The sequence below is a fragment of the Arachis ipaensis genome, chromosome B3 (genome assembly GCF_059453495.1).
Source record: "Arachis ipaensis isolate K30076 ecotype BB chromosome B3, ASM5945349v1, whole genome shotgun sequence".
Lineage (NCBI taxonomy): Eukaryota > Viridiplantae > Streptophyta > Magnoliopsida > Fabales > Fabaceae > Arachis > Arachis ipaensis.
In genome coordinates, this window is record NC_142438.1 from 6,321,996 (window position 1) to 6,466,174 (window position 144,179).

General features: G+C 30.2%; 12 protein-coding genes across 16 annotated transcripts in view; 5 read left to right on the forward strand and 7 right to left on the reverse strand.

The window, feature by feature from the left end:
• Positions 1–3,294, reverse strand: part of LOC107628971 (putative hydroxyacylglutathione hydrolase 2, chloroplastic) — a 3,756-nt gene extending 462 nt beyond the window's left edge. The window contains exons 1-8 of the mRNA XM_016331623.2: positions 3,058–3,294; positions 1,889–2,071; positions 1,544–1,747; positions 1,130–1,253; positions 732–832; positions 352–426; positions 150–248; positions 1–36 (exon numbers count right to left, since the gene is read on the reverse strand). The exon at positions 1–36 is cut by the window's left edge and continues 462 nt beyond it. Coding sequence (XP_016187109.1) covers positions 1–36; positions 150–248; positions 352–426; positions 732–832; positions 1,130–1,253; positions 1,544–1,747; positions 1,889–2,071; positions 3,058–3,108 — 873 coding nt within the window. The 5' untranslated portion in view covers positions 3,109–3,294. The remainder of the gene's footprint in view (positions 37–149; positions 249–351; positions 427–731; positions 833–1,129; positions 1,254–1,543; positions 1,748–1,888; positions 2,072–3,057) is intronic.
• A 3,692-nt stretch (positions 3,295–6,986) lies between these two features.
• On the reverse strand, positions 6,987–13,282 carry LOC107628970 (calreticulin-3). Its single transcript, XM_016331622.3, has 14 exons — positions 12,920–13,282; positions 12,658–12,765; positions 11,915–12,107; positions 11,241–11,499; positions 10,909–10,965; positions 10,379–10,426; positions 10,184–10,270; positions 10,043–10,100; positions 9,642–9,709; positions 9,420–9,515; positions 9,275–9,331; positions 9,101–9,184; positions 8,349–8,378; positions 6,987–7,408 (listed from the first exon to the last, which is right to left on the reverse strand). The coding sequence occupies exons 1-14, from the start codon at positions 13,035–13,037 to the stop codon at positions 7,397–7,399; spliced, it is 1,275 nt and encodes a 424-aa protein (XP_016187108.1). The 5' UTR covers positions 13,038–13,282; the 3' UTR covers positions 6,987–7,396.
• A 5,310-nt stretch (positions 13,283–18,592) lies between these two features.
• LOC148569702 (uncharacterized) lies at positions 18,593–20,911 on the forward strand. The gene is made up of 6 exons (XM_088506597.1): positions 18,593–18,604; positions 18,686–18,953; positions 19,060–19,412; positions 19,821–19,838; positions 19,952–20,077; positions 20,780–20,911. The coding sequence occupies exons 1-6, from the start codon at positions 18,593–18,595 to the stop codon at positions 20,909–20,911; spliced, it is 909 nt and encodes a 302-aa protein (XP_088362723.1).
• A 7,897-nt stretch (positions 20,912–28,808) lies between these two features.
• On the forward strand, positions 28,809–29,741 carry LOC107632305 (putative disease resistance protein At4g10780). The gene is made up of 2 exons (XM_016336001.1): positions 28,809–28,881; positions 28,939–29,741. The coding sequence occupies exons 1-2, from the start codon at positions 28,809–28,811 to the stop codon at positions 29,739–29,741; spliced, it is 876 nt and encodes a 291-aa protein (XP_016191487.1).
• Positions 29,742–29,908: 167 nt separating this feature from the next.
• On the reverse strand, positions 29,909–34,387 carry LOC107628969 (protein CORTICAL MICROTUBULE DISORDERING 2-like). Its single transcript, XM_016331621.3, has 5 exons — positions 34,155–34,387; positions 32,542–33,655; positions 31,951–32,259; positions 31,505–31,596; positions 29,909–31,204 (listed from the first exon to the last, which is right to left on the reverse strand). Exons 2-5 carry the CDS (start codon positions 33,481–33,483, stop codon positions 30,334–30,336), a joined length of 2,214 nt encoding a protein of 737 aa, XP_016187107.1. The 5' UTR covers positions 33,484–33,655; positions 34,155–34,387; the 3' UTR covers positions 29,909–30,333.
• A 12,131-nt stretch (positions 34,388–46,518) lies between these two features.
• LOC107632304 (protein SHORT-ROOT-like) lies at positions 46,519–47,799 on the reverse strand. Its single transcript, XM_016336000.3, has one exon. The coding sequence runs from the start codon at positions 47,797–47,799 to the stop codon at positions 46,519–46,521; it is 1,281 nt and encodes a 426-aa protein (XP_016191486.2).
• A 1,793-nt stretch (positions 47,800–49,592) lies between these two features.
• Positions 49,593–53,422, reverse strand: LOC107632303 (uncharacterized). The gene is made up of 10 exons (XM_021117511.2): positions 53,317–53,422; positions 52,518–52,630; positions 52,233–52,408; positions 51,600–51,869; positions 51,275–51,333; positions 51,110–51,146; positions 50,918–50,989; positions 50,685–50,835; positions 50,401–50,544; positions 49,593–49,919 (listed from the first exon to the last, which is right to left on the reverse strand). The coding sequence occupies exons 1-10, from the start codon at positions 53,420–53,422 to the stop codon at positions 49,593–49,595; spliced, it is 1,455 nt and encodes a 484-aa protein (XP_020973170.2).
• Positions 53,423–57,136: 3,714 nt separating this feature from the next.
• LOC107634086 (uncharacterized) lies at positions 57,137–59,575 on the reverse strand. 2 transcript variants are annotated; one of them, XM_088509820.1, is made up of 8 exons: positions 59,243–59,575; positions 58,859–58,964; positions 58,536–58,610; positions 58,350–58,364; positions 58,093–58,174; positions 57,889–57,971; positions 57,607–57,668; positions 57,137–57,522 (listed from the first exon to the last, which is right to left on the reverse strand). In XM_088509820.1, the coding sequence occupies exons 1-8, from the start codon at positions 59,455–59,457 to the stop codon at positions 57,384–57,386; spliced, it is 777 nt and encodes a 258-aa protein (XP_088365946.1). In that variant the 5' UTR covers positions 59,458–59,575; the 3' UTR covers positions 57,137–57,383. The 2 variants fall into 2 exon arrangements, with proteins under 2 accessions (XP_088365946.1, XP_016193152.2); XM_016337666.3 differs by lacking the exon at positions 58,350–58,364.
• Positions 59,576–63,616: 4,041 nt separating this feature from the next.
• On the forward strand, positions 63,617–77,179 carry LOC148569703 (protein NLP8-like). Of its 2 annotated transcripts, none has more exons than XM_088509992.1 (7): positions 63,617–64,636; positions 73,130–74,180; positions 74,565–74,609; positions 74,754–75,482; positions 75,547–75,670; positions 75,835–76,134; positions 76,223–77,179. In XM_088509992.1, the coding sequence occupies exons 2-7, from the start codon at positions 73,239–73,241 to the stop codon at positions 76,780–76,782; spliced, it is 2,700 nt and encodes an 899-aa protein (XP_088366118.1). In that variant the 5' UTR covers positions 63,617–64,636; positions 73,130–73,238; the 3' UTR covers positions 76,783–77,179. The 2 variants fall into 2 exon arrangements, with proteins under 2 accessions (XP_088366118.1, XP_088366119.1); XM_088509993.1 differs by lacking the exon at positions 63,617–64,636 and having other exon boundaries at positions 73,274–73,407; positions 73,509–74,180; positions 76,223–77,177.
• Positions 77,180–90,761: 13,582 nt separating this feature from the next.
• LOC110269345 (protein NLP9) lies at positions 90,762–102,389 on the forward strand. 3 transcript variants are annotated; one of them, XM_088508708.1, is made up of 9 exons: positions 90,762–91,946; positions 92,089–92,236; positions 98,186–98,463; positions 98,557–99,236; positions 99,621–99,665; positions 99,810–100,538; positions 100,603–100,726; positions 100,891–101,190; positions 101,280–102,389. In XM_088508708.1, exons 3-9 carry the CDS (start codon positions 98,295–98,297, stop codon positions 101,837–101,839), a joined length of 2,607 nt encoding a protein of 868 aa, XP_088364834.1. In that variant the 5' UTR covers positions 90,762–91,946; positions 92,089–92,236; positions 98,186–98,294; the 3' UTR covers positions 101,840–102,389. The 3 variants fall into 3 exon arrangements, with proteins under 3 accessions (XP_088364834.1, XP_088364833.1, XP_088364835.1); XM_088508707.1 differs by having other exon boundaries at positions 98,186–99,236; positions 101,280–102,388; XM_088508709.1 differs by lacking the exons at positions 90,762–91,946; positions 92,089–92,236 and having other exon boundaries at positions 98,323–98,463; positions 98,565–99,236; positions 101,280–102,388.
• A 4,357-nt stretch (positions 102,390–106,746) lies between these two features.
• LOC107632301 (protein NLP9) lies at positions 106,747–109,338 on the forward strand. Its single transcript, XM_088508711.1, has 4 exons — positions 106,747–107,510; positions 107,575–107,698; positions 107,839–108,132; positions 108,232–109,338. The coding sequence occupies exons 1-4, from the start codon at positions 106,752–106,754 to the stop codon at positions 108,792–108,794; spliced, it is 1,740 nt and encodes a 579-aa protein (XP_088364837.1). The 5' UTR covers positions 106,747–106,751; the 3' UTR covers positions 108,795–109,338.
• A 15,876-nt stretch (positions 109,339–125,214) lies between these two features.
• LOC148569704 (uncharacterized) lies at positions 125,215–126,580 on the reverse strand. Its single transcript, XM_088506598.1, has 3 exons — positions 126,145–126,580; positions 125,648–125,807; positions 125,215–125,548 (listed from the first exon to the last, which is right to left on the reverse strand). Exons 1-3 carry the CDS (start codon positions 126,578–126,580, stop codon positions 125,215–125,217), a joined length of 930 nt encoding a protein of 309 aa, XP_088362724.1.
• Positions 126,581–144,179: the final 17,599 nt, after the last annotated feature.

A 144,179-nucleotide genomic window follows, 5' to 3' on the forward strand; every position in this document is an offset into this window, starting at 1 on the left:
ATTGCAAGCCTTTTCTACCTTCAACGTAGTTGGAATCTGCAGTAACATTATCAATTTTGTCAAAGCAAAATACAAAGATCCAAAGTATACTAATAATGAACAATAGCGACAGATTCGCGAAAAGAATGCACTTCGAAACTCTGAATTACCGTCGGCAAGCCTTTATTCCTAAGGTGTGCCACATGTGCAGCATACAATTGAAGTTCCTCGTTTTTGGGTTCTATAGACAATGCAAACTCAGAATTACTCTGCAAAATTTCAAAGAACCAATGTCAAGGACTCAAGGTTTCACCACACTTAAGCTTAGAAAAGTAGCAGGGAAGATTTAAGATGAAAGTAGGAGAAACTAACCAGTGTGTGCTCATGGCCACAGTATATATTTGTATTATCCGGCAAAGACATGATCTTTTTAAGAGAAGATAACATCTGTAAACATGGATAAAATTATGGAATTGTCGAGCGAAAATGAGTCAAAAAGGCACCATACTTTTAAACATGCAATTGTATGTTTGTATTCCCAAGTTGCAGATTATTGAATGAATACAAGCTTTGAAATGAACTATGGATCGATTGTTCTCGAGTTTCCAAATCGTATACTTCCGGAAAAGGGATAAAGCAAGATATACAACAAAACACGAAATATATATTGTGAAATGCAATGACTTGTAACAGAAGAAAGAAATCCAAATCCTAAACAAAAAGGATCGAAACTAAATATAACTCAAATCAACCTGTTCAGCGGTTCCTTCGAAGAGCTTGCCACATGATAGGCTGAACAAGGTGTCTCCTGTGAAAATCGCTCCGGATCCAGGGAAGTAGAAACTTATGTGACCTGCTTATAATATACAGGTCAAGCTAAACTATTAAAAACTAATGTGAATCGAGGTGCAAATTAAGAGTTCATTCAATACCAGAGCAAAGAAATAACAATTTAGATTTCATGGAGTCAAAATTTCAAATTAGATGACGTGGGGAAACTGGTCGATATAAAATCATATTAAATAGACAAGTAGACTGAAGAAGATTAGAATAGCCAAACAAGAAAACATTGAGCTGATTTTTTTTTCTATTATCAATCGATCTTAGAAAAATAAAGTAAATAACCATACAAATCAGTTATGAATATAACCTTGGGTGTGACCAGGTGTAGCCATTATAAGGACCTCATGGCCTGCAAACATCCATGTATCTCCATCACTCAAAGAGATATCGATTCCGGGAATTTTGTCATTGTCTACTTCCGAACCAATTACCTGCAATGCAACAGGAGAAGACTTAGAAATAGTCGTAGTAAACCTCACTTGAACTCTGCCCATTACATATAGGGGGTTCCTTGTTCAGAAGGCTATATTTTTTAGGTATATCAGTGGCAATGAAGTTTGAACAAATCGATACCTAAATCTATCACCAACAACATGCTCGGTGTCCCTTGCTCAGAAGGCTACATTATTTTAATAAGACGATTTTAACATTTTGCAAAACGTGCTTCTAGAAACGTTTATTGAAAATATAATAAACTTCAGCAGAAGAAAAAGTATCATACCTTTGCCCCATACCTTTCTTTCAACTCTGTATTTCCACCAGTGTGATCATGATGGTAGTGAGTGTTCAGTATATACGTCAAATTTCGATCTTTCTTGCTCAAAACATCTATGATAGGTGCCGCTTCAGAAGGATCAACGACACCAACTGTCCCGGTGTCTGTATCATGTAAAAGGTATGCATAATTGTCCCCAAGGCAAGGCACCTGAAAAATTAAAGGAAAAAATGAGATAAGACAGGTTAATTTTCAAGCATGTTGCCTCGAAACATCTTACTAGATTATGTGACTAAATAATACTAATCCAATTGCATCATGAACCTGAAAAAGTAATAAGAGATATCTCACCAATTCAATCTGCAATGAGGAGGAAATGTTCACTACACTGCAAAACTGGTCTACTCTCAGTGACCGACTCGCTCCGCGCAGTGTTTTCAATGGTAAAGAAAAGAGTCTCATAACTCCGTATAGAAGACTCTTTCGAATGCAAAGTTGTCTCACATCCGGCCACACGCAGAAGCCATTTCTATCCTAAACCACATAATAGTAACACAATAACAAAACTATTACAAATAATTATCAATAGTCATCTCTTCGGCCAAAATAAAAGTTAAAATGGAATTAGAACAGGGAAACCTGATAGAAATTAGCTTTTTCTTATAACATAGAGACATAAGTGTTAGATTACAAGAACTAATAATCCACCAACAATGACAATAAATGCAAAAGGATAAGCCATTATATATAAACAAACCGATCAAAAGTAATGATATAACATCCTAATCATTCTCCTAAACACTAAATTAAGTAAAATATTGTTACAATCAATGAAACTAGCAATGTCAGTATGAATAATACTGATGCCACAGTTAGATAAGAATTTAAGAAGCTGCATGACAAAAAGGCCTTCAAGATTAGAACCCAATCACCTTAAAAGCTAAACTAGAAAAGGAAATCCAAACACTTCCAAAGTTACAAAACTATAATTGGAGTAAAATCAGTTCATCTTCATTCTACCAAGTACCAACCAAAGTTATAACCCTTGTAACAGGCTATAATACAATCAAAATAAGGCCGCCTCAAAATAATGAAGTAGATCATCATCAAACTCTCAAACAGAGGGTGCAGTAAGTCCCTCATAAAGTAAGGGAAAAAATTCCCAATTTTTTTTAAAAAAAAAAAAAAAGACTTCTTCACGTATATTATCTTTTTCATGAATTTACCTTCATGGGATGTAAAACAATTCCAATCTAAGACCAAAAAAAAAAAAACTTCATAACCCATCAAATGTGGTACCACAAAAATAACAAGGAGAGACAAAAGTTTTTTCCCCCCTTCTAGTGACAAACAAAAAGGAAGAACTGTTTTAGGTGTTCATATTCTCTTGTTCGTCCATACAATTCAGCACAACCCAGAGTTCTTTTTCTTCCAAAAAATGAAACTTTAGTCTTAGAATTCTCCAAATTTTGTGAAATGAAGAGAGAGAAAGAAAAAAGAAGGGAGGAGAATTGACAAACCTCAGAGGAAGAAGGGAAGGTGGGCATTGCAGAGGAAGGCTTAGAGAGCATCTCACTGCATCTGAAATTGTGATTGAATTGAATTGGAAATTTGGAATTGAAATGAATAAATGAACGAAAAGAGAGAGAGAGAGAGAGAGAGAGAGAGAGAGAAGCAGTTATGTTATGTGTTAATGTTGTAATGTTGGCACACTCTTTTAGTTTACTGTTGAAAAGGAAATTGCTTTTTCTTCCTACCACCCTTTGTCCTCCACCATCTTCATTTAAACCCCTCTTTTTTTTTTTTTTTTCCTGATGAATAAATACCCAAAATTTAATTCTAAATTTTTTTATATTGTAAACTTTGATCTCCAATAAATTTATTTAATAGTTACTTTTTTTTATTATTTTACAACCGTTCTAATTTATTTTAGAATGTGTTTGTAAAAATTTAATTTTCTTATAACAAATTATTATAAATTTATTTATATAAAATATACATTTTTAAAAATTTCTATAGAATAAACGTTTGTCAAGAAATCAAAATATCTTCTCCGAAATTCTTTAACATTAATTTGAGTTTACTCTTTTTTAACTTTTTTTTATTCTTCTAAAGTTGAAAGAATGCTATTAATATAATACCTTTGAAAAAATTTTAAGTGTACCAAAAATATTAGTGTTCCAATTGTTTTAACGGTTGATTTCAATTAATTTATATTATATATATTTTTTATAATTCATATCAACGGTTAAAATAATCGGAATACTAATATTTCTAATATATTTAAAATTTTTTCAATTTTTTTTGTAATATATTTTTATCTGACAAATTAAAGACTAATTTATCATAAATTTTAGCTTTATTTAAGAGTCTCTCAATAATTAATGAATTATTATATATACAAAATAAAATTTATATTTCTAAGACTTTAAGTAAATAAGTGAAATGACACTAGATACTACTCCTACTTCTACTAATGAAGTTTAGTAATGATGATCAATGATCAAATTTAATTTATTGCGTCACACGTGACACGCGTATTCTTGTATTTCACGTGGACAACTAGTCCCCTTTTTTTTCTCTCTTAAGATTCCAATAATTATTTTGTTTTTGGAATGAATCCCACTCAATTTGATGTTAACCAACCGGTGTTCCTTTTTTTTCTTAGGTGAACCAACAAGTTTAATATGACTAAGAAATAAGTAATGCATTGATTGATACAATGGTTTCATACTTTCATTTTCAATATCCAAGATAAACTATAAAGAGAACAAAGAAATTATATTTTGAAAATTATCAACCTAATCATATATGAATTTAATTTTTATGTAAATACTTTTTATCCATATATCCAATCATGTATTACTATATTATCAAAAATAATTAATTTTAAACTCATTTATCCAAATGAAATTTGAATTTTTTGAAGAAAAAAATTGATAAAATGATAAAACAAAAGATTAATCACTTTTTAATTTATAGCTTTCATCATACATAATGAGTCCTGTTATTTTAATTTAATGGTGATTGAATATTTAATTTTTTACTTTATAAATTTTTTCATTTTAAAAAAATGATTTATCTAAATATATGAATTTAATTACATAATTATATAAATTTTTTTACGTGATAAATATGTTAAAATTAAGCACATCGTATATATGTAAAAAAAAAAAAAAGTGGCAGTGCTTGGTTTCATTTGTTAACTTTAGTTGGATGATTAGGTGGAAACTCAGGTACAGTTAATTTTACGTAAAATTGATAATTAAAAACCGTAAAAATTTAATTAAATTAGTCAAATTATTTAATAATTTTCATTTATTAATTTCATATGAAATTAAATGCACCTAAATTTTTACCAGACGATTAAGTGGCTTGAGAGTTGAGACACAAGATTTGGTTATGACTTATGAGACAGATTCACGTGAATGTGGGGAAGTTGAGGTGGAGAATAGAAGGAGGAGCATGTTTTCTGAAGTGATTAATGTGTTATGAACGTAGAGAAATTTTCACATGTTAAATGATATTTATAATGTTTCAAACCTATAATAAATTTTTTTTAGTGCTGTATCTATTTGAATATAGGTTTATCATATTTTTTAAACATGTAAAAATTGTATGTATGTATTAATATATTTTACTATGCCGATCTTATTATAAGATTGGTTAGAATAACTTTAACTTTCTAATAAAAAAATTGGGTCATATCATATAAAATTATAAATAGAAGGCAATAATACTATATATATATATATATATACTAAAAATGAATCATGTATCATTATAAAGATCTTTATAAGAAAAAAAAAATACAAAATAACCTTATATTTTATATATATAAACAAATTTCGCAATACAGATAAAAATGCAAAAATACATTGATCATTAACTTTTTAAACTTTTGAAAAGTGTTATATATTAAAGCTCCACCAGAAAAAATATATAATGATATATACAAATACACAAGAATTGATTTAGTGATTAATTTTAGCATTCATGCAATATAAATAGAAAGCGAACTCACAAATAATAATAATAATAATAATTAAATTTGCCCAAAAAAAATGTGTATTTGGTCAAATCTTTGAACAATCCCTCCCACCGACCGTGTCTTTCACAAATTGCCGGCCAAGGGCAACCATGTAATTTCCTCTGTTTGCACTATGTTTCCACTTTCCATCACCAATACACCCCATTTTGGTATCTTAGGCATAAATCAATATGAACAGGTAACATTGATTGCTTAGCAATGATTAGCTGTTTTTCTCTTAAATATTAATTTTTAAAAAATAATCTTAAACCCGAAGAAATTTGTATACTGTATTTTGAACTTAGTTTCTTTCCTTTCTCACTTGGCCATTTGACATATTTTTGTTCCCTTCATCTTTTACAAGAGGTGTGACGATTTTTAATAATATTCTCAATTTTTTTTTTATGAAAAAGAAAAACAGATGAACAGTTGAATAGAGTAGATAGCTCTTCTGTGTTTCTCGCTTTTTTATTCAATTTCATACCTAAAACTTACCCTAAGGCTATTATTGATTTTGAGAAGGAAAAGTATAGGGTACCAACATACTATCTGCCAACTTCTGCCAATTCTTATTTATAATTGTGTTTTATGAAAGTGTGTTCGTGGATGTGTCTAATAATTAATATATTTTAAATATATATATAAAGAGACACATCCAGAAAATATATCTATAAAGACACTTCTATTAAACACACTTATAAAAAAAACATTTTTATTAGACACATCCACGAACACACTTTTATGAAACACAATTATAAATAAGAGTTGGTAAAAGTTGGCAGATATGTTGTTGGTAATGTAGCGAAACCGTTTTGAGAATAAAATAAAATAAAATATTTAAAATAAGACATAAAAATTAATATTTTTTTTATTTAGTGATAAACTGAATATAAAATAAATAAATAATAAAAAATCTAATTTACTTTCAGTTTTTCTTTCACATAAAATTCAAAAAGAAAAATAACATAATAAAAAATATAATTATAAAAAATTATAAATAAAAATAAAAGAAAAAAAGTGTCATAAGACACAATATATTTATTCATATCTTATTTACCAAACACAATTCTATCTCTTTGTCCATGTCTCAGTCCTGTGTTTGTAAACATACGCAGCCATATTTACGTGTAATTAACTCTCTCTCTAATTATAGTGTAATTAAATTTCAGTGTCTAAAATATGATTATATGAATGAAATAAAAACTGAAAAAGGGTACCCTTTAGAAAGATGTGTCACCATTTAGTTTCTTTTTTAGGTAATTAGGTGTGAAGACATAATAACAAGAATAATACATAATTAATATATTGACATGGCTATTTTCTTTTATTGTTTTTTTCCTCCCAGTGGTACTGGTACAGATACTGAGAAAGTTATATAATCCACACTTTTTGAGCAGAGCCATAACTGCATGATCTAACAATTCAATAGAAAATCAAAGTTAACATAAATTGCTGAAGCCCATATCTACTCAATATGGTACAGTTCAGTACAGCTCATCATTTCAGTGCAATTGCAGCTTTGGTCCTACAATTTCACTCACAACCCTCAAAAGAAAAAAAAAAAAGGGAAAAATAATTGCATAATTCTGGAGGCATTTTCGTTAAATTTAATCCGCATTTTAAGAATATCTATCTATAATTATTCATTTTTCAGATTTTAAGAATTACTATATAAACAAAAAATGAATAATTATAGATAATAGATATTCTTATGATACACATTAAATATGTTTTAAGATCGTACAAAATAGTTTTGAAAAACCTTCCAGAGTGATAGCATAGATTTTTGCAGAGGACAACCACCACAAGCTGAAGCAGTGCACAAACTTTCAAAGTTCATCCTGTTGTTAAAGCCAAGTTAATGCAAATAATAAATAAGAGTAATGGAAAACAAACAAGAGTTGACAATTGACATTTATGTCAAAAGGGAAACAGAAAAAAGTTGCCAGGTTGCACAGAACTCATTAAGTTTTAGTGCAATGAATCTAAAGGTAGCCTTGAGAATTTCAAAAAGTTAGCACTACTCTACTATTTTAAAATTGTAGTACAATAACAACTGGGATGGCCAACAAGTTATCCTCATGATTGATACACCTTACTTAAACAGTGTTGTAACATATTATATACTGGTGAATATAGAGTATTAGGAGCTAAATTCACAGCAAACGTATCAAAAGACTTTGTTAAATGTGCTCCAAAACCATTTAAGGAAAAAAAATCCTCTGCATATGGCATCAGTCTGATCTATTTTTAAGTTCTTATTACATTATTGAAACTTAGAAGAACCCCTTTTTTTAGTTACTTCTTTTGCTAAAATTTCTGAGGCAGTGGTTGGAAGTTAGAGCAATCCGATTTTTCCATAGCAATAATTTTCTTAGCATAGTACTTCATTATCTATATTCCATCATTGCATACTTGCCATTTTATAAGGCACCAAAACAGATACAGACTTTACATAGTAGTCAATGACCTTGTGGTCACAGCCTTATCTCAAGAAGGGTATAAAGCTACATTTGAATAGTGCATTATCTGAGCATTACACTTCTGTTTTTTCCTGTGCACATGCAACCTTTTTCTATATTTAAATACCTTGGTTCCATTTTAGCTGGATGTGGAAGAGTTTGTTATTTGGATGGCAATGAGTTTAATTAGATATTATTCTTAGTTCTGTAGCAACTAAAAGAGCATACATAATTACCAAATTGCATATAAGATAATACAACAAAGTACTAAGAAGCATTCACATCAATAAGGAAAGAGAAAAGAGAGTTTTAGGCTTACATGATAATCCATGTACTCATGGGGATCCGGCTGCAAAATAAAGTCCAAAAATCAATTACCAAACTAAGAAAAAGAAAAAGGTCTATAAATCAGAATTTATTTAATAATCATCCATAAAATCAAATTTTAATTCTCAAGTATTATTTTTATACTTGTATCTTTGATCTCTCAGGGAAGAATTTTTATGTTGATATTTTTTTCAGGGACCAAGTTGTGAGCTTCCTACATAAATTATTCACTCTTAACACTATTGTCCAATAGTTCCCACTTCCATGATTGGTCCAGCTGGTACTTAGTACTTACAAGATCATTGTCCAATGTTTTCAGCCTTACCTTCTTGTTTTGAAGGAAACAGTTTCAAAAAGCACAATAATAACGAAAATGATTTTGCTTCAACCATCAATCATCATCCTGTACTATATTTCATGTTCACCCCTCGAACACAAAAGTTAAGAAAGGAGGGCAAGAAATCCACCATATGTCCCCCACCCTCTTCTCTCTACCATTCTACTTGCTCCGATTCAAAATAAATGTTTCTTTTGCCAAATTGTTAACAGAAAATCAATGTATGCGGATAAAATTATGTCCAAATACATTGTTTTTTTGCTATACCAATTTGGTTAAAACGGCATATTTTTGTTTAGAGTAATTCCTACCAAGCAAAAGTTGGAAAATTCAATCAACACTTTGCTAGTGAATGTCAGCAAATATTATTTTAACTTCGGAATAAAATTAGGGGGAAAATAAATTACCCTTCTACGGCGCCGCCTATCTCCATATTTATGATCCCTCTCCCTCCTCCTCTTCTCGCCCTCTTCTCTTGCTCTTTGCGCCTCCTATATAGTCATAACATAAAATATTACATAACAAGTATTGATATTGGACATATCAAAACATTGTTTAGGTATTTAGACTTCTCAAATTACCTCTTCTTCCCTAGCCTTTCTTTCCTTTTCTGCTTCTTCAAAAGCTTCTTTTTCAGCCTGAAATTTTTACACAAAATAAGAATGCAAATAATCATGGTTCCAATAAACCAAATAAAAGATACGAACACTGAAAGCAAGTGCTCACCTCTTTATTATTAGCCATATATTCATCCACAATTTGCTTTGCATACTGTGGGTCATCACAAAGTAAAATATTGTCGAAAATTGAACCAGCCTTCACCTGTGGATCCGAATCATAATATTATAAAGCTTCGAATAAATAATAGATAAATAAACAAGTCAAGAGACCAGTTAACTTTGTTGGCAATTGAATACTTCAATCAACATAGAGGATGACATAAAGCACCTGCCACACTTCGATGCCCACATATTTTATTGGTTTCAACACATAGAGATCAGGATCGTCCTCGAATTCTGCAGAAAACAGGAAATCCAAAGAAAAATTCACGAGAGCCAATGTTAATTAGTCACGAAAAATATTAATAAAGTTTCGGGTGCTTTGTAAGAAAGGATCAAGTATTGATAAATACGGCCCAAGATGGTGGATAAAACCAAATGCTATCAAAGTCTGTAGTATCCAAAGGAAGCCACATGTAAGAAATTTTTTTTTTCTCTTATATTTTTACATTCATGAAACTAAGAAGTAGTTCATTCATGTTACACTACAACCTAATTAAAGCCATGAACCATTGAACCTTATATCTAGATCCAAATGACAGATATCCCATGTTTAAAACATAAACTTACCTGGGTTGTCAATCCATGGGATCTTCCACTTTCCCTTGTAATTGGGGTTCTTGATTTTCTGAGTACAACAAATTACAGCAATTAGAAACGCCAAGATACATGAACATCTATTCAAATGTTAACAAATGTTGCTTGAACAACCTTGCGTTTCCATGGCCCTTTGTATGCTGGATTGGGCACTTTGGAGGGCTTCCATAGTCCATCTTCATCCTCATCCCAGTCAGCAGGCTACTCAAACAAAGTATCAAAAAGAAGAAGCAAACTAAGCTTTTAGCAAAGCCTTCTATCTAAATAAAGATCTTACTCTTAAATTATGAATATGGTAAGCAAATAAACCTTCTTGGCTTTAGGATCAGGAATTTCAGCTGGGATTGAATCATACCCCTGCAATATTAAGATAATGAGAAGCACACGTCAAAATATGGCAACTATACATAAAAAGATTAATCAAAATCTGTGTGCAGCACCTAAAACATTTTGAGAGGTCTTCCATTAGATTTCTTTTCACCAATAATATATTGTCAAAAGACATTATATCCTTGTTAGAAGCTACTATCTATTTCCCCAACAAATAAAATATCTGAAAGATAACAAGTGTCTGAAAAAGTTTTGAAAACGAATAATAACCTTTGACAGATGTTAAAAGAATAACTAATTAAAAGCACTTGTAATACAGAAACCAATAACATTTTGCTAAATTAGCTCCGGTACTAGTTGAAGTAGACATTCTCGTTTATCAAGTGAAGACTTTAACAAAAGGAAATGCATGTATATTGTTTTCAATCTTGCTGAAAACTTTAACAAAAGTTAAATTAAACTAAACATTATTAAAAATGAGATTTCAGCGAAGAAGGGGACAAAAGTACCTCTGGTTTGACTTCATTAGGATCTTCAATGTACTCTCTATCATCCCAGTCAGCTGGCTGTAATAAGGAAAATTTTACGACTTTACAGGAAAGGTAGATTGTAAAAGAAGATATACCAAAAGAATCCCATCTCAAATGAAGCATCCTATAGAATATTTGGTTAAGTTGTTTTGCATGTATGCCTTTTAGATCCAGTCAGTAATAACTAATAACAATTATTGAATGTTTGAACTTTACTCAATTACTGAGGGGGAAAAAAAAAGGCACCACAACGGTTCATACACAAAATTCAAATGAGAAAGAAGACACACACAGAGGGCAAAACATAATACCTTTTTGGCATTGACATCCTTGATCTTCCTTGGAGGAAGGATGTCCCAATCTGTATACATGCTTCCAGAGTCTCTTTCACGATTATCAACAAGGACACTATAAGAGGCATCAGGCCTTAGAATAAATGTATAGAAATGAGTCATTTTGTCTGTTTCACATTGTAGATCCTTTCTAATGGGGTAGTTCTGCCCCTGGTATGATAGTATAAGATGCAGCTTTTTGGTCTGTGTGCCGCATATATCTGGTCCAAACATCAGACTGCATTAAGAAAAACCAATCAGTTGACTAAAATCACATCAAGGAAGGAGTATTAATTCCTCAAAGGCAGCAATGATATACAGTACAGACTTCATGTCTATATCTTTTCAGCTAAGTTAGTATATAGTAAGTTCATGTTTGGAATTCCGAGTGACATTTTCTTAAATCACAAGAAGTTACTGCTTATATCTCTCACATATCAACACTACTAATTAAGGAGGTTGTGAAAATTTGATGACGAGGGTGAACAAATAAGCATAAAATTGATCAGTGTGCTCATCAGAAATGATGAGCTAAACTCTGCAGCACATTCTTCAAAAGAGCAACTTTTCCACAATCTAATGTAACATGTTGAAGAACTTCTGAATCATAAGCCACAAACCAAGTTAAACATACGAATAAGAAATTCACGAACCTGTACGGAGTATCCCCACCAAACTTCTTCTGATTGACATAACCAGAAAGAAGCTTGATGTAACCACCGCCGCATTCAATGTCCTGCTCAAACCTAATAGAATACTGGACCACCAGTGTCTTGTTCTTGTTGCTCAACTCTGGTATCTTCGCAGATATGGCATAATGCTTGGCATCATTATATGTTTGGAGACCTGCAAGGATTGTGGGATAAGCTTATCCTAGCTTTGAAGCAACTTGTAATCAAAAGCTTCCTATACCTATCATTTTCTAAACACGCCATAGAAATTTTAAATTATTTTGGTCAAACCCCTCATTGCACTAATCTGCATATAATGTAACTAGAACTAAAACAGTTGCTATTCTACTGACAAAATAAAAGAGTTTTATCCCATCATCCAATCAAATATTTGTAATGTAAGCCTTTTGTTTTCCCCCGGTATCCCCCAGAACTAATCTTAAGGGTTTGTCGCCGCTGACCAATGGGCTGTTGCATACCCAAAGTGGAATTCGAGCTCTGAACACTTAATTAAATAGACGAGTGAGCTGACCACTCGAACAATCTAAGTTGGTTTGTATTGTAACTTGTAAGCCTTTTAAGATGGTGCATAGTTAAGTCAACCACTTTCTTCCAATGCGTCAGCATATGATTAAACATGCGTAAAGAATGAATCATCATTAAAATAAAAAAAAAATCCTAAATATTATGAAACTGTGTAAGATGGTGCAAAATGATAAACGAACCTTTGTCATCAGGATCTCCAGGCCATTTTCCTGCAGTGTGCTTAAAGGTACCAGCTTTTCCTTCACTCCTTTTCCAATCTGATAAAACCCAACGACTCTTCCATCCATCTTGTTTTTTTCAACATTCAAAGTTTGAAGGCAATGCTAGCTAGTTAGTTAGTTAATTAGTTACAAATAATAACAACCCTATGCAGTTGTCAAACTGAATCAACCAAACTAACTAACTCCAACTGAATCAAAAAGAAGTATCATTAATAGTTACCTTCGAACCTCTCTTCGAAGAAGACCTCAGCGAAGGAAGAAGAAGGGAACTGAAGAGTTGCAAAGAGGAAAAGAAAGAGCTTAAGAAGCTGCTTGCTCAGATTACCCATCTCACTCATCTCATTTCAGTGTTGAGAGAAAGTTGCTTTAAATTAACGTGAAAATACGAATAGTACTTTCTAGAACAACAACCCACTTCCACTTCCATTTTCTCCCACTTCCTTTCTTACCATTAATTAATCAACTTAAATCATTCTTAATTAGTCTTAGATTATTACCATCCCAGAGGGAATCTGAATGCAAGTAATTAGTTGACTTCATTTACAAATGTGTTACCTCTTTACTACGTGAGGATGCAAACTATAATTATTAAATGTCTTTTTTTTTTTTAAGAAAATGGATTTTTCCCTTAAAAGCTAAAACTAAGAAATTTTTTTCCTCGTTCCTAATTCGGTTTTTGGTCAAAAAGGTGTGTGGGTCATCTATTATAATATATATAAAAAAAAACTAAAAGTAATGCTATTGTAAAAAAATAATACATAAATTTTTAAGTTTTTATATAAAATTATCATGTTATTTATTGTAACATTATAGAAAAAAATATTTTAGAATTATATTTATATTATCTTAGAAAATAGTATTATATAATTAATTTATATTAATATCATAATTTCACACGCTAAATTATTTAATTTTTATCAAAAAAAAATTATAGCATAAACAATATTAATTCATATTAATAGTCTAAATTCTAATATTATATATTTTATTTAAAAAATAAATTTTATTTTTAAAAAATTTATTTATTTATTTATCTATTTATTAATTTACTTATAATGTATAAAAAAATTAGGAATGTTAGAAGACTAATATAATTTATTATTCTTGTCCGCTGTTAATCATCAATATTTAAAAGTGTGAGTTAAAAGTATATTGTTGGATTATTAAACTAAAAAAATTAGATCAATAACTAAAAATGATAACAAAAAATAACAAATTTTAATGGTTCTTGAATATTTCTCATAAGAAAAATCAAATAATGACATAATGAACTTTTGACATATTAGATAATTTGTAATATTATCACATAAATATTTAAGTAAAATTATTATTTTATAATTTTTCTATCATCACATCACTTTTTATTCCTCTTACGTAGTATTTAGTTTTATCTTTTGATATCTTTTTACTCTTTATTTTTATATAAATTAAACTTAATGTTATTTTTTTTTAATAGATATAAATTGATTAATAAATTTTAATTTATTTTTTTGTTTTTATTCTCATTTTTATCTATATTTACTATATAAATTAATATTCATTTTAAATAATTTTTTTATCTCCTCTTATATAGTCTTATGTCTTTCACTTTTTTTTTTTCATATTCTTGCTAATATTTTAAACAATTATTTAAAAATTTTGGTCGATCACTACAATTTTTTATTTTATTTTACTAAACAATTTGCATTATATGTTGATGATAAATTTTTAAAACACTATAATACATGCGGTTCTTATACTGTTTTGAGGCTTTTTTTTTATCAAAAGTGTATTTGTTAGTTATATATTGTCTTTGTTACTTATTAAAAAATATTTATTTTTCATGAATCATGATATCAAATAACAACAACAACAGGCTTTTATATATATATATATATATATATAATAAATACATATGACAGATAACTTGCGTCTCAGGTGGTTTGGACATGTGAGAAGAAGACCGACAGAACACCCAGTCAGGAGGATGGATGAGATGGAAGATGAACAAAGGATGAAAGGCAGAGGAAAATCTAAAAAGACCATCCAAAAAATGGTCAAACGAGATCTACATGTAAACGGTCTCTATGTAAACATGATACATGACAGAGTTTAATGATGTCGTTTAATTCATGTAGTCGACTCACCTAGTGGGACAGACTTTGTTATTGTTGTTGTTTGTATCTAAAAAAATGATCACATTAAAAATTATCTACCAAAAAAAAAACAATTCTTTCAAAAAATAAATTATAGATTAAAAAAATGAGAAATGATAATTTCATTCCTATTTTTTTATAATATCACTCTATATATGATTTTCTTTTAGGTATCATGGGATATTAATTATAAAAAATTACATTAAAAAGGGGTCTTATATCTTTTTTTTTTTTTTTTACTATACGTAAGGGGTTACATATTCTTTTTAGGTTTCAAGGAGTCATATATATTTATTATATATGATTTCAACCAAGTTTTGGTCCAAAAAATATTAACTATTATAAATCCAGTTAGTAGTCTAAAATAAATAGATTCAGTCTACTACCAAAAATAAATTCTAGCTTTTCAAAAATTAATAAAAATATTAAGCTGTAATTTAGCTCAAAATAAAAAACGAAAAAATTGCGTGTGTGACAGTAACTGTGTGTGTAACCGTGGCAGTGTGAAATAGAAACAAGTATATAAAGTCATGTATCATCATTCTTCTTTTCTTGACACATATAGTCAGCATAGTATGCTTTTCTCAGTTGTAAGCACCATAGAATCTTCATGTAAAATATGTTACATGTAGCGTCGTAGACTGGTTAAGTAGCTGCTGTATTCTAAAAGACCTAAAATCTGATTTGAAACCATGGCCAGTGTAGTTTAATGTGGATTAACGAACTTTGATAGATCCATTACGTTAGGAAAAAGTATAGTAATAAGTAAAAACCATATGACAACACATTGTGTTACCATTGACTAATAATGAATGACAAAGCCGAATTAGACTCGCAAAGGAAGACAAATAAACGGGTGGACTTCAACATGAACATGCATCAATAAACCAATTTTCTGTTTTAATAAATGTAATGCGCAATCAATATCAATCAAATGAAGTAATTACTATATGAGTATGACAAGCATTATTCAAGGTAAATAACTAAATATCTTGCTTCTAAAAATATTGCAATAATCTTTGATGACTAAGATAATTAACCGTAGTTTACTTTGGCAATCATAGTTTACTTATTGTAACTTAACTAATCTTTCATTAAATAAATAAAACTATACTTACTTACTTTGTTGTTCTTACAAAGTTAATTAGATTTGGTTCGATAAGTAAAACACTGAATATACATACACTAGCGGTATGGGTAGGCCGAAGCAAAAACATTACTGGAATCTGTTAGGTACCAGACAAATGACACAGTAAAATATAGAGATGAAAAATTAAAAATTTGTATAAAATATAGAAACAATTGAATACCTTTTTTTGAGAATTATAATTTTTCTCTATTACAAAGAGACTACAATAACACTCTCTCTTAATAAAAAGAGAACACACTTCTCTCTATCATATATAGGAAAAAACTACTCAAAGAAATATTATGTTATTCTATCTGGATGGCTTGATTGAAATGAATTAAAGAAAAACTCAATTTATAAGTGAGTCTCTTCAATATGAACCATCCATCAATTCGAGGTATATAATTCTTCTCTTTTTCAACCATTAAAATCCTAAGATTATAAACTAGGATTGTTTATTACCTTTTATTTTATTTAGTTATTATTTATTTATTTATTTATTTATTTATTTATTTATTTATTTTCTAAAATTAACTTTACTAATTTTCACATAATCAAGTCACAAAAGAGACAGACGATACATGGAAGTGCAAGTGGCGTGAACGCAAGTTTAGTGGAGGTATATATATATAAGTATTGTTAGATAAGTAGTTTCATGACATGGTATTAAAGTTCTCTGTCTAAAAAGTCTAGGTGTTTGATCCTTGGTAAATACCAAAAGAGTATTGCTAGGGAACCAAAAGTATATCAGCTAAAACCTAGCCAAATGTATATGGGCTGGGACCAAATAGCCCAATGCACATCAACACCATCCAAAAATGAGTCAGGGTAAACCATATTCACCCTCCCCAAAACCCTACCTCCTTTCACCGTTTTACCACACAGAATTTGAAAATCAGCTACACCAGCGCCACGCCTCCGGAACCATCGCGCAACTCTCTTCCCTCTCTTCTCCAGACACTGCGACGGCGCTCCTAGTGGTTCTGGTCATCGCCACTCCACTGAGGCTACCTGAGCGCAACCCTCTTCCCTCAACTAGCCAGACGCTTCGACGCCGCGCTGCTGTTGCATGTGGGTTTTCCCGGCGCCGCCGAAGCTTCTTGGTGCAGCTGCGCCGTCCGCCGGTGGACATCCACTTCTCCATCCTGGAAACCCCCCGTTCGTCCCACTAATTGGTAAGTGTGGTAGATGTTCCCTTTGACTACCTATGCATGTTTTGAAAAGGAAATTTGACAGTGATTTGTTGTAGTGGTTCGTGTGAGTTCTAATTTGATGGATGTTCTTTTCCAGGTCGTACAGCTCAGGTAACACAATTTTGGGGCATCACTGGTCCTTGGCAAACATAGCAGCTGCATGTTTTTCATGTTTTTGGAGTTTTGCAAAATATTGATCACAAGTAAGTATGTTTATTGATTCCTAATCGGATGTTGTTGATGCTTTGCTCGGATGTTGCAAGTGGTACAGATTGGATATTGCTTTTATCTGGGTTGGATATTGTAATTGTACTTGTTAGAGGCTAGATGTTTATGTTCTGCTCTATGGTTTAGAGACTAGGAATGGTGTTCATACGAGATGTTCTTTGATATTGCTAAATTAGGGGACGTTTTTGTTGAATAATTTTAGACATTTGAGTGTATGATTTGTTAATGTTTATTTGAGTGTATAATTTTGGATATTTGCCTTAATGATTTGTTACTAAAAAAATACACTGCTTCTTTGGAAGAAAGAAAAAAAAAGTGGAAGAAATAACATTAATTTGGTCTTTTTGACTACTATATATGCAATGTAATTTCCTGGTTCTCATCCTTTTACGGGGTCACAAATTGACTTGAGTCTTCTTTGGGGGAAAAATTAAAAAGAAACTTCCAGTGGGTTCATTATGTATATGCCATCCATCTATACGCGTGAACAGAAATAACTCACTACAATGTGACTTTCTTGCCGCAATTGGAACATTGATTTAAAAGGTTTGCATGCTAAAAATATAGTGTGAAATTAAATGTGGGGTTGGTTGTTGAAATATAATAAAATGATGTTAAACATGGTTTTACATTAGAGATAATTAATCAGATGAGATCAATTTTATTATAAATAGAGTATTTTCTCTTTAATTCAGATTTTGACAAGTTCTTGAAAGTATGAAAATGTTATTATGTTTTCTTTTGATTTGTCATACGATGGTGATGTTATGTTGCATCATGTTTGGATTATCAAAGGGATGAAGAAAGGAGTACCTTTCTCAGCATCTCTGTATGTTTATGCTTTGATTGGGGGGTTGCATATGGGTTTGGTTTTGAAATTGTTACTAATGTTTTCTTCTTCTTCCTCTTTTTCTTTTTTTTTTCTTGTTTACTGAATTACTTGTTTATGTATCATTGGTTTCATTTTGCTTACTTTTTCAGCCTTCGAAGGCCTTGTTAATTACTAGAGAATATCCATAATTCTAAGCACATCAACTGCAATTAAGAATTGAGTAATCACTGTTCAAGTAGCTGTTTGTTCTTCATTTATTTTTTGAAATGACTGTAATTTGGATGGTGAAACTGTTGCTGTTTTCCTATATGCAGTTTTGAGGGGCTGTTTCTTGTGAGACCTTAGCAGGATTGATTTGAAGTGAAACCCATCCAACATGGGAAAAAAGGTAAAATGACGTCTTCCATTAACTTTTTACCATTCGGGCATTATCTTATGTGTGACTTACAACTAGTGTTATAATTACCAGAAATTGTTAGAGTCCCGGTGCTCGCCCAACTACATTCATGACATGATGAGCACGCTGTCAAAAAACAACTCCGTTGAGAAGCTTGCGGAGATTGATCTGATTGGTTTTGGATTCTTGATACTTGTTCCAAATTGGTCGGTAAAGCAAGCCATCATGGTTTACCTAGCTGAGTCATATCAAGTTAAGCCGAGAACTTTTATACTCAACATTGACAACATCCGCCTCAATGCCGAGTTAATCGGGAAGGTTTTCGGCATTCTGTCCCGAGGTAGTTTCTGCTATCTTGTTTACCTAGTCTTGCATAGGTGTGCTGGTGTAAATATCTCTGCTTATGCATACATATTAACATGGAATAACACATGAACATGTTGTAGAGGATCCATTTCCAGCACTGGATGAGAGTAATTCGTCCCACGTCGCCATAAAAAATCAATTCCATAGACGGAGAACAACCGAGCTCCGGGAATTAGTTTACAGTTGTCCAATGGCCACAGAATCAGATAGGATGGCGTTCAGGCGATATTTCATACTGGTGGTGATGAAGATGTTCCTCTGCCCCACCACTCAACAGGTACTTTCTCCATGGCACATCTACCCCGTGTTAGATGTTTCTGATCCACGGAGATTCAACTGGCCTTTGGAAATTCTGAAGTGGTTCGACCAGGCAGTCGAAAAGTATAAGCTGAAAGGGAACAAAACGTGTGAAGGCTGCATGTTCGTCATGCTGGTAGGACACAATGACCATTAATAAATTCTGTTTGCCTTTTTTTATGAAGATCATAATTATTGCGAGCCTTATACAATCTTGCACCGTATCTAATGATAAATGTTCAAATTAAGAGTATATTCAACATGGTTTTCCGTCATGTGTAACTTTAGTTGGGCCCATCCTCTGTGTAGATACTCTATTTTCAGTGATTGCAATACGGTGTGCTTGACAACTGTCTTGAGCATGAGCCATGGCTCGATGCGTGGACCTCAGAGAGCCTTGAAAAGAAGGCGCAATATATACTATCCGAGGTACTGATTTCTAACTCATAATCGGTTAATTTATGCCGTTATGTAAGTCGGAGCTGCCTATCAGACCAATCAAGATGTTTTTTATGTTTGCTTTTTTTGTTGTCAATTGTGCTAGGCAGGTGTCCCTGATCCCGTGTGTTCGAGATTTTATTTTTTATTTTTCTTATGTTGTTGTTTCTAGTTTGTGGTTTGGTGGTGCTTTGGTGTTTGATTAAGATCATTGATTCTCTCCGTTTCTTAATTTAGGGGAGCATTTTGACTAGACATGGGGGAGGTGACGACATAAAGGGCCGGTCACCACAAGCTGCGAGGAGGAAACCCGGGAAAAAAGAACCACAGAAGCGTGGGCGAAAGGATTCGGGGCCACTAAAGGTAAGCACGTTTTAAGGCTTTAGCATGTTAACAAGCTTACTTCGCCATTGTTAATTTGGTTCATGCTATTGCTTCAAACAAGGGAGGTCAGTCAGTGGAGAGAGTAAGTAGGTATCAAAGGAAAGACCACCAAGGGGATGCACAACATCCCCACATCCAACAACGAGAAGTTCACAGCGTGCCAAACCATCAAAAACTAGCCCGAGGGTGAGTATACGTTTACTGTTGTCTACGGTTTAAATCATCGACTAGCTTTATTTAAGTTTACTAGGTTCATTTGAATGTACTTGGATGTTTCTTTACACAAGTTATTCGTTGTACGTAAAGCAGCCTAGCAGGGGAGCTGCGCAAAAAAAGGGAGGGGGGGCTAAAAAGGACCGATCACGTAGGTCCACCCCAAAAAAATGTGAGGAAAAGGATCTCCCAATTAGCACAGATGATGATAAGGAGAATGAGCCTCTTGCCAAGCAGATGTGCCGACTCTATAACCAGGGAGTTGACAAAAAAAAAACCAAGTGCCGAACCAACAGAATGCAAACTCAATCAGGATAAGGGAACCCATGAAACACCTGTCTCTGTAGTTCCCGATGCAGGAACACTCTCCGTTGCGCTAGTGCAACATGAAGAATGGGAGTTCGACGGGCAAGTCTCCTAATCAAATTTTTTTCATTTTGTGGTCTATTTTGCTTGTTAGTGACTTAGGGATTGTATCCGTATACAACTGCCATTTCTCTAACATCGATTGAGTTGCTTGCAGTAATCCCAATTTCCTGTCGAACTGAGACCCCGAGAGTGAACGAATATGGCAATACTTTGAGCAACTGCAGAACATGAGGTCACTGCAGACCGTGATGCCAGCCAATCCGTCTTGCATGACTCCTAGGCCACTAAGCAAGAAAATCTCACTGGCAATACTGGGACGGAATAGAAATATACCCAATGTACCCCTATAAAGGTGCATCCACTTTTAAAAGGGCGAAAGATGGACGAGGATGATGAGGAGCGATTGAGACGATGGGCGGCCAATGGATCGTTGGAGCAAAGTCAGGTTTTGGCGTCGTATGAAGGAAGACAGCATCTATTATTGGTCTGAGAGGACATCTGCTCACTGCTGCCCCGGCACTGGGTCACCAGCAACGTAAGTATAACATACTAACACATTGATATAATGAATATGTTTCTTAATATATATCGTGGCTAAAACAGATGACCCTAACGCAATTTAAACTTTTTTATGCAGATCGTTCAGTGGATGTGTTCAACCTTTAATGACTCAAAATCGTTGCGATTTAAGGATGACTTTTACTGTATTCCTCCCAAAATTCTGGTATGCACGAATTTGCGAATTCTTATCGATAATGATTTGAGATCTGAACCTAAATAGTGCTTTTTTAATAGGAAACTGTGTTGCAGAAGAGGAACTTGGATTCATTCAGAGAGGTTCCCACCGTTAGTTATGTGGGGCTGGGTCCTCACTTCGGTGATGATTCTAGATTTTGACAAGATAGCAGCTTCCATGCGAAAATGGGTAAGTTAATTCGCTACATGAAAAAAACTGTATGGTTCTTGTATTAGCTAATGCTTGAAGGTTGATGTTTTGGTTTAAATGCTTACAACCTGGTGTTTATTACTTGGATGTTCCTTGTGATAGGCAATAGGATGTTCCCCTTAATTATCAATTGGATGGTTCTGAATATGGTTTTTAGTTATCATGTCTCAGGCACTTAAATTTGCGTGTGCTTAATTGAGATGTCGTTGGCTTTCGTTTCAATTGATGTACCGCAACACGTTAAATGTTTTAGAAATTTCGCAACTATATCTATTTGGTGACTAACTTGATCATGTAAATTTATATTTCTGTTTCCATCGTAGTGGTTTGCCCCAGTCTGTATCGATCGTCATTGGTGGCTGTATGCCTTTGAGATTGCTCAGAAAAGGCTGTGGGTGCTGGATAGTATGAATACAGGAGAGCCTAACAATGAAAGATTAAAAATACATGCTTATGCGGTAGGTATACGACAACCAATTAGTTCGCCGTTAGACTTAGTAATTGAAACTGTATAATTCCTAAAGTGTTGCTGATTTCCAGGGGAGACTCATTGAAGACATGGCGAAAGTCGCTATGCCCGCATATGAGCACACGGAGAACGGCCTACCTCATTTCTATGCTAGCGTCCCACAACAGGATAGCGGGTCAGTTAAAAATAAACCTAACAATATTCTTAATAGCACTTCAGTTGATAATGATATCATGATTGGAAATAATATTCTGTGTTTGTACATATAGCTGTGATTGTGGTGTATTCGTCATCAAATTCATGCAATTTTGGGGTTTAGATAAACCATTGCAGCATTAGGACCAGGTGAATTTAAATATGTTATAACAATTAAGTTGAACCCCTTTGTAGTCAACATTCTTTCTCGTTTTTAAAATTACCCTCCAAGACGTAATTGCCATGCAGGACATTGTACAGGAGTTTAGGAAGGAGATCATGCAGGACCCATCACTATGTCTAGTATGATCTCCTTCCTAAACTCCTGTACAACGTCCTGCATGGCAATTACGTCTTGGAGGGTAATTTTAAAAACGAGAAAGAATGTTGACTACAAAGGGGTTCAACTTAATTGTTATAACATATTTAAATTCACCTGGTCCCAATGCTGCAATGGTTTATCTAAACCCCAAAATTGCATGAATTTGATGACGAATACACCACAATCACAGCTATATGTACAAACAAAGAATATTATTTCCAACCATGATATCATTATCAAGTGAAGTGCTATTAAGAATATTGTTAGGTTTATTTTTAACTGACCCGTTATCCTGTTGTGGGACGCTAGCATAGAAATGAGGTAGGCCGTTCTCTGTGTGCTCATATGCAGGCATAGCGACTTTCGCCATGTCTTCGATGAGTCTCCCCTGGAAATCAGCAACACGTTAGGAATTATACAGTTTCAATTACTAAGTCTAACGGCGAACTAATTGGTTATCGTATACCTACCGCATAAGCATGTATTTTTAATCTTTCATTGTTAGGCTCTCTTGTACTCATACTATCCAGCACCCACAGCCTTTTCTGAGCAATCTCAAAGGCATACAGCCATCAATGACGATCGATACAGACTGGGGCAAACCACTACGATGGAAACAAAAATATAAATTTACATGATCAAGTTAGTCACCAAATAGATATAGTTGCGAAATTTCTAAAACATTTAACGTGTTGCGGTACATCAATTGAAACGAAAGCCAACGACATCTCAATTAAGCACACGCAAATTCAAGTGCCTGAGACATGATAACTAAAAACCATATTCAGAACCATCCAATTGATAATTAAGGGGAACATCCTATTGCCTATCACAAGGAACATCCAAGTAATAAACACTAGGTTGTAAGCATTTAAACCAAAACATCAACCTTCAAGCATTAGCTAATACAAGAACCATACAGTTTTTTTCATGTAGCGAATTAACTTACCCATTTTCGCATGGAAGCTGCTATCTTGTCAAAAAATCTAGAATCATCACCGAAGTGAGGACCCAGCCCCACATAACTAACGGTGGGAACCTCTCTGAATGAATCCAAGTTCCTCTTCTGCAACACAGTTTCCTATTAAAAAAGCATTATTTAGGTTCAGATCTCAAATCATTATCGATAAGAATCCGCAAATTCGTGCATACCAGAATTTCGGGAGGAATACAGTAAAAGTCATCCTTAAACCGCAACGATTTTGAGTCATTAAAGGTTGAACATATCCACTGAACGATCTGCATAAAAAAGTTTAAATTGCGTTAGGGTCATCTGTTTTAGCCACGATATATATTAAGAAACATATTCATTATATCAATGTGTTAGTATGTTATACTTACGTTGCTGGTGACCCAGTGCCGGGGCAGCAGTGAGCAGATGTCCTCTCAGACCAATAATAGATGCTGTCTTCCTTCATACGACGCCAAAACCTGACTTTGCTCCAACAATCCATTGGCCGCCCATCGTCTCAATCGCTCCTCATCATCCTCGTCCATCTTTCGCCCTTTTAGAAGTGGATGCACCTTTATAAGAGTACATTGGGTATACTTCTATTCCGTCCCAGTATTGCCCAGTGAGATTTTCTTGCTTAGTGGCCTAGGAGTCATGCAAGACGGATTGGCTGGCATCACGATCTGCAGTTGCTCAAAGTATCGCCATATTCGTTCACTCTCGGGGTCTCGGTTATGTTAGAGAAATGGCAGTTGTATACGGATACAATCCCTAAGTCACTAACAAGCAAAATAGGCCACAAAATGAAAAAGTTTTGACTAGGAGACTTGCCCGTCGAACTCCCATTCTTCATGTTGCACTAGCGCAACGGAGAGTGTTCCTGCATCGGGAACTACAGAGACAGGTGTTTCATGGGTTCCCTTATCCTGATTGAGTTTGCATTCTGTTGGTTCGGCACTTGGTTTTTTTTTTTTGTCAACTCCCTGGTTATAGAGTCGGTACATCCGCTTGGCAAGAGGCTCATTCTCCTCATCATCATCTGTGCTAATTGGGAGATCCTTTTCCTCACATTTTTTTGGGGTGGACCTACGTGATCGGTACTTTTTAGCCCCCCTTTTTTTTGCGCAGATCCCCTGCTAGGCTGCTTTACGTACAACGAATAACTTGTGTAAAGAAACATCCAAGTACATTCAAATGAACCTAGTAAAATTAAACAAAACTAGTCGATGATTTAAACCGTAGACAACAGTAATCGTATACTCACCCTCGGGCTAGTTTGTGATCATTCGGCGCGCCGTGAACTTCTCGTTGTTGGATGTGGGGATGTTGTACGTCCCCTTGGTGGTCTTTCCTTTAATAACTGCTTACTCTCTCCACCGACTGACCTCCCCTGTTTGAAGCAATAGCATGAACCAAATTAACAATGGCGAAGTAAGCTTGTTAACATGCTAAAGCCTTAAAACGTGCTTACGCTTGGTGGCCCCGAATCCTTTCGCCCACGCTTTTGTGGTTCTTTTTTCCTGGGTTTCCTCCTCGCAGCTTGTGGTGACCGGCCCTTTATGTCGTCACCTCCCCCATGTCTAGTCAAAAGGCGCCCCTGAATTAATAAAAGGAGAGAATCAATGATCTTAATCAAACACCAAAGCACCACCAAACCACAAAGCAGAAACAGCAACATAAGAAAAATAAAAAATAAAATCTCGAACACACGGGATCAGGGACATCTGCCTAGCATAATTGACAACAAAAAAAGCAAACATAAAAAACATCTTGATTGGTCTGATAGGCAGCTCCGACTTACATAACGGCATAAATTAACCGATTATGAGATAAAAATGAGTACCTCGGATAGTATATATTGCACCTTCTTTTCAAGTCTCTCTGAGGTCCACGCATCGAGCCATGGCTCATGCTCAAGACAGTTGTCAAGCACACCGTATTCTAACCGCTGAAAATAGAGTATCTACATAGAGGATGGGCCCAACTAAAGTTACACACGATGGAAAACCATGTTGAATATACTCTTAATTTGAACAGTTATCATCAGATATGGTGCAAGATTGTATAAGGCTCGCAATAATTATGATCTTCATAAAAAAAGGCAAACAGAATTTATTAATGGTCATTATGTCCTACCAGCATGACGAACATGCAGCCTTCACACGTTTTGTTCTCTTTCAACTTATACTTTTTGACTACCTGGTCGAACCACTTCAGAATTTCCAAAGGCCAGTTGAATATCCGGGGATCAGAAACATCTAACACGGGGTAGATGTGCCATGGAGAAAGTACCTGTTGAGTGGTGGGGCGGAACATCTTCATCACCACCAGTATGAAATATCGCCTGAACGCCATCCTATCTGATTCTGTGGCCATTGGATAACTGTAAACTAATTCCCGGAGCTCGGTTGTTCTCCGTCTATGGAACTGATTTTTGATGGTGATGTGGGACGGATTACTCTCATCCAGTGCTGGAAATGGATCCCCTACAACATGTTCATGTGTTATTCCATGTTAATATGTATGCATAAGCAGAGATATTTACACCAGCACGCCTATGCAAGACTAGGTAAACAAGATAGCAGAAGCTACCTCGGGACGGAATGCCGAAAACCTTCCCGATTAACTCGGCATTGAGGCGGATGTTGCCAATGTCGAGTATAAAAGTTCTCGGCTTAACTTGATATGACTCAGCTAGGTGAACCATGATGACTTGCTTTACCGAACAATTTGGAATAAGTATCAAGAATCCAAAACCAATCAGATCAATCTCCGCAAGCTTCTCAACGGAGTTGTTTTTTGACAGCGTGCTCATCATGTCATGAATGTAGCTGGGCGAGCACCGGGACTCTAATAATTTCTGGTAATTATAATACTTGTTGTAAGTTACACATAAGATAATGCCCGAATGGTAAAAAGTTAATGGAAGACATCATTTTACCTTTTTCCCCATGTTGGATGGGTTTCACTTCAAATCAATCCTGCTGAGGTCTCACAAGAAACAGCCCCTCAAAACTGCATATAGGAAAACAGCAACGGTTTTACCATCCAAATTACAGTCATTTCAAAAAATAAATGAAGAACAAACAGCTACTTGAACAGTGATTACTCAATTCTTAATTGCAGTTGATGTGCTTAGAATTATGAATATTCTCTAGTAATTAACAAGGCCTTCGAAGGCTGAAAAAGTAAGCAAAATGAAACCAATGATACATAAACAAGTAATTCAATAAATAAGAAAAAAAAAAAGAAAAAGAGGAAGAAGAAAACATTAGTAACAATTTCAAAACCAAACCCATCTGCAACCCCCAATCAAAGCATAAACATACAAGGAGGCTGAGAAAGGAACTCCTTTCTTCATCCCTTTGATAATCCAAACATGATGCAACATAACATCACCATCTTATGACAAATCAGAAGAAAACATAATAACATTCCATACTTTCAAGAACTTGTCAAAATCTGAATTAAAGAGAAAACACTATTTATAATAAAATTGATCTCATCTGATTAATTATCTCTAATGTAAAACCATGTTTAACATCATTTTATTCTATTTCAACAACCAACTCCGCATTTAATTTCACATTATATTTTCAGCATACAAACCTTTTAAATCAATGTTCCAATTGCGGCAAGGAAGTCACATTGTAGTGACTTATTTTTGTTCACGCATATAGATGGATGTCATATACATAATGAACCCACTGGAAACTTCTTTTTAATTTTTTCCCAAAGAAGACTCAAGTCAATTTGTGACCCCGTAAAAGGATGAGAACCAGGAAATTACATTGCATATATAGTATTTGAGAAGTCAAAAAGACCAAATTAATGTTATTTCTTCCAATTTTTTTTTCTTTCTTCCAAAGAAGCAGCGTATTCTTTTAGTAACAAATCATTAAGGCAAATATCTAAAATTATACAGTCAAATAAACATTAACAAATCATACACTCAAATGTCTAAAATTATTCAACAAAAACGTCCCCTAATTTAGCAATATCAAAGAACATCTCGTATGAACACCATTCCTAGTAGTCTCTAAACCATAGAGCAAAACATAAATATTTAGTCTCTAACAAGTATAATTACAATATCCAACCCAGATAAAAGCAATATCCAATCTGTACCACTTGCAACATCCGAGCAAAGCATCAACAACATTCGATTAGGAATCAATAAACATACTTACTTGTGATCAAGATTTTGCAAAACTCCAAAAACATGAAAAACATGCAGCTGCTATGTTTGCCAAGGACCAATAATGCCCCAAAATTGTGTTACCTGAGCTGTACGACCTGGAAAAGAACATCCATCGAATTAGAACTCACACGAACCACTACAACAAATCACTGTCAAATTTCCTTTTCAAAACATGCATAGGTAGTCAAAGGGAACATCTATTACACTTACCAATTAGTGGGACGAACAGGGGGTTTCCAGGATGGAGAAGTGGATGTCCACCGACGGACGGCGCAGCTGCACCACGAAGCTTCGGCGACGCCGGGAAAACCCACATGCAACAGCAGCGCGGCGTCGCTCTTGCTCCAATTTTGGAGGCGCGATGGTCGAGGAGGCTAGGCACGGCGTTGAAGCGTCTGGCTAGTTGAGGGAAGAGGGTTGCGCTCACGTAGCCTCAGTGGAGTGGCGATGACCAGAACTGCTAAGAGCGCCGTCGCGGTCTCTGGAGAAGAAAGGGAAGAGAGTTGCGCGATGGTTCCGGAGGCGTGACGCGGGTGTAGCTGATTTTCAAATTCTGTGTGGTAAAACGGTGAAAGGAGGTAGGGTTTTGGGGAGGGTGAATATGGTTTACGCTGAGTCATTTTTGGATGGTGTTAATATGCATTGGGCTATTGGTCCCAGCCCAGACATATTTGACTGGGTTTTGGCTGATATGCTTTTGGTTCCCTAGCAATACTCATACCAAAAATAAAAAAAATTAGCATAAGGGAGTGGTTTCTTAATATAAGTGATAGTTTCTTGAAATTAATTACTTGTACTAAAATTTTAAGTTGGTTGATTATATAAATTACACATAATTTAAGTTGATAAGTAACAGTATAAATAAATGATTATATATCTTATACGTCCTTTCATGCATTCCCGAGCTCATTTTAGATTTGTGTGAATTTAAACTATAGTGCTTTTAGACGAGTTAATATGGTTATATGTAACTGGATTCACTGCTTTAGTTTTCTTTTTACGCAACTTCTGTTGAAGTATAAAAGTCTTAACTTGATCTTGAAATGGCAGATGCCTTATTTGGAGATTCAATGGAGCATCCAATTAGTATTAGTGAACCCATTAACTTGCCGGGAGGTAAGCACCCCTTGCTCGGTTGCTCCTATGAATTCATCATTTGCGTTGGATAACCAGATGACGTTTGGAAATTCATTGATCTGGAAAAGGTGGGAATCCCTCCTTGGGGAATCAATGGCTCTAAACTGATTCTAACAAGTCGGTTGAAACATGTGCTTCAACAGATGGATTGTCCCACAAGTAATATAATAACAATGCATCCTCTCTGTCACAGTGAAGGTTTGGAGTTATTTCTTTTAAGACTTGGTGAAGACAAAACACCTGCAACCTTTCCTCCTAACATATTAAAGATTGCAGAATCTATTGCATGGGAATGCGATGGTTTACCACTTGCAATCAGTGTAATGGCTAGAACCATGAAAGGGATTCATAACATTCAACAGTGGAGACATGCATTGAATAAACTCGGAAGATTGGAGATGGGGACAGAGATGGAAGAAGAGGTATTCAAAATATTAAAACTGAGCTATGATAACTTAATGGATCGTTGCTTGCAAAATTGTCTCTTGCATTGTGCATCATACTCTGATATCACTAGAGATAATATGATAATGAAGCTTGTTACAAGTGGAGCCATAAATGGAAGGAGCTTGAGAGAAATTTATGATGATGGGCATTCCATACTGAATCAACTTCAAGATCATTCTTTATTGTCTGAAAATAAAAGGTATCTGAGGATGCAGAATTCCATGAGAAACATGGCATGTCATATACTGAAAGAATCTCAGAGATGCATAGTGAGATGTGATCAAAGACTGAGGGAAACACCTCACTTGCAGGAATGGACTGCTGATTTGGACTTAGTTTCTTTGAATAAAAACTTGAGAGTTCATCATCATAGTTCGTTATTTATTATTTAGACAGAGGAAGTGTAGTTCGAATTTTTTTTACATGAAAGAGAGAGAGAGTAAATAAAATACTCATGTGAGCTGTTATTGGATTTTCACTCAAACTATAGGAAATGAAGATAGGTGATAGCTTATTATTTCCTTAAATCTCAGTTCATGACATGTTCAAAGCAGAAGACAAACGAAAAAAGAGATCATTATTATTGCTTATATCTTCAAATGTCTCAATTTGTATGTCATCCGAACATTAATTTAGAAGGAGGAAAAAGAGGGAAGGAACTAAAAAAAAAAATCCGCATCACAACTTACATTTTCAACATTTTTCTTTTTCCCTCATAAATTATTAGCACTCCATCTATACCTCAAACCCATGTAGGATTTATGTACAATATAAAACACAATGAGAAGAATCCTTCTTCTTCTTACACACATCTTTGGTATGGAGTATGGACAAATTCTCTCTAAAGAAATACTTGTATTTTAATTACAGAAAGTATCTAAGTCCATATCGAAATGAACCGTGCCCTGTACCAGGTTTCTAGTAACTTCAGTCCCACGCCACCAAAAAGAATGAATACCTTAATCTCAGCTACACAATCATTTTTCACCTTTTGGATTTTGTTTCTTTTGTTTGGATCTCAAGTGACGGTTGTGATCCAGCAGTGAGCGCAGCAGCAGCAGATTCAACATGTGTAAGAAGATACTCATATATTTTCTTCCTCAACCTCTCAATTGTCTCTGCTGGTATCTGGCATGGCACTTCTCCCTCATTCTTCGCTGATCCTATCCCATCCAACCAATCATTCACACTCTTTAGTTGACCCAGCATGCCCGCAATTTCACCATTATTTGACAAACTAATGTCCCCATCAGTGTCCAAGAATCTCTCAACAAATCCAAGAAACCAGTCTCTTGACCTTAATTGCAGCATGTCAGCCAAATTAACCACCTCATCAAGGCCATTTCCTTTAGTCCATTGTGGTAGAGGTTGGACTAGTTGCTTGTTGTGCCCGTTTGCTAACCCATCGACTGATTTTCGTGGAGTTCCTTGCGAGGCAAGCTTGGTAATAGGGCGAGTTTTACCTTGAGATTTTGACGAAGTGTCTTCACATGAATTCTCAAGGATCAACATTGGCTTACTACTTCCCAGGATGTTCTTTTGATTTCGAGAATTGCTTGAAGCTTGAAGCTTGGATGGCTGAGGTTCTAGATTGTAGACAGAAAAGGATGATAGATTGGTGGCTAAGGCACCCTGGATCCATGAAGTTGCAAGTTTCTGTATATGTGATTTGACTTTTAGTGCTTCTTCCATTGTGCTACTTTCGTAATCCGGAGATGAAGCATCTGGAATTGGTTTAGATACCGAGTCAGCAATTGTTCGTGAACTATTCAGGCTTGAATGAAGAGTTAAGAACTGCTCTATCGTGGGCTGCGGGTTTTGTTCTTTAGCAGAATTGCTTAGTTCTGCATATAAACTGACATAAAAATCAACCAAAAAGTGTGTCAAAAAAACTTGGCATGATGCATTGCTGGATTGTTATCATCATGAAAGGAGAAGAGAAGATGTCAAAATATTTTATATAATACTTCATTGGAGTATAATACAAGTTACTGTGACTATATTTTTCATATCTTACAGATGTTCTTTGCTTCAATAGATTAAAATAATAAATTACTACAAGTACCAATATATCTTGATTTCAGTGTACATGAACAATCTAAAACCTATCAATATTAAGAAAAACTAGATCTAAAGATCTGAACTAAATTCATACCTTAGACATTGTAGCAAACTCTCTGCAGCAGAAGCCTCTTGCAAAGCCTCTGTTGCTGCCATCTGTGCTGCATCTCTGTTCCTCATCACTTCCTGTCACACATGAAGAAGTATAAATAATAAGACTTAAAAGCCACATAACTTCTTTCCCAAACAAAAGGATTCAATAATAATAAACCAAATTTACCATTTACTATTTCAGAATTGGAAATCAAATTATATTTCAATCACATGATGTATAAAACCTGTCTGTTTAACATTGCAAAAAGGACAAATGGGAGTGTAAATGAATCAAATTCAAAAGGATGTAATGAAAAATTGCAAGTGAATATTGCATTCAGTTATCCTCAGCACTCCACAGTACTTGCATAACATAAACACATTCAGAGCTACAAGAGCCAAAGAAACTAAACTTAGAAAATGAGGAGTTTTTTCAAGGGAGTATACCCTTCCAAGCTTTGCAATTGATGAGGGGAGTGAAGACCATTGCACACTTGCATCTGTCACTTTTCTACTATTTGGAAAAACCTTGACCAAGTTCCCAGGGAATCCAGTTTTAGAAACCTCAGATGATTTCTTTCCAATGGAAACTCTTGGCTTGCTTGACTTTTCTTGTTCCTCCACGGTTCCATTAGCACTAACTTTCTTTGTAGATGTTTGAGCCTTGTGCTCTTCCTTAGAGGACTTTGTGGGTGCTTGAATCTTACCCTCTTCCTTAGAGGCCAACTTTTCACTTGAAGTACTTCTCCTAGGAGTCTTTAGCACCAAAAAATCAAAGGGTAAACATACTTTATTGATTGACTATCTCAAAGTAGTGTTGTTTGATTAGCATCCAAGGACAAAAATATGGAGATGATGAGATAATCGAGGGAAAACCAATATTGTCTCCATATTTTCTGTCCTGTGATGCTAACCAAACATAGGCAAAGAGACTCTAACCATATAGCAGAACATTCAATATCCATTTGAATGAACCAAATGAAGGAAACTATGAAATTAAATCCATTAAAGGTGTTGTGATTTGTGAATCATACTTACAGAACTAAGAACTTCTTGTTTAGGATCACACTTGGCTGCCCTTAATTTAGGTGTCTCTTTAGTCTTGACCTCCATGATATTCCCTTCCCAACTCTTTCTCAGAACCTTAGCACCAAGCTCAATTCCCTGAACCAAATTCCTGATTGGATTCCCCATCACAATCCTCTTCCCGTTGGGAGAACTCCCCCCACGGGCACCCTTGATACTTGCCTGCTGCTTCACCCCATTTGCAAACTTCTCAAAAGAAGTAGGCAGTGAATAGCAACTACTTGGTGAAGAAGGAGTAACAGACCTTGAACTTGAATTCAAGGACTTCAATCTTGCCAATGGCTCCTTCTTCACCTGAACACCAGTATCTCCTCCTGTTTTTGTCATAGGAGATTTAGACCTGCCATTACCAAACATCACTGGTTTCTTCTCTTCCTGTTTTTCCCTCTTAACATAAGACTTTGGGTTTGCTTTTGATCTCTCAGCTGCATCACCATTACCAGAACAAAAACCAGTGTTATTCATATCAACCTTAGCACCTTTGCCAAGGAACAATCCAGGTGAGTTGTTTTTGGTTGCATTTGCAACAATATCTTGTGGTGTTCCAACACAAGGGTGTCTACCAGGGACAGGTCTAACACCATGAAGAATAGGAACAGGGGAAGCTGGTTCAAGCCTTTCAACAAACACATACTGGCCAAGTTGGATTTTGTCACTGAGAATGAGATCATCATCTTCATCAGGAAGAGAAACATAGGTTGCATGAGATGAATCAGAGACCTTTAGGTAGAATCCATGGTTTGAGAAGAGATCAAGATCATCACCAGTGCCTGCAAGTGCTGGAACAATGCTCACAACTTGAAGAAGTGATGACCTGTGTTCACCACCAACTTTGATATCTGTGTTCATGTGTTGCATCAGTTTCAAAAGCACCCCAGGAACAAGATTTGCCATTGATAATGGATTCAGTAATTTGCATCACTATACTAATTTACATTCAAGAACCAATTTTGGACAATTTAACAAGGAACCATTGAAGCTGTTTCCAAGAAAATGGTAACTCCTATAGAGTATAGAGTACCAAATCTGAAGAGAAAAAAAAAATGTGTGACCTTTGGCCTTTGGGGTTTTCACATTTGCATAGATAGGAATTTTTACATCAAATTTTGCACCAATATTATTATTATTATTATTATTATTATTATTATTATTATTATTATTATTATTATTATTATAAATTAACTTTTTTTTACTAATAATTAGTCAATATTTTATTTATTTTTTAAATCTTTGTTCATTTATTATTTTGTTGACCTATTGTTAATTTAAAAAAAAGTAGGTTCTCTAACAAAATAACATGCTGTTTAATTTTGGGTATTTACAAAAATATTTAGTGGCATTAGAAATACATAAATACTCGTTAGATTGTGGAGACAAAAATAAAAATACAAAATTCTTCAATTCTAAAGACAAAAAGATATTGATCTAATATCTGTTTCTATTTTTTTTTCTAAATTTATTTCTTAGAAATTAAGTCCGAAAATTATCTGTTAAAATAACCTTTATATATCTATAACAAGAAGCAGACTAATTTGCTTATTGTTATATTTATTATTCAGAAGTATGGTCTTAATCATAGTAAAATAAAAAAGGTTCATTGTGAAACACATCACATTTGGAAAAGTTATGGTTTTGGTAGCAGCTTTTAATATGAAAAAGAATTTGCCAACCATAGCATGAAGAGAGATTTGTATACTACATGGTTTTTCATGAGTGGGGGTGCCTACAGCTGTGACATGCGAAGGAGAACCCACTTAGTACATACACTATTTTTAATTATGCTTGTAAAATTGTATATAATAATAAAGAGCTGAAAATACTAGTTATATAAATATTGACTCTCTCCATAAAAAAACTGTAAGATATTATGTAATAGGTTAAAGTATTATTTTAGTTCTTAATGTTTGGGATGAATTTTAATTTGATTTCTATTATTTCAAACGTTCTATTTCAGTAGTAAAAACTTTTGAACGTCATATTTTAATCCCAAAAAGATTTTAAACGGTTTAATGTTGTCCCACCATTAAATTTAACACAAACAATTTACATGTTGAAGAGCCAATAATATTTTATTTCAGTATGTAAATAAAATTGATTTACCAACAATCATTAATATATATATATCTTTTAAGCATGGTTAGGATTTGGAGTTTTGTACAAAAAGAAAATTAAGGAGAAGAAGTGTTATAAGAAATTTTGGGTTATATTTTTCTAACATATAAAAAAAGATATGACTTAACTAATATGTTATTATTGTCTACGTCACTTATTTTATTAACTATTATTATCAAAGTAGGACCATATTAAACCGTTTAAAATTTTTAGAATAGAAATAGATCATTTGATACATTAGGGACTAAATTAAAATTTGACTCAAACGTTGAGAACTAAAATAATAATTTATCGTATCTAATAATAATTATAGTTTGAATTATATAAGTGCTGAATATATAAAATAGAGTAGAAAAGTAAAATATTCATGAATTATCCACATTTATCATAAAAAGTAATTAAAAAGGTGAATTACTTATTTATTTGAAAAAAAAAATTCTAAAATTTACATGGAAACAAATTTTCCTTCCATGCAAAAGTCCAAAAAAAGGTAAAATGATTGGAAATGACTTGGAGTTGGAGTACTGTATACTTCATTATGGTATCATTTCATTTATCAGCAAGCAAAATAATTAGAAAGTGACACAACTCAACTCCATTATAGAATCTACCTTCATTATTATATTGGAGCCTTATGTTTTCTTCATGTACTTTGGATATATTACCAAAACTTATAAAAAAACTAGATATAAACTATAAAGTACTATAAATTAAAGTTGTATTATTAATTTTTAGACTTATAGCTGTTAAATGATATAATAATTGATAGCATTATACTTACACCACTTATGGCTGCACATAATAATGAAAACATGCATTGTAATTAAATTATTTAGCTATAATATCTCATTTAATTTGATTTATTATACTTCAGTTCACATGGGTAAATATATAAGAAGAATAATAAACCTTTGTATATTTGTATTTATTATTGATTAAAAGATCTGTCAATGTCCCAAAAACACATAAAAACAATACACATGCACTTGAACTGATACAAAAATAATGACGAACCTGACCCACACTTTCACTTTGGCTGGATAAGAAATTAACATAAAAAAAAAGAGGGGGCATCACATAAAAATTAAATTATTGAAAACTATGAAATTCAGCTAATATAAACTATCAAGAAAAAAAAAAAAAACTGGCACCACTTCACCAATATATAGTAAAAGATTAAAACATATTTTAAGAACAAGTAATATATAGTAATAATGAGTTTAATTTTTTTTATGTAGTTGGAAACACTTAAAAAGGTGATACATATATCTTTATAAGAAAAATATTTTAATATTAATTCCAGAGTACGTACTAGAAAATTAAAAAATTTCCTAATATTTGTGGCTTGCATAATAAGTATGGTAGATAATATTTTTATAAAATGTTTGTATTATATATGCAGTTTGCATGTGCATGTGCATGTGCACAGTCACGCTGGCTGGTGTAAATTAAAGAACAAAATAATAATGTTCGGGTTATAGTGTTATTTATAAAATAAAATAAAATAAAAATGAAAAAAAATGTTGTGCTGGATCTCCAAGGTATACCATATGTTATAATTTAGTAGATCTTTTACAGTAAAAATTCCGTTGAAATCCGTACAAATATAATAATATATAGAAACTTTGAAATAATACCTTTACACATGTGGTTCTTAGAAAAACAATGCAAATTATTGTATCATGCATTTCCATGTAGCATTAGTCATCTATCGTAATAATGATAATGGCCAGGACAAATAATTAGATGTTTTATAACTTAAATGATATAATTTTTTTATATTTATTTAAAAATTATAAATTTGAGTTTTACTTTTAATTTTATTAAAAAAAATAGATGATCTTGTTATATTTTTTATTTAAAAAAATTTGGATACAATATAAATCATTCAGACTTTCTTAAATTGTTGTGTTTTATAAGATATATTTTAGATATAAAATTAATTCTATATATTTTAAGAACAAAAATATATTTTATTTTTAATTGAAAAACAGTATATATTGTAATTCATTAATATAAAAAATTATGTTAAATAATTTATATAATTAAAAGAATCTAATTTTAATATAATGACAGTTATATATATAATTGTTTAATTATATTTATTTTTTTAAATGATAGGTATGGCCACACAATTAATAATGTATAAAGTAATTATTTTTATTGACGTGATATTATATAATTAAAAATATATATAAAATTATTTTAATTTACATTGATAATGTATTAAAATTGAATTTTAATTAAAAATAATAAAAATATTATAAAAATTAGTTTGTGCGTTAATATAAAAAAGTATAAGCATATTATTACAGTTCATTCGAAAAATACAGTATATTTATATTATGTCTCCATATGATAAATATGAAAAGATTATGCCATTTAAGTTATAATTTATTAGATGTGTTTTGTATCTGTTATGTTGTATCGTGTGTTGTATTCGTATTAGTATTGATATTTCGTAGATATACATGCATCGAATAAAAATCAACAATTGCTATTTATGCTAAAAAAGAAAGACAATATCCAAATTTTTATTGGCTGCTGATAGATATTAATATTAAGCTAAAATTTTAATTTTAAAATGACACTTATTTATGGAGGGAGAGGATAACATTATTCATTATTGCACGACATATATATTCTAATGACCTTACACCTACCTGAATACAATCAATCAATTGTAAATTTAAGCCAAATAATAATTTTTATGTACGCAGATAAAGATCTTGGTGTCCTTTCTCCATTACTTGTGCTTTTTAATGAAATTGAAGTGCTACTCATTAGTCATTAGTCCTTAACTGCTACAAAAGAAGGAACTTATAGAATAGATGCTACAACCATTAATAATGCTTTTACCTTAGAAGTTTTTTTTTTTTTTTTTGTGGCAGTATTTTTAAATTTAGTAGGTTAAGAATTAATTTATTATGAATTAAAATTTTAAGAATTTATTGTTAATTAATAAACTATTATATATACAAGATAAAATTTAAATTTCGAACACTTATAATATATACAAAATAATTTCTATTTTGAAAATTCGTAATTAATATTTTCTTTTTTCTTAATGATAACTGTATTTTATGTTATTATTTTGAAGTATCTTGTTAAGAAAGATGATGGCAACATAAAATTTTAAAATTAGATAATATTAAACATAAAAACATATTCAAACTAATTAAATCATTCCCAACATATACAATAATCATTCCTAACATATACAATAATAATATTCAAACAAATATTTTCCTAAATTATATTCAAATCAAATTCAAAAGCTTTTAAATCAAATCACGCACACTTTTCTTTTTTTAAATTTTAAATTTTAAATTCTAAATTATAATTCTAAATCATAAATTATAAATCCCAAATCTTAAGCCTGAAACTGTGAAAATAAATTTCAAAAGTAAAAACCTAATAAACCATAAAAATATAATGTAACAAACTAGGAATCGTCCTATTACATCTTGCTACGTACCAGTTTGCACTCCTTTGCCCTCACACGTTCCCTTATTTTTGTGTTTTTTTTTTATAAAATAATTAAACTACATATATAATTAATTAATAGGAGTCAGTCAGATAAAAATATCTAAAATATTTTTTTTAAAATATTTTTTAATAATTAAAATTTAACACATATAATCGATAAAATCGTGTATGTTATTTTTGTCAAAATTAGATCAGACAAATTAATTTGATCGAAAAAATAGTGAATCAAATATTGAACCAGTCTAAATTAATATTATTTTTTATAAAAAATACTACAATACCTTTATTATAGAAAATGACTAAATTACTCCTATTATATATATATATTAATTTTGAAAACTCTAAATTCTAATCCGACGACTGCAAAGAAGTAAAGGACTATAATTTAAGATTTTGAAAATTTATATATATATATATATAAAATAGGAATATTTTAGTTATTTTCTATAATAAATATATTATTGTCGATCAGTTTCAAGATTTGATTCACAATTTTTTCGTTTAAATTAATTTGTCTGGCCTAATTTTAACAAAAATAACATGATTTAATCGATTATATATGTTAAATTTTAATTGCTAAAAAATATTTTTAAAAAAAGACGTTTTAAACGTCTTTATCTAAATAGCTCCCTTAATTAATAATATTGATATATTAATAATATATATTTATACGGATGTCAATATTTGATATACCAATAGTATTTTTCTTCTTAATATATCGATTTTTGCAAAGGAATCTTAATTGTAAGGAATAAAAAACCAACAAAAATTATAAAAAATATATATTTTATATTTTTTAATGTATTGAATGTATTAGAAATGTTAATTCTTTATATAAATTTTGATACTATTATAATAAATTTGATTATTTAGTTAAAAAATATATAAATTAATATGTATAAATTCATACAAACACGTAACTGATTTGGTTATTAATTTCTAATAAACATGTAAAAAGATACTTAAAAACTATTTCATTAAGAATAAACTCAAATTATTAGAAAGAATTAATCACTTTATTCCCCACCTTTATTTTCTCTAGAACATGGTGCCTTTCAGATTCAGATAGCACACAAGAAAATAACTAGCTGGCGAATTGGTTTGGTTTATTGCTAATGATTGATTACCTAATAATTAGGGATTCTGTGTCGATGAAATTGTTCCACTTTGGAGGAAACATAGAGAATCAGCTACATATAAAATAATGATGAAATTAAACTATTATATTAAGTGGTTGTAATTGCAATTTGGTTTTGGTTTAATTTGATGCAGTGGTTGCAATTATTAGTAGTCACTAGCTATGAAAGAAAGTTAATATAATGGAGGATAAAGTATAAAGTTTAAGCTTCTACGCCACACTCATTAAAAGAGAAAAAAGTGATTAATTTAAGTGGAAAAAGGTCAATGTTAGTTAGTTTTAAAAAACAATGAATAAATCCAAATAATTAGCACAAAATCTACAACTTCTTCTCCAAAAAAGATTATCATGTAATTAGTAGTGATCACATAATTTTTATTAGTTTTTATGATGCATGAATATTGACATAGATACGAGACATAATATGATATGATATGGGACATATAAATATAGTACATAAATTTTAAAATTTTATAAGACACGAAAATACAAGCCACAACATATAAATATAAAGTATATTATTTTAGATGAATTATGATATTTTTGATATTTTATTGATATTAAAATATAAAGGTTTAATTACTCTATTGGTCCCTATAATTTCGTAAAATTTTCAATTAAGTCCCTATACTTTTTTATTTTTAATTGGGTCCTTACACCAATTTTTTTTTCAATTAAGTCTCTTTTAGTAGTAATTGGCTTAATTTTATAGGGACCCAACTTAAAAAAAAAGAATTGGTACATGGACCTAAATAAAAGGAAAAAAAAGTGTAGGAACCCAATTAAAAAAAATTTTGGTGCAAGGACTCAATTAAAAGAAAAAAAAGTATAGAGACCTAATTGAAAATTTTGCGAAACTATAGGGACCAGCAGAGTAATTAAACCAAATATAAGATAATTTTTTAACTAATTTTAATGTCATTTTTAAGTTATATAAAGTATTTAAAATATTTTTTATTTTAATAAATAATAATATATATTATTTATAAACTTATTTTAAAAATACATGTTAAGAATAAAACTGAATATGCTAACACGTGATGTTATTTAAGCGTATCTAAACATATCTGGGAAAATTTTTTATTTTTTATTAAGACGCGATTGGATATAGTAGACATATATGTCAGACAAATATCAATGAATGTTGTGTTCGAAATGTATCCGACCTACGGATACGATAACTCAGCAAAAGTATCCGTACTTCGTAAAGACCAACTCTTAAAAAACTATATGTTTTTCTATAATTTTTCCCTTCTAATATTTTGTTTACCAATTAGTTTATTCAATATAAAAACAATAAAATAAATAATAATTAAAACTCAAGCACATGTTTAATTAATTAATGAGCCACCGACACAGAAAGCCAAGCCCCTTCGTTCTGATTTTGAAGCCACCAAATTCTAGACAGTGACCGCATCGGTTCAAAAACTGGATCAATAATCAATCCAAAATTTATGTTAAATAATAAAAAATTAAACGGTGATGATAAATTAAATTAGAATATTTTGGAAGCAATATAGTTAAATATACTACTTTAAGTAAGAGTTTAGGTTAGATATAAATACATACATTGCAAATATCCATATTGTAGTAATTAATCCGTTGTATATATATATATATATTTCAATAGAACCGAGATTTTATATTGTGCTTCTATCTCCCTCTTCTTATCATCTTTGACTTTAAAAAGATAAAATATAATTAGACAAAAAGATATTTAAAAATGAAACAAATCTTTGATATTATAGTATTTGTATACATGTAAATTGTTATTTATAATAAAAATGGTTTTTTAAAAGTTAATAAAACAAAAATTTGATGCTAAAAAGATTGCGGTAGTTTTGAACAACTATAAATATTTAAAAATGATAAACCTAATACTAGAGATATTGTTACGGTTTTAAACAATCAATAAATATAAAAAAAATGTCACAGAAATTAATAATTTAGTGACGATTTTAAATTGTTGCTACATATATTATGACGGTTTAAGACAATTACTAAAAATAAAAATAAAAAGACATATGAATTAGTAATTTAGTGACGATTTTAAACCATCACTAAATATAGCATTAAAATATTCTAACAAGTATTATAAATTATTGACGATTTTGTACTTTTAAAACTGTCACAAATAATTTAGTGACGCTCTTATAAATAATGGTCTAAAATTGTCACTATATCCCCTAACGACCTTCAAATTGGTAAAAAAATTTTAACGGTCACAAAAATTTAGCAACAGTAACAATCATTATTAAGCAATAAAAAAACCGTTGTAAAAATATTATTTTGTTGTAATGTAAAAAAGCTAATTAAAATTCAGCTAATATATGTCTTAATGATACATATTATTGGTAATAACAAATAGTGTATAATAGGACTCGTCGTACACTCTGAAAACTCTCTCAATGACTCTAAAAAATGTTCGAAGGAAGAAGAAGATCTGAAGAATAGGAATATGAAAATAATAAATATGTTAAGATAGATTTTTTTTGTGTGTTTTAATTTATGCAGAACTACATCACTGTAAGAATTATTGGAACACTATATGTATGCTATAAGAGCAACTTCAATGAGAGAGTCTTCCGACGTTTCATTTTTTTTTTTTTTTTTTGACATAATACAGGTTCAACAGTTGGAAAGGAGAGAAATTGGATTCTTGCTCATGTTTCGAGGAGGAGTCCCTTTTCAGAGAGACTTGTGAATGTTAATGATGTGACAAATTATCTTTAAAATAAATAATTATATTAAATTAATATTAAATATTATTTATATTGTTATGTTAAATTATAATTAATTAAATTTGTTTATATAAAAAATAAATTTAACTTTTACACATTATTAAATAATTTTTTAATGAGTTATTTATTTTTATTTATGAAATTTAAAATGCTAATTAACTACGTTACAAAACTAACCGTTGTAAATATTATTGTGTATATTGTTATATATAAAGTTATTAATTTTTTTCGAATATTAATATTTTTTAATAATAAATTATTTTTGAATTTATAAATTTTAATAATATTATTGTAAAAAAAAGTAACTACATTAATTTTATTTATTTTAATTAATTAATTAAGTAGAATTACAATAAAAATTAAAATTAGTTCCTCTTAATAAAGAAGAGAAAAATACTTTAAATTTTTATTTACTATTTATAATACAAAAGATGATGTGAAATTATTTTTATGACAAGTGAATTATAAAAAAAAATTAAGATAAAATTCTTATTGAAAATGGTCTAAAATTTCTCATTGTCCATCCATAAAATGTGCGCATTACCCATATCTACAGAAAGAGAAATGCGTGTGCAGATGTGCTTGCCAAGAAGACACAGTTGATTCTACTAGGATTATCGTGCTTCTCCTCTTCCCCTGCTTTTTTTGACAACAGCTCTAATGGCAGATGCTCTTGGTATTAAGCATCCTAAGATGATTCCTCACTAGTTTCTTTTTCTATTTTTGGGTCTTTGACCCCTTTGCAAATAAAAAAAAAAAAAACAATTATTGGTAGTAACTTTATTCAATATAAAATTAAATTCAAATGGTCCATCGATTGGACATTAGTACCATAGTTGTTGACTTGTTGCAATCAATTTCAGATTATTGCTTCTATGTTGCAATCAATTTTATAAAAAATATACACAAATATTAAGTTTTTAATATATTTATTAAAATAAAATTTTAAATTTTTTATTAATTAAACGATAGCAGTCAAGTCCAATTTAAATCTCAAAAAGAAAAAAAAAGTTGTTTTTTAACCATTATCTATTACTGTGTAATAATAATTGCTGCCCTACGAAGACCACTAATAATAAATAAAGACGAAGGTGAAAGCGATCACCCTATTATGCTTTTCAAATCGAAGAGTGTTAGAGTCTAACCGATTTTGTAATTTGTTGTAGTTAATTAGTCATTATTAATATTTTTAATAGTATAAGATTATATCTAATAATACAGAATTATTCACTTTTTCTATTGATACTAAATACCTAAACTTTCTCATTCAAATAACTGGACTTGAAAAGCCAAATAGATCTTATTAAAGTATATGGTGCTTGCATAGACTCTATATATAATTAGAGTGAGTTTCGCGCAATGCACAAAGAAGTAAATTATTTATATTATATAACATATTTTAATAAATATTATATTAAAAATATTTTACAGAACATATTATTTTAGAATTTTAAATTTATTTATTTTTAAAAAAGACATAAATTATTTATATTAGAGTTATATAAAATTGTATGTTTTTTTTTTTCATTTTTTGATTTGCATTAAGTTACACTTTGTCTTTTCATGCTTTTTTTTTTGGTAAATAATTAAAGAAAATGAATGAATGAAAATAAAAAATATATAAAAATTTTATATTAAATTTAAGAAAATTTTGACAATTGGTATAAGAAATTAAGAAATGAAAAGTAGTAAGAGTCATTTTTTTTTACCAAAGATAGGAGACTCAAACCCGCAACCTCTTAATTGAGTATGTGGAGACTTATGCCATTTGAGCTATTACTCATTGGCGAGTAGTAAGAGTCTTAATATATATAAGTTGTAGAATTTGAATATTTGCAACTAAATTTTTTTATAATTATTATTATTATGACACTTTTAATATATGTTTATTGTATTTAATTAGTACTTGATGTTTCAATTGAATAATAATAGATAAGAGTTTTTTGTTTTAATTTTTTTTAAAATATTTTACTAAATGGTGATTGGTCGATTTTTATCTTTTGCTAAGTCATTAGAATTACTGACGTGACATCATTAGTAAAGAAAAGATGATTTAAATTTATTGTGAAAAAAGTTGGGATCAGTTTTTATATATTATAAACAATTATTCTTCATATACAAACATTTTTCTCATACAAGTCTTTACAAATCATTTATATTCACGCGCATTTATATTCACGCGCTTCTCCAAAAACACACAATTAATGCACGTTCTTCTCCTCCTTCTTCTTCTTCTTGCACCCTCTTTTTCGTTATCGTCGTCATCAACACTACCTCTTCCTCCTCCTCTTCCTCCTTCTTTTTTCTTTGGAATTTCTTCTCCTCCTTTCTTTTTCTTTTTCTCCTCCATCATCAGTTATCTCGTTGTTGAAAATAATTAATAATTCAGATTCAGATTATTAATTGAACCAGAACGAAATTGATTATTGTTTTGAATCCAATCAAGTGGCTGAGGTGTGGTTCAATTCAGAAGAAAAAATATAGCATTAGAGGAAACATTTTTCTTTATTTGCAGCAAATTTGGGTGTAACACGAAGATATTTGGGTGTAACACGAAGATATTTAGGTGCATTTTAAAAATTTTTGGGTGTATTTTTATTCTGATAAGTTCTGCATAATTCAAAACTCTTCCTCTTCCTCCTTCTCATCTTCTACTGCTTCTTCTTTTATTTTCATCATCATCACCATATTCTTTTTTTCTTATTCATCTTTTTTTTTTGTTTTACCTTCTCAAGTTTCTTCTTATTTTATTCTCTTAACAAAAATAAAAAAAATCAAACAAAGAAGAAGAAAAAACACATAATACTGCAAAATTACTTGGAAGTAGATGAACTTATATTCATTTAACTAAAAGAAAGAAAGAAATAAGAGAAAAAAAAGAAAAAAATGCAGTATTAGAGGAAACATTTTTCTGTATTTGCAGCAAATTTGGGTGTAACATGAAGATATTTTGGTGTATTTTAAGGAAATTTTGGTGTATTTTTATTCCGATAAGTTCTGCCTAATTCAAAACTCTTTCTCTTCCTCCTCCTCATATTCTGCTGCTTCTTTTTTTTTATCATCGTCAACATTTTCTTCTTCTTTCTTTTCTTATTCATCTTTTTCTTTTTGTTTTACCTTCTCAAATTTTTTCTTGTTTTACTCTCTTAATAAGAATAAAAACAAAAAAAATTAAATAAAGAAGAAGAAAAAACACATAATGTTGCAAAATTACTTGGAAGAGGATGAACTTACATTCATTTAATTAAAAGAAAGAAAAAAATAAAAAAAGAAGAAGAAAATGCAGCATTAGAGAAAATATTTTTTCTGTATTTACAGTAAATTTGGGTGTATTTTAAGGAATTTTGGGTGTATTTTTATTCTGATAAGTTTTACATAATTCAAAACTCTTTCTCTTCCTCCTCCTTATCTTCTACTATTTTTTATTTCTTCCTCATCTTCTTATTTCGTTTTCTTATAATTCTTCTTAGGAGAAAAAATCAAACAAAGAAAAAAAAAATACATAATATTACAAAATCAATAGAAAGAGGAGGGAAAAAAATACAACAACAGTAATAAAAAAATGACGATGAAGATGAAACACGCAAAGAAAAAGGAGGAAAAACACAAAGAAGAAGGAGAAAAAGAAGAAAGAGGATGAGGAGAAGGAAGAACGCGAAGAAGAAGAAGAAGAAGCGTCTTTCCATAATGGTGAGTAAGAGCGCGCTTTGGAAACGGTTGAGTGATGCACGTGTTATCACACTCCAGTAGGTGAGTATAGTTTTTGTTAGACTTGACCCAACTTGTAAGACTCGTAAACCAAAAAAACTTGTATGTGTAGTATAATTCTATCATGAATAGATAGATGGCCTAATTTACTAAAAATAGTTTAAATTAACATTTAATTTAAAAAGTATAAAAATAAATAATTTTTAAATATTTAATACTTATTATAAAAGATAAGTTGGACAAATTGATCACTAAACTTAAAGACACTAGAAAATTATTTACTGTATACTATACTAATAATTAGGATCAACAGGAAAACTAATTTGTTCATAGAAATTAAAGAAATATTTATATAAGATACGATTATGTTGCCTTTTTAGTTTTTAATATTTATAATAATATTAATGTTGTTTATTATTGTCATGATTCCTTTTTTCTTTCTTTTGTTTTGGTGAACGTTTATCACTCATATAATTAACTGCTTCACTATATATTTTTGTTACAGGAAAAAAAAGCCTCGCTATATATTTTCATGTAAGTAACATATATATATATATATATTGATTTTAATTAGAATTAGAAATAAACACCAAATAAATTTAATAATTTATTCTTAAAATTAAAGAAACTTGAGCTACAAAACTCGTAGCTAACACAATAAAATAATATAATAATACAATAAATCAAATTAAATAATATCTAGCTCAACTTCATGATCAAGAGCTAAAACTATATAGCTAGCTAGGGTTTCCAAGCTGAAGCCCAAAGAACAGGTTGATCCCTCCATTTCAAGTAAATTCCTTCTACTTTTGATGATGGCAACATCAATGACCACCCTGACCTATTATATCTCTTTAGCAATGCCCTAACATCATCCACAACATCATCACTCAAACCTATTGGAGTAAAATACTCCCTAAACCTCATAGACCACTCTACTCCTCTCTCCCTTTTATTATGATCACTATCATTATTATTATTATTATTGCAACCCAAATCAACAAGTATGTTTCTTGAACACTCCCTCTCTAGCATTAACTTTTCATTGCTTATTGTTGGAAAACTCTCCTCTAACATCTCAAAGTAAATCTTGTAAAACCTTAAACACTCTTCAAAGCATTTTACAAAGTCATCATCATCATTTCTTGTGATGCAAGAATCATCACTACCACCACTTTCTTCCTCAACAATTGTCACAATTCTTGGACTAAGAGACTTCAAAATTCCAATTACATTACCCCTTTCTCCCTCCTCAACTCTCCTCAATCCCCCAACACAGTTCACAGCAATAAAAACCTCATCATCATCATCATTATCTTCTTCTTCAACTACTATTCCTAACTCTTCTTTTGTTACCTTCCATAAATGTTCCACACCATTTATCATGTTAATCTCAAAGGGCACTCTCATTAGCCTTGCAAACTTCTCCATTCTCTGACAAATTTCATTCATCACTGACCCTTTTAAGCTCTCTTTCACCAACACAATTGTCAGCTTCAATTGAGGAGTTTCAACATGATCACTACTCTTAGTAGCCAAGGATTCCAAGAAAGTAGGCCATTGAGTGCAAAATGTGCTAGTGTTGTTGCTTATGTCAATGATGTGAAGCTTTTTCTTTTTGTTTTTCTCTCCTCCTGCTTCTAAAAAGGCTTCCAAGATTGCACCATTTGAAGCTACATGTCCAAAAGTTGTCCATGGACTTACCTCTTGAAATTTGAGTATCATTTTTCTTGCTGAATCAAAAGATTGGTTCTTTTCAGATGCTGATTTTAGATTCATGTAGAATCTTTGGCCTGTTTGAGTGGCCTTGCAGAATAGAGCTTGAAGAAAATATGAGGCTAGTTTCTGCTGAGAATCTCCATAAGGGGAAGCTAACTCATTTAGCATCCATAGAAGGTGTTGGATTTTGCTTGAGTCTCTATCATTGATTGCTCTAGCACACTCCCTAAGAAGCTTGGTGGCCCATTTTCCATCACCATCAAAACAAGGATCATCTGAGTTTAAAGAGCTGCTAGTCATCATAGTTCATTAGATTGATTGAGACTATTCAATTGGGTAGTGAATTTCAGGAAATTCTTTTGGAGTTAGCAACTAACTTGAAAAGGCTGCTACAGTATCAGAATGTAAAGTGATTTGATAAGTGTAGTTTTCTTTGCTATATGATATAGAGTTTGGAAATTATAATATAGGGATCATTATTGTCAAGAGGTGTTATTGCTATTTCATTTGGATAATAACTTTGCTATATATATAGGAAAATTATGTTAAGTATTAGTAATAAATAAGTATATTTGTGCCATTTAGCTTATTATCAATCACAAGTATATATCTATGTTGTTGAAGATTATCTAGACAGAGTGATGTATGTGATGATGAAAAGAGGGAAGCACAAATTAAATCTAATATAAAAACCAGATACATACACAAGGTGTGATGACAAGAGTTAATGACAAAGTTCATTGCGGCTCAATGTTTCCAAGGACAATTGATGCTCTGAATTGCACGCCCTCCATTAATATTGTGGTGAATAATTCAAGCTATTCATTATAGCATCTCTTCTATAGTAAATAATAACAAGTGACAAAAGAGAGGAAAGTTTGTTTTTTATATCTAAAAAAAGATGTACATAAAAAGTGGTGCAAATATTATTTGTCATATGAATATAGCTTGCTAGCTCTGGTTGTTTAATAGATGAAATATGTGTGGTGTGGTAATGGAAATCTAGAATATGTAGCTAGAGTTGGATAACAAAAGGAAACCATCATTTCTTGGAATGATGTGTTTAAATTAATCTATCACACAGTTTTCCTTGGAAGCATCACAATCAACATAATTTCATAAGTCAATGGATATCATGCCAAATTGCCAATCAGATCATTCTAAAAGAAAACATGCATAACAAACAACAGCATATTTCTAAGTGAATGCAAACAAATAAGAGACATTGATAAAATAAGAACATAATGTTTGTGTTAAGCATGGCAGAACATACATACATAATATAATATTATTACCAAACTTTGAGTAGCATTTGTGGTTGTATATCGGATTTTTTTTTTTCTTTTTTTCTGCATTAATGATTGTATTATCTCTCAGAGTCTCAAATATATTTTCCCTTGAGGAATCAGTGATAAAATGTGAATCTAAATGTAACCTATATTCTCATAAATAATTACACATATGTTTGCATATATAGACACATACATGCATGCCAGCAGAGGTTGACAACTTGACCTTGGTTAATTATATCATCCCAAGAAGGATCACAAGCAGAATTATAATATATAATGAAAAATGTTATAATAAAGTGTGTGTGTGTGGATTTTGATACAATTACATGGACACATTTAATAAAGTAAATAATATAATGCAATTTGATAAAAATGCAACTTATCTATGAATCTTGATAGAAATTAATTTTCTTAACCTGATATTATTGTTTGATGATTCTCATATTACACATCTGAAATTTTTGGGGTAAGAATCTTGTAAAAAAAATCTATCACCCCTTAAGTCTACCATTTCCAAAAGAATAAAGAAAACTCAATTTCTCTATGTACAAGTCTCTGCACCTCATTCCTATACAGTTTTCTTGAGAAGCTGTGTGACACTACTGATCTATAAGGTCAAATTGGACATTTCATGGCTTTGCAAGACAATCCAACATGGTTGACTTTGACTTGTCTTGCAAAGTACTAAATATCCAATTTGTTCTTCAGTTAATGTTTGTTAATTCTAAACAATGTTTGATTAATGATCTTGATTAGTGAGGGTTAATTAGTAAAAATGTGTTACATGTAATGAACCATCTTAAGCTAAGGTTGATGACTATGCTCATGATAATTAGCTTTCATAGTCCATAACACAACCAAAAGCACCATGGTTGCTGCAAGAGACACCATTGCTGCCCAAGTCACCTTACTAAATCTCTTCAAATGTTTGCAGTGTTTTTGAAGCACTTGAGAGAATGCATCTTTCACTAATTGGCATCCTAACAAGCTTTCAATGCTAGGATACACATCCAATAGATTCTGAACTGAACTTGTGTATTCCTTAATCACCTCATATTCACTTCCTGGTATGAACTTTTCTTTGCCACAGATTGCATCTTCATCACCAAAACAAGTATAAGGCCTCAATACCTTTTGTCAATGAAGTTTATGTTGTTAGTATATAGAAAAGTCATGTAATTAACCAAGTAGATATTTCTTGAGTTAAACTCCAAAGTGGTACTTGAGATTGGTCGCCTGCACTAAAATAGTCATTGAGATTCCAGTTACACCAGTTACATTTTTGAGATTGGCAAAAATGCACCATGTTAGTCCATAACGGGTGGTGAGTCACTTGATGGAAAAAGACTAAGGGACTAACATGGTGCACTTTTATCAATTTCAGATACATAATTATGCATGGGTCTCAGGGACTATCTTAGTGCACACAGTGGAGGGCCACTTTAGGGTTTAATTTTCATCCACAAATATGTCTCTTTAAAACTTTGGTACATTCATGTAATTTGATATATATGAATGCTAATTCCAAATTGTATCCAAATATACTAATTTTTTAGAGTAACAGATATTATGTTATGGAAAGAATATAATTCTGTTATTATCTGTGGCATACCTCAGGGATATCTCCTATTTTAGTAGAATCAGGTGAGCAGTTCCATGGCTGATATAAAAAATCAGGTGGTGCTGAAAAAGGATTGCATATATTTGGTAGATTTGGTAAGAGTGCTCCCTGATATTTTGATAGGCCTCCATTCACCTGCAGATGTACCAAAAAAAGTAAATAATAATATTATGTTCTACCATTTTTTGGTTCATTGCATGAGATATGAAAATAATCTTTTTGCTCATAATACAAAGAAGAAATTGGTGTATAAGATTATGCAAAATATAATTTACCTCATTGACAAGGTTGAAGATTCCTGAACTAAACTCAGATACAATTGGTTTTGCTGAGAGCAATTCATCACAGGGTATCATGGAACTTAAGCTGTTGTTGTAGGGATTTTCTTGAAAATTGTATAGAGCATTGCATGTATCATCAGAAAATCTGAAAAATAGTTTAAATTAATAGCTATTGAGAAAGAAACTGAAAAGAAATTTGAATTATAAACTAAAGAATTTTGTTTTACTTTTCTAAGAAGAAATAAACTCCAAAGAGTATCCAGCATATCACTGTCAGCAACCAGCACAACACAACAAATCTGTGAAAATTATAGAGAAAGCAACAAAATCATGGAAGATGAGAAATTTTAGCTTTATATATGTATAGGCAAATTCACAAACATCTAAGGTGCAAGGAAAATACAATTTGGCTTACTAACAGGTAAAGTGCCTTCCAAACTCTTAGTACTCCAAAAACTGCTCTACAGAAAATTCCAACATTTTTATGAGACTCATGTCTAGTTAATGCAGAAGAATTCCTTCAATTATTAGTATGAAATCTAAGATAGATGATTAGATGTTGATTATTTACCAATAAAGCATACCTGACATGGATATTACAAAAACCAAGTTCAAGCTTACAGTCACAATGCTAAAAATAAACCTGAAATATGCAATTCACTATTCATTATTCATTTTTTCATGTTAAAGAAAGATAGACACAAATTTTTTATTTTGGTACAAAATATTATATTCTATTGGTCATTTTAGTCCTGTTATTATAAATCCGCTGATATGTCAAGACGAAATAATACGTATGACATTAGCAGAATTGTAATCACAAGACTAAAATACTATTTTTAAAATGTCAGAGACTAAAATGAATCATGCTCAGAGAGTTGACAAGTAAGTGCATAAAACACTACTTACAATGCTTTTAAAGCCATGTTGATGATGTGCCTATTCTTGGCAGCTTCTTGTGTGATATTTTGAGCAGCAGTGTCAAATCTCTGAGATGTGGTGTTAAGCTTTGAAGCAATATCAGCATCCACCAATTCAGTTGGGATGCCTTTCAATGCTCCTGTTATATTGAATATAATACCTGATGCCTTATCTGCTGTATTGATTACAACATTAACTGAACTACTTGCATGACAACGGAATTTTGCACTTCCAGCAAGAACTAACCCACTTGCAGCCCTACAACAACAAGAATCATACACATACATCACTTTGAATTTGTAAAATGTGATACTAATGGTTAGAAATATAACTATTTATGGAATTTTTTTGTCGGTTTAAACTTTTGTAAAAAATAGTTTTATGATATAGTATTAGAAATTTTATTACTCAAAGATTAGGTCTAGAGTTTGACTTTTGTTACACCCGTAAAAATTTTACACCAATTCAAAAAAAGAGACTCTTACTTAAAAGGGTGCGAAAGAAATATAATCATTAATGTCCCTCCTTCCATCGATTTAAAACTTTTAAAGAAACACTAAAAGGTAAAAACACTAAAACACTAAAAATATATAACTTTTTAATTAATAGATATATTCTTACATAGCTATTATGAGTAGCAAAATGGCCAGAGGAATTGGTAAAAGATCACAACCCTTGTTTCCACCAAAACTTTGGCAACAACAATTTATTATTAAGAAGAAAAGTCCACATAGAATTCCACACAAAAGCCATAGCACCCCAATTGCATATCCATATACTCCTGTGAAAACAACTGACTACAAACATTAAGAATCCAATTAATTAAGTTAATATGTAACAAAACTGATTTGTTAATAAGGAATGAAGATATATTAGACATCAATTAAAGAAAAAAGAGAGACTTACACTCCAATAATGCTTGTTGGTGATGTTAAAGCCTCCTCTATATTTTTTGAAGTTATCAGATGGGTCCACTCTTACAGTGTTGTCTTTAGGTCTAATTGGTTCTGACACATTACCTGCATAAATTTTTCATATCATAGATCAATCATAAACCAAGATGAATATTAACATACTGGATGAAATCACAATAGGCTTAAAGTCTATTAATTAGGGTGTTTGAAATATAATGAAATTGAAATTTATTTTATTTTAAAATCAAATTCCTTGTTCGAAATGAATAAAAATTAAAAATTGACTTATTACATTTGTAACATTAAACTAACCCTAATTTTTTCTTTTACAGAATTTGATTGGAATTAAAATGATTTAATATGTTAAAAATATAAAAAAAATTCTTTTTGTCCTTTAAGTATTTCTTAAGGGTATGTCCATTAGTTGTCTTTATTTCTTTTTATATTTTCTTTTGTAATAAGTTTTACCATAAGTGTTGAGTTCTTTCTCTTTGTAAAACAACATTATTTATTTGAAATGTAATATTTCATTTTCATTTCAATTCATTTTAAATAAAATTAAATTGATTCAAATGATGAATAATTTGTGAGTTGGCATGATATCTTGTCGGATTTGGATCCTCTAAATTTTGAATTTTATTTTAGAAGATAAAGTGTGATTTCTTATTACCATTTATTTTATAGGTGAGATCGAGAGAAAATATGAGAGAGAAACCATTCAAGCGTGGGAGATCACATTTTATCTTTTCAAGTGAAAATTCAAAATTTAGAGGATTCAAATTTTTTCTTACCTGGTGGAGAATCAGGAGGAGGGGAGACAACTTGTGTTGTGATTTCTGGAGAAATCAAAACTACAATCACAATAGTATATGCTAGGCCATTGTTAAAGATGGCCATGTCTTTAACCTGAAAAAAACAAAGGTAATTATTAATCAATACTCATATATATGTTATGGTTATTAAAAGTTGCATGCCACTTTTATATGCTAGGCTAATCAAATTCTCAATGCATGCAAGATCAACAATTTTATTTTGCATGCATGGCGTATTAATAATGCAATAAATGGTTAAAAAAATAAGCCTACTTTTGAAAAAATGAATTCATTATTACCTGCTAAAATGATAGATGATGGAGGGTATTGGAAACTCTTCCCATCAAAGAAATCCATATTTACATTCATATATATCTAAAACAATTAAAATCGGTGTATAATTTCCCATATATATCACCATTATTTTATTCTATTCCCTTATATGTTGATGATGATGATTATGATCACTTGTTCTCTCCTTCAAAGATTGGTAATAATTTTGAACTTGATCCATGGCTGATGAGTTTCATCGCTGAAAGCAACTACGTCAATAGCTACAAGTTTGGCCAAATTATTGCATGGTCATAGTAAAATGTTTTACCCAAAAAAAATGGTAGAGTTTAATATATTATCACCACTCGTTTCTTTTTTAAAAAAAAAAAAAAAAAAAAACTAACATAAAGATTCAAACACGTGGTGATAGATTTGATATGAATGCTATATAATGATGATGATCATCATGTGTTTCTAGAACGTTAAATTTTTTGTTGACTCTTCAATTGAATCATTAATGTGTAATCTCAAGTATGTGTAATATCATTATATCGTTTAATTATATTGCTTTTCCATTAACACGGAATACATGCATGAACATATCAATATGAAAATTTGGAATGCATCGTATTTAAGGTGTATTTAGAAATTGATTATTTTTCCTAGTTAATATAAAGTTGGATGTACGGTGTTTAATGTGTTTGGCATTTTTCATTAGGTGTTTTTCTTGGTGTTAAATTAGTTGCTAATTAACACATACATACACCAACAGATTTCACTTTTATTATATATTATTAATTTTACAATTAAAATATGTCATGTATCACTTTTTCATTCCAATTAAAATCATTTTTTTTCTAAAATTAAAAAATTTTTTCCGCAGCTTTACTGATTTTACAATTAAAATACGCCACATGTTTCTCTCTTTGTAATTGAAATTAAATCCTTCCCTTCAAAATTAAAGAATTCTTCAATTCTTTTTACTAATTTTACAACCAAAATGTGTCACATGTCACTCCCTAATTACAATTAAAATTAAATCTTTCTCTCCAAAATTAAGGAATTCTCCTCTCCTCCCTCTTCCTTTTTTTATCTCTCATTTTTTTCAACCACTCTATCTTTTTTATATATCATTATCAATGACTAATTACAAATTTGACAACTAAAATATGTAACATGACATTCTTTAATTACATTAAAATTAAAATTGAAATATTGAAATTGAAATATACGTACCTATATTATATATCATATATCATAATATTACTATCTAATTTAATAATCATATATATGTGTCACATGACATTCTCTTATTAAAATTAAGAGAAAATATTTTTCTCCAAAATTAATAAACTCTCTTCCTAAATTCTCTCATCTACCTCTCTCTATTTTTCTATTTCTCTCTACCACTTTCACTCTATATATAATTTATATTTTATATTAGTAATTTGACAAATCAAAATATGTCATCCGATATTTTTTATTACAATTAAAATAAAATTTTTCTTCCAAAATTAACAAACTATTACTCTCATTATTCATCTTTATCTTTCTCTCTCTCTCTTTTTATTCTCTATTTTTTTTACCTTCTGTTCTACAGAAAATAAAATTAACAAAATAATATAATTTAAATAAAAAATATTATTATTATTAATTATATATGTATTTTTTAGTTTTTTATTTAATTTTAAATTTTTACCGCTTATCTTTCTAATCTATATTTTTATTTCTCTTCTTTCAAATATTTATTACATATAATTTGGAGAGAATACTAATGTTATAATTAAAAGTTAGAATGAAGATTTAATTGTTTAAAAAAAATTAATTTTGAGTTAATTTTATAACTATTAATATAATTTTTTTATGCTAATATCAAATTATATTTTTATATACATAGAAAAAAAATATTATTTTTAAATAGCAAGTATAAAAATTAATTATTTCTATTCGTGTAACATACTTAACACCTAATTAAATGTGAAAGTATACACGTTAAATTATTTCAAATTTTAGATAATAAATATTAAAATTAATTATTAATAAAAAATTAGACTTTTTCATATAAAAATAATAACTAAAAATTTTATAATTTTAATTTTCTTAGTAAAAAACTTTTATCAACTTAAAACTTTTAATTTTTTTATAAAAGTAATTTGATTTTATAAATCTTGTGTCATATATAATCTATAATCTATATTGTACGTGTCAAAACAAAATAAATAATAATTTTTAAAAATTTATATTTTTGTAATATTATTACGGATAAAAATACTAGTTATTTACTAATTAGTTGCTTAAGAAGTTGAATCATAAGCAAAGATGGACACACATATATGAAGCGGTACAGCAAGCATTAAGCATGTAATGTAGAGTATTGCAATGGTTGAAGGTAAATAAAAAAATGAACCTACAACGTATAATTGGTGCATTGTTAGGTAGAAAATACCTACAAAAACATCTATTATATATGCGATCCAAGGCATCAACACTTGAAATGTATAATTGGTGGCATTATTGTTAGAGTAAGTCAGATAAACTTATCAATGTTAGGATGTCCTCAGCGCCGAGGAACCTGTAATAAAGGTGTATGTGTGACTCGTTCAGATCATAGACTAAAATAAAAAAAGAAAAAAGATTTTTCAGTATCGATGTATTGGTTAAGATAGTGAATGGAGATCTTTCTTTCACTATCTTAACTGAAAAAAATCTATAAAATTTAAAAATGGATAATAAAAAAAATGATATCTATATATATTCTTCGGTTGGTTAAATGCTATAAATGAGAGTAGTAATTCTCTATTCTTAACAATAGGATCCGGAGATTTCTTAGTTCATCATGCTATTGTTCTAGGTTTATATACAACTACATTGATCTTAGTAAAAGATGCTTTGGATGCACGTGGTTCCAAGTTAATACCAGATAAAAAAGATTTTGGTTATAGTTTTCCTTGCGATGGTCCGGGACGAGGTGGTACTTGTGATATTTCGGCTTCGGACGCATTTTATTTGATTAAAGTGCTTTTGATCGACCATTAGGGTTGGAAATGAGACGTGTCAAATTAAGTTTAAATTTGGCTCATACAAATTAAACGACTCATAATTCGATTTATTAATAATTGAATCTATTTAAGTTTTACTGACGAAAAATTTATGAGTTGACTCGAACTTACAAATCAATTTAAATAACATGAATATAATCTATAGTTCTATAGAATAAATTATAACATATATAAGAAAAATTATCAATTATATATGTTACCTATCTATTAATTATAATTTATATCATCCATCATAATTATATATAAAAATCATATGTGTATGTAAAATTATATATTTTTACTATAAATTAAAAATATACATTTATATATTATAATATTAATATAAATAATTATAATAACCAATATATAAATGAGTTACTCACGAGTTAATAAACTAAACTTACTCAAATTTAAACTCGACTCATTTAAAATATCAGCTCAAATTCCAACTCAAGTTCACAACCTGATGAGCTCAATTTATTAAGAGTTCGAACGGACTTACGAGTCAGTTTGACTCACTCTGAGTTCTATTAACAATGTCTAACCAAGAATTAGACCTAACCTCTGTCATCTCTAAATTAGCAGAACTAGTTTGATAAATGAGCAAAGTTCAATACTCCATGGAGACAGTTATATATATTTTAATCTTTTAATGATTTAACTCTGCTAAAGTGCATGGCAAATCCTCATAAGATAACTATCCCCGTACACCTTATTCTCGAAATTACATTAACACTATAACAAAATGAAATCCGTTTCTTGAAACGTCGAGGTATATGATGGTTGGAGGTTGGATAACTTTTCCATCTCATCTAACGCAAGCAACTTAGGAAGTGGTGGCATTAGGCTCATTGGATCTGGTGTTTCATTCAAACTGCAATGAAAAATAAAAGCAGAATAGAAAAGTTTATGAGTAACATTGCTCTTAAGCATAGTCAAAATGCTGTTTATAACTTACTCTTTCATAATTTTATTGAAGTTCTCTCTCACTTGGTGGAAAATTTCAATATTCTTCCCATGCTGCAAACAAATTTGAAAAGGATAGAAAAAGAAAAAGATTATATGTTAATTTTGCAGCCAACAAGAATGGAAATGACGATCTAATCAACTAGAAAACTAAGTCTCATAAATAAAACTACATTAGAGTATACATAAACATTGATATAAACATTAATCCTTTTTATCCATAGGATTCAGACACCTTAGATTGTTCAACAAGTTACAAACACTCTTGACTCACCATACGAGAAGCAAGATTTTTTGAGATTTGGTTGAAGGCCTGTGCATTTTGCTCCATGAGTGTACCTATTAGACCTCCAATTGCTGCAAAAAACACACTGCAAAGTTCAGAGGAGATTCTTTATGCTTGAACACTAAAGCAAGGAAATGCAGATACACAACATTTTTAGAAGTAAATAAAATGAAAAATGATATGTAAACTGACCTTTGTAAGGCATTCCTGGCACTGATGAGGCAACATCGGATGGAGCAGCAGTAAGGCGAGAAGAAGGGCCTGAAACTTTCTCCTACAAAAGAAACAAAAAAGAGAGAAACTTGAGTTTCCACTACTACAAAATAAAATTTATGAAAGTATATTCTGTTTACTTCCTTTTTGTCACACTATTTCTTGGTAATTCTATTACTCAACATGTGAAGTTTTCCCTTATTTAACATTCATAAAAATAAGTGAACAGAAATCACCATGATAGTTTTTTCCTGCAAAATAATAACAACAATAGCAATGCATGATGCTTGATCTATTTGAAAAAGTAAGATAATTATATAAATATAACAGTGTCTCCACTGAAACCAAAACTAAAGAGTGCTAGAGCTATATAACCAAACAAAAAAAGGTAAAATGAAATAGAAGATCAAGTGATACAATACCTTTCTATTTCTACTTTTCTTGGTCAACTTAAGATCATCCTTCCTCCTCTTGCTATTTTGAATGTTTTTTTCTTTCTGTAAAATACAAACCAAGCATGTCACCATAGAACTGGCTCTTAAAAAGAGCATTTATCTTCAATTAAATCAAAACCAGCAAAAAGTAATTCTAAAGCAATCTCATGAAATTCTCATGCCTTCTATAACAATCTTTGATTAAAAAAGAGGATAATCATCATCAAAATTGTCAACACTGAACATAATTTCTTGGGATTCACATCACAATCACATAAACCATTGACAGAAAAAAAGAGTACATATCTTACTTCCTTCATCCACCGAACTCGAAGCGCCACATCCCTAACTGTCTTATCTTGCAGCTGTTGTGCTATGGTCGCATAGACTGTTACGTTAGAACCAACACCAGCATACCTAAGATGATAATTAAGATGTTAACAGGCATTATATTAAGCAATTTAGTCAAACATATTGAACCACTCAACAGATATTAACTATCATCATCACATGAAACAACAATATTCATCTTAAGCAACCAAAATAAGTTTAAACACAACTTCATACCCAACGCTTGAATCCCAAATTGCATATAAATTAGGAAATCACTCTAAACATAGATACGTATATTAATTATCATACCAAAAACAAAACAACCATAGATTTGATCAATAAAGGGTAGCATAATCACTCACCTAGCAAGTCCATCTTCAAGAATAGCTTGTTCTTCAAGGTTCCATTCAACTGCTACACCAGGAATGTGCCTCAGAGTTTTCTCTATGGCCGAAGCAGAAGCGGCGGGAGCCATGGAATTCCCGCCATAGCTGCATGAGGAAGATGGTGATGGAACAACATGGTTCCAAGCACTCAAGTGCGAGAAGGAGGAAGAAGAAGGAGGATAGGTAGCCATTGAAACGAAACGCACCCTTTTCTTAGAAGATTCCAAGAATGAATCTTTAGAGGCCAACCTTGTGAATGGAATCAAAGGGTATAGGAATCCACAGTTGGTTCCCGCCAACTGTCGCCAAAAGCAGTGAAAAAAACAGAGAAACAGCAAAGAAAAGAAAGAAAGGAAAGTGAAGCGAATATGGAAGGCGGAGAAGTGGTTGAGAGAAGAGAGCGATTGGGATTGGGATTGGGATTGGAGACAAAGTGAATCAGAATCAGAATCTGAGAGCTTGGCAATGGTGGGAGAAGCAGAGAGCTAAAACTTGTTATAACACAGAATTTGAAATTTAGTCAAATATTCTACATGTTTTTCCTTTAAAAAGTTAATATATTCCTTTTGCAATTAATAATTTTATTCTATTATTCCATTGTTATGCTCTCTTTAATCTTTATCCTGTTATTAGTGTTTTATCTACGTGCAAGGTATAGAAGAAATCTAGATAGAATAAATTCAATTCGTAAATTATGAAAGATTATAATAAGATTTAAATAGTAAAATTATTCAATCTATTAAAAAGAGTTTAAAATTTGTTGACTCATTATATCAAAAGATTTTAAGGATTTAATTGAGATTCTGATTTATGATGGATGAAAGATTTGAATTTTATTTCGCACATTAATTATTTGTCCTTAAATGATTAAGGACTAATGATTACCTCTAACAATGTATATTTTTATGATATTACGCTTTACAAATAATATTATACAATCACTTAATATATTTACTAACATACATCTTAAATCCTTAAAAAAAAACTCTTATATTTTTATCTTTTTTTTTAGATAGATTTTATGAAGATCCTTATTGATATACATAATGATATTAAAGAGAAGGAATCAAAGAATGAATTAATGAGAATGAGAATAAAATTAAAAATGAAGAGACCAACTTTTGACAGTAAAAAACTAAAAATCAAAGAGGAGACTACAGTTACACTAAAATTTTGGCAAAAAATTTAAATTATCAAAATCTTATCTTATCATTAAAATTTATAAGTAGGTATCTTTTACGTAAAGTTTATAGTTAAAAATTATTAAATAATAATTTAATTAATAATTTTTAAATATCAACTTTACATAAAAATTATTTTATATAAAAATAGATAAATAGATACTTTTTATTTGCAACTAATTTGCCGATGGTTTGTATTTAATTTTAGTACACCATTCCACCTCAAAAAATGTTGATATAAATGGTAGTATAGAACTATAGAAGGAATAATACAACTTTTCATCAGATTGTATTACCTCTGCAATTTTGAAAAAATGATTCTGAAATTATTTTTTCATTTATTTACTATATATACAACAATATTATACTATGGCCTTTGATTTGAACAAAATACTTACAAATGAGTGGTCATGAACACAGTCATACTTCACAGGTAGCAAAACAACCATGTCAACTAGTCATTATATTGTGTCACGTATTACTAATTGTGCCACATCAACTTTTCGGTTGGTGACTGAAATTAAACCTGAGACATGTGTCCAGGGTTCAATTTAGAAGTTTAAATTATTATAATTAAAATTTCAAGAATCAAATTGATATATCGCACGAATTTTAAAAATTATTTTAAAGATTTAGTCCATAAATTTTTCAGCAGTTGCTATTGCATCTTTAGTAGCAACTGTTGTCACTGCAGCCAAAGCTTCACGCTCCTCTTCTTCCATGGCAGCCTGAACTCTCTCAAGAAACTTGTCATCCTCTCCAAGAAGAAATGGCCTGCATAATTTGTAAAGAACCAAGGTCGCATCAAGTATGAAAGAAACTGAATATTACAGTGTATATAGGATAAAACACATGCATAAACTAAACACAGAATAATATTACGTGAAAGTTCCAAATTAAATAACGTTATTACGTGTATGTCTTCGTTCATAATTTTATATAAATCGAATTTATTGAATTTGAATTAACCATTATATCCCTCTATGTAAATCGAATTAAGTAGCTTCAATTTATGTTATCATGCGTTTGTAATGGTAACTCAGATCAATTGGATTCTGTTTACTTGAATGACACCATTCATATAAATAGATGCTTATCAATTCGATTTACTGTTGGATTTTGTTTTTTTTTTTTTTAATACCTGAGTTTTTATTATTATAAATTTTTAGTATTTCGTGTACTCCTTATATTAGAAAATTTTGATATTCTTCTACTATTAGTACTCATCTTTTTAATAAAAATATTATATACATTAAAAATTAAATACTAAATTAATCGTTATGCAATTGTGCATAAATATTGTTTTACTTGTTTTAAAGTCTAGCTTATACTTCTAACTTAATTTTTTTTATTTTGAATACTTATATATAAATGACACTCTTTCTATTTATTATCACTATTTTTTATAAAGTAGAAAATCTATAAATCTAAAATTGATATAAAATAAAAATATTATATACATATTTCTATAACAATATTGGATAAAAAAGATTATATATAATATTTTTACCACAATTTTATTATGAGCCAACAAGTTTCAATACTAAATACTAAAAAAATATAATAATTTATAATACAGAGCACATTTGAGAGGAACACCTTAATCTTTATTTTTTTTTTTCTCCTTTTTGATAGTTTAAATTCACTAAACTAGTGAAGCATATATAGACAAAAAAAAAAAAAAAAAACACAGCACAAAATACATCAAACCCTCAAAAAATAGAAAAAAGAAAGCATGAAAAAACAGATTCATGCAAAGAAACAAATCAGATGACTGAGCAAAACATCACTCTTTCTCTGTGCAGTAATTTTTCTTAATAAAGATATCTGATAATAGATATACAATTTAAAGAATAAGTACTACTCATTATGTATAAACAACCTAAGTTTAGATTCAAATTAAATGCTATATGTAATCGAAATATCAACATACAATAGTATATATAATAGTGCAAAATAAACTAAACGAACTTAATTTGCGATGATAAAAAGAATTAAATGCGCCCTATAAGGATTAGTGATCACAAATCATTATTATTCTTGTGGTGAGCATACTTAGACCTTCCATCTTGCACTAAGGAAAAAAATTGGAATTTGTTTTACCAGCTGCATATGCATGTAAGAGATTAGATTAAGCATATGGGCTTAATTTGTCTATTTGTAAATCGGTTCCGCTACGTTACCAACAGCATATCTGCCAACTTCTGCCAACTCTTATTTATAATTGTGTTTCATGGAAATGTGTTCGTGGATGTGTCTAATAAAAATGTCTTTTTTATAGCTGTGTTTAATAGAAGTGTCTTTATAGATATATTTTCTGGATGTGTCTCTTTATATATGTATTTAAAATATATTAATTATTAGACACATCCACGAACACACTTTCATGAAACACAATTATAAATAAGAGTTGGCAGAAGTGGGCAGATAATATGTTGGTACCCTATACTTTTCCTTTGTAAATAGTTGTAAGTAGTTATACTCAGTAAAAAGGTAAATCACATGGATAATATTAAATAAAAAATAGAAAATTAAGTTTATGTTCAGTATAATGTATAAAAAAAAAAAAGAAAGGAAAAGTCTAGGGGGTCAACATTTTTTGTGTTTTCTGGCCAGCACTTAACCATCAAAACAAAAGTGAGTGATTTTTCACTATTAGATGTAATCTCACACTATTAAAAATACTATTGATGGCCAATTGATGGTTATAAAACACCAAAATTACTGGCCCCTAGCATTTCTCTAAATAATTCACCAATCAATACAATAAGTTCAATCAATAAATTTAAATACCAATAAAAAAATATAATAATTCATAATTTAAAGTAATTCATCGTATGAGTGGAAGTAATTGCTTTAAAATGAGCATTAATTTTAGAAACAAAAATAAATAAATTAGAGTTAATTCACATTAAAAAAATAATGCTATGAATTTAATTATATAATATTAGCATATATCAACTAAGCTCTAAATAACTAAATGATTTAATGTGCATAATATTTAATTTAATGTGCATAATATTTTTTTTTAAAGATACGTTATTTTATTCCATTACAATGGAATATAAGTGATCCAAAAGAAAATAATAACAAGGTTAAAATGGAATTTTTCATAAGATGATATTTTCTAACAACTATAAAACAGATAGCTTATCCGTCGTCAAAGGACTAATCGAACTTTTTCTTTGAATGCACACATGGCGAAACGAGCTATTTCTATGGGTGACAACCACTGCTTCTGGAAGACTAGCAAGTTTCGAGCTATCCATAGCTCCAAACCAGGTGTGCCGCTCTATTCTTGTCTCTGTTTTTGTGTTCTTCTTAGATATTATTCCACCATTTCCAACTTTTCTCAAGAGCGTCTCTCAGTGGAAGTTCAGCTATGTCTCACACTAGAAATTCAGCTGATTTTCATGCACCAACTATTGATTTAGGACATGAGACCAACAAGTGAGTAATTGATTCTTCAGATTGATTATATTTGGGATACATTGAATTCTTTGATTGAGTTTTTGCCAAAATCGCGATTTTATTATGCATGATTTTTCATATAAAATTTTTAAATAATTTAATGTTCTTAAATTGTTTAAATAAATAATTTAATGTTCTTAAATTGTTTTATTTTTGAGAGATAGGTTATTTTGTTCAGTTAATACAATTGAATATAAATTATCCAAACGAAGACAACAGTAAGATCAAAATGAAAATTTTTACAAGACGATATTTTTTAACAATTACAGAACACGAGTTTATCCATCATCAAAGTACGGATACTAATCAAATTTTTTCTTTAAATGCATTCATGGCGAAACGAGCTAACTTCCATAGTGACGGACAAACGAGCTACTTCCATAGGTACGACTTCTTTTCGAATTCTCCTAGCTCCAAATCAGGTGTCCTGTTCTATTCTTCTTTTTCGTCTGTATGGTTCTTCGAAGTTCTTAGCAGAGATTATCCCATGAGTAATTAATTATTCTGATTGATTATATTTGGGTACATCGGTTTAACACTGTAAATTTTCCATAGAAATTTTTTGTTCTTTAGCTGACATCTCAGTTACCAAATTAAAGAGTACAAAGGCATTTGTGTATACTGCTCTGGTAATTACTCTAATGAGAGATAGAAGAGCCGATAAGCCAATGAATATGCCGAAAAGATTGAGTACTGCGAGTTCTACTCTCTTGACCTGGTAAGTATGTCTTCTTTATCCGAGATAAACTATGGAATCTGAAGAATAGCTTGTGCCAAATTGTGATTAAAAGGTTGAATTGTTTGGTGTTTTCACTATCTGTCTGTTATAATTAAGACTGAACCCTAGATAAGTTGTTGATTTGGGCTTTGCGACAATAATTTTTTTATGGGGTTAAATTGTTTGAGCCAAAGAGTCTTGTATGTTTTGACTTGACTATTGTCTTCTTACCTTCTAGCAAACTCCTCCAATCTTGTGAGGAATTTATTCCAATGTCAGTATTTAGAAACGTAGAATACCTAAAATACTTACTTTGGTATACTTCAAAGTAAAAGAGTGCTACTTAGTTTACAATTTATAGTCCTATTTTTTTTAAGAGTGTCAAATTAAATACTTTTAAATCAAAGTTTAATCACCTTGAACTTTTGGTCTACTCGTTATCTCTCAACTAACTGCATTCTTCTTTCCATTCTCTTTTAACCCCACAAAAACTGTAGGACAACTTTGTGAATTTTATCGATTAAAGTCTTGTAAAACTTAAAGCAATTAAGAGTATAAATAAAGACAACCAAAGTTTAAATTATTTTGTAGTTGAAGGTTATTTGACTGGTAACAGAAGAGAGATAAAGCACTTTAGGGGTGATGTTAGAAGAGCAAACATAACTGGAGAGGTTATACTCCAAAGATTGGAAGATGCAATTCGATTATTGTTAGAAAAAAATGGTGCCATAGCCAAGTAAGTTACTATGATAGATAATTACAAAAATATTATTAAATGAATTAAAGGAAAAAATAATATTAGTGGGAATTATGATTCTTGAGAAACAAAACAAAGAATTTATCCATATTTTTCAACATATGAAAGTGGTATACAAAGAGGACAAATGGTTTCCGACCATGGGAGCAGATTGCTTTAAATAAAGCTAGTAAGTGGACAACTATGGAGTTCATGAATCAAATGATATATGCATTCACAATAAAGGATAAAAATGCTTAGTAATATAAGGTGTTTATGTAATCTATGCATGTATATAGTTGGTGAGTCATGAAATTGCGGTAGTTTGTAATATTAGGTGGATAGGTTTATTAAAAAAATGGGAAATATGTTGAATGTGCTAGGTTGGATTCAATGTCCATGTAATCTAAGTTTTTTTTATGGCATTATCAAAAGGGATTATTAGATTTATAAAAAATTCTTTTGTAATTCTCCATCTTGAATGGAGACTTTTAAGACTGATCTTAACAAAAAAAGACATTCAGGGCTACTTCTTTAACTAGAACTTCCTTTCCATTATTGAAGAGTAGTGATATTTTTCAATGTTAAAGTTTCTTAATCACTTTGTCCTTGATATATTCAAATGGAGTTAAACCCCAAAATGATCATTGAGGAGGGTATCGTGCACTAAAATCATCCTTGAGATTGACAAAAATGCATCAACATTAGTCTCTGACTCATTTTTCATTAATGACGTGATGACATGGTTTGATGACGTGGCCTGTTAGTGACACGTGTCACTCCATGATTTGACCACGTGTAATGGTATGATGATGTGTTAACCAGTGACACGTGACATGCTGATGTGGATGGTTGTGTCATGTGTCACAATGCCATTTGGCCACGTGTTTGTTTGTGTCACGTGTTGTAACCGTATCGTCCACGTGTCATTCATTATGTTGTAGATGAACCAAATTAGTCTCTCACTTTGCATTAAGTGATTCATTTTATTCCATGAAATTGAATGTTGTGCACCAGACTAGTCCATTCACTAATTTTTTCTCCATTTTTTTTCTATAAATTCAAAATTCTCAATATCTTTGAATCCATTAATTTCAATTCTATTTTTTCACATGTTATTTATATACAAGTGTTTTTATAAAATATTTTTTCTCTACCCCTAACCGCCGTTTTAGAGTTGACGTGAAGATATTTCATGCACCCCTTCTATCATCTCCGACCTCTTTCGTCTAGACTGAAGAAGTCGAAAATGGTAGTGAGGATGCTTGAAGTGCCTTCAGTCTAGCCTATTTACACATAATGAAAACGTATATTTCATAAGAGCCGAAAAAATGTGTATTTTAATTCTTAATTTCTTGTTAAAAATACATATTTTTTTATGGAAAAATTTATTACGAAATCATATAATTCTTTTTTTATAATAACATACTTATATATTTCAAAATTTACCAATGTTAAATTATTATAGAAAAAAATTATATAATTAAAATTAAAATCTTAAAAATTTTTATAAAAGCACTTGTATTTAAACGATATGTGAAAAAAAGATAATTGAAATTAGTGTATCCAAGATATTGAAAAATTTAAATTAAAAAAAAATGAGAAAAAACTGGTAAAGTGACTAACTTGGTGCACGACATTCAATTTCAGGGACTAAAAATGAGTTAGTTAATGCAAAGTGAGGGACTAATTTAGTACATCTACAACGATGATATAATGGATGACACGTGGACGAATACGGTTGTGACATGTGGCACAAACAAATATGTGGCCAAATAGCATTGTGATACGTGGCACAATCATCCACATCATGTCACGTGTCTGGTCAACACATTATTATACTATCACACGTGGCTAAATCATTGAGTGACACCCGTCACTAACATGCCACATCATTAAGTTATGTCATCACGTTGTTAATGAAAAATAGGTTAGGGTTTGTCAATCTCAGTGACATAATTGGTACAATTAGAATCTCAAGGACAATCTTAGTGCACGACACCAATTTCAAATACATTTTAGAGTTTAACTCTATCCAAATGTGACTCTTTTAGATCTTTGAACCACCGACATAAATCCAAAATGTTTGTCTTGACTTCTAACATTATCGACTTGTAAAATTTCAGCCAGCCTTTCTATAACTTTTATAGGAGTGTTATTGTTGAAAAATACATAAAATTTGTCTAGATTTACCACTTAACTACTAATTTCACGGTAATTTTGTAGTATGTTCAACATGTTGAAGTATTTTGTCTCCTTACTTTATAAAATAAAATTGAGTCCTTTGTAAAAAATAAATAACTTACTTTCGAACCTCTATGATTCAATCTCATTCGAATAATCTCTTGTATTTTTTTTTAGTGTAAAAAATTTATAAATGACTAATCATATATTATTATATTAATAAAAATAATTAATTTTCACAAATATTATTTAAAAAGACATATAAATGCATGAATTTAATTAATTAGATAATTATACAAAAAAAGTTTATATTAAAATTAACTCACATATATGTAAAAAGATAACAAAATAAAATATAAAATTATTAAGTTTTTGCAAAGATCAAAATTGACAAATGTAATATTTACTTAAATTAATAATAATAATAATAATAATTAATTACAGTTTTATATGAATAAATATTTTATTTGATCACCCACTAATTTAAAAACTTAGCTATACAAGGATATACATAAAATATATAATAATTAAAGAAAATATCTGGTAAAAATAGAATAAAATAAGAAAAAGAAGACAAGAATGTAAATCTTCTCCTTGTTGGTCTGTTTTCAAGATTACAACCTTACCACAAAGACAAGACTTATGTAGGCCAAGATTGATTTTTTGTTTTATGAAATCGATTATAAAATGAAAGAAAATAAATGAGAAATGAGAAATGAGTTTTTTATTATTCTTTTTTTAAGATACCTATCTTCTAGCAAAACTTAATTATTTATAAATCTCTCTGAGATTCATAAGTTTTTTTATTAAGGTATATAAGTTGTCTTAAGTTTTCAATAGTTAAAAACCTATGAATGATTCATTTTATAATTTGAATTTATATGTTTTCATAAAAAAAGGTTAAAAACCTATTATTTGTTTTTATATTTAATTATATAATATCATATTAATATACATAATTATATTAAAAAATGATTTAATTAAATAATAATATAAATATGATACTAAAATAACATATTAAAATTAAACTCATGATATTTGTATGTTTAATTAGACATGCTATGGCAATTACTACAAAAATAACAATGAAAATGATTTTTAAGGCTCTTTTTGGATTGTATTTTTAAATATAGATTAAAGAAATAGAGGCAAAAAGTACTTAGAACTATGATACATGGACATTGACACGAATACAGAATATGTGAATTTAACATTTTTATAAGACATGGGGACATAGCATATATATAAAACATAAAGTATTTTTTAGATAAATTAAAATGATATTTTAGTATTTTATTGATATTAAAATATAAATTAATTTTTTAATTATATAAAATATTTAAAATATATTGTTTTAATCATTAATAATATATACTATTTCTAAACTCATTTTAAGAATAGCTATTAAGAATAAGTCTAGATTTACTGCACATAATGGTATTTAGATGTGTTTAAGCGTGTTCGGAAATTTTTTTTTTTTATTAAGACACGTTGAATACAGAAGTCACGCATGTCGAACGAATGTCCATGTGTCGTATCCAACATAGAGACACGATAAATTAAGAAAATATCTGTGCTTCATTGGCTTAGAATGAGAAACAGAGGGATAAATACAGAAAAAAAAAGTCTCAAAAATAGAAAAAAAATTGTCACTCCAAAATAGGACAAAAAAACTCGATCAAAAAAAAGAAATTTTTGTTAACTTTTCTTTTTGTGTTGTTCTCATAAAAATGCTAAATTTTTAAATTTCAACTCTCTTCCTTTTTGTTTAAGAAAAGAAAAATTGATTTAATTTTTTATTCAAATTGATAATTTAGATGTTATATTTTTAAATTTGTGAATTTTGATTTTAACCGGATGATCTCTTTCTATCACTAAAATTTGAAAATTTGTCATTTTTATGAGAACAAAATAAAAATAAAAGTTAACAAAAATTTCTTTCTCTTGATTAAGTTTTGTGTCCTAACTTTTGGAATGACAAAAGAAAAATATATTTTTTTTTTGAGACTTTTTTTTATATGTATTTATCTTTACTTCTCATTCTAAATATTTTTTGTCTCTATTTTTTTTACACGCTTCAGAAAGAGTCTTAAGAATTATTTTGATTGTTATTTTTTTTCTGTTAATTCCTATAGCATGTCTAAGTAACCATACAAATATCATGAGTTTAATTTTATTATGTTATTTTAGTATCATATTTTTATTATTGTTTAATTTAATCACTCTTTAAATAAATTATGTATATTAATATTATATAATTAAATATAAAAACAAATAATAGTTTTTTAACTGTTTTTTATAAAAACATATAAATTCGAATTAAAATGAATCATTCATAAGTTTTTAATTATTGAAAACTTAAGACAACTTATATATCTTAATAGAAAAACTTATGAATCTCACATTTTTAATAATTAGAGATTTATAAATAATTAAGTTTTGTTAGAACATAGGTATCTTCCAAAAAAAAATCAAGAACTCATTTCTCCTTTATTTTCTTTCTCTCATTTTATAATAGATTTTAAAATGAACTTTATGTTAAACTAACTTTATGTTTATAACATGAACTTTGTGTTTATAATATGAATTCATGTTAATATTATGAACTTTATGTTTATAACATGAACTTTTATATAAAGGCCAGATAATTCAGGACAATTCTATTTAATTTGACTCTTGAATTATAATTGGTTATTTTAATTAAAATAAATTTATTCTTAAATTATAATATTATACACTTATATTATCTTAAAGTATGTATAAAAATAAATTTTTTATCTTTAATATTAATTAGTTATTTTTTTAATTAATAAATAATTAGTCCATTTTTTTAATCCAATTTTATCATATTAACCATGGTTTTAACCTTGACGCCACCTCCCAATGCCAGTCTCATTACCATCATCATGGGCTTAACAATTTGTCGCAGATTATAACTAAACCACTACAAATTATAGCTGTTTATGCTATATATGTGTTCATATGTACTCCGCAAGGGGTACAGACATGAAATTTTGTAATCCGCTATAAAATAATTGCACTCGTATGCAACAACGAAAAATTCAATGGTTGGAACTTGTATATTAGATCATCAAATAATTTAATAATGTAAATATCCTAAAAAAAAAGAAGAAGAAAAAGGGAACTACAACTTCGAAGAGTCCTAGCTGAAGCACAGACTGAAGTTTGAGGCTGTCAAGAGTTTAGATGACAAAGACTTTCTATTTTTAGTAACTCTTACGTCGTAGGCTTATCTTAGCTTAACTCGGCTTACACCAGCTTTTTGTCTTTCTTCTGGTTTCTCTTCCTTTATATAGAAGCAATCTTTCTTACACTGTTTTCTCAATCCTCAGTCTCATTTCCTTTGTCTCCTTACAACTTACTAAAATAGATAGACAGAGAGGTAGATTGTTGTTTATTCACAGTATTCTGGTGTGCTTTGGGAATTATTAAGTAGCTGTTTTTTTCGTACGTTCTAGGTTTTTCTTTTGGCCCTCTTTGTGGGGTTGGTGAATTCTGGACTTTGATTGTAAAGTTTGAAACTTTTCTAAGTCTAAATGTGGGACTTTGCCTGATACCTCACATCAAGTGCAATTCAGCAACTGCCTGCATTTGTTTTTTATGTGCTGTACTAGTTTTGGTACATTTGCTATGGTCATTTGGAGCTTGGGGCCAAATATTCAGGTTTTTCTTATTTTTACCATTTTTAAGAATTTTATTTACCCTGAGCGCTGTTTTTCAATTACGTTCTTGTGATTTTGAAGCATTTTCTATTCAAAATTTGATTTTGAAGCAATTTTTGTACAAAATTTATCTTTAACGCAGTTGAACTTGTGCCAATTTTGAGCATTGAAATCATTTTGGGAAATTGTCAATAGCTTTGGGTGGTGATTTTCGACCTTTCTTCAGTTGGTTTGTGGATTTTAAATAGGATATTCTGGGTGATAGTTTAAAAAAAAAGAAAAATAGTTAATGAATATTGATTCTGATCGCTTTGAAGAAATGATTTTGAGAGAAATGGTGGGTTTTGTAATAGTGAGATTGGTTGAAACTGAGTTAGCATGGTAAATTTTAGAGAGTAATTTGTATTTGGTCAACAAAGTGTTCTGTAGATTTTCAAATTATATATATTTCAATTTAAAATCCAATTTGCTTTTTTGGAAAACTTTTCTGTGCAATTTTTCTCGGCTTAAAATTTCTGTATGTCTGATTGTTTGCATCTGGAATGAGAATATTATATTTTTGTACGTAAAGTACTATTTTGGTTCCTAACTTTTAGGCCAAGTTCTAATTTGGTCCTTAACATACTAAAATAGATAGACAGAGAGGTAGATTGTTGTTTATTCACAGTTTTCTTGTGTGTTTTGGGAATTTTCTTAAGTAGTTGTTTATTTTCGTATGTTCTAGTTTTTTCTTTTGGCCTGTTTGTGGGGTTGGTGAATTCTGAATTTTGATCATAAAGTTTGAAGCTTTTCTGAGTTTAAATGTGGGACTTTGCATTGATATCTCACATCAAGTGCAATTCAGCAGTTGCGCCATTCTGAGTGCATTTGGTTCTTTATGTGCTGTACTAGTTTTGATACATTTGCCATGGTCATTTGGAATTTGGGGCCAAATATTCAGATTTTTCTTATTTTTACCATTTTTAAGAATTTGCATTTAGCTTGAGCGCTGTTTTTCAATTAAATTGTTGCTGTTATGATTTTGAAGCAGTTTCTATCCAAAATTTGATTTTGAAGCAGTTTCTATATAAAATTTATCTTTAATGCAGTTGAACTTGTGCCAATTTTGAGGATTGAAATTATTTTGGAAATTTGTCAATAGTTTTGGATGGTGATTTTTTAGCATTCTTCAACAGTTGGTCTGTGAATTTTAAATATAGAATATTTTGAGTGACTCATATATACTTCCAATAAGACTTTTGATAGTTTGAAAAAAAAAGTGGAAAATAGTTAATGAATATTGATTTTGATCGCTTTGAAAAAATGATTTTGAGAGAAATGATGGGTTTTGTAATAGTGAGATTGGTTGAAGTTGAGTTAGCATACTAAATTTTAGAGAGCAATTTGTATCAAGTCAACAAAGTGTTCTGTAAATTTTCAGATTATATATATTTCAATTTAAAATCTAATTTGCTTTTCTAAAAAACTTTTCTGTACAAATTTCTTTGGCTTAAAATTTATGTATGTCTGATTATCTGTATCTGGCGCTAAGTTCTAATTTGGTCCTTAAAGTTTCAAACGGTATGTTTTAGTCATATTCCAGTCCAAAAAAATTTTAAAAACGGATTCTAATACCAAAAAATAGATATGACTTAATAATAAAGTTGTTAAGGTCCATATCAATCATTCCATTAACTATGTGTCAAATTTAATTGAATCCGTTTAAAACCTTTTAAAACAAAATAGAAGTTTAAAAGGTTAAAAACCAAATTAAAATATAACTCAAAAGTTGGGGACCAAAATAGCAGTTTACCCAATTTTTTCTATTTGTTTAGAGAATATTTGTAGTTTAAGTTTTGATTTAATTTCCTACTCTTTACTGATGACTTGGTAGAAGTGTTAACTTTTCAGGCTTGTCGGACGCTGGTAATCTGGGAAGGAATTTCAAGTGGAAACTTGCCAACAAAAGAACTCTAACACAGGCTGAATTTTGATTTGAAGTTTGTTTTCTAACATAATCATGGAAGATCAGTTTTTCTCTGAGGGAGAGGGAATTGGGTATTGGACACCTCCTGGCGCTCAATTCGATGGACCAAGCATGATAGACAACGGAATAAAAAATCTTGTATCAGAGGAGATGCTTGACAACCTCCCTGATCTCATGAACTTCGATAACCTTGCTGGTTGGGGTAATATTCCATCTGTGACTGATCATAATTTAGATAATGGAATTTCATCACTTGCCTCTATGCCGTATTCTCCACCTGATGCATTCAGTTTAGTGGAACAGGCTAATGATCCATACTTTATGACAAAAGATTGTGGAAATTATAATGCTATTGAAACCTCCTTGGGTTTCGATGAGAAGGCTGTGTTACAGCAATTGGAGACCCAACTTGGGTTGTCAGAAGATGCAAATGATATGAATAACATAAATGGATCACTTCAAGAATTGAGTGCTGCTGACATGGGAAATTGCTTGGTGCCTAGACCATTTGCTTGGTCGCTTGATGAGAAAATGCTGAGGGCTATGAGCTTGTTTAAGGAATCAGTTGGTGATGGAATATTGACACAAGTTTGGGCACCAATGAAGCATGGTAATGAGTTCATCTTAAGCACAAGTGAGCAACCCTATTTGCTAGATCACATGCTAGCTGGATATCGAGACGTGTCGAGGGAATTTACCTTTTCTGCTGAAGACAAACCAGGGTCTTTTCCAGGGCTTCCCGGACGTGTGTTTATGTCCCAAATTCCTGAATGGACCTCCAATGTTGGGTACTACAATAAAAGTGAGTACCTGAGGGTGGAGCATGCAATTAATCACGAGGTTCGTGGATCAATTGCGGTTCCCATAATTGATACGCTCGCTGAACCACCTTGTTGTGCTGTACTAGAACTTGTCACTACAAAGGAAAAGCCTGATTTTGACAAAGAACTAGAAATTGTTAGCAGTGCACTCCAGGTTGGTTTCTCTTTTACTCCCATTTGCTTGTTTCACTTAATATTATATAATGTTTGGGAAACATGTTAAATGTGTTTTTTGTTTGATGTTTCATATTCTTTTCACATTGTCATTAGAGACTTGGATGTTTTATTCCAAGGTTGTCATGTAGAAATTTTTGCCCTGGCTAACAAAGTATCTTATGCATTCAATATGCTGTTGTAACCATAGGTGAGGTCTTGAGGAGCAGTTAGGCAAGTAGAAAAAATTCTCTGCATATGAAATTAGTTCTACTTTGCCATAAGTGAAACTATAGAAATCATATGCAGTAATCTTTTGAATGCTATATATACTCATACATGCACATCTATTTATAGTGGGAAATCTTTTGATTTGTTTTTGCAGCTTGTTAATTTAAGGACTACTACGCCTCCACGACTTATGTCCCAGGTACTGTTAAGAACATGCTTCCCCCAACCGCCCCAACAACAATAAATAGAAGACAAGGGGCAAAAACAAAGTTGAACTTTCACAATGCTGTATTTTCATATGGATTTAAAAACTTCTTACTCAGATTGGTTATTTTCTGTGCAGTGTCTATCAAATAACAAAAGAGCAGCTTTAACAGAGATAATTGATGTGTCACGAGCTGTGTGTCGTGCGCATAGTTTGCCACTGGCATTGACATGGATCCCCTGTTATTATAGTGAGGGGATAGGAGATGAAGCTTCAAGAATACGGATTAAAGATGGGTGTAAAATTCCCGGTGAAAAAACTGTACTATGCATTGAAGAATCAGCTTGCTATATAAATGATATTGTGGTAGGAGGATTTGTTCGTGCATGTGTTGAACATTATCTCGAGGAAGGGCAAGGTGTAGCTGGGAAAGCGCTTCAATCAAATCGTCCATTCTTCTATTCCGATGTGAAGGCCTATAATATTAGTGAATATCCCCTTGTTCACCATGCGCGAAAATATAAGTTGAATGCTGCCGTTGCAGTCAGGCTAAGGAGTATTCATACCAATGATGATGATTACATAATAGAATTCTTTCTACCTGTCATTATGAATGGAAGTCAAGAACAGCAACTTTTATTAGACAATCTATCAGATACTATGCAGAGAATGTGTCAGAGTTTGAGGATAGTTTCGGATGATGAATTATACGGGATAGAAGGTTCGCAAGTGCAGTTTTCAAAGGAAGAAGGCTCGAGTTTTTTCTCTATGTCTAGGGGAAATTCTCATATGGCGCCGGAAGGTGACCATGATTCGGTCCAGCCTATGTCCTTGACAAACAATGAAACTGAAGCTGCTCATAACCAGGTATATCTTAACAGTTGCTTCATTTGAGAAATCATTTATTATAATTTATGATTCAACTTTGTAGGCAATGGATGGATCAAGAAAGCAGACTGAGAAAAAGAAAAGTACAGTGGAGAAGAATGTTAGCTTGAGTGTTCTCCAGCAATACTTCTCCGGTAGTCTTAAAGATGCGGCTAAAAGCCTTGGTGGTAAGACTACTACAGCTTTGTCCTTGCAGATTTCTTTTAATTTATTCAATCAGCATATTATTTTGGGTTAGATGATAGATTCTGGTTCTAAAAATATATAGATGATAAATATTTGTGAAAAACACCAAGATGATTATTATTGACAAGTGATTCTTCTTGAACAGTTTGCCCAACAACCCTGAAAAGGATATGCAGGCAACACGGAATCGCAAGATGGCCATCGCGCAAGATCAATAAAGTTAATCGTTCGTTAAAAAAAATACAAACCGTGCTTGACTCAGTCCAGGGTGTGGAAGGAGGACTGAAGTTTGATCCTTACAAGGGGGGATTTATTCCAGGAGGATCAAGCAACCAAGAAATTAATGCACATAAAAGTTCTCTCTTCCGGAAGAAATGTTCTGGAAAATATCCTGATCCTGCATCAAAAGATGCAGTCACCGTATCTCCGGCATCTGGTAGCAAAGGTGAGAATTTAGCTTCTGCATTTAGACATGCTTATCTCTAATTCCAAGGGTGAGTTGAAGAAAAACAAAGCTTTTTCTGTTGATGTAGATTCAAAGCCAATAGGCATGGATGATGGTGGATTACGGCAGGAACCCTTTCCGGTTTCTATTTTGGAAAGTTCTAGGTGTGATATAGTATATCACAGTCCAAACACCCTGGTTGCCGATGAGATGGAAAATTATCTGAATGGGGCTGACAAGCTCGGCGAGCATCACAATCCCACTACTTCAAGCATGTCAGACTCGTCAAATGGCTCTGGCTCTCGGAAATTTGAGAATCGGAAACATTTGAAAGCCAAATCACCTTGTGTTGATAAGGGATCAAAAATTATTGTCAAAGCTGCCTACAAAGAAGATATGATCCGTTTCAAGTTTGATCCTGCAGCTGGTTGTCTCCAGCTCTATGAAGAAGTTGCAACAAGATTCAAATTACAAATCGGATCATTCCTGCTGAAGTATCTCGACGATGAAGAGGAATGGGTGAGGATGGTAAATGACTCAGATTTGGAAGAATGCATAGAAATATTGGATGATCTTGGCACCCGTGCTGTGAAATTTCTTGTTAGCGACATGCCTAGTGGTTTGAGCAGCAGTGGCAGTAACAGTTGATGAATTCAATGAAGCACAAGAAATCTTTGATCCAAATAACCCCAATGACACATCTAAGATATTCCATAGAAATGTCTTCATCCGACTTGTGTGGCTAAAAAGCAATACTAATGAAATATTGTTGACGGACGAATTCAATGTGGCAACTGAATTCTTCAATCAACATATTTCATTAGCATTGCCTTTTAGACACACAATCAGATGAAGATGTTTCTATGAAATTTTCTGAATGTGGCATTAAGATTATTTGGATCAAAGATTTCTTGTAGTTTAATCTTAGAACCTTGAAGCATGATCATGCTTCTTCAAAGTGTCTATTTTCAGAAGGTAGGATAATAGTTACAAGTAAGCACTAGAATGTTAAATACATAGTTCTATACATGACTATTATTCTACATTCTGAAAATAGACACTTTGAAAAAGTATGATCATGCTTCAAGGTTCTTTCCTCTATAAAAATTAAATAGCTTATAAAGTTTTATAGTTAAATAGTTAAGATAAATAGCTCTAGTTTGCTTTTATCCCAATTTTTATATAAAATCATCAATAATTTGGGAAAGATATTGTAAATAAATTTTCACATAATTTTGTTGTTTTTATCCTCACAAGATAATCTGATTAATAATAAAAATTAATACCGTTTCCAGTGTATTGTATGTAAAATTGTGCATAGACTGAAGTCAAAGAAAAAGAGCTTATTATTTATTTTATTAATAACATAATAATATTATAGTAATAAAATATTATTAAATTTTAAATGATCCCAATACATCTTGTCTGCATATACCATATACTATATATATATCCCTTATTACTTCTCCTAAGATACGTATTACTAAGACATAAGGATGATAGAATATGAAAATAAAAAATTTATTATTTTTGGATCACCAATTTAGTATTCCATTCAAAATATTTTTTCTTATAAAATAAATGGATTCTAAAATAGATATTTATGAGTTATAAATAAAAAATTTATTTAATAGAATTATTTTTATTTAAAGATTCTATTAAAATTAAATAAAAATATTCTAAAATTCTGTTTCTTTGATTTTATTAAAAAATATAACTATTTAAAACTATTTTAGTTAATATTATATACAAATTCTATTAGAGTTGGTATTCTAACGTTTGTATTTTTTTATACAAAAAAATCTTTTTAAATTTCTCATAGAAATCGATTGCATTGATGAATAAGCTCTCAATGCTGTCCAAAAACCTTTCCTATTTCAAAGAGTGTTTTGGATTTTTTTTAATCTCGAGGTGCGTTTATTTGGAACTGTCGTGCATCTAATATAGTGATAGTGATTGCGCTGATGAATAAGCTTTCAACGCTGTCCAAAAACCTTTCCTTTTACAAAGAGTTTCTTGGATTTTTTTTATCTCGAGGTGCGTTTTGTTGGAACTGTTATGCATCTAATATAGTGATAGTGATTGCGCCGTTCAAAAACCTTTCCTTTTACAAAGAGTCTTTTGGATTTTTTTTATCTCGAGGTGCGTTTTTTTTTTGAACTGTCATGCATCTAATATAGTTATTGTGATTGCATTGTCCAAAAATCTTTTCTTTTTACAGAGTTTTTTGAAACTGTCATGCATAATATAGTGATAGTGATTGCGCTGTTCAAGAATTTTTTTATCTCGGGGTGCCACGCATCTAATATAGTTTATTTTTTCTAGATCTCGAGGTACGATCCATGCATCTAATATAGTTTATTTTTTTTTTATCTCAAGGTGCGATTTTTTAGAACCGCCATGCAATAAATAGTTTTTTATTAGGTTTAAGTTTAACAAAGAGTCAGAATTTTCTTTTGAATAATGGAAAGGGCGAATGGTGGGAATCGAACTCGCGTCTTCTCCTTGACAAAGAGAAATTTTATTATTGAACTATATTTGCATATTTGAATTGTATTTGATACGGAATATATTAATTTTATTTGTGTTTTAATTTTATATAGATTACTCTATGCTTTTAATGTTAATAGGATTTTTTAAATATTACTTTTTATATTTTCTTATTTTTTAATGTTATATAAGTTACTATATTCTTTCAATGTTAATAAATTCTTTTTAATAGGTATAAATTGAGTTAAATTCTAATTTATTTTCACATTTTATATTTACTTTTTGTTATATCACTATATAAATCAACATTCACTTTATATAATTTTTTTATCCCTCCTCACATAATCTCATATCTCTTTTTTTTTTCCTACCACTTTTGCTAAATATATATAGTAAGTGACTATGTAATTGTATTTATTAGGAAGAAAGTGAAGAAAAAAATGATAGTGACTCAACTAACCATGATAAAGAAGATTTGACTTAAATTACTTTTTAATCCTTTTATTTCTAATTGAACTACTTTTAATTATTTTATTTCTACTTGTTATGTGCCTTATTATTATATCTTAGGATTTTTTTTTTCATTTTTCTTCTCACTCTCATGACATTTTTTTTTTAGATTACTCTATAATTTTATATTCTCCTATTCTCTATTTTTATATAGGTTACTCTATCTTTTTATAGTCTCTTACTATTTATTTTTATATAAGATACTGTATGGTTTTAATGTTAATATTATTTCTCTTTAATGGGTATAAATTGAGTAATAAAACATAATTCATCCTCTTCTTTTATACATAAGGTTTAGGGTTTTTCAAAAGTAACTTTTTTGAGTTTTTGACCTATAAAAAGTAGTGGTATTAATGTCTAGTACAATTTTCAAAACCAAATTGCAGCTTCTAAGAAGCTATTTAGAAACTTATAGAGAAGTTAAAAAAAAAAAACTTCTTTCATAATTCTACTATTTTTTATCACAATTCTAGAAAATAAGCACTTTTAAAGCTAAAAACTCAAACACAAAATAATTTATTTATAAACTACTTTTAATATAATCATTTATTGTTTAAGGGCCAGTTTGGCTAAACTTCTTAAATAAGTTCTTTTGAAAAAGGAGTTTAAAATATAAGGACTTTTATTAATATTAACTTTTAAATAAGTTATTTTGAGTTTGGAAAGTTATTATGGAAGTCATTGTTTTAAAATTGTGCATTAAATAAGAGTGATAAAATAGCTTTTGAAAATAGGAGAAGTCACATTTTTTAACTTCTTCAAAAGCTCTTAAATAACTTTTTAAAAAGTCAAAAGTTTATCTAAAAAATTATACCAAACACATTAATGTAACTTTCTATAAGTCAAAAGTTGAAAAAAGTAACTTTTTGGTGTTTCCCAAACGAACCCTAAGTTGTTTTTCAAAAGGAGTTTAATTAAGCTGTTTAATTAACATTTACTTAACACCTCTTCTTTATCTTCTCTTTTACATAATATCATGCCACTTATTTTTTTTCCTCCATTCTTATTAATATTTTGCACAAATATTTAAAGAATTCAGTTGATAGCACAATTCTTTTTTTTAGTTTGATAAATATATGTATGAAGTAATAAATTCTTAAAATACTAAATCTTTACAATTTTTTTTAATTTTTGGTTTAATTATATTCACCAGTTATTTCAATCATATATTATTTAAATTATCTGAATGGGGCTGACAAGCTTGGCGAGCATCACAATCCCGCTACTTCAAGCATGTCAGACTCGTCAAATGACTCTGGCTCTCGGAAATTTGAGAATCGGAAACATTTGAAAGCCAAATCACCTTGTGTTGATAGGGGATCAAAAATTATTGTCAAAGCTGCCTACAAAGAAGATATGATCCGTTTCAAGTTTGATCCTGCAGCTGGTTGTCTCCAGCTCTATGAACAAGTTGCAACAAGATTTAAATTACAAATCGGATCATTCCAGCTGAAGTATCTCGACGATGAAGAGGAATGGGTTTGGATGGTAAATGACTCAGATTTGGAAGAATGCATAGAAATATTGGATGATCTTGGCACCCGTTCTGTGAAATTTCTTGTTCGCGACATGCTTAGTGGAAATCTTTGATCCAAATAACCCAATGACACATCCAAGATACTCCATAGAAATGTCTTCATATGATTTGTGTGGCTAAAAAGTAATACTAATGAAATATTGTTGACAGACGAATTTTATGCGGCAACTGAATTCTTCAATCAACATATTTCATTAGCATTGCCTTTTAGGCACGCAATTAAATGAAAACATTTCTATAAAATTTTCTGGATGTAGCATTAAGATTATTTGGATCAAAGATTTTTTGTAGTTTAATCTTCATAGAGAAAAGTATTTAACATTCTAATACTTACTAGTGACTATTATCCTACCTTCTGAAAATAGACACTTTAAGGAAGCATGATCATGCTTTAAGATTCTTTTCTCTAGAAAGATTAAACAATAAATGAGAGAAGTTAAAATAACTTAATTAAGCTCCTTTTGATAAAATAACTTAAACAATAAATGACTCTGTTAAAAATAACTTATAAATAAGTTATTTTGTGTTTGAATTTTTAACTCTAAAAGTGCTTATTTAAAAAAAATGTAATGAGAAGTAGAAGTATTATGAGAGAAGTCATTTTTTTTAACTTCTCTATAAGCTCCAAAATAGCTTCTTAGAAAGTTGCAATTTGGTTTTGAAAATTGCACCCGACATTAATACTACTACTTTTCATAAGTCAAGAGTAAAAAAAAAAGCTACTTCTAGAGTTTCCCAAACGGGCCCTAAATAGTTTATAGAGTTTTATAGTTAAATAGTTACAGTCAACCGTGAGATAAATAGCTCTAGGTTGCTTTTATCCCAATTTTTGTATAAAATCATCAATAATTTGGGATAGATATTATAAATAAATTTTCATATAATTTTGTTGTTTTTATTCTCACAGAATAATCTAATTAATAATAGAAATTAATACCGTTTCCGTTTCCAGTGTATTGCCTGTAAAATTCTGCATGGACTAGAGTTAAAGAAAAAGCGTTTATTTTTTTTAATAACATAATAATATTATATTAATAAAATATTATTAAATTTAAAGTGACCCCAATACATCTTGTCTGCATATACCATATACTATATATATCTACGATTTGAATTGGTCTCAATTGATCCCTTATTATTTCTCCTAAGATACGTATTACTAAGAGATAAGAATGACAGAATTTGAAAATAAAAAATTTATTATTTTTGGAACACCAATTTAGTATTCTATTTATTTTTTTTAAATAAATAGATTCTAAAATAGATATTTATATGAGTTATAAATAAAAATTTTTATTTAATAGAATTATTTTTATTTAAAGATTCTATTAAAATTAAATAAAAATGATTCTAAAATTCTGTTTTTTTGATTTTATTAAAAAATATAACTATTTAAAACTATTTTAGTTAGTATTATATACAAATTCTATATTCTATTAGAGAATAGAATCCAACTAATTCAAAGTATTCTAACGTTTGTATTTTTTTATACAAAAAAAGCTTTTAAAATTTCTCGTAGAAATTGATTGCATGAAAAATCTTTCCTATTCCAAAAAATTGTTGGGATTTTTTTTAATCTCGATGTGCGTTTATTTAAAATTGTCATGCATCTAATACAGTGATAGTGATTGTGCCGATGAATAAGCTTTCAATGCTGTCCAAAAACCTTTTCTTTTACAAAGAGTTTTTTGAATTTTTTTTTATTTTGAGATGCGTTTTCTTTGGAACTACCATGCATCTTATATAGTGATAGTGATTGTGCTGTCCAAAAACCTTTCCTTTTACAAAGAACTTTTTGGAATTTTTGAATTTTTTTTATTTCGAAATGCGTTTCTTTGAAATTACCATGCATCTAATATAGTGATAGTGATTGCGCTGTCTAAAAACCTTTTTTTTTTCACAGAGTTTTTTGAATTTTTTTTTATTTTGAGATGCATTTTCTTTGTAACTACTATGCATCTAATATAGTGATAATGATTGTGCTATCCAAAAAACCTTTCCTTTTACAAAGAGCTTTTTGGATTTTTTGAATTTTTTTATTTCGAGATGCGTTTCTTTGGAACTGTCATGCATCTAATATAGTGATAGTGATTACCCTGTCCAAAAACTTTTCTCTTTACAAAGAGTTTTTTGGATTTTTTATATGCATTTCGTACTTTTTTTGGAACTGTCATGCATCTAATATAGTTTATTTTTTTTAGATCTCAAGATGCGTTTCTTTAGAATTACCACGCATCTAATACAGTCATAGTGATTGCGCTTATAAATAAGCTTTCAATGCTATCCAAAAATCTTTCCTTTTTTACAAAGAGTTTTTTTGATTTTTTTTTATTTCGAGATGCATTTCTTTAAAACTGCCATACATCTAATATAGTGATAGGATTGCGCTGTCCAAAAATCTTTCCTTTTACAAAGAGTTTTTTGGATTTTTTAAATTTTTTTATTTCGGTATACGTTTCTTTGGAATTGCCATGCATCTAATATAGTGATAGTGATTACTCTGTCCAAAAATCTTTCTTTTACAAATAGTTCTTTGGTTTTTTTTTTATATTTCTTTTGTGACCTTTTTTTATATGCGTTTCTTTGATTATAAGTAAAAATTTTTATTTAATAGAATTATTTTTATTTAAAAATTTTATTAAAATTAAATAAAAATAATTTTAAAAATTCTATTTCTTTGGAATTTTTTTTATCTCGAGATGCGTTTCTTTGGAACTACCATGCATCTAATATAGTGACAGAGATTGCGTTGATGATTAAGCTTTGAATGTTTATTCAAAAATCTTTCCTTTTTTTCATAATTTTTTAGATTTTTTTTTATCTCGAGGTGCGTTTCTTTAGAACTGTGATGCATTTAATATAGTTTATTTTTTATTTTTTGGATCTCCTTGACAAAGAAAAATTTTATCATTGGACTAATTCGCATTTTTAAATTGTATTTGATATGTAATATATCAATTTTTTTTGTGTTTTAATTTTATATAGATTACTCTATGATTTTAATGTTAATAGAAGGGATAAGTACAATTTTGGTCCCTCACGTTAAGGGTCAGAATCGAAATCGTCCTTCGTGTATATTTTGATTTAAAATCATCTTTAACGTATTTTTTTGTATTAAAATCGTCATTTTAAATTTTTTTGGACAAAAAAGCCCTCCACTACCATCATCACCTTTACCTCCATCACCATCAGCACCTTTACTCCCACCACCACCACCACCTTTACCTCCACCACCAAGAAAAATGACATCAATAAAATCAACATCATCATCATCAACACCCACTGCCACTCCACCACCACCAACACCGCCGCTGTCCCCCTCCCCGCTTTCCCCTTCCCCCTCCCCCTCACTGCCTCCCCCTTCCCCCCATCCCCCGTCCCCTTCCCCCCACCCCGCGTCCCCTCCCCCTCCACGCCTCCCCCTTCCCCTCACCCAGCATCCCCACCCGTCCCCTCCCCCTTCCCCACACCCCGCGTCCCCACCCGTCCCCTCCCCCTCCCCGTCTTTCCTTCCTTCACCCCCACCCCCACCTCCACCTCCACCTCCACCTCCACACAGAAACAAAAAATCAACAAATTCAAGCACAAATTTAACACAAGCAGAAGCAGAAAAGCAACAAAACAACAAATCAGCAACAATAATATTCCACAACAAAAGAAGAAGAAATCCAGAAATTCACAGAATTCACAGAATAAGAAGAAGCGGCGGGCGGCGGTGCGGCGGTGGGTCGGCGGTAAGAAGAAGAAGAAGAAGAAACGGGCGGCGGTGCGGCGGCGGAAAGAAGAAGAAGAAGAAGGCGGTGCGGTGGCGGCAAGAAGAAGAAGCGGTGGGCGGCGGCGCGGCGGCGGTGCGTCCCCCTTCTCTCCCCCCTCCACCCTCCCCCACCCCCTTTCTCGGCTCCCCCCTTTCTTTCTTTCTCTCCCCAGTCCCCACCCACCCCGCTTCTCTGATCCCTTTCTTTCCCCTCTTCTCTGCTTCCCGTCACAACCCCTCTCCTTTCTTCTTTCTTCCGGCGACGGCGACGGCAGTTCCAAGCTTCGCCGGCGCCGTCCCCTCCCCTCTTCCCCTTCCCCCTCTCCCTCCCCTCCCCCTTCGCATTTTCTTTCGGCCCCCACCCCCCAAAAACGCGTTTCCTCTCCCCCTCCCCCAAAACGTGTTCTTTTCTTTTTTTTTAATAAATATCTTAATTTTTTTATTATTAAAGTAGGGGTATTTTAGGAATAAAATTAAATTTTTTTCTAAAAAGGACGATTTTAATACAAAAAAACACGTTAAGAATGATTTTAAATCAAAATATACACAATGGACGATTTCGATTTTGACCCTCAACGTGAGGGACCAAAATCGTACTTATCCCTTAATAGAATTCTTTAAATATTATTTTTCATATTTTCTTATTCTTTAATTTTATATAAGTTTCTATATCCTTTCAATGTTAATAAATTCTTTTTAATAGGTATAAATTGAGTTAAATTCTAATTTATTCTCACATTTTATATTTACTTTTTGTTATATCACTATATAAATCAACATTCATTTTATATAATTTTTTTATCCCTTCTCACATAATCTTATATCTCTTTTTTTCCTACCACTTTCACTAAATATACGTAGTAAGTGACTATGTAATTGTATTTATTAGGAAGAAAATGATAGTGACTCAACCAACCATGAAAAAGAAGACTTGACTTAAATTACTTTTTAATCCTTTTGATTTTAATTGAATTACTTTTAACTATTTTATTTCTACTTCTCATGTACCTTATTATTATAGCTTAGGTTTTTTTTTTCATTTCTCTCATGACATTTATTTTTCTTTAGATTACTCTATAATTTCATATTCTCTTCTTCTCTACTTTTATATAGGATACTGTATGTCTTCAATGTTATATTATTTCTCTTTATTAGCAATAAACATAATTCATCCTCTTTTTATACTCACTCTTTTTTATGGTTATTACATAGTGTTACAATTTAGGATTCTTCTTCATTTTTCTTTTCACTCTGTTTTTTATAGTCTCTTACTATTTATTTTTATATAAGATACGATATGGTTTTAATGTTAATATTATTTCTCTTTAATAGGTATAAATTGAGTAATAAAACATAATTCATCCTCTTCTTTCATACTTAATTACTCCTTATATTTTTTATATAAATCAACATTTACTTGACATTTATTCTTTATCTTCTCTTTCACATAATATTATGCCACTTATTTTTTTCTCCGTTTTTACTAATATTTTGCACAAATATTTAAAAAATTCAGTTGATAGCCACAATTTTTTTTTTTAGTTTGATAAACATATGTATGAAGTAATAAATTCTTAAAATACTATATATATCCGATTTGAATTGATTTCAATTGATCCCTTATTATTTCTCCTACGTATTAGTAAGAGATAGGAATGACAGGATTTGAAATTTAAAAATTTATTATTTTTGGATCACCAATTTAGTATTCTATTCAAAATATTTTTTTTTATAAAATAAATAGATTTCAAAATAGATATTTATATGAGTTATAAGTAAAAATTTTTATTTAATAGAATTATTTTTATTTAAAGATTCTATTAAAATTAAATAAAAATAATTCTAAAATTCTGTTTCTTTGATTTTATTAAAAGATATAACTATTTGAAACTATTTTAGTTAACATTATATACAAATTCTATATTCTATTAGAGAATAGAATCCAACTAATTTAGAGTATTTTAACGTTTATATTTTTTTATACAATCTTTTTTAAATTTCTCGTAGAAATTGATTGCGTTGATGAATAAGCTTTCAATGCTGTCCAAAAACATTTCCTTTTACAAAGAGTTTTTTGGATTTTTTTTATCTCGATGTGCGTTTCTTTGGAACTGTCATGCATCTAATACAGTGATAGTGATTGCGCTGTTCAAAAACCTTTCCTTGGTGCGTTTCTTTGGAACTATCATGCATCTAATATAGTGATAGTGATTGCATTGTCCAAAATCTTTTCCTTTTACAAAGAGTTTTTTGGAACTGTCATACATCTAATATAGTGATAATGATTACACTGTTCAAGGATTTTTTTATTTCGGGTTGCCACGCATCTAATATAGTTTATTTTTTTTTTCTGGATCTCAAGGTACGGTCCATGCATCTAATATAGTTTATTTTTTTTGTTGGATCTCGAGGTGCAATTTTTTTAAACCGCCATGCAACAAATAGTTTTTTATTATGTTTAACAAAGAGTCAAAATTTTCTTTTGAATAATGGAAAGGGCGAATAGTGGGAATAAACCCGCGTCTTCTCTTTGGCAAAAAAAAATTTTATCATTGGACTATATTTGCATATTTGAATTGTATTTGATACGTAATATATCAATTTTATTTGTGTTTTTTAATTACTGACTTATGTGTGAAATTGGGCCAAAGACATCTATATAGTCCAAAATTTAATTTAGATGTCTAAATTATTACAATTAGAATTTTAAAAATCAAATTAATACACAACACAAATTTTAGAAATTATTTTAGAGATTTAGTCCCTAAATTCTTAAGCAGTTGCTATTGCATCTTTAGCAGCAACTGTTTTCACTGCAGCCAAAGTTCCACGCCCCTCTTCTTCCACGACAGCCTAAACTCTCTCAAGAAACTTATCATCCTCCCTCCTCAGGAAGAAATGGCCTGCATAATTTGTAAAGAACTAAGGAGACATGAGACATCAAGTACGAAAGAAACTGAATGTACATTATATATAGGATAAAACACATGCATAAACCAAATACAGAATAATATTACGTGAAAATTTTAAATCAAATAACGTTACTACATGTATGTCTTCATTTATAATTTTATATAAATCTAATTTATTGAATTTAAATTAGCCATAGTACTAAATCTAATTGATACATAGAGACTCTCTATGTAGATAGAATTAGGTAACTTCAATTTACATGCATTTGGAATGATAAGTCGAATCAATTGGATTCGATTTACTTGATTAGCACGTGCAATCCATATAAATAGATACTTATCAATTCCATTTACTTTGGATTTTGCTTTTTTTTTAATATTTTTAATACTTTTGAGTTTTCATTATTATAAATTTTTAGTATTATGTGTACTCCTTGTATTAGATATTTTTGTACTATTAGTACTCATTTTTTAGTAAAAATATTATATATATATATTAAAAATTAAATATTAAATTATTTAATTGTACAATTATGTATAAATATTGTTTAACTTATTTTAAAGTCTAAATTATACTTCTAACTTAATTTTTTTATTTTGAGTACTTATATAAATGATACTATTTCTACTTATTATCACTCCTTTTTATAAAGTAAAAAACTTATAAATCTAAAATTGATATAAAATAAAAATATTATATATAACTTTTTTACTACAATCTTATTATGAGCCAACAAGCTCCAATACTAAATACTTAAAAAAAATATAATAATTGATAATACAGAGCACATTTGAGAGGAACACCTTTTTTTTTTTTTTTTTTTTCTTTTTTTAATAGTTTAAATTCACTAAGGCAATCAACTAGTGAAGCAGATATAGAAAAAAAAAAAAAAAAAACAGCACAAAATACATCAAACCCTCCAAAACAGAACAAAGAAATAAAGCATGAAAAAACAGACTCATGCAAAGAAACAACACCTAATAACATCACACCTATAAGTACAAATCAATGACGAGTAAAACATCACTCCTTCTCTATGCAATAGTTTTTCTTAATAGATATACAAACTAAAGAATAAGTACTACTCATTATGTATAAGCAACTTAAGTTTAGATTCAAATTAAATGCTATATGTAATCGAAATATCAACATACAATAGTAAATATAATAATGTAAAATAAACTATACGAACTTATTAATTTGCGATGATAAAAAGAATTAAATGCCATATGAGGATTAGTGATGATGAATCATTATTATTGTTGTGGTGAGCATACTTACACAGTTACACCTTCCATCTTGCACTAAAAAAAATGGAATTTGCTTTAGTAGCTGCATATGCATATAAAAGATTAGACAGCATAGCAGCTTAGTTTCTTTGTAAGTAGTTTTTTTTTTTAATCAAAGAAGTAATGTATAAAAAAAACAAAATAATTCACCAATCAATACAATAAGTTGAATCAATAAATTTAAATACCAACACAAAAAAACATAATAATTCAAAATTTAAAGTAATTCACCGTATATATAATGTACAGGAGCGTATGAGTAAAAGTAATTGCTTTAAAATAAGCATTAATTTTAGAAAGAAAAATCAAGGTTTTGAAAACCGGTGATGCAAACGGTGCGATCCCCTTCTTAAAACCGCGCCAGAAAGAACTGCTGAAAAATCGGAAAACCGGCAAAAAATTGGCCGGTTAGACCGAACCGGTGATCGGCCGGTTCTGCTAAACGACGTCGTTTTATTGTAAAAATTAAAAAAATAAAAAACTCACCCGACCCGACCCGCTCATGGAGCACGGAGCACCCCATCCCCCCTTCCCCCTCGACCCCCATTCACGCATTCATTCATGATTCATCTCACAGTGAGTGAATCAGTGAACCCTAGCCGCCGTGAACCCTAGCCGCCCAGTCGCCCTCCTTCGTCGCCGCGCTCTCGGGTCGTCAGCCACCGCCGTCGCCTGGTCCTCAGCCCCAGTAACCCTCCATCGTCGCCTGGTTCCCTGCCCAGTAGCCCTCCATCTCCATCGTCTTCATCTTCTGAACACCAGCAGGCAGTAGCTCGCATCGTCTTCATCGTCGCGCGGTCCTCAACAGTCAACACCAGTAGCCCTCCATCGACGCCAGGTGAGTGACTCGTCCTCTGCTCATCTTCTTTGTTCTTCGCCTCTGCTCATCTTCTCTAGTATAAGAAACATGAAATTGATACTCTGAACTTCCTCTGTGAACTACTGAACTTAGATTTCTGTTTAATTTTCTGTGAACTTCCTATGTGAACTTCGAGTATCTGTGAACTTCCTCTGTGAACTTCCTCTGCTCATCTTCTTCCTTCTTCGTTCCTCTGCTCAATAGCATGAGAAATAAATAATCTGTTTTGTAAATAATCTGTAATTTGTTGCTCAATTTCTGTTCGTTCCTCTGCTCAAATTTGTTACTCTGTTTTGTAAATAAGCTGTAATTTGTTGCTCAATTTCTGTTCATTCCTTTGCTAAATAAGCTGAAATTTGTTAATGTTCATTGTGTAGGCAGAATTGTGTGGCTGTTCATAGTGTAGGCAGAATTGTGTAGGCAGAATTGTGTGGCTGTTCATTGTGTAGGCAGAATTGTGTAGGCAAAAATTTGTTGCTCAATTTCTGCTCAAATTTCTGTTAATGTTCATTGTGTAGGCAGAATTGTTAGGATTCATTGCTGTGGCTGTTTTTAATTTCATATATGTTTTATTCATTTGCAAGGTTATTTTTGGTTGATTTTTTATTTAATTTGATAATGGTGTTTATGATTGGGGTTATCTGGTTTTCATTCTTTTTGAATTTGAAAATTCCTCCTACTTCAAACTGCTTATGCTGCTTTTCACTATTTCTGGTGTGTAACTTGTATACTTCTGCATGATTCTCTTTTGATTCCACACAAAGTTGATGAAAAAAACTGATTTTGTTATCTGGGGTAATCTTATTCTGTTTCTATCTATGTTTTCTTGCTAATGGAACATTCTAGTCTAGTTGTTTAGTGATCAGAATGTTATTCCTTCTTAACTTCATGGAATGAAAGAGAAACTACATTGCATCCTCAGAGTCAGAGGAATCAAAAACCATTAATTAATTTATCTATTATTCATTTTAGTTTTATGATTCTATCAATTTGGTTGTGTACTTATTCTTCTTATTCAGCATAGGAATTTAGCTGTGTACTTATTCTTCTACATTGGCATGTTCATCTTCACTTTGCAATAACAAAAAGCTTCTCATTTGATGATCTATTAACTACCTCATTTTCTCGTACCATTCCTTTTGTTATGGCTTTAGCTGAAAAAATTGGAGGGGCTGGATGAGGAGACATTGATGCCTCAGAAGACATCTTGAGGTTTTGATGATTGATAACTCTTTAGGTTGACATTTAATATTTGATATTTCTTTATACAATTTAACTTGAGTTTGTATATTAATAAGATTATATGAATTTGATTGATGACATTAAATGTAGTTTTTTAAATTTGAAAACTATTTTAATATTTATATTATACTATAATATTATACTATAATTATATTTTAGGATGTTTATTTATAATTTATTTATTATTTTATTTTAAAACAGTTTTTCCGGTTGAACCACTGGTTAGACTGGTTGGACTAGTAAACCAGTGAACCAGTAGCTAGAGCAGTTTGATGACCGGTCCGGTTTTCCGAACCTTGAGAAAAATAAATGAATTAGAGTTAATTCACATAAAAAAATAATGCTATGAATTTAATTATATAATATTAGCATATATCAACGAAGTTCTAAATAACTAAATAATTTAATGTGCATAATATTTTTTTCTAAATATAAATTATTTTATTCCATTAAAGCAATTGAATATAAGTGATCCAAAAGAAAATAATAACAAGGTTAAAATGGAAAATTTTATAAGATGATATTTTCTAATATAACTATAAAATAGATAGCTTACCCGTCGTCAAAGGATTAATCGAACTTTTTCTTGGAATGCATACTTGGCGAAACGAGCTATTTCTATGGGTGACAACCACTTCTTCTCGAAGACCAGCATGTTTGGAGCTATCCATAGCTCCAAACTAGGTGTGCTGCTCTATTCCTGTCTCCGTTTCTGTGTTCTTCTTAGATATTATTCTACCATTTCTAAATTTCCTCAAAAGCGTCTCTCATTGGAAGTTCAGCTACATCTCCCACTAGAAATTCAGCTGATCTTCATGCACCAACAATTGATTCAGGACATGAGACCAACAAGTGAGTAACTAATTCTTCCGATTTTATTTTGCATGATTTTTCATAGAAAATTTTTATTCTTAAACTCTAAATAAATAAATAATTTAATGTTCTTAAATTGCTTTATTTTTTTAAGGATAGGTTATTTTATTCAATTAATGCAATTGAATATAAATGATCTAAACGAGAACAAGAAGAAGATCAAAATGAAAATTTTTACAAGACGATATTTTTTAACAATTACAAAACACATGAGTTTATCCATCATCAAAATACAGATACTAATCAGTCTTTTTCTTCAAATGCATTAATGGCGAAACGAGCTCATTTCCATGGGTGACAGTCAAACGAGCTACTTCCATAGGTGCAGCTTCTTCTCGAAGACTAGTAAGTTCTGAATTTACCGTTATATTCTTTTTTGTCTGTCTGGCTCTTCGAAGTTCTTCGCAGAGATTATTTATTTTGATTGATTATATTTGGGTACTTCGGGTTAACACTGTAAATTTTTCATAGAATTTTTTTTATTTAGCTGACGTCTCAGTTACCAAATTAAAGAGTACAAAGGCATTTGTCCATACTGTTCTGGTGGTAATTGCTCTAATGGGAGATAGAAGAACTGATAAGCCAATGAATATGCCGAAAAGATTGAGTACTGCGAGTTCTACTCTCTTGATCTGGTAAGTATGTCTTCTTCGTCCGAGAGTCTGGAATCTAAAGAATAGCTTGTGTCAAATTGTGATTAAAAAGTTGAATTGTTTTGTGTTTTCATTATCTGTCTGCTATAATTAAGACCGAAACCTAGATAAGTTGTTGATTTGGGCTTTGCGACAATAATTTTTGATGGGGTTAAATTGTTTGAGCCAAGAGTCTTGTATGTTTTGACTTGACTTGATTGTCTTCTTACCTTCTAGCAAACTCCTCTAATCTTGTGAGGAATTTATTCCAATGTCAGTCTTTAGAAACCTAGAATTTGGCATACTTCAAAGTAAGAGAGTGCAACTTAGTTTACAATCTCTAGTCCTGTTTTTTAAGAGTGTCAAATTAAACACTTTTAAATTAAAGTTCAATTCACCTTGAACTTTTGGTCTACTGATTATCTCTCAACTAACCTAGTGCATTCTTCTTTCCATTCTCTTTTAACCCCACAAAACTGTAGGACAACTCTATGAATTTCATCGATTAAAGTCTAGTAAAACTTAAAACAACTAAAAGTATAAATAGAGACAACCAGAGTTTAAATTGTTTCGTAGTTGAAGATTATTTGACTAGTAACTGGGGAGAGATAAAGCACTTTAAGGGTGATGTTACAAGAACAAACATGATTGACGAGGTTATACTTTGGAAGATGCAATTCAATTATTGTTAGAAAAAGATGGTGTCATAGCCAAATAAGTTACTATGATAGTTAATTACAAAAATATTGTTAAATGAATTGAAGGAAAAAATAACATTAGCTGGTAATTATGATTCTTGAGAAACAAAACAAAGAATTTATCCACATTTTTCAACATATGAAAGTGGTATACAAGGAGGACAAATGGTTTCCGACCATGGGAGTAGATTGCTTTAAATAAAGCTAGTAGGTGGACAACTAGGAGTTCATGAATCAAATGATATATGCATTCACAATAAAAGATAAAGATGCTTAGTAATACAAGGTGTTTATGTAATATATACATGTATGTGGTTGGTGAGTCATGAAATTGTGATAGTTTGTAATGTTAGGGGGATAGGTGTTACTAAAAAATCGGAAAATATATTGAATGTGCTGAGTTGGATTCAATATCCATGTAATCTAAATTTTTTTTTATGGCATTATCAAAGGGGATTATTAGATTCATAAGAAACTCTTTTATAATTCTCTATCTTGAGTCGAGACTTTTAAGACTGATCTAAAAAGAGACATTCAGGCAACTTCTTTAACTAGAACTTCCTTTCCATTATTGAAGAGTGGTGATATTTTTCAATGTTGCAGCTTCTTAATCACTTTTTTGTCCTTGATATATCCAAATGTAACCTTTTGGACCTCTGGACCACTGACAAAAATCCAAAATGTTTGTCTTGACTTCTAACATTATCGATCTGTACAATTTCAGCCAGCCTTTCTATAATTTTTATAGGAGTGTTATTGTTGAAAAATACATAAAATTTGTCTAAATTTACCACTTAACTACTAATTTCACGATAGCTTTGTAGTACGTTCAACATATTAAAGCATTTTGTCTCCTTACTTTATAAAATAAAATTGAGTGATTTGTAAAAAATAAGTGACTTACTTTCGAACGTCTATAATTCAATCTAATTCGAGTAATCTCTTGTATTCTTTTTAGTGTAAAAGATTTATAAATAACTAATCATATATTATTATATTAGTAAAAATAATTATTTTTCACAATCATTATTTAAAAAGACATATAAATGCATGAATTTAATTAATTTGTAATTATACAAAAAAGTTTATATTAAAATTAACTCACATATATGTAAAAAGATAAAAACAACAAAATCTTGTCCCACTAGGTAGGGTCGGCTACATAAATCAAACGACGCCATTGTGTTCGGTCATGTATCATGTCTACAGAGAGACCGTTTATATGTAGATCTCGTTTGACCACTTCATGGATGGTCTTTTTAGGTCTTCCTCTTCCTTTCACCCCTTGTCCATCTTCTATCTCATCCACCCCCTTAATTGGGTGTTCTGTCGGTCTTCTTCTCACATGTCCAAACCACCTGAGACGCAATTCAACCATCTTTTTCACAATGAGTGCTACTCCAACTCTCTCCCTTATATCTTCGTTCCTTAAAAATATAAATATTATTGAGTTTTTGCAAATATCAAAATTGACAAATATAATATTTACTTAAATTGATAATAATAATAATAAATTGCAGTTTTATTTGAATAAATATTTTATTTGATCACCTACTAATTTAAAAACTTAGCTATACAAGGATATACATAAAATATATAATAATTAAAAAAAATATCTGACAAAAATCGAATAAAATAAGAGAAAGAAGACAAGAATGTAAATCTTCTCCTTGCTGGTATCCGTTTTCCAAGATTACAACCTTACCACAAACACAAGACTTACGTAGCCCAGATTGATTTTTAGTTTTTTAAAATCAATTATAAAATGAGGGAAAGAAAATAAATGAGAAATGAGTTCTTGATTATTCTTCTTTTTTTTTTAAAGATATCTATGTTCTAGCAAAACTTAATTATCTATAAATCTTTATGAGATTCATAAGTTTTTCTATTAAGGTATATAAGTTGTCTTAAGTTTTTAATAGTTAAAAACCTATGAATATTCATGTTATAATTCGAATTTATATGTTTTCATAAAAAAAAAAGTTAAAAACCTATTATTTGTTTTTATATTTAATTATATAATATCATATTAATATTATACATAATTATATTTAAAAAATGATTTAATTAAATAATAATATAAATATGATACTAAAATAACATAATAAAATTGAACTCATGATATTTGTATGTTTAATTAGACATGCTATGGCAATTACTAATCTGTGCTTCATAGGCTTAGAATAAGAAACGTAGAGATAAATACATAAAAAAAAGTCTCGAAAATAGAAAAAAAATTGCCACTCCAAAATAGGACGAAAAACTCAATCAAAAGAAAGAAATTTTAGTTAACTTTTTTTTTTTTTGTGTTGTTTTCATAAAAGTGACAAATTTTAAATTTCAACTCTCTCTTCCTTTTTGTTTAAGAAAAGAAAAATTGATTTAATTTTTTATTCAAATTGATAATTTAGATGTTATATTTTTTAATTTGTGAATTTTGATTTTAACCGGATGATCTCTTTCTATCACTAAAATTTGAAAATTTGTCATTTTTATGAGAACAAAATAAAAAGAAAAGTTAACAAAAATTTCTTTCTCTTGATTAAGTTTTGTGTCCTAACTTTTGGAGTGACAAAAGAAAAAAATTTTTTTTTTAGACTTTTTTTTTATATGTATTTATCTTTACTTCTCATTCTAAATAATTTTTGTCTCTATTTTTTTTTGACACAGTTCAGAAAGAGTCTTAAGAATCATTTTGATTGTTATTTTTTTTTTCCTGTTAATTCCTATAGCATGTCTAAGTAACCATACAAATATCATGAGTTTAATTTTATTATGTTATTTTAGTATCATATTTTTATTATTATTTAATTTAATCACTCCTTAAATAAATTATGTATATTGATATTATATAATTAAATATGAAAACAAATAATAGGTTTTTTAGTTTTTACTAATTTTTTTGAAAACATATAAATTTGAATTAAAATGAATCATTCATAGGTTTTTAACTATTGAAAACTTAAGACAACTTATATATCTTAATAGAAAAACTTATGAATCTCACATTTTTAATAATTAGAGATTTATAAATAATTAAGTTTTGTTAGAACATAGGTATCTTCCAAAAAAAAATCAAGAACTCATTTCTCCTTTATTTTCTTTCTCTCATTTTATAATAGATTTTAAAATGAACTTTATGTTAAACTAACTTTATGTTTAGAACATGAACTTTGAGTTTATAATATGAATTCATGTTAATATTATGAACTTTATGTTTATAAATTATAACACGAACTTTTATGTTATAAACATAAACTTTTATATAAAGGCCAAATAATTCAGTGTAATTCTATTTAATTTGACTCTTGAATTATAATTGGTTTTTTTTAATCAAAATGAATTTATTCTTAAATTATAATAATATACACTTATATTATCTTAAAGTATTGGATAAAAATAAATTTTTTATCTTTAATATTAATTAATTATTTTTTAATTAATAAATAATTAGTCAATTTTTTTTATCCAATTTTATCATATTAACCATGATTTTAACTTTGACGCCACCTCCCAATGCCAGTCTGATTACCGTCGTCATTGGCTTAACACTTGATCATAAACCTCTACAATTTGTCGCAGATGATAATTAAACCGCTACAAATCATAGCTGTTTATGCTATATATGTGTTCGCATGTATTCCGCAACGGATAGAGATATGAAATTTTGTAAACCACTATTATAAAATAATTGCATTCGTATGCAGAGAAAAAAATTCAATCGTTGGAACTTGTATATTAGATCATCAAATAATTTAATAATGTAAATTATACTTAAAATAAGGAAGAAAAAGGGAACTACAACTTCGAAGAGTTTTAGCTGAACCCAGAAACTGAAGTTTGAGGCTGTCTAGAGTTTACGTAGTAGGCTTACCTTAGCTTAACTCGGCTTACACCAGCTTTTTGTCTCTCTTCTGGTTCCTCTTCCTTTATATAGAAGCAATCTTCTTACACCGTTTTCTCAATCCTCAGTCTCATTCCCTTTACTAAAATAGATAGACAGAGAGATAGATTGTTGTTTATTCACAGTTTTCTTGTGTGTTTTGGGAATTTTCTTAATTAGTTGTTTATTTTCGTATGTTCTAGGTTTTTCTTTTGGCCTGTTTGTGGGGTTGGTGAATTCTGGATTTTGATTGTAAAGTTTGAAGCTTTTCTGAGTTTAAATGTGGGACTTTGCATTGATATCTCACATCAAGTGCAATTCAGCAGTTGCGCCATTCTGAGTGCATTTGGTTCTTTATGTGCTGTACTAGTTTTGATACATTTGCCATGGTCATTTGGAATTTGGGGCCAAATATTCAGATTTTTCTTATTTTTACCATTTTTAAGAAGTTGCATTTAGCTTGAGCGCTGTTTTTCAATTAAATTGTTGCTGTTATGATTTTGAAGCAGTTTCTGTCCAAAATTTGATTTTGAAGCAGTTTCTGTATAAAATTTATCTTTAATGCAGTTGAACTTGTGCCAATTTTGAGGATTGAAATTATTTTGGAAAATTTTCAATAGTTTTGGATGGTGATTTTTTAGCTTTCTTCAACAGTTGGTCTGTGGATTTTAAATATAGGATATTTTGAGTGACTCATATATACTTCCAATAAGACTTTTGATAGTTTGAAAAAAAAAAAAGTGGAAAATAGTTAATGAATATTGATTTTGATAGCTTTGAAAAAATGATTTTGAGAGAAATGATGAGTTTTGTAATAGTGAGGTTGGTTGAAGTTGAGTTAGCATACTAAATTTTAGAGAGCAATTTGTATCAGGTCAACAAAGTGTTCTGTAAATTTTCAGATTATATATATTTCAATTTAAAATCTAATTTGCTTTTCTAAAAAACTTTTCTTGTACAAATTTCCTTGGCTCAAAATTTATGTATGTCTGATTATCTGTATCTGGCGCCAAGTTCTAATTTGGTCCTTAAAGTTTCAAACGTTATGTTTTAGTCATATTTCAGTCCAAAATAATTTCAAAAACGGATTCTAATACCAAAAAATAGATATGACTTAACAATAAAATTGTTAAGTCCATATCAATCATTCCATTAACTATGTGTCAAATTTAATTGAATCCGTTTAAAACCTTTTAAAATAAAATAGAAGTTTAAAAGGTTAGAAACTAAATTAAAATTTAACCCAAGAGTTGGGGACCAAAATAGCAGTTTACCAATTTTTTCTATTTGTTTAGGGAATATTTGTAGTTTAAGTTTTGATTTAATTTCCTACTCTTTACCGATGACTTGGCAGAAGTGGTAACTTTTCAGGCTTGTCGGACGCTGGTAATCTGGGAAGGAATTTCAAGTGGAAACTTGCCAACAAAAGAACTCTAACACAAGCTGAATTTTGATTTGAAGTTTGTTTTCTAACATAATCATGGAAGATCAGTTTTTCTCTGAGGGAGAGGGAATTGGGTATTGGACACCTCCTGGCGCTCAATTCGATGGACCAAGCATGATAGACAACGGAATAAAAAATCTGGTATCAGAGGAGATGCTTGACAACCTCCCTGATCTCATGAACTTCGATAACCTTGCTGGTTGGGGTAATATTCCATCTGTGACTGATCATAATTTAGATAATGGAATTTCATCACTTGCCTCTATGCCGTATTCTCCACCTGATGCATTCAGTTTAGTGGAACAGGCCAATGATCCATACTTTATGACAAAAGATTGTGGAAATTATAATGCTATTGAAACCTCCTTGGGTTTCGATGAGAAGGCTGTGTTACAGCAATTGGAGACCCAACTTGGGTTGTCAGAAGATGCAAATGATATGAATAACATAAATGGATCACTTCAAGAATTGAGTGCTGCTGACATGGGAAATTGCTTGGTGCCTAGACCATTTGCTTGGTCGCTTGATGAGAAAATGCTGAGGGCTATGAGCTTGTTTAAGGAATCAGTTGGTGATGGAATATTGACACAAGTTTGGGCACCAATGAAGCATGGTAATGAGTTCATCTTAAGCACAAGTGAGCAACCCTATTTGCTAGATCACATGCTAGCTGGATATCGAGACGTGTCGAGGGAATTTACCTTTTCTGCTGAAGACAAACCAGGGTCTTTTCCAGGGCTTCCCGGACGTGTGTTTATGTCCCAAATTCCTGAATGGACCTCCAATGTTGGGTACTACAATAAAAGTGAGTACCTGAGGGTGGAGCATGCAATTAATCACGAGGTTCGTGGATCAATTGCGGTTCCCATAATTGATACGCTCGCTGAACCACCTTGTTGTGCTGTACTAGAACTTGTCACTACAAAGGAAAAGCCTGATTTTGACAAAGAACTAGAAATTGTTAGCAGTGCACTCCAGGTTGGTTTCTCTTTTACTCCCATTTGCTTGTTTCACTTAATATTATATAATGTTTGGGAAACATGTTAAATGTGTTTTTTGTTTGATGTTTCATATTCTTTTCACATTGTCATTAGAGACTTGGATGTTTTACTCCAAGGTTGTCATGTAGAAATTTCTGCCCTGGCTAACAAAGTATCTTATGCATTCAATATGCTGTTGTAACCATAGTTGAGGTCTTGAGGAGCAGTTAGGCAAGTAGAAAAAATTCTCTGCATATGAAATTAGTTCTACTTTGCCATAAGTGAAACTATAGAAATCATATGCTGTAATCTTTTGAATGCTATATATACGCATACATGCACATCTATTTATAGTGGGAAATCTTTTGATTTGTTTTTGCAGCTTGTTAATTTAAGGACTACTACGCCTCCACGACTTATGTCCCAGGTACTGTTAAGAACATGCTTCCCCCAACCGCCCCAACAACAATAAATAGAAGACAAGGGGCAAAAACAAAGTTGAACTTTCACAATGCTGTATTTTCATATGGATTTAAAAACTTCTTACTCAGATTGGTTATTTTCTGTGCAGTGCCTATCAAATAACAAAAGAGCAGCTTTAACAGAGATAATTGATGTGTCACGAGCTGTGTGTCGTGCGCATAGTTTGCCACTGGCATTGACATGGATCCCCTGTTATTATAGTGAGGGGATAGGAGATGAAGCTTCAAGAATACGGATTAAAGATGGGTGTAAAATTCCCGGTGAAAAAACTGTACTATGCATTGAAGAATCAGCTTGCTATATAAATGATATTGTGGTAGGAGGATTTGTTCGTGCATGTGTTAAACATTATCTCGAGGAAGGGCAAGGTGTAGCTGGGAAAGCGCTTCAATCAAATCGTCCATTCTTCTATTCCGATGTGAAGGCCTATAATATTAGTGAATATCCCATTGTTCACCATGCGCGAAAATATAAGTTGAATGCTGCCGTTGCAGTCAGGCTAAGGAGTATTCATACCAATGATGATGATTACATAATAGAATTCTTTCTACCTGTCATTATGAATGGAAGTCAAGAACAGCAACTTTTATTAGACAATCTATCAGATACTATGCAGAGAATGTGTCAGAGTTTGAGGATAGTTTCAGATGATGAATTATACGGGATAGAAGGTTCGCAAGTGCAGTTTTCAAAGGAAGAAGGCTCGAGTTTTTTCTCTATGTATAGGGGAAATTCTCATATGGCGCCGGAAGGTGACCATGATTCGGTCCAGCCTATGTCCTTGACAAACAATGAAACTGAAGCTGCTCATAACCAGGTATATCTTAACAGTTGCTTCATTTGAGAAATCATTTATTATAATTTATGATTCAACTTTGTAGGCAATGGATGGATCAAGAAAGCAGACTGAGAAAAAGAAAAGTACAGTGGAGAAGAATGTTAGCTTGAGTGTTCTCCAGCAATATTTCTCCGGTAGTCTTAAAGATGCGGCTAAAAGCCTTGGTGGTAAGACTACTACAGCTTTGTCCCTGCAGATTTCTTTTAATTTATTCAATCAGCATATTATTTTGGGTTAGATGATAGATTCTGGTTCTAAAAATATATAGATGACAAATATTTGTGAAAAACACCAAGATGATTATTATTGACAAGTGATTCTTCTTTAACAGTTTGCCCAACAACCCTGAAAAGGATATGCAGGCAACACGGAATCGCAAGATGGCCATCGCGCAAGATCAATAAAGTTAATCGTTCGTTAAAAAAAATACAAACCGTGCTTGACTCAGTCCAGGGTGTGGAAGGAGGACTGAAGTTTGATCCTTTCAAGGGGGGATTTATTCCAGGAGGATCAAGCAACCAAGAAATTAATGCACATAAAAGTTCTCTCTTCCGGAAGAAATGTTCTGGAAAATATCCTGATCCCGCAGCAAAAGATGCAGTCACCGTATCTCCGGCATCTGGTAGCAAAGGTGAGAATTTAGCTTCTGCATTTAGACATGCTTATATCTAATTCCAAGGGTGAGTTGAAGAAAAACAAAGCTTTTTTCTGTTGGTGTAGATTCAAAACCAATAGGCATGGATGATGGTGGATTACGGCAGGAACCCTTTCCGGTTTCTATTTTGGAAAGTTCTAGGTGTGATATAGCATATCACAGTCCAAACACCTTGGTTGCCAATGAGATGGAAAATTATCTGAATGGGGCTGACAAGCTCGGCGAGCATCACAATCCCGCTACTTCAAGCATGTCAGACTCGTCAAATGACTCTGGCTCTCGGAAATTTGAGAATCGGAAACATTTGAAAGCCAAATCACCTTGTGTTGATAAGGGATCAAAAATTATTGTCAAAGCTGCCTACAAAGAAGATATGATCCGTTTCAAGTTTGATCCTGCAGCTGGTTGTCTCCAGCTCTATGAACAAGTTGCAACAAGATTCAAATTACAAATCGGATCATTCCTGCTGAAGTATCTCGACGATGAAGAGGAATGGGTGAGGATGGTAAATGACTCAGATTTGGAAGAATGCATAGAAATATTGGATGATCTTGGCACCCGTGCTGTGAAATTTCTTGTTAGCGACATGCCTAGTTGTTTGAGCAGCAGTGGCAGTAACAGTTGATGAATTCAATGAAGTACAAGAAATCTTTGATCCAAATAACCCCAATGACACATCTAAGATATTCCATAGAAATGTCTTCATCCGACTTGTGTGGCTAAAAAACAATACTAATGAAATATTGTTGACGGACGAATTCAATGTGGCAACTGAATTCTTCAATCAACATATTTCATTAGCATTGCCTTTTAGACACACAATCAGATGAAGATGTTTCTATGAAATTTTCTGAATGTGGCATTAAGATTATTTGGATCAAAGATTTCTTGTAGTTTAATCTTAGAACCTTGAAGCATGATCATGCTTCTTCAAAGTGTCTATTTTCAGAAGGTAGGATAATAGTTACAAGTAAGCACTAGAATGTTAAATACATAGTTCTATACATGACTATTATTCTACATTCTGAAAATAGACACTTTGAAAAAGCATAATCATGCTTCAAGGTTCTTTCCTCTATAAAAATTAAATAGCTTATAAAGTTTTATAGTTAAATAGTTAAGATAAATAGCTCTAGTTTGCTTTTATCCCAATTTTTATATAAAATCATCAATAATTTGGGAAAGATATTGTAAATAAATTTTCATATAATTTTGTTGTTTTTATCCTCACAAGATAATCTGATTAATAATAAAAATTAATACCGTTTCCAGTGTATTGTATGTAAAATTGTGCATAGACTGAAGTCAAAGAAAAAGAGCTTATTATTTATTTTTTTAATAACATAATAATATTATATTAATAAAATATTATTAAATTTTAAATGATCCCATGTATATACCATATACTAAATATATATATATTATTACTTCTCCTAAGATACGTATTACTAAGAGATAAGGATGATAGAATTTGAAAATAAAAAAATTATTATTTTTGGATCACTAATTTAGTATTCCATTCAAAATATTTTTTCTTATAAAATAAATGGATTCTAAAATAGATATTTATGAGTTATAAATAAAAAATTTATTTAATAGAATTATTTTTATTTAAAGATTCTATTAAAATTAAATAAAAATATTCTAAAATTCTGTTTCTTTGATTTTATTAAAAAATATAACTATTTAAAACTATTTTAGTTAATATTATATACAAATTCTATTAGAGTTGGTATTCCAACGTTTGTATTTTTTTATACAAAAAAATCTTTTTAAATTTCTCATAGAAATCGATTGCGTTGATGAATAAGCTCTCAATACTGTCCAAAAACCTTTCCTATTCCAAAGAGTGTTTTGGATTTTTTTTAATCTCGAGGTGCGTTTATTTGGAACTGTCGTACATCTAATATAGTGATAGTGATTGCGCTGATGAATAAACTTTCAATGCTGTCCAAAAACCTTTCTTTTTACAAAGAGTTTCTTGGATTTTTTTTATCTCGAGATGCGTCTCTTTGGAATTGTCATGCATTTAATATAGTGATAGTGATTGCGCCATTCAAAAACCTTTCCTTTTACAAAGAGTCTTTTGGATTTTTTTTATCTCGAGGTGCATTTTTTTGGAACTGTCATGCATCTAATATAGTGATAATGATTGCGTTGTCTAAAAATCTTTCCTTTTTACAGAATTTTTTAGAACTGTCATGCATCTAATATAGTGATAGTAATTGCACTGTTCAAGAATTTTTTTATCTCAGGGTGCCACGCATCTAATATAGTTTATTTTTTTCTGGATCTCGAGGTACGATCCATGCATCTAATATAGTTTTTTTTTTGGATCTCGAGGTGCGATTTTTCAGAACCGCCATACAACAAATAGTTTTTTATTAGGTTTAACAAAGAGTCAGAATTTTCTTTTGAATAATGGAAAGGGCGAATAATGGGAATGGAACTTCTTTTGAATAATGGAAAGGGCGAATAGTGGGAATCGAACTCGCGTCTTCTCCTTGGCAAAGAGAAATTTTATTATTGGACTATATTTGGATATTTGAATTGTATTTGATACATAATATATCAATTTTATTTATGTTTTAATTTTATATAGATTACTCTATGCTTTTAATGTTAATAGGATTTTTTAAATATTATTTTTTATATTTTCTTATTCTTTAATTTTATATAAGTTACTATATTCTTTCAATGTTAATAAATTCTTTTTAATAGGTATAAATTGAGTTAAATTCTAATTTATTTTCACATTTTATATTTACTTTTTGTTATATTACTATATAAATCAACATTCACTTTGTATAATTTTTTTATCCCTCCTCACATAATCTCATATCTTTTTTTTTCCTACCACTTTTGCTAAATATATATATATATAGTAAGTAACTATGTAATTGTATTTATTAAGAAGAAAGTGAAGAAAAAAATGACAGTGACTCAACTAACCATGATAAAGAAGATTTGACTTAAATTACTTTTTAATCCTTTTGTTTCTAATTGAACTACTTTTAATTATTTTATTTCTACTTCTTATGTGTCTTATTATTATAGCTTAGGATTTTTTTTTCATTTTTCTTCTCACTCTCATGACATTTATTTTTTTTAGATTACTCTATAATTTTATATTCTCCTATTCTCTATTTTTATATAGGTTACTCTATCTTTTTATAGTCTCTTACTATTTATTTTTATATAAGATACTGTATGGTTTTAATGTTAATATTATTTCTCTTTAATGGGTATAAATTGAGTAATAAAACATAATTTATCCTCTTCTTTTATACATAAGGTTTAGGGTTTTTCAAAAGTAACTTTTTTGAGTTTTTGACTTATAGAAAGTAGTGGTATTAATGTCTGGTGCAATTTTCAAAACCAAATTGTGGTTTTCTAAGAAACTATTTAGAAACTTATAGAGAAGTTAAAAAAATGACTTCTCTCATAATACTACTACTTTTTATCACAAATCTATAAAATAAGCACTTTTAAAGCTAAAAACCCAAATACAAAATAATTTATTTATAAATTACTTTTAATATAATTATTTATTATTTAAGTTATTTTTCAAAAGGAGTTTAATTAAGCTGTTTATCCAAACTGAACCTTACTCCTTCTTATGTTTTCTATATAAATTAACATTTACTTAACACCTCTTCTTTATCTTCTCTTTCACATAATATCATGCCACTTATTTTTTTTCCTCCATTTTTATTAATATTTTGCACAAATATTTAAAGAATTCAGTTGATAGCACAATTCTTTTTTTAGTTTGATAAACATATGTATAAAGTAATAAATTCTTAAAATACTAAATCTTTACAATTTTTTTTTATTTTTGGTTTAATTATATTCACTAGTTATTTCAATCATATATTTTTTTTTTCTTTCAATAATTTATAATTTTTAATATCATTTAGTTAATTTAAGTAAGGACTACTACGCCTTCACGTCTTATGTCCCAGGCACTGTAAAGAACATGCTTCCCCCAACCGCCCCAAAGTTGAACTTTCACAATAATGGGTTTTCATATGGATTTAAAAACTTCTTACTCAGATTGGTTATTTTCTGTGCAGTGTCTATCAAATAACAAAAGAGCAGCTTTAACAGAGATAATTTATGTGTTACGAGCTGTGTATCATGCGCATAGTTTGCCACTGGCATTGATATTTCAAAGTGCGTGCGATATTTTAGAACTGTCATGCAACAAATAGTTTTTTATTGAGTTTAAGAAAGATTCAGAATTTTCTTTTGATTAAGGGAAAGGGCGGATGGTGTGAATGGAACCCGCGGCTTCTCTTTGACCAAGAGAAGTTTTATTATTGGACTATATTTATATTTTTGAATTATATTTAATACGTAATATATTAATTTATTTATATTTTAATTTTATATAGATTATTTTATATTTTTAATGTGAATAAAATTTTTTAAATGTTATTTTTTATATTTTATATTTTTTAATTTTATATAAATTATTATATTCTTTCAATGTTAATAAATTTTTTTTAATAGATATAAATTAAGTTAAATTTTAATTTATTCTCATATTTTATATTTATTTTTAATTATATCATTATATAAATTAACATTCATTTTATATAATTTTATATCTCTTTTTTTTACTATTTTTGTTAAATATATGTTCCAAGTAACTATGTAATTGTATTTATTAGGAAAAAATGGAGAAAATGATAGTGACTCAACTAATCATAAAAAAAAAGATTTGACTTAAATTACTTTTTAATTCTTTTGTTTCTAATTGAACTACTTTTAACTATTTCATTTCTACTTCTCATGTGCCTTATTATTATAGCTTAGGATTTTTTTTTTTTTTCTTCTCATTTTCATAACATTTATTTTTTTTAGATTACTTTATAATTTTATATTCTCCTATTCTCTATTTTTATATAGAATACTATATGTCTTCTCTGTTAATATTATTTCTCTTTATTAGCTATAAACATAATTCATCCTCTTTTATAATCATTCTTTCTTATAATTATTATATAGTGTTACAACTTAAGATTCTTCTTTATTTTTCTTCTAACTATTATGTCATTTATTTTTTTAGGTTACTCTATACTTTTTATAGTCTCTTATTATTTATTTTTATATAAAAAATAAGATACTGTATGATTTTAATATTAATGTTATTTCTTTTTAATAGATACAAATTGAGTAATAAAATATAATTCATCGTCTTTTTCATACTTACTCTTTCTTATGTTTTCTATATAAATCAACATTTACTTAACACTTCTTCTTTATCTTCTCTTTTCACATAATATCATACCATTTAATAAATTTCTAAAATATTATACCTTTATATTTTTTTAATAATTTTTGGTATAATTGTATTCAGGAGTTATTTCATCCATATATTATTTCTTTTTCTTTCAATAATTTATATTTTTAATATCATTTAGTTAATTTAAGGACTATGTCCCAGGTACTGTAAAGAACATGCTTCCCCCAACCGCCCCCAACAACAATAAATAGAAGACAAGGGCCAAAAACAAAGTTGAACTTTCACAATGCTGTATTTTCCTATGGATTTAAACACTTCTTACTCAGATTGGTTATTTTCTGTGCAGTGTCTATCAAATAACAAAAGAGCAGCTTTAACAGAGATAATTGATGTGTTACGAGCTGTGTGTCGTGCGCATAGTTTGCCACTAGCATTGACATGGATCCCCTGTTATTATAGTGAGGGGATAGGAGATGAAGCTTCAAGAATACGGACTAAAGATGGGCGTAAAATTCCCGGTGAAAAAACTGTACTATGCATTGAAGAATCAGCTTGCTATACAAATGATATTGTGGTAGGAGGATTTGTTCGTGCATGTGTTGAACATTATCTCGAGGAAGGGCAAGGTGTAGCTGGGAAAGCTCTTCAATCAAATCGTCCATTCTTCTATCCCGATGTGAAGGCCTATAATATTAGTGAATATCCCCTTGTTCACCATGCGCGAAAATATAAGTTGAATGCCGCCGTTGCAATCAGGCTAAGGAGTATACATACCAATGATGATGATTATATAATAGAATTCTTTCTACCTGTCAATATGAATGGAAGTGAAGAACAGCAACTTTTATTAGACAATCTAGCAGGTACTATGCAGAGAAAGTGTCAGACTTTGAGGAAAGTTTCGGATGCTGAATTACATGGGATAGAAGGCTCGAGTTTTTGCTCTATGTCTAGGGGAAACTCTCATATGGCGCCGGATGGTGACCATGATTCGGTCCAGCCAATGTCCGTGACAAACAATGAAACGGAAGCTGCTCATAACCAGGTATATCTTAACAGTTGCTTCATTTGAGAAATTATTTATTATAATTTATGATTCAACTTTGTAGGCAATGGAGGGATCAAGAAAGCAGATTGAGAAAAAGAGAAGTCCAGTGAAGAAGAATTTTAGCTTGAGTGTTCTCCAGCAATACTTCTCCGGTAATCTTAAAGATGCGGCTAAAAGCCTTGGTGGTAAGACTACTACAGCTTTGTCCGTGCTGATTTCTTTAATTTATTCAATCAGCATATTATTTTGGATTATATGATAGATGATAAATATTTGTGAAAAACACCAAGATGATTATTATTGACAAGTAATTCTTCTTGAACAGTTTGCCCAACAACCCTGAAAAGGATATGCAGGCAACACGGAATTGCAAGATGGCCATCGCGCAAGATTAACAAAGTGAATCGCTCGTTAAAGAAAATACAAACCGTGCTCGACTCGGGTGTGGAAGGAGGACTGAAGTTTGATCCTTACAAGGGGGGATTTATGTCAGGAGGATCAAGCAACCAAGAAATTAATGCACATAAAAGTTCTCTCTTCCGGAAGAAATGTTCTGTAAAATATCCTGATCCTGCAGCAAAAGATGCAGTCACCATATCTCCGGCATCCGGTAGCAAAGGTGAGAATTTAGCCGTTAACCAGCTTCTGCATTCAGACATACTTATCTCTAATTCCAAGGGTGAGTTGAAGAAAAACAAAGCTTTTTCTGTTGATGTAGATTCAAAGCCAATAGCCATGGGTGATGGTGGATTACGCCAAGAACCCTTTCCGGTTTCTATTTTGGAAAGTTCTAGGTGTGATGTAGCATATCACAGTCCAAACTCCCTGGTTGCCGATGAGATGGAAACTTATCTGAATGGGGCTGACAAGCTCGGCGAGCATCACAATCCCACTACTTCAAGCATGACAGACTCGTCGAGTGGCTCTTGCTCAATTTTGCGCCCCAGCTCATCTGGCTCTCCGAAATTTGAGAATCGGAAACATTTGAAAGCCAAATCACCTTGTGTTCGTAGGGGATCAAAAATTATTGTCAAAGCTGCCTACGGAGAAAATATTATCCGTTTCAAGTTTGATCCTGCAGCTGGTTGTCTCCAGCTCTATGAAGAAGTTGCAACAAGATTCAAATTACAAATCGGATCTTTCCAACTCGAGTATCTCGACGATGAAGACGAATGGGTGAGGATGGTAACTGACACAGATTTGGAAGAATGCATAGAAATGTTTGATGATCTTGGCACCGCTGTGAAATTTCTTGTTCGCGAGCCGTGCAGTAACAGTTGATGAATTCAATGAACCACAAGAAATCTTTGATCCAAATAACTTCAATGACACATCCAAGACATTTCATAGAAATGTCTTCATCTGACTTGTGTGGTTGAGTTCTTCTGCCAACATATATATTTCATTAGCATTGTCTTTTAGCCACACAAGTGATATGAAAACATTTTTATGGAGTTTTTTGGATGTGGTATTGGGGTTATTTAAATTGAAGATTTCTTGTAATTCAATTTTCAAAGAGGAAAGGACCTTGAAGCACAATCATACTTCTTTAAAGTGTCTAATAGAGTCACAAGTAAGCACTAGAATAATAAATACGTAATTCTATACATGAAGGATGCAGCTTATACAGTTTTATAGTTAAATAGTTGCTGTCAAGAGTGAGATAAATAGTTCTAAGTTACTTTTATCCCAGTTTTTGTATAAAATTATCAATAATTTGGGATAGATACTGTAAATAAGTTTTTCTATAATTTTATTGTTTTTATTCTCACAGGATAATTTAATTAATAATAAAAATTAATACGAGTGCTTAATAACTATTATTTCTACTATTTTTGGTGTATTATTTATCCAAAAACTTGCATAGCAAAAAAGGTAACAAATAAAAGCAAGAAAATATAGTAGAGACATTTTTATCAGGTACAAAAAAAGATCTCTCAAATAATTACATTATCTTTTCATAATCTATTTATTTATTAATAATATATTATAATAGAATTAAAGGTTCCGTATTTATTCTTAACTTTTTAGGATTTTATTGTTCAAGATATCAAATTCAGCACTATTGCTTAATTATTTCATTGTCATTCTCAATATAACAAGAATGGAATCAGGTTCTATAATATTTTGGAGATCCACATTCTATCGAACTAAACTAAGGCTTAGTTTGGTAAAGCTTTTTACTTTTTAAAAGTAGCTTATAAAAGCTAACTTTTAAAAGATGGTTTTTTAAAAGTTGTAGCATTTATATTTGGTAAATCAAATTAAAAATTACTTTTAATAATCACAAGCAATAACAATTGCATTTGGTAAAATAGCTTTTAAAATTTAAAAATACTATAATAGACATAAATGCAAGCATTAAATTTGAAAATTAGTTAACATATGAGGTTATATTAGACTTTTAAATTTTGAAAAGCACAAGCCAACTTTAAAAAGCTCTATCTTAGGTGCTTTCAAAAGTACCCCGATCTTTTAAAAGCTACAAGCACAAGCACATGATCTTTTTTATTTACCAAACACAAAATGAGGAGCTTGAGCTTTTAAAAAGCACAAGCACCTCTTCGAAAAGCTTTACCAAAACCAAGCTTAAGAGCGCTTATTATTTATTTTTTAATAACATAATAATACTTATTATTTAATTTTAAGTGACCCCAATACATCTTGTCCATATACCATATATTATATAGAAATATTGATATATATGTATCTCCGATTTAAATTGATTTTAATTGATCCCTTATTGTTTCTCTTTCGATAAGTATTAGTTCGAGATAGGAATGATATGATTTGAAATTCAAAAATTTATTATTTTTGAATCACCAATTAAGTATTTCATTCAAAATATTTTTTCTCTATAAAATAAATAGATTCAAAAATAGATATTTATATGAATTATAAATAAAAATTTTTATTTAATAGAATTATTTTTATTTAAAGATTCTATTAAAATTAAAGAAAAATAATTCTAAAATTTTATTTCTTTAATTTTATTAAAAATATAACTATTTAAAATTATTTTAGTTAATATTATATACAAATTCTATATTCTAATAGAGAATAGAATCCACCTAATTCAGAGTATTCCAACGTTTATATTTTTTATACAAAAAATATTTTTGAATTTTTCGTAGAAATTGATTGCACTGATGAATAAGCTTTTAATATTGTCCAAAAACTTTTTCTTTTTCAAAGAGTTTTTTGAATTATTTTGGATCTCCAAATGCGTTTCTTTGGAATTGCCATGCAACTAATATAATTTTTTACTGTCCTACGAAAAGATCCGTCCAAAAAACCTTTCATTTTTTAAAGAATTTTTTGAATTTTTTTTGGATATTGAGGTGTGTCTCTTTGGAAGAGCCAAAAACCTTTCCTTTTTCAAAGAGTTTTTTTTTTTTGGATCTTGAGATGCGTTTCTTTGGAATTGTCAAAAACCTTTCCTTTTTTAAAGAGTTTTTTGAATTTTTTTAGATCTCGAGGTGCGTTTCTTTGGAACTGTCATACAACTAATATAATTTTTTATTCCTCTACAATTGTCTTCCATGTAAAGTAGCACGTGTGCGTCATACCTGAGGTTCACCATTTCGTGTGCGTTATACCTGAGGTCTAGGGGTGGCAAAACGGGTCGAGCCCGTCGGGCCGATCCGCTAAACCCGCTAAAAAAGGCGGGTCGGGCTAGGATTTGGAACCCGCCAAATTACAAAAACCCGCCAAACCTGCACCGCCAAATTGGCGGGTTATGGCGGGGCGGGGCGGGCCGGTCCGCCGGGTCGAAGATTTTTATTTTTCTTTTTTTTTTAATTAAATAAAAGAGTGATTACTGTTATAAAATTAATAATTATAGAATTTTTAATCACTTTTTTTCATTTTTTGTTTTTATTCTTCTTTAGTTATTAACTTTATTTATTTTATTTTACAATTTCGTATATATACTCAAATTATGTGACTTATTTTTTAAAATAAAGATGATTCTATTGACAAATATTATTTTGAACAATTTTATTGAAGTTAAAAATTAAAAAAAAAATAGTAAAAAAATTATATTATAATTTGACTATTTTTTATTTGTATTTGATTTTTTAATTATTATTTTTTGGTTAATTTTAATAAATTTTATTTTTCAAAAAGAAAGAAGCGGGCTAGCCCGCCAACCCGCCAATCCGCCATAAAGTGGGGCGGGCTAGCATTTTGAACCCATTTTAGTTGGCGGGGCGGGCCGGTCCGCCCCGTTTATAGGGCGGGCTTAGGCGGGGCGGGGCGGGTTGGGGCGGGCCGGCCCGCTTTGCCACCCCTACTGAGGTCCACCATTTCGTGGCTGATGCACTAGGAATGGGCTGTGTCAGACGGCAGACTCCATTTCGTGGCCACCATTCTTGAGATGGCTCTTATTTCTATTTCGTGGCTGACCCTTGCAAATTGGCTATACGTTTTTAAGGAGGAGTTTCAAACCGCGTATAATGGGAATTAAACATTTTCCCATGCACATTTAAGTAAAAAAGCCCATAGATTACTTTATGTTTTCAATGTTAATAGGATTCTTTTAATATTATTTTTCATATTTCTTTAGTCTTTAATTTTATATAGATTACTATATCCTTTCAATGTTAATAAATTCTTTTTAATAGATATAAATTGAGTTAAATTCTAATTCATTTTCACATTTTATATTTATTCTTTGTCATATGACTATATAAATCAACATTTAGTTTACACAATTTTTTTATTCTTCCTCACATAATCTCATGTCTCTTTTTTTTTTCCTACCACTTTTACTAAATATATGTAGTAAGTGATTATGTAATTGTATTTATTAGAAAAAAAGTGAAAAAAAAATGACAATGACTCAACCAACCATGAAAAAGAAAACTTGACTTAAATTATTTTTTAATCCTTTTGTTTTTAATTGAATTACTTTTAACTATTTTATTTTTACTTCTCATGTGCATTATTATTATAACTCAGGAATTTTTTTCATTTTCTTTCTCACTCTCATGACATTTATTTTTCTTTAGATTACTCTATAATTTTATATTCTCTTCTCTACTTTTATATTGGATACTATATGTCTTCAATGTTAATATTGTTTTTCTTTATTAGCTATAAACATAATTCATCCTTATTCCTCTTTTATACTCACTCTTTCTTATGATTATTATGTAGTGTTACAACTTAGGATTCTTCTTCATTTTTCTTCTCACTTCTTCTCACTCTTATGTAATTTGTTTAGGTTATTCTATGCTTTTTATAGTCTCTTACTATTTATTTTTATATAAGATACTATATGGTTTTAATGCTAATGTTATTTCTCTTTAATAGCTATAAATTGAGTAATAAAACATAATTCATCCTCTTCTTTCATACTTACTCCTTTTTATATTTTCTATATAGATCAATATTTACTTGACACCTCTTCGTTATCTTCTCTTTTCACATAATATCATGCCATTTATTCTTTTTCCTCAATTCATACTAATATTTTGCATAAGTATTTAAAGAATTCAGTTAATAGCCACAATTCTTTTTTTTAGTTTGATAAACATATGTATTAAATAATACATTCCTAAAATACTAGACCATTACATTTTTTTTTTAATTTTTTGTATAATTATATTCACTAGTTATCTTATCCATATATTATTTTTTTTCTTTCAATAATTTATATTTTTTAATATCATTTAATTGTAATATGTTAAAATATATGGTACTATCGTGAGTCATGAAAAATAAAATTAAAAAATTGAATGTTAATTTTAATTATATATCATGTCCTTTATAATTTTTTTAAATTTTTTTATTTTTAGTTTAATTGTACTCATTAATTATATCATCCATGTATTACTTCTTTTTTCTTTCAACCATTTACATTTTTTTAATATCATTTAGTTGTAACATTATTGAAAATACATAGTATTATCGTGAGTCATAAAAATAAAATTAAAAAATTTACTTACTACTTATCTAATTGAATTACTTTTTAATCTTTTTGTTTCTAATTGAATTACTTTTAAATCTTTTATCTCTACTTCTCATGTGCCTTATTATTATAACTTAAGATTCATTTTCATTTTTTCTTCTCACTTTCATGACATTTATTTTTCTTTTAAGTTATTCTATAATTTTTATATTCTCTTACTTTTTACTCTTATATGGAATGCTATATGTCTTTAATGTTAATATAATTTTTTTTATTAGATATATACATAATTCATCCTCTTTTAATATACTCACTCTTTCTTATGATTATTATATAGCATTACAACTTAGCATTCTTCTTCATTTTCTTTCTCATTCTTATGTCATTTATTTTTTTTTTAGGTTACTCTATACTTTTTATAATCTCTTACTCTTAATTTTATATAAGATACTAGATAATTTCAATGTTAATGTTATTTCTCTTTAATATGTATAAATTATGTAATAAAACATAATTTATCATCTTCTTTCATATTTATTCTTGTTTATATTTTTCATATAAATCAATATTCACTTCATATCTCTTCTTTATCTCTTCTTTTCACATAATATCATGCCAGGCCATTTATTCTTTTTTTTTTTTTTTTCTTCATTCTTACTAATATTTGACACAAGTATTGAAAGGATTTGGTTATTGACTACAACTCTATTTTTAGTTTGCTAAACATGTATTAGGTAATAAATTCCTAAAACTCTATATCTTTATAATTTTTTAGGTTTTTTTTAATTTTTAGTCTAATTGTATTCATTAGTTATATCATTCATATATAATTTTTTTCTTTCAACAATTTAATTATATTTTTTTAATATCATTTAGTTATGATATGTTGAAAATACATAATATTATTATGAGTCATGAAAAACAAAATTAAAAAAGTTAAATTTTAATTTTAATTATATATCATGTCCTTTATAAGTTTTTTAATTTTTTTATTTTTAGTCTAATTGTATTCATTAATCATATCATCCATATATCACTTCTTTTTCATTTCAACTATTTACATTTTTTAATATCATTTAATTCTAATATTATTAAAAATACATAATCTTATTGTGAATCATGAAAAATAAAATAAAAAAATTAAATGTTAATTTCAATTATTGTAATATTATATTTAAAATTGTATTTTATCTAACAGTTTTATATTTGTACTATAATACTTAAATATAATCTAGAAAAATAAATAAATAAAAATAATTACTTAAAAGAATAAAAACACAAAATATAAAATCAAATAAATAAATTTAAATTGAGTATTTTTATAATTTTACTTAAAAAAATTATGTATAAATTTTTAATTATATAATATTAAATTTTAAATTAATTATATATTTTATACAGTATCTATCTATTTTATTAATCCAGTAAATAAATTAACGGTGGATGAACAAAATAAAGACTACTCAAAGGGGAAGGTGTTCGCACATTACTTCTCTTCTCAGTGGCATTCCAAGCCCAATTCCAAAACAGAAAATTTATTGATTAATTGTCACGCAGAGGAAAAATATGCTGCTTGCAGTTAATTGCAGGGCCATATGTAGAAAACACTAGACAAACTCTTATTGAGTAGCTTGATTCAAATGAGAAATCATTTCAGAATGCTTTTGTTGAGCAGAAGCTTTTTAGTCTGAAACAGCAGCTCATCAATATCTTCCGTTTTTCCATAGTAATGCAGTTCACATAACATTAGTTAACAAGAAATACACAAATTCGGCTTGTTAGAAGTTTCCAAGAAGAGGATCGTCTAGGTGAATAAAATCACATTGTATGTTGACAACACTTAAAAGTAATGCCATCAATACATCATAGACGAGGGACGAAAAAAATACCTATCTGGAAGGGCTGGAACCAGCTCTTTAACTTCTTGAATGACAGCTGAACTTTCTGTATTCCCAGATGAGGAAAGTTCCGTTTCTATATGAAACAGAAAAGAGAAAATCAAGATTGACTACACAATAACACAATTTTCATAGCAGGATGCAAACACTGATCAAATGTGTTAAATAGTAATGGATGAAAAATTGAAAATTACATATTATAAAATGGAGTAATATGGTAAAAGTAAAACAACATGCTATCACCAAATTAGCAGAAATAATAGAAAAGTTATTTTCATCATCATAACAGGTAAAATGCAAAAGTCTTGCTTATTTTTCTTTTCCTTTTAAAAAAAGAAAAAGAAAAAAAAAAAGAAACGAAAACAAAAGAAAAGAAAACGCAGTCAGTTTTAATAAATGACCTACAAGCTAACATTATATGCAAGCATACTTGTCTTATCACAAGCATCTTGGATGGCTAGGTATTGGTTCCTGTCGATGCTTTGCTTAGTGGAGGTGGGTTCTGTTTCCTCACAAGACATGCAAGATGAATCTCTCATATTTACGTCAGTATATGATTCATGTAAAGCAGGTTTGTTGACAACATTCTTAATATATTCTCTGTCGGTGAAGCACCACAAAACCTCCCTCCTTATTGTAGGTGGACAGAATGAAACATCTTCCTCTTTAATGGAAGTAGATGGTTGAAACAAAACTAGTGCAAAATTTCCAATACTTTCTGCTTCATAGTTTGAATATATTCTCTCCTCGTGAAGTTTATCATGATCATTATCATCAACACCATTGTCAATATCATCACTCTCTTCGCAGAGATTATCCCATGAGTAATTGATTATTCTGATTGATTATATTTGGGTACATTGGTTAACATTGTAAATTTTTCATAGAAATTTTTCATTCTTTAGTTGGCATCTCAGTTACCAAGTTAAAGAGTACAACAGCATTTGTTTACACTGCTCTGATAATTGCTCTAATGAGAGATACAAAGGCTGGTAAGCCCATGGATATGCTGAAAAGATTGAGTACTGCAAGTTCTAACCTGGTAAGTATGTCTTCTTCATCCGAGATAGAGTCTAGAATCTGAAGAATAGTTTGTGCCAAATTGTGTTTAAAAAGTTGAATTATTTGGCGTTTTCATTATCTGTCTGCTACAATTAAAACTAAAATCTAGATAAGTTTTTGATTTGGGATTTGCGACAATAATTTTTGATGGGGTTCAATTGTTTTCTTACCTTCTAACAAACTCCTCCAATCTCCTATTCCAATGTCAGCCTTTAAGAATGTACAATACCTAAAATACTTACTTTGATATACTTCAAAAAAAGTGAGTGCTACTTAATTTACAATCTCTAGTTCTATTTTTTAAAGAGGGTTAAATTAAATACTTTTAAATCAAAATTTAATTTACCTTAAATTTTTGGTCTGCTGATTATCTTTCAATTACTACTGCATTCTTTTGACCCCACAAAAACTATAGGACAAGTCTATAAATTTTATCGAGTAAAGTCTCGTAAAACTCAAAACAACTAAGAGTATAAATAGAGACAACAGAGTTTAAATTGTTTTGTAGTTGAAGGTTATTTGATTAGTAACTGGGAGAGATAAAAGACTTTAGGGGTGATGTTATAAGAGCAAACATGACTGGAGAGGTTATACTCAAAAAATTAGAAGATGCAATTCAATTTTTATTTGAAAAAGTTGGTGCCATAGCAAATGATAGTTAATTATAAAAATATTGTTAAATGGATTGAAGAAAAAAATGACATTAGCTAGGAATTACGATTTTTCAGAAACAAAACAAAGAATAAAATCCATATTTTTTAACATATGAAAGTGGTATACAAGGAGTACAAATGGTTCCGACCATGGGAGTAGGTTGCTTTAAATAAAGGTAGTAGATGGACAATTATGGAGTTCATGAATCAAATGATATATATAAAGGATATAGATACTTAGTAATATAAGGTGTCTTTATGTAATATATGCATGTATGTGGTTGGTGAGTCATAAAATTGTTGCAGTTTATAATGTTGGTACTTGGTGGGTAGTAGTTACTAAAAAAATGGAAAATATGTTGAATGTGCTTAGTTGGATTTAAGTCCATGTAATCTAAATTTTTTTATGGCATTATCAAAGGGGATTATTAGATTCATAGAAAATTTTTTTGTAATTTTCTATCTTGAGTTGAGACTTTTAAGATTGGTTTAGAAAAGAAAGATATTCAAAGGACGGATCCAAAAATTTTAATATAGAGAGGCCGAATTTTAGATAATTTTTTTTATTCTATAAAAATAATTAACATATAATTATCAGAATTAGTTTTTTTAAAAGATTTATCAAAAAATATATATAATTATAATTTTTTTTCACAATTTTATTTTTAATATGATAATTACATAAACTGATAAAAGGTAACTGATAAAAGCAAGAAAATATAGTAGACATTTTATTAGGTATAAAGAAAGATCCTTTGGATAATTATATTTTCTTCTCACAATCTATTTATCTATTAGTAATATATTATAATAGAGTTAAAGGTAATTTCCGTATTTATTCTTAACTTCTTAAGTTTTTAATATGGCGTCACGTCAATTTTAAGTAGCTTTAGATTCATTTTTAACTTTCTAAGATTCTACTATTCTTTTCTAGAATTTTACAATACTGACGAAGTGATTCACGAGGTCAAATTTACCACTATTGCTTAATCTCGGTAAGATTTTGGAGACCTACGTTCTACCGAACTGAACTAAGAGCGCTTATTATTATTTTTTTAATAATATAATAATATTATATTAATAAAATATTATTAAATTTTAAGTGATCCCAACACGTCTTGCCTGTATATATCATATACTATATATAAATATTGATATATATGTATCTCCGATTTGAATCGGTCTCAATTATTCCTTTCTCCTACGATAACTATTAGTTCGAGATAGAGATGACAGGATTTGAAATTCAAAAATTGATTATTTTTGGATCACCAATTTAGTATTCCATTAAAATATTTTTTCTTTATAAAATAAATAGATTCCAAAATAGATATTTATTATTTATATGAGTTATAATAAAAAAAATTTATTTAATAGAATTATTTTTATTTAAATATTCTATTAAAATTAAATAAAAATAATTCTAAAATTTTATTTTTTTACTTTATTAAAAAATATAATTATTTAAAATTATTTTAGTTAATATTATATACAAATTCTATATTATATTAGAGAATAGAATCCAGCTAATTCAGAGTATTCTAACGTTTGTATATTTTATACAATTTTTTTTGAATTTTTCGTAGATATTGATTGCGCTAATGAATAAGTTTTCAATACTGTGTAAAAACTTTTCCTTTTCTAAAGAGTTTTTTGATTTTTTTTATCTCGAGGTGCGTGTCTTTGGAACTGCCATGTCTCTGATATAGTTTTTTATTGCCATACGAAAAGATGCGCTTAAATTTATCTATAATTTGTTTATTCTGATCCCGAAAATTTTATTTTTTAACAAAAGGATTTTTTTTTATATATACTTATACAATAAAATTTATTTTATCTATTGTGTTATATATAATCTAAATTAGATTATATATAAATTAGAAAATATATCTACATAAATATTAGATTATGTGTCATTCTTCATATTTTTTGTTGACAAAGTGACACACAAACAATCCTTTTTTCTATTTCTTTATCTCTGCATAAATCGTATGTTTGCAACAACAAGAACAGAATTTTCTTAATTGTAATCAACTAGGCGTGGGAATTAAACCCGCATCTTCTCCTTGACAAAGAGAAATTTTACCATTCGACTATATTTGTATTTTTGAATTATATTTGATACGTAATATATCAATTTTATTTGTGTTTTAATTTTATATAAATTACTCTATACTTTCAATGGTAATAGAATTTTTTAAATATTATTTTTCATATTTTTTATTTTTTAATTTTATATAGGTTACTATATCTTTTCAATATTAATAAATTCTTTTTAATAGGTGTAAATTGAGTTAAATTCTAATTTATTCTCATATTTTATATTTACTCTTTATTATATCTTTATATAAATCAACATTTACTTTATACAATTTTTTTATCTCTTATTACATAATCTCATATCTCTTTTATTCTTTTTAGTGTAAAAAATTTATAGATAACTAATCATATATTATTATATTAATAAAAATAATTAATTTTCACAATCATTACTTAAAAAGACATATAAATGCATGAATTTAATTAATTAGATAATTATACAAAAAAAATTATATTAAAATTAAACTCATATATATGTAAAAAATAACAAATAAAATATAAATATTATTAAGCTTTTGCAAAGATCAAAATTGACAAATTAAATGAAATATTTACTTAATAATAATAATAATAATAATTAATTGTAGTTTTATATGAATAAATATTTTATTTGATCACCCACTAATTTAAAAACTTAGCTATACAAGGATACATATAAAATATATAATAATTAAATAAAATATCTGACAAAAATTGAATAAAATAAGGAAAAGAAGACAAGAATCTCGATTTTTTTTTTTGCTGGATATCCGTTTTCCAAGATTACAACTTTACCAGATTAATATCTACACAAAGAGAAGACTTATATAGCCCACTAATTGATATTTTGTTTTTTTGAAATCGATTATAAAATGAGAGAAAGAAAATAAATGAAAAATGAGTTCTTGCTTACTTTTTTAAAGATACCTATGTTGTAGCAAAATTTAATTATTTATAAATCTCTGTGAGATTCATAAGTTTTTTTTTTATTAAGGTATATAAGTTGTCTTAAGTTTTCAATAGTTAAAAACCTATGAATAATTTATTTTTATATTTAATTATATATATCGTATTAATATAATATCAATATATATAATTATATTAAAAAGAATGATTCAATTAAATAATAATATAAATATATATGATACTAAAATAACATAATAAAATTAAACTCATAATATTTGTATGTTTAATTAGACATGTTAGGGCAATTAATAAAAAAATAACAATGAAATGATTTTTGAGACTTTTCTTGGATTGTATCTTTACATATAAATTAAAAAAATAGAGACAAAAAGTACTTAGAATAATAAACAGAGAGATAAATACATAAAAAAAAGTCTCAAAAAAAAATTATCGCTCCAAAAATTAGGACAAAAAACTCAATCAAAAGAAAGAAATTTTTGTTAACTTTTCTTTTTGTTTTGTTTTCATAAAAATGACAAATTTTTAAATTTTAACACTCTCACTCTTTTTTTTTTAAAGAAAAATAAAACTGATTTCATGTTTTATTCAAATTGATAGTTAAATAGTTACGGTTAAAAATGAGATAAATAGTTTTAGGTTGTTTTTATCCCAATTTTTGATAAAATTATCAATTATTTTAAAATAGATATTGTAAATAAATTTTTTTATAATTTTATTATTTTTATTTTCACAAAATAATCTAATTAATAATAGAAATTAATACCGTGCATAATAACTATTATCTCTACAGTTTTTGGTGTACTATTTATCCAAAGACTTGCATAACAAAAAATTGTAACAGATAAAAGTAAGAAAATATAGAGAGATATTTTACTAGGTACAAAAAAAGATCTCTCTTATAATTACATTATCTTCTCACAATCTATTTATCTATTAGATATATATTAGAAAAGAGCTAAAGATAATTTTCGTATTTATTCTTAATTTTTTAGATTTTTAATATGGGCCACGTCAATTTTAAATGACTCTAAATTCATTATTTACTTAAATTGATAAAAATAACAACAATAATAATAATAATAATAATAATTGCAGTTTTATATGAATACATATTTTATTTGATCATCCACTAATTTAAAAACTTAGTTATACAAGGATACACATAAAATATATAATAATTAAATAAAATATCTGACATAAATAGAATAAAATAAGAAAAAGAAGACAAAAATCTCAATCTTCTCTTTATTAAATATTCGTTTTTCAAGATTACAACCTTATCAGATTAATATCCAAACAAAGAAAAGACTTACATAACTCAGTGATTGATTTTTTTTTTAAATCAATTATAAAATGAAACAAAGAAAATAAATGAGAAATAAATTCTTGATTATTTTGTAAACGAGATACATGCGACTAAGAGATTTAAATTAATAAATAATTTTTAAATTATTTATTTTGATCATTAGATTTATTTTATTTATTTAAATAAAAAATCCGTAAGTCGGTAAGGAGACACAAGACACTTTACGGAACAAAATTTTGTATTTTTGTACGTATGCTGGCGCTTAAGACGACAGAGAGGATGAAACTATGTAACTATAGACAAGGGCCTCGGGTATACCCTCCAAAGTTCAAGTCAAAGCGTAATCTTTTGACCACTTTTTGTGAACTTGAATAGCCACATGCATGACGTGTAAGCTAAGCTTGGATTATTGGGTCTACCTCTTGATGCTCATGAAAAGCCTAAAAAATAAAAAAAGAATAATGGTAACAATAATAATTGCACGTTTCTATAATAATAATAATCCCTTCATATTTCATTTCATAATCTAAATCATCTTAGTAATAATTTTTATTAAGATTATAGATTTGATAATAAATAAATTGAGTAGTATTAATTATTAGTAATAAATTAATTGTAGTAATAATTTTTATTAAGGTATGACAATAAATAATTATTATGAGTATAATATAGGAGATATATCAAAATTATTGAACTAATTATTTTTCTTATGAGTATAATATAGATAGGGCTGGCAATTCATACCCTACTCGCAGATATTCTACCCGGTCTAACCCGTTCGGATAGGGTAGGCTATCCGACCCGCTGCGGGTAGGGTAGGGTACGGGTTTAGGGTGTACCCTACCCTACCCTACTCGCACCTCATATATAACACGTATTTTATAAAAATTAGGTATATAGTGAAGGAAGTGAGAGTTAAACCTACAACCTCCCTTATGTAATGACTTACAATAAGTGAACAACCACTAAACTAGTTAGTTAATTTAGTAATTTAGAGCATTAGTTTTTTATTTTTTATGTTATTTATATGTATAAAATTTGAAATGATTGAATGTTATATTTACTTTGAAAAAATTTGATATTTCTGCAGAGGGTAGGGTATGGTAAGGTTTAAAACTTTAAGGTGCGGGTAGGGTTAGGGTTGAGAGATTCTCAACCCGCGGGTAGGGTAGGGTTAGGGTAGAGTCCAAACCCTACCATACCCTACCCATTGCCAATCCTAAATATAGATATTCAATAAATGATTAATAATTTATTAATAATTTTTTATTGTGTGTTGTTAGAGTAGAATAGAATAGTTATCTGAGATTATTATTTGTTATGTTGGAAGTATAAATATTAAAATTATTTTTAATATAATAATTGTTGAAAATGACATTATTATTATTATTATTATTATTATTATTATTATTATTATTATTATTATTATTATTATTATTATTATTATTATTATTATTGCTATACAAATTTAATTTGTTAATTAAAGAAGGTTACATTTGTTTAATGTGGTCTATAGCTACGTTTTGTAGAGTTTGCGGATATTGCAATGCGACCACTACATGCCGCCGGATCGGTACAATTCAATAGTGGAGGGACATTTACGGGACACTGGCTTTTATCATGTTTTACAGATTGGAGTTGTCCAATGTCAGTCGGCATTGGTTAATGCTCTGATCGAGAGATGACGCCCTGAGACTCACACATTCTATTTTTCGGTTGGTGAGTGTGCCGTAACGTTGTAGGACGTGGCGTTAATTCTTGGTCTTTCAACGAATGGTCTGCCAGTTACAGGACCGACACTCAGTAGTTATGAGGCATTAGAGGCCGAATGCTTGGATCAGTTTGGTGTTGCACTTAAGAAGGTAAATTGTAGGGGAAGTTTCATCAAGTTGACGTGGTTTCGAGGATTGAAAGATCGTTTAGTATTGGTTGATGACATTCAGATTCAGAGGTACGTGAAGTGCCACATAATATTGTTTGGGACCATTGTATTTGGAGATAAGTATGGGGCAAGGGTGCACTGGAAGTTTCTGCCGTTACTCCGTAACTTTGCCGGGATCATACAGTTCAGTTGGGGATCGGCATGCCTGGCACACCTGTATAGAGCGTTGTGTAGGGCAACTCGTGTCGAATGTAAGGAGATTGATGGTCCGCTAACACTTTTGCTTACCTGGACTTGGATCCGTCTACCATTTATTGCGCCGATTCCTAGCAATTCTCAACTCTTTCCAATTGCAAATAGGTAAATTTAATTACTAAATGCTTTAAAAAAAGTGTATTTTAAATTTGATTGATAAATGTTAATTAACGAATTGTCTGATGTCAGATGGCGTAACTGGGATCGTGAGAATCGGCCTTACAGATTTCGTAGCCTTGCTCACTTTAGGAGAGCATTGGATGATCTACAAGAATGACAGGTTTGTTATAATAAATAAGTAGTTATTTTCGTTTAGCCGTACTATTATTCGGTGTGTAATCCTCTTTTACTTGCATAATGTGTGTAGTTTGTTTGGGAGGCTTATGCAATTGGTCAGATCGATCCAGACGTGATTCCTCCTAACATCCGTCAGCATTCAGCTATTTGGAGTGCCACAGATCCACTTATATCTTTTGAATGCATTGAGTGGCATGCATCTGATAGACTGAGGAGGAAATTTGGCTTGACTCAGGACGTTCCTCATCAAGAGCGGGATCTAGATGAAGCATACGACGAAGTTCTGACAGGTCCCAAGAATCAAGATTGATCTGGAACCCACTCATTCTGGGTTATGCATTGGACGAATAGGTATAGTCATGTTCTTGTCGAGCACATGGTACCCTCACAACATCAGCTAGAAATCTACTTGCATTGGTACCGAGGTACATATGGTGACCACTTGCATCTGTCAGATCTCGAACCGCAAGAGAATTAGAAGGGTGATCCTATTCATAATCAGGAGAATCAACAAGTACAACCACCGCCACCACCATCGCCACCACAACCGCCACAAACACAAGCACAGCAAGAGCCTGAGCAGTTCATACCATACATTCCTGACACACATTATGTGGATTATTTTACACCACCATATCTAGTAGATCAACAGTATTAGAGTGTCCTGCACCAAGAATTAGGTGAACAGGGTTCGTTTAGCCAGCTGCTTGGATTCATGGCTCCTGTGTCAGGTTACTCACATCTAGGTTACGGAGACATTCCCACCGACCAAAGGGCCCAACCAAGTGGGATTGCTCCAGGTAGATTGTCATTGGATACGAGACCTTGATAGCGCACTTCCTCTGGTAATTCCGAAGGTAGACTTTCTGTTAACTCGAGTAGGAGTGATGATGCCACGAGGGAGATCATACAGAGCAGAAATTCACGTCGTATTCCGATGGGTCTAATTCAGGAGAGCAACCAGGCAATTGATGATGAGGCTGATGACTATCTGGTTGATCATCCGGGCGAGGATAAGGATGAGGATGATGATGAGGACGAGGATGAAGATGACGACGAGGATGAGGATGCTGATGATGCTGATGATGACGACGGTAATGGTCCAGATGATGGTCCAGCACCTAGTGCAGGTAAAATAATTTATTGGTTAGACTGGTAAAATGATGGAATCGTGCCGATCGAAGATAAGGCCCACACCATCACGTGTCACAACATGTTGTCGCAAGTTACTAAAAAAAAGTGCCAAGCATCAGATGTCTCTCCCTCAACTATCACAAATGTAATAGGCACGATATTGTTATTGCTATCCTGTGAGACTGCAACCAACAAACATGCCTTATATTTTCCATACAAATGAGTTCCGTCTACCTGCACTATTGGCTTGCAATGTCTGAATGCTCTAATACAAGGGTAATAACTCTAGAAGACTCAGTGTAGTACACGAATATTAGGAACCAATTCATCTCCCTGATACGCAGGCATTGTTTCAAAATGAACGACTGCGGATGGCTCCTTGTGACACATGGCCTCAAACCATATTAGCAAAGCTTCGTACAAAGCTTTCCAACCTCCAAAAATTGACTCCACTGCCTTCTGTTTTGCCAACCATGCTTTGCGATAACTTATGGTGTAGTTAAATTTCGACTGTACTTCTGCAATCACTGATTTCACCTTTATAGATGGGTCAACTTCTACCAATGGCTTTATTGCTTCTGCAATTGTGTTGGAATCCAGCTTCGAATGATCTTGAGAAATGGTGGCCCTAGTACAAGTGTGACTACTATTGTACCTCTTAATCTCCTAACAGTACTTCCTGGACATTTTGCTCACCCTGATCAGCCAATCACAGTCTGCGCCATACTGGGTGTATTTATCATAGAATGTCGTCGGTTCTGACTTATGCACCCGATAATCTACACCTCTGCGGATGGTATCATCTTTCATCACCTTAATTACTGCCTCCCTAGAATTGAATTCCATTCCCACGGTAAATTCACCATTTGTCATAACAGGAAGCTTTGCTGCAATCACATCACAAATTTTATATTTCGATAAATAATTCTTAAATACGTGTCGCATCAATAAAATCTATGATCCATAAATCAAGAATAAATCATTCAAAAGTTAATAAGTTAATCAACTAGGTCATCAAATGATATTTAATAAATTAATAATAACACAAGAAAGCTAAATACTAAATTTCTCAACATACATGTTTAATTGATAATTAAACATTCAATAACTACTAATTATATGTTATATTTTGCCTATTTACCGTTGTCTTAAATGTTTATCTCAAACTCAAAACATATGCACAAATCATAATTTAACAAATCATTATTTAAAATTATGACGTACCTGCATTTACATATTGAGAAAACTCTGGTGCATGCATGGCCTCCAAATCCAACGACCGCATGAAAGTCGGCTCTACAAACGGCTGCTGGTTCACTAGTGCATTTGCCACATCCGCCACATCTGCCACCATAGCATCGTCAGCTTGATCTTTGTCTACACCCGGATCAACGACCTCGTAGTTACTTTCAAACTCTTCCTCACTATCACTGTTGTAATCTTCCAATTTAATATCTCGGTCCGCTGCAGATTGCTCGAACTCAATATACAATTCGATGAACGATATTTGGGATCGACTTTCAAGATACACTGAAAATATTTCTTGCATGCTCGCTTCATCGATTACATATTTCGTTTGAAATTGAACGAACCCACCAAACACAAATATAGGACATCTGTACAGAATACATGATACTCTCCTAGATATTTGAGAATCCATTTTCTCACAAATCACACCTTTTAATTCTTCAAATGACAGTGTGAATGGAATAGATTTTTACACACAAATTTCACTCCTTCAGATATTTGTAATAAAAATTGGCCATGATAATATACATTTAATCTCAGTCTATCATCCATGACAATAGAGAAGAAGAGAAAGACAGAGGCGGGCTGCAGAGATTTGGAGAACGGGAGAAGAGGAAGATGAAGTGGGATGCTCAGTTTGGGTTAGGTATATATATAACTGAAATCGGACCGTCCGACCGCTTTCTTGGGATTCGAATTTTTTTTAACATTAAAATCGGACAGTCCAATTAGTGAACGGCCCGCCAAAAAAATTGGATACCCATAAATCGCTGGGTCCGATTTCAGTTCCCTGCAAAATTTTTGTCTAGAAGCCTTGAAATCGGTGGGTTCAATTTCTTTGGACCAAAAAAATTTTATCATCCGTACATGAAATCGGTGGGTCCGATTTGTTTGCACACAGCCATCCATCAACCACAAATTGGACTACGGTTCGATTTGTGTCCGCTCTCACCTATAAAAAATCGAATCGTCCGATTTCTTTCCGTCACCTAACCGTCGTCACAACAGTGTAAATCTTCCTTACGTTCCATAACCAGCATTACACCAAAGTGTGTGTCATATGCAAAAAATTAGCCGACTTACATAGCCCACTGATTAATTTTTTGTTTTTTTAAATCTATTATAAAATGAGAGAAAGAAAATAAATGAGAAATGAGTTATTGATTATTTTTTTTAAGATACCTATGTTGTAGCAAAACTTAATTATTTATAAATCTCTGAGATTCATAATTTTTTTATTAAGGTATATAAGTTGTCTTAAGTTTTCAATAGTTAAAAATGTATGAATGATTCATTTTAATTCGAATTTATATGTTTTCATAAAAAAATATTTAAAAACCTACTATTTGCTTTTATATTTAATTATATAATATTGTATTAATATAATATCAATATACATAATTATATTAAAAAGAATGATTCAATTAAATAATAATATAAATATATATGATACTAAAATAACATAATTAAATTAAACTCATGATATTTGTATGTTTAATTAGACATGTTATGGCAATTAATAAAAAAATAACAATGAAATGATTTTTGAGATTTTTTGGATTGTATCTTTACATATAGAATAAAAAAAACAAAAAGTACTTAGAATGAGAAAAAAGTCTCAAAAAAAATTATCGTTCCAAAAATTAGGACAAAAAACTCAATCAAAAGGAAGAAATTTTTGTTAACTTCTCTTCTTGTTTTGTTCTCGTAAAAATGACAAATATTTTAATTTTAACTCTCTCTTTTTTTTTTAAGAAAACAAAAACTGATTTCATGTTTTATTTAAAGGTTTAATTACTCTGTTGGTCCCTATAGTTTGGCCGAATTTTTAATTAAGTTCCTACAGTTTTTTTCCTTTTAATTGAGTCCCTATACCATTTTTTTTGTTTTAATTGGGTCCCTATTGGCAGTCAACGTTAAGTAAAACGTTGACCTGTGTTAAATTTACCAAAATACCCATGTTTATAACACTACATAATCCTTGTTCTCCTCCTAAAACTCCAGAACCCTATTCTGTTCGTCGTTCTCCTCTTCTCCCTTTCTTCTTATTTGTTGCTGAAATTTTCTGAGCTTGCATGGATTCCAGCCAACGTTCTTCGAGAATTTCGAGTTCAAGAAGTCTCAACAAGAGAAGACATTTGTGTTATTGTGGGGAGGCAGTTGTTGTTCTGTCTTCTTCTGAAGTGGGCAGCCATGGAAGGAGGTATGTAGCTTGTGGACGAGTGCCAAGGTGCAGTTTTTTTGAATGGATTGATAATGAAGATGTTGTGAAAGGTGAGTGGTTGAAGCAGAAGGAGAGGAGGAGTCGTTGCTTCTGTGGAGACTCTCTGATTCTGAAAAGTTCTAATACACCCAAGAATCCAAATAGAAGGTTTATGTCTTGCCCAAGTAGAAGATGCAAATTTTTTGAATGGGTTGATGAAGAAAAGAAGGTTGGCGATGTTTACTTATTGTCTTCACAGTATCACTCTGGTCGAGTAGAGGGAGAAATTAGGGGTGAAAATGCACAAGAAAGGAGGGTTGATAGACTTAGTATTGACACGGAGAGGTTAAAGGTGGAGATTGGAGAAGTTGATGACTGTGTTGGAAGAATCTGTGTAGAGCTGAATTCGGTCCAGGAGGAACTTCGAAAGTTGGAAGAAAGCATGAAGAAGCAGAGCAAGATGCAGATGATGTTGTTTTTTTGTTTTGTAATCCTAATAGTTGCAGTGCTGTGTGGTAAAGTTTATTGATGTAGTGGTCATTGTTGGCTTTAAACGGAGGAGCTATAAAAAGTGTATGTTATGTTATTTAGATTGAATGGATGAAAGTTTTATTTGTTTGCTGCTATAAATATAATGTTATGATATTGAATGAAGATGAGACAACTAAAAACAACTGATATCAGGCTATCACAGATGCATCATTAGAATAATATAATTCACATTAGTGGTCCTTAACATATTCCACACATTAGATAAGTTCAGTGGATCCAACTTGCACTAGTTACAAAATAAATGCTCCACCTACAATGTACTACCAAAAGTGGTCCACCACAAAGCAAAATAAACTAAAAAAGTGATGTTCCCAATACCAAAATACATCCACAGTATACTATACTACACAAAAAAAGTCCTACATAAATCCACAGTAGGAGGAGCTACATAACCCTAAAAACTTCAATCATCTGTGAGGTCTATGTGTTCAGCAGGTTTGGCTGCTCCCTTTCTTATCCCCATCTTCAGTCTTTCACTTCTTCTCATCCCAAAAGTCCTAGTCTTAGGCAAAGGTTGTGTAACTGGTGCCACTTGTGGAGTCTGGTGAATGAGTGGTTCAATGAAGGGAGTTGGTTGAGTTGCTGGTGTATGAGGAGGATTTGAAGCAGCTCCAGTATCAGGTGAACCAGATCCAGCAAGGGGTGACTCATTTGCAGAACCAGATCTAGTAAGGGATGACACAGTTGCAGATCCAAATTCAGCAGCAAGAGTATTTGGTGTAGGGGCTGATGCAACAATAACCAAATTTTTAAATCATTACACCAGTAAATACTTTCAACTATGGATTATGAAATAGCAAATTATAGTTATACCTGTGACACTAGTTGCTTTTCCTCGACTAAGTCCCACACCCCTCTCTCTGCCTCTCCCCCTTGCAGCAGATCCAGCAGCAGCAGTCCCATTCGTAGAAGCAGATTCAGCAGCAGCAGTAGTTGGTGCAGAGGCTGATGGAACAAAAGTATAACGGTTAACTCATTTCCTAATAACAAAAATATCAACCTTCTAGTATGTAGCAACAAATCCATGAATTACCTGTGACAACAGTTCCTCTTCCTTTGCCCCTTCCTCTACCCAGTCCCGCACCCCTTCCTCTGCCTCTCCCCCTTGCAGCAGATCCAGATTCATGTGCATTATTCCCAGGTGCAGCTGAGTCAGTTGCAACATCAGATGCAGCAGCAGCTGGTTCAGGAGCTGATGCAAGTTCAATCGAATCAACAGAACATCACAGAAAGCTACTGGTGCAACCAACAATTATAAAACAACAACAAAATAAGACGTACCTGAGACAATAGGATTTGGGCAGTGCCTCCTGTTGTGTCCATACTGGCCGCAATTGCTGCAAGTCACAGAGGTACCCGTCCTTCTGTACTTTGTTTGAGATCTATTTTCATCTGGTTCTCTAATCCGTACCATTCTTGGCCGACCAGGTTTAACCCTGAAAACTGGGGGTATGATGGTATCACAGTTCACCTTCGGCCACATGTTCTCTCCATTAATTGGAGCAATTGATTTTCCATATGTTGCAAGGTATGCTGCTGGACTATAGTAATTGCTGCAATACTCTTCAGGATTGTCACCCCTTTCAAAGATGGCACTGCATGCATGTGGGCATGGCATACCACTCAAACCCCAAAATCGACAGCTGCAACTACCAGCTAACAGATCCACCACAAACCTTTCCATGATAATCCTATTTTTGTGATGAACCTCAAACTTCAGCTCACCTGCCCATCTAGCTTGCCATTCCATACTCCTTGTTGCAATTAGATCCAACCTCTTTTTTGGTTTAGGCAGAATGGATCCTTCATACTTCTCAGCCTTCTTCTTCTTTTCTGCAAATCTTGACATCCAGTAGCATCTGATCCACTCAAACATCGTTAGAATGGGCTTGTCTCTAGCCTCAAGAATCCTGCCATTGAAAGCCTCTGATATGTTATTCATTAGCATATCACTCTTTGCCATAAAGGTGAAATGGCTCTTTGTCCACAACTTTGGGTCCACTCCCATCAGTTTATCATAACAGTCCCTATTTTCTCCTTCAGCAGATTCATTCTTCGTTCCCACTCTTCTACATAGGTAGCCTTAGCAATGGATAGGATTAGATCCCTAAGAACTGTCCCTCCACCATATACCTTCTTACAGTTCGCATAGAGATGCCTTAAACATAATCTATGCTCAATAGAAGGTTCCATCTCACCAAAAACTTGCATCAAACCCTAAACCAACAAAAACAACAGAGTACAACATACCATGATTCAATCAACAAAAACAATGCAAGTAGAATGAAATAGTTACAATCATAAGTCAGTTTATCCTTACCTTTTGTTGATCCGACATGAATACCCATCTTCTTGATTCACCGATATCATTCAGCAACAGATCAAGGAACCATCCCCAGCTGTCTTTTGTTTCCGCCTCCACTGCTGCAACCGCAATTGGAAAATAATTGTCATTTGGATCCCTCCCTACTGCAACTAATAGCTGCTGACCATGGTCCCCTTTCAAGTGACACCCGTCCACTCCTATGATCGGCCTACAACCAGCCAAGAAGCCCTGCTTCACTGAATCAAGGCACATGTACATCCTCATGAAACGCGGTTGGTGAGTTAAAGATGGCCTGTCTACAACAATACTAAGCTTGGACCCCGGATTTGCCCTCAAAATCTCAGCACAATAATCCCTCAATTTGGCATATTGTAGTATGGCCCTTCCATGTACTTCTTCCCTTGCCTTTCTCCTTGCCCAGTAAGCCTTTCCAACACTAACATTTGCCATATACTTGTCCTGAATTGTTTGAATAATAGTGGCCAGCCGCATATCTTCTCCCCGACTAATGTTGTTCACAATCTTTTTTGCTATCCACTCACTAGAAGCAAGCCTACCAGTATAACTTCTCCCACAGGTATGCTTGCCCTTCAAGGTTTTTATCCTAAAACAATCAGATCCTCCTACCTTACTTGCAAAGCAAATCCACTTGCACTTTCCTTTTTGTCCCTTACACACTACTCTGCACCTCAACTTATCGTTCTTCTTATACCTAACGTCTCTCCCATTCAATAAGGCATGCTCCTTAATTGCCTCTTTAAACTGGGACAGTGTTTTGAACTCCAACCCAACCCTAAACTGATACTCTCTACACATTTCTGCCTCATCATACTTAGGAAACCTTTTTTTCTTAATCATGTCATCAGAATCTCCCTCGTAACTATCTATGTCTTCAGTTTCATAACCATCTGAAATGTCTCCAATTTCTTCATCCATCTCTCCAGGAGCTTCATTATCCTCAGCACCCTTATCTGTTGTGGCTTCTTGATTTAGCGGGCCATTGAACCCACCAAATGCATTTGCTTGTCCACCATCAACACCATCCTCTACATCGAACCCAAAGTAATCCTCATGTTCACCATCATCAGCACTGTCATCAAACCTATCCTCCTCAGTTGAGGGTTCTGACTCAGCATCGACTTCTACTTCTATCAGTCCACTATCCTCGCCTTCATCTGGGATATAATCTGGATCCATTGATGTGATTTCAACCCCATTACCTTCTCTGTAACCATCAACAGCGTACACTATACCATGCTTCACAGAATCAGTAACTAAAGCCCTAGCCATTCTAACAGCATCCCCATCTGACTTCAACTCTTTCAGACCTAACTTCAACTCCATCCCAGGTTCGTTCCACCATAGCTTCGCATAACCCTTGTAGCCTAGACCCTTCAGCAAACTCACTATCTCTTGCAAAGACCATTCATCTAGTTCAAAATGCAAGTCTTCCACAACCAACCCACCTAAATATTGTAGTCCATCTCCCCTGTCAATAAATTTTCCTCCGTGATGGAGCTCTATTGTGAACTCTGATTCTCCCATTGCTACACAACAAAAAATAAAAATTGCTGATTAGTCATCCCCTAATCAAACATTACCAACAATGCTTATGACTTTAACGCCGTAGCATTCGCCAACTTCTTGAAGAATGAAGAAGAGAAAAAAGTGTGAAAAACTGTAACTCGTACCTTTGCAACAACGACGACAGCAACACCTTCGACAAAGGAGGCCACGAAATCAAGCAACAAGCCTCGATCACACGGTGGTGGAATGCGAATGCGTCATTCAATAATTAGAAACTGAGATGGGGGTGAAGAGGAAGAGTTTCTTTTGCCTCAGTGAAAAGGGGGGAAAAGCCAGGGTTAATTGTTTATTATTAGGGTAGGGGCATTTTTGTCAAAATAAAATAGGGTTATACATTCAGGATTACAAAAAATGTTTGTAATTGGGTATATCCATTCTTGGAGCGGAATATTCCGTTAACCTAAACGTTTTTTGTCACTGTAAGGACCCAATTAAAACAAAAAAAATGGTATAGGGACTCAATTAAAAGGAAAAAAACTATAGGGACCTAATTAAAAATTCGGTCAAACTATAGGGACCAACAGAGTAATTAAACCTTATTTAAATTGATAGTTAAATAGTTTCCATCAAGAATAAGATAAATAGTTTTAAGTTGCTTTTATCCCAAATTTTGTATAAAATTATCAATAATTTAAAATAGATATTTCATATAATTTTATTATTTTTATTTTCACAGGATAATCGAATTAATAATTGAAATTAATCCAAAAACTTGCACAACAAAAAAAGCAAGAAAATATAAAATATAATAGAGATACCACGTACACACTCACACAAGAAAATTTGTATTACACGAGACTTGAACCCAAGACCTCTTGATAAAGAAGGAGACCATATGCCACTTGAGTTAAGGCTCATTGGCATACCACATCAAGTTTAAATGGTTCTAGATTCATTCTTTAACTTTCTAGAATTTTACTATTTTTTTTATGATTCTACAAAACTGACGAGATGATTTAGGAACTGCCATACAACTAATGTAGTTTTTTAAGCATTTGATGCTGTCCAAAAATCTTTTCTTTTTTCAGAAAATTTTTTGGATTTTTTTTTAATCTGGAGGTGTATTTTTTTGGAATTGCTATACAACTAATATAGTTTTTTAAACTTTTAATGCTATCCAAAAATCTTTCTTTTTTCAAAGAATTTTTTGGATTTTTTTTGGATCTCAAAGTGTGCTTTTTTGGAACTGCCACACAATTAATATAGTTTTTTAAACTTTCAATGTGTCCAAAAGCCTTTCCTTTTTCCAAGAGTTTTTAAAATTTTTTTTTTGGATCTCGAAGTGTGTTTTTTTAGAACGGCCATACAACTAATATAATTTTTTTAAGCTTTTTCTTTCTTTTTCCAAAGAATTTTTTAGATCTTTTACGAGTTATTGCTTAAATTCATCACTTTATCATATCTAGATGTAAAAATTGTAAAGAAGTACATTGATTATTCATTTATATCAAAGTTATTCGATTTATTCAAATTCAGAGATTCAAGAAAAAAGAAATTGCTTGAAGACAATTTTACATAGGCTCTGAGAAATTCACATTGCATAGATCATATATTCCAAAATCTAGTCACCAAAAAAAATAAGAGGAGTGTTAGGGGACAGCAATTTTTGTGATTTGTAGCTATCAAATAGTCATCAATGATGATTTCAATGGTGTGAGATTTCATCCAATGACTCATTTTTTTTATTGGTTACATGCTGATCAAAATTTAATAAAGTTACTGACCCTTAGACTTTTCCAAAAAAAAATATTCCAAAATCAGTTAACAACTTATTCTATAGTTTTGTGTATGAGAATGAGAAACACCGTGGAATTGGTTATGAGTTGTTAGAGTTTTATGGAAGTGTGATTTCACTTTGCCAATGAAGGAGGAACACAAGATATTTTTGTGGAGAGTTTTGATCAATTCAATAAGTTTTTATATAATTTTGTTGTTTTTATTCTCACAAGATAATTTAATTAATAATAGAAATTAATATCGTTTTTAGTGCTTATTAACTATTATCTCTATTGTTTTTGGTTTACTATTTATCCAAAAATTTGCACAACGAAAAAAAGTTGATAAAAGCAAAAAAATATAGTAAAGACATTTTATTAAGTATAAAGAAAGATTTTTCGGATAATTATATTATTTTTTTACAATCTATTTATTTATTAATAAAATATTATAATAGAACTAAATGTAACTTTCGTATTTATTCTTAACTTCTTCAATTTTTAATATGGTGTTTTGTCAGTTTTAAGTTGCTCTAGATTTATTTTAAACTTTTTAGAATTCGAATATTTTTTGCTAAGATTCTACAATACTGACGAAGTGACTAGGAGGTCAAATTGAGCACTATTACTTAATTATTTCATTGTCATTCTTAATATAATAAGAATGGAATCACGCTCTATAAAATTTTGGAGACCCACACTCTATTGAATTAGACTAAGAGTGCTTATTATTTATTTTTTTTAATAACATAATAATATTATATTAATAAAATATTATTAAATTTTAAATGACCCCAATACATCTTACCTGCATATACCATATACTATATATAAATATTGATATATATGTATCTTCGATTTAAATTGGTCTCAACTGATCCCTTATTACTTCTCCTACGATAAGTATTAGTTCGAGATAGGGATGACAGAATTTGAAATTCAAAAATTTATTATTTTTGGATCACTAATTTAATATTTCGTTCAAAATATTTTTTTTCTCATAAAATAAATAAATTCCAAAATAGATATTTATATGAGTTATAAATAAAATTTTTTATTTAATGGAATTATTTTTATTTAAAGATTCTATTAAAATTAAATAAAAATAATTCTAAAATTTTGTTTCTTTGATTTTATTAAAAATATAACTATTTGAAACTATTTTAGTTAACATTATATACAAATTCTATATTTTATTAGAGAATAGAATCCAGCTAATTTAGAATATTTCAACATTTGTATTTTTTATACAATTTTTTTTAATTTTCCATAGAAATTGATTGCGCTAATGAATAAGGTTTTAATGCTGTTTAAAAACCTTTCCTTTTTCGAAGAGTTTTTTGGATTTTATTTTGGATCTCGAGGTGCATTTCTTTGGAACTGTCATGTAACTAATATAGTTTTTAATTGTCCTACAAAAAAGATCGTTTAGATTTAAGAAAGAGTCGCTTAGATTTATCCATGATTTATTTATTCCTATCCCAAGAATTCTATAGTGTCGATTCTTTTGAGTAAGGGCATGCGTCTTCTCCTTGGCAAAGAGAAATTTTACCATTCGATTATATCCGCATTTTTTAATTGTATTTGATATATTAATTTTATTTGTGTTTTAATTTTATATAGATTATTCTATGCTTTCAATGTTAATAGGATTCTTTAAATATTATTTTTCATATTTTCTTATTCTTTAATTTTATATAGGTTACTATATCATTTCAATATTAATAAATTCTTTTTAATAGGTACAAATTGAGTTAAATTCTAATTTATTCTCACATTTTATATTTACTCTTTGTTATATCACTATATAAATCAACATTTACTTTACACAATTTTTTTATTCCTCCTCGCATAATCTCATATCTCTTTTTTTTTTCTACCAGTTTTGCTAAATATATGTAATAAGTGACTATGTAATTATATTTATTCGGAAGAAAGTAAAAAAGAAAATAATAGTGACTCAACCAACCATGAAACAGAAGACTTGACTTAAATTATTTTTTAATCCTTTTATTTCTAATTGAATTACTTTTAACTAACTATTTTATTTCTACTTCTCATGTGCTTTATTATTATAGTTTAGGTATTTTTTCATTTTCCTTCTCAGTCTCGTGACATTTATTTTTCTTTAGACTACTCTATAATTTCATATTCTCTTATTCTCTACTTTTATATAGGATACTATATATCTTCAATGTTAATATTATTTCTTTTTATTAGCTATAAACATAATTCATCCTCTTTTATACTCACTCTTTCTTATGATTATTATATAGTATTACAACTTAAGATTCTTTTTCATTTTTCTTCTCACTTTTATGTCATTTATTTTTTCTAGGTTACTCTATACTTTTTATAATCTCATACTATTTATTTTCATATAAGATACTATATGGTTTTAATGTTAATGTTATTTCTCTTTAATAGGTATAAATTGAGCGAGTAATAAAACATAATTCATCGTCTTCTTTCATACTTACTCCTTCTTATGTTTTCTATATAAATCAACATTTACTTGACACCTTTTCTTTATCTTCTCTTTTCACATAATATCATGCCACTTATTCTTTTTCCTTCATTCTTACTAATATTTTGCATAAGTATCTTACTTTTTACTCTTATATGAAATGCTATATGTCTTCAATGTTAATATAATTTTTTTTATTAGATATAAACATAGTTCATGCTCTTTTATACTCACTTTTTTTTTATGATTATTATATAGCATTACAACTTAGCATTCTTCATTTTCTTTCTCATTCTTATGTCATTTATTTTTTTTAGGTTACTCTATATTTTTTATATTATCTGACTCTTTAATTTTATATAAAATACTAGATGATTTCAATGTTAATGTTTCTTTCTCTTTTATATGTATAAATTAAGTAATAAAACAAAATTTATCATCTTCTTTCATATTTATTCTTTTTTATGTTTTTCATATAAATCAATATTCACTTCACATCTCTTCTTTATCTCCTTTTTTAATATAATATCATGTCATTTATTTTTTTTCCTTCCTTCTTACTAATATTTGACACAAGTATTGAAAGAATTTGGTTATTGACCACAACTCTTTTTTAAGTTTGCTAAACATATATTAGGTAATAAATTCCTAAAACTCTGTACTTTTATAATTTTTTAGATTTTTTTAATTTTTAGTCTAATTGTATTTATTAGTTATATCATCTATATATCATTTTTTTTCTTTCAATAATTTAATTATATTTTTTTAATATTATTTAGTTATGATATGTTGAAATACATGGTACTATCGTAAGTCATGAAAAATAAAATTAAAAAAATTAAATATTAATTTTAATTATATATCATATCCTTTATACTTTTTTTTATATTTTTTTAGTCTAATTGTATTCATTAATTATATCATCTATATATCACTTCTTTTTCGTTTCAACTATTTACATTTTTTGATATCATTTAATTCTAATATTATTAAAAATATATTATTTTATTGTGAATCATGAAAAATAAAATAAAATAAATTGAATTTTAATTTCAACTATTGCAATGCTATATTTAGTGTTGTATTTTATCTAACAGATTTATATTTGTGCTATAATACTTAAATATAATATAAAAAAAAAAATAAATAAAAATAACTACTTAAAAGAATAAAAATAAAAATAATATAAAATCAAATAAATAAATTTGAATTGATTATTTTCATAATTTTACTTAAAAAAATTATGTATAAATTTTTAATTATATAATATTAAATTTTAAATTAATTTATATATTTTATAACGTATCTTTTTTTGGAAACAAAAAGTTCACCACAATAAGGTGGATCATCAACAGAAAAGTACTAAACAGATAAAATAAACTAATTTCTAATTATTTTCGGCAAAAATCAGCAACAATCCAAAAGATCAAATATCACTCCACTCTTTGTAACTCCTTATCGCCCTGTTGACTACTCGTGCAATACCTATTTCTTGATTCCTGAAGATTCTGTCATTCCTTTTCACTCAAGTGCTCCAAATGATAACAATAAAATCAAACTCACCAACATTCTATCAATTCGACTGCACGATGGACTCTTGAACTACCTAAACTTACGGTCATTCACCTCTATATCCACTCGTTCTATATTGCTCTCAACACACTAGCGCCTTTCCTTTCTTTCAACTGCACAATCTCATAGAAGACACCCATATAGCAAAGAGGAGTTTGACATATTCCCGATAAAAAAACTCAATTCTTCCCACACAGCAAACTTCTCTTCCCTTGTATACGCTGTACAAATGAAAGTTATTGTTTGTCAATTCCCCTTCTATACACAACTATATCTCCTCTTTGTAACAATTACTCAACATAAATATCATATCATCCCACATTATTAATAAACCTCCAGAAGCACCTTCCGATCCCACAAATTCCAAACCCACCGCATCATTACCCCAAAATTGCACTACATCAAACTTAATAATCACATGATCACTTTTTTTTTTTTTGTCTCTATCAATCCTAAAATATTCACATTATTTTTATGCTTAAATTTTTACCATTTTTCACTTTCAATAAACACCCCCTAAACCCCTCATATTCTACGAACTAAAATTATTTAAAAATTTTATTACATACCTTATTCCGATTTTTGGGGCGGCTCCTTGTTGCTTTCTCTTTCTGTTTTACTTGCCTTCTTTTTTGTGCCAATACTTCATTCTGAGTTTGAAGAATAGTCATAATGTCCTCATCCTCGTCATATAAAACAGCTCCTAATTTGACCGACAGATCCCAAGCAGTCCTATTTTCAGTCGTATCTTTATCCCAACTTTCTCTGTGCTCATCTTGATTGTGCTCATCTTGATTAGTTTCACCGTCTACATCCTGCTCTAAGTCCCCCAAATCTTCCAAGTTTCTTATAGTTTCTTCATCTTCTACCACTGTATTCTCATCCTCTAAATCTAAATCTACATATGCCAACATGCTGCTTACCACTCCCGTCCAAATTAGCGTGGATCTCATTAACTACATTTGGTGGAATATTTTCCTCCATTGTGCTGTTCAAACAATTCTCCGCACCTCCGCCAATCTCCTCATCAGGAGCTTCACGCTCCTCGCTGCCCTCCACACCATCAAACTCAGCACGGACAATGTAAATCCAGTAAATAAGTTAAATGGTGCATGAAGAAAGACTACTCAAAAGGGAAGGTGTTCGCACATTACTTCTCTTTCTCAGTGGCATTCCAAGCCCATCCAAAACAGAAAATTTACTGAGTAGTTGTCATGGAGGAAAAATATGCTGCTTGCAGTTAATTGCCGGGCCATATGTAGAAAACACTAGACAAAGTGGTAAATCTCATGCTAAACAAACTCAACAGTTGAGTTATTGAGTAAAGCTTGATCCAAATGAGAAACCATTTCAGAATGCTTTTGTTGAGTAAAAGCTTTTAGTCTGTGAAACAATATCAGCTCATCAATATCTTCAGTTTTCCCATGGCACTGCAGTTCACATAACATTAGTTAACAAGAAATACACAAATTCGGCTTATTAGCAGTTTCCAATAAGAGGATCGTCTAGGTGAATAAAATCACATTGTTTACAACACGAAGTAATGCCATCAATACATCATAGACGAGGGACAAAACAAAAACCTATCTAGAAGAGCTGGAACCAGCTCTTTAACTACTTGAATGACAGCTGAACTTTTTGTATTCCCAGATGAGGAATTGAAAATGTGTTAAATAGTAGTGGATGAAAAATTGAAAATTACATATTATAAAATGGAGTAATATGGTAAAAGTAAAATAACATGCTATCGCCAAATTAACGGAAACAATAGAAAAGTTATTTTCATCATCATAACAGGTAAAATGCAAAAGTCTTGCTTATTTTTCTTTTTTTTTAAAAGAAAATAAAATAAAAGAAAAGAAAAGAAAAGAAAAAGTAGACAGTTTTGATACTTTGGACATCTTCAATTGGATTATCACTTCTGAGGTATAATCTCTGGTTTGCTTTTTTATCTAGGCCTTCAATTATGGCAAACTCCTTAAATAAATGACCTACAAGATTATATGCAAGCATACCTGTTTTATCACAAGCATCTTGGATGGATAGGTATTGGTTCCTGTAGATGCTTTACTTAGTGGAGGTGGGTTCTGTTTCCTCACAAGAATGAATCTCTCATCTACGTCAGTATCTAATTCATGTAAAGTAGGTTTGTTGACAACATTCTCAATATATTCCTCTGTCGGGTGAAGCACCACAAAACCTCTCACTTGTAGGTGGACAAAATGAAACATCTTCTTCTTTAATGGAAGTAGAGGGTTGAAACAAAATTGGTGCAAAATCCCCAATACTTTCTGCTTCATAGTTTGAATATATTCTATCCTCCTGAAGCTTATCATGATCATCATCATCAACACCACTGTCACTATCATCACTTTCTTTGCAGAGATTATCCCATGAGTAATTGATTATTTTGATTGATTATATTTGGGTACATCCGGTTAACATTGTAAATTTTCTATAGAAATTTTTTATTCTTTAGTTGGTATCTCAGTTACCAAATTAAAGAGTACAAAGGCATTTGTTTACACTGCTCTAGTAATCACTACTCTAATGAGAGTACAAGAGCCGATAAGACAATGGATATGCCGAAAAGATTGAGTACTGCAAGTTCTAATCTAGTAAGAATGTCTTCTTCGTCCGAGATAGCGTCTGGAATCTGAAGAATAGTTTGTGCCAACTTATGATTAAAAAGTTGAATTATTTTGTGTTTTCACTATTTGTCTGCTACAATTAAAGCTAAAATCTAGTTAAGTTGTTGATTTGGACTTTGCAACAATGATTTTTTATGGGGTTAAATTGTCTGAGCCAAGAGTCTTTAATGTGTTGACTTTACATGATTGTTTTCTTACCTTTTAGCAAACTTCTCCAATTTCTTAGAGGAATTTATTCCAATATCAACCTCTAGGAATGTAGAATACCTAAAATACATACTTTGGTATACTTTGAAGAAAGTGAGGGCTGCTTAGTTTCAATCTCTAGTTTTTTTTGTTTTTTTTAAAGAAGGTCAAATTAAACACTTTTAAATCAAAGTTCAATCCACCTTAAACTTTTGGTCTGCTGATTATCTCTCAATTAACCTATTGCATTTTCTTTCATTCTTTTTTGACCCCACAAAAATTATAGGACAAGTCTATGAATTTCATCGATTAAAGTTTGGTAAAACTCAAAACAACTAAGAATATAAACAGAGACAACAGAATTTAAATTGTTTTGTAGTTGAAGGTTATTTAACTAGTAACTGGGGAGAGATAAAGTACTCTAGGGGTGATGTTACAAGAGCAAACATGACTAGAGAGATTATATTTCAAAAATTGAAAGATGCAATTCAATTTTTGTTAGAAAAAGTTGGTGCTATAGCCGATGATAGTTAATTACCAAAATATTGTAAAATGGATTGAAAGAAAAATGACATTAGCTGGGAATTATGATTTTTGAGAAACAAACAAAAAATAAAATTCACATTTTTCAACATATGAAAGTGATATACAAGGAGGACAAATGGTTCCGACCATAGGAGTTCATGAATCAAATGATATATACATTTATTTACAATAAAGGATAGAGATACTTAGTAATATAAGATGTCTTTATGTAATATATGCATGTATGTGGCTGGTGAGTCATAAAATTGTGGTAGTTTGTAATGTTGGTGGGTAGGTGTTACTAAAAAGTTGGAAAATATGTTGAATGTGCTTAGTTAGATAAGTCTATGTAATCTAAATTTTTTTATGGCATTATTAAAGGGGATTAGATTGATAAAAAACTCTTTTGTAATTCTCTATCTTTAGTCGAGACTTTTAAGATTGATCTAAAAAAGAAAGAGACATCCAAGGCTACTTCTTTAACTAGAACTTTCTTTTCATTATTGCACAAGTATTTAAAGAATTCCGTTGATAGCCACGATTCTTTTTTTTAGTTTGATAAACATATGTATTAAATAATACATTCCTAAAATACTAGACCATTACATTTTTTTTTAATTTTTTGTATAATTATATTCACTAGTTATCTTATCCATATATTATTTTTTTTCTTTCAATAATTTATATTTTTTAATATCATTTAATTGTAATATGTTAAAATATATGGTACTATCGTGAGTCATGAAAAATAAAATTAAAAAATTGAATGTTAATTTTAATTATATATCATGTCCTTTATAATTTTTTTAAATTTTTTTATTTTTAGTTTAATTGTACTCATTAATTATATCATCCATGTATTACTTCTTTTTTCTTTCAACCATTTACATTTTTTTAATATCATTTAGTTGTAACATTATTGAAAATACATAGTATTATCGTGAGTCATAAAAAATAAAATTAAATTACTTACTACTTATCTAATTGAATTACTTTTTAATCCTTTTGTTTCTAATTGAATTACTTTTAAATCTTTTATCTCTACTTCTCATGTGCCTTATTATTATAACTTAAGATTCGTTTTCATTTTTCTTCTCACTTTCATGACATTTATTTTTCTTTAAGTTATTCTATAATTTTTATATTCTCTTATTTTTTACTCTTATATGGAATGCTATATGTCTTTAATGTTAATATAATTTTTTTTATTAGATATATACATAATTCATCCTCTTTTAATATACTCACTCTTTCTTATGATTATTATATAGCATTACAACTTAGCATTCTTCTTCATTTTCTTTCTCATTCTTATATCATTTATTTTTCTTTAGGTTACTCTATACTTTTTATAATCTCTTACTCTTAATTTTATATAAGATACTAGATAATTTCAATGTTAATGTTATTTCTCTTTAATATGTATAAATTATGTAATAAAACATAATTTAGCATCTTCTTTCATACTTATTCTTGTTTATATTTTTCATATAAATCAATATTCACTTCATATTTCTTCTTTATCTCTTCTTTTCACATATTTTTTCTTCATTCTTACTAATATTTGACACAAGTATTGAAAGGATTTGGTTATTGACTACAACTCTATTTTCAGTTTGCTAAACATGTATTAGGTAATAAATTCCTAAAACTCTATCTTTATAATTTTTTAGGTTTTTTTTTTAATTTTTAATCTAATTGTATTCATTAGTTATATCATTTATATATAATTTTTTTCTTTCAACAATTTAATTATATATTTTTAATATCATTTAGTTATGATATGTTGAAAATACATAATATTATTATGAGTCATCAAAAACAAAATTAAAAAAATTAAATTTTAATTTTAATTATATATCATGTCCTTTATAAGTTTTTAAATTTTTTTTATTTTTAGTCTAATTGTATTCATTAATCATATCATCCATATATCACTTCTTTTTCATTTCAACTATTTACATTTTTTAATATCATTTAATTCTAATATTATTAAAAATACATAATCTTATTGTGAATCATAAAAAATAAAATAAAAAAATTAAATGTTAATTTCAATTATTGCAATATTATATTTAAAATTGTATTTTATCTAACAGTTTTATATTTGTACTATAATACTTAAATATAATCTAGAAAAATAAATAAATAAAAATAACTACTTAAAAGAATAAAAATATAAAATATAAAATCAAATAAATAAATTTAAATTGAGTATTTTTATAAT

Coding starts and splice junctions, on each gene's coding strand:
- LOC107632304 (XM_016336000.3), bottom strand. CDS start 47,799: ATGATGACTAGCAGCTCTTTAAACTCAGATGATCCTTGTTTTGATGGT.
- LOC107628970 (XM_016331622.3), bottom strand. CDS start 13,037: ATGAGTGAGATGGGTAATCTGAGCAAGCAGCTTCTTAAGCTCTTTCTT. Junction 11,500..11,914: donor GGTGGGGATACTCCGTACAG/GTTCGTGAATTT, acceptor TTCTTAATGCAG/TCTGATGTTTGGACCAGATA. Junction 8,379..9,100: donor ATAGGCGGCGCCGTAGAAGG/GTAATTTATTTT, acceptor TTTATTTTGCAG/CCGGATCCCCATGAGTACAT.
- LOC148569704 (XM_088506598.1), bottom strand. CDS start 126,580: ATGGATTCTCAAATATCTAGGAGAGTATCATGTATTCTGTACAGATGT. Junction 125,808..126,144: donor TTCTCAATATGTAAATGCAG/GTACGTCATAAT, acceptor ATGTGATTGCAG/CAAAGCTTCCTGTTATGACA. Junction 125,549..125,647: donor TTCTATGATAAATACACCCA/GTATGGCGCAGA, acceptor CACTTGTACTAG/GGCCACCATTTCTCAAGATC.
- LOC107628969 (XM_016331621.3), bottom strand. CDS start 33,483: ATGGCAAATCTTGTTCCTGGGGTGCTTTTGAAACTGATGCAACACATG. Junction 32,260..32,541: donor AACAAGAAGTTCTTAGTTCT/GTAAGTATGATT, acceptor TTGGTGCTAAAG/ACTCCTAGGAGAAGTACTTC. Junction 31,597..31,950: donor CAATTGCAAAGCTTGGAAGG/GTATACTCCCTT, acceptor CATGTGTGACAG/GAAGTGATGAGGAACAGAGA.
- LOC148569703 (XM_088509992.1), top strand. CDS start 73,239: ATGGAAGATCAGTTTTTCTCTGAGGGAGAGGGAATTGGGTATTGGACA. Junction 74,610..74,753: donor CTCCACGACTTATGTCCCAG/GTACTGTTAAGA, acceptor TTTTCTGTGCAG/TGTCTATCAAATAACAAAAG. Junction 75,671..75,834: donor TGCGGCTAAAAGCCTTGGTG/GTAAGACTACTA, acceptor CTTCTTGAACAG/TTTGCCCAACAACCCTGAAA.
- LOC107632303 (XM_021117511.2), bottom strand. CDS start 53,422: ATGGCCATCTTTAACAATGGCCTAGCATATACTATTGTGATTGTAGTT. Junction 50,836..50,917: donor GTTTATTTCTTCTTAGAAAA/GTAAAACAAAAT, acceptor ACTATTTTTCAG/ATTTTCTGATGATACATGCA. Junction 50,545..50,684: donor TCTTCAACCTTGTCAATGAG/GTAAATTATATT, acceptor GTACATCTGCAG/GTGAATGGAGGCCTATCAAA.
- LOC107632305 (XM_016336001.1), top strand. CDS start 28,809: ATGGCAGATGCCTTATTTGGAGATTCAATGGAGCATCCAATTAGTATT. Junction 28,882..28,938: donor ACCCATTAACTTGCCGGGAG/GTAAGCACCCCT, acceptor TTGGATAACCAG/ATGACGTTTGGAAATTCATT.
- LOC148569702 (XM_088506597.1), top strand. Junction 18,954..19,059: donor TTTCGGCATTCTGTCCCGAG/GTAGTTTCTGCT, acceptor AACATGTTGTAG/AGGATCCATTTCCAGCACTG. Junction 20,078..20,779: donor AGGATTCGGGGCCACTAAAG/GTAAGCACGTTT, acceptor TTAGTGACTTAG/GGATTGTATCCGTATACAAC.
- LOC107632301 (XM_088508711.1), top strand. CDS start 106,752: ATGCTGTATTTTCCTATGGATTTAAACACTTCTTACTCAGATTGGTTA. Junction 107,699..107,838: donor TGCGGCTAAAAGCCTTGGTG/GTAAGACTACTA, acceptor CTTCTTGAACAG/TTTGCCCAACAACCCTGAAA. Junction 108,133..108,231: donor TCCGGCATCCGGTAGCAAAG/GTGAGAATTTAG, acceptor CTGTTGATGTAG/ATTCAAAGCCAATAGCCATG.
- LOC110269345 (XM_088508707.1), top strand. CDS start 98,295: ATGGAAGATCAGTTTTTCTCTGAGGGAGAGGGAATTGGGTATTGGACA. Junction 99,237..99,620: donor TTGTTAGCAGTGCACTCCAG/GTTGGTTTCTCT, acceptor TTGTTTTTGCAG/CTTGTTAATTTAAGGACTAC. Junction 100,727..100,890: donor TGCGGCTAAAAGCCTTGGTG/GTAAGACTACTA, acceptor CTTCTTTAACAG/TTTGCCCAACAACCCTGAAA.
- LOC107634086 (XM_088509820.1), bottom strand. CDS start 59,457: ATGGCTACCTATCCTCCTTCTTCTTCCTCCTTCTCGCACTTGAGTGCT. Junction 58,965..59,242: donor CTTGAAGATGGACTTGCTAG/GTGAGTGATTAT, acceptor TTATCATCTTAG/GTATGCTGGTGTTGGTTCTA. Junction 57,523..57,606: donor TTCAATAAAATTATGAAAGA/GTAAGTTATAAA, acceptor TTTTCATTGCAG/TTTGAATGAAACACCAGATC.